Here is a 105,522-nt window from a genome sequence, read left to right as displayed (position 1 = left end):
TATGCCTATTCTGTGTCCTGCCTCAGATCTAATCTAATTATCGACTCGCGTGAGAAGAAATATGCGTAGTGGTTACTAAACTAGATTATATCAATGCACTGGCATGGCGGTTGTCGATGGCAGAATAACAAATAGATGAATGTCGCATTAAAACTAATCTGATAAGAAACGAATTAGGCAGTTCCTACAAAAATCAAATTCACCTAATTTTACACAAAAACATACAGTACGGTAAAAAATTTGGGACACTTAAGCACATGTTCTCCTATATTTAAAAATTCAAACGTATGATGATGTTTTGGATGCTATATAGGGGGGGTGAAAGTTGCGTCCTGGGGCAAGTTGGGCCATTTTTTAAGTCTTTTTTTAACGGGTCCCTACTTTATGATGGCCGAAAACAATTATTGCGCTAATATTCGACAGTACTCTCGCTCACGCCCTAACGAAGAGCGCGGCGAAAAATAACACGTCGTGTGTTTTAATATATAGTAGGGTGGGAGAAGATGGGACACTCAATTTTTTAATCTCATTTGGTAGTAAACAAAGAACATACAAAGAATTATAAAACCGTATCCCCACAACCCCCATAGACTGTTGTTTATTGTTAAAAACATGACCAGGATATTTAGATATTATGTGCTAAAGATGTCTCATCTTCCCCCACCCTACTATATATCTTTAAAGTGTTGTCAATTAATAAGCGTAGGATAGTACAAATTCATGGCATCATCACCCAAAAACATATATTTTGATTTTATAAACAGTTGGCATTATGTGATTTCATTTGACCCACCCTATTTACCAATGTCATGATAGTGTGCTATTTTTTCCAATAGTTTTGGAAAAACACTAAAGGGTCATTTTATCATACAAAAACAAACTGTAGGAAATATTTCAGCCTATTTTTGTTAAACTATGATTCTGAATTGGTGATTAAAACTCGCAAACTACACAACTCCAGCAGTGGTTTTAATATAAATCAGTTGGAGTAATAAAAATGGCGCCTTACTATATCAGGCTAATTTTCAGCTTTAAAAAATATCCTGTTTCATTAAAGGGGGGTCGGTAAAAAAATGTCCCATATTACTCCTATGTCCCACTTTACCCCACCGTATGTTAAGATTTTAAATACATTTTTTGCACAATGCATAAAAAACGGTTTTCAGCTACACAGCTTGGTTCCCAATAAATTTAATAATGACCTACTGCTAAAACCTAGGTTTACCTTGGTATAACGCATGACCATTCACTCATCCTTCGCCGCGCAAATAGACTCGGAAGTCGAATGGAGCAAGAACGACCGACGCGAAGTACTTTTCTACTTTCCAGCTGCAACGCTGGAAACGACATCATAAACCCTTTATAATCGGTGTCGTCACAACACTTTTTGACATCAACAGTATTTCAACGTCATAGGAAATCTAATCTTAATATAATTTGTCTTCGGTATCGACTTCAGGATGGATCATAAAACAGACAATCCGGTCGGGTCAAACATTTGTAACTATTTTCTTTCTTAAGGCACAGATCCATCCACATATTTGCTTACCTGTATTTTGTTGGACAAATTGGTCAGAATTCTCTGCAATGTCACCCACTGACTTCGATCTAGAGTTTAATATTTTCATTTTTGACATTTTAACAGCTGAAAATGGAAAAAATAGATGAAACAATCATAATGTAATTTGTTATCGCTCCGTGTAGAACTTAACTGATTAGTAAAATAAGATAAGCAGATAATTGTTTTTATGTAATGCTGTAAAGGAAAACTGCACGGGGAGTAAGAGTTTTTGAACAATGGGAACGGCGCGATTTAACACAATTGGCCAAACACGAAAGACGTGAACACAGGAATATGCTGGGTTTGAGAAAAGTGCATAACATGAAATGGTCTTAGGTTTGCCATAACTATTACACTTGGCTTTTAAATAGTGTGGTAATTATCAACTGATTCACTGAGATATGTGTCTGTATTACTACAGTCATTGACGTCATAGTTTTTATTGACATCATTGACACGTCACCGGTACATAAAATTACATCTTTATTTTCAAGTGACGTCAACATAACAGTAACGCTGACGTAGGTAAGGCTATCCAATTAATCAGGAACACTGTACAGCACTACAGCATGACTTTTCGTTTTTACAACAAAGTATATTTATACAATACTAGTACTTCAACAATATCTACAGTCTAGGCTACTAATGCGTCGTTAGGCTACTAATATATCCAACCCTTTTTAAAGTCAGTAGGATGTGGTTACTTAATTGGGTAAATATACTGTGTTTACCATCAAATAAAACGGGAAGAGAGAATAAAAACATGTCTTATCTTACCCCACCCTATACTATATCTACATGTTGGTAATATTTCTAGAGCAAATTTTTTATTGACAGTACTAATATTTCTATCGTACAGTTGTCTGCTTAACTATAAATCTTGTACAACTCTCTTGTTTTAACTTAGAACTAGCCAGCAATTAAAATCTCCTTTTACCAATATAGAGCAACGCCGACTGACATATTGTGCCGATAATAACATTGTAACCTCACAGATAACAAGCATTCCAGTCGCCAGGTAGCTCCTGGATAGTTTACCTAAGTCAAATAAAATGCTATTCTCGTTGCCAAGGTACCACAACGAAATGCACGAAGCTTTGTAAATTGGATCTGCTTTCTCTGCCATTTCCTACGCCAAGGACGAGTATGAGAAAGCCTCATTTTTGTTTAGAATGTATATCGTTGGTTATAGGACAACGTATGTTTGAGTTGTTTATATGTGGGCTTAGATAGTTCCAGATTATTATTGTTCAATAATATTTTCTTTGTACTATAAGCATTCTTAGCGACCTTACGAATACTATATTTTAAAATCGCATCCAGTTTGAGCCAATATTATTGCTTGGTAAAGAAAAAAATCTAATGTAGAATTGAAAGAGTGTACCTCATCCGACAACACAAACATCACTTTATAACTTTGGGTGCTTTCCCTGTGTAACCACGAGAAGTGACGTCACGCACTCGGTCGTATTTTTTATTGACAGAAAACATCCGCGCTTTACATATCTATATGTGCCAGTCTATTTTATTAATTTATCTGAACGAAATTATTTTCTACTTGTAGTTGGAAGGTTAATTAGGTAGCTTGATACTCAATAAGTACATTAATTCGTCAAAAAACACACACGGTATCTGTGACTATCGGCTAATCGGTGTTTTTGTTTACATTGTATAGCATGCATTTTCATGTACAACAACAACTATATATGGAGGTTGGGGAAGGATGGGTCACCTTTTCATTCTATTTTGTCGTCCCATTCAGTAATAAACAAAGAATATTCTGAAAATGATAAAACCGTATCCTCACGACTTTCATAGACCGTTGATAATTGTTTAAAACATGATCAGGATATTTGAATATTATGTGCTAAATGTGTCACATCTTTCCCCACCCTAATATATAGTATATTATATATTAGGGTGGGGGAAGATGGGACACCTTTAGCACATAATATCGAAATATCCTGATCGTGTTTTAAACAATTAACGACGGTCTATGGGAAGTCGTAAGGATATAGTTTTATAATTCTTGGAATGTTTCTTGTTTTCTACTAAATGGTACGAAAAAATAGAGCTGAAAAGTGTCCCATCTTCCCCCACGCTACTGTATACATGGCCTACTCAATACATGTATTGAGTAGGCCATGCTGTATATAATTTATTTCTATACCAACAAGCTTTGACTGCATAATACGTTCACATCCTATACACAGATTGTGCGTTACAAATTAAAGTAATGGGCCTTTCGTTATCAGTGTAACAGATGCTTTAAATTGTGTTTATACACCTACTATAACCTACCTTGCACACACGTATTAACCATGTATAGGCGGTTTGTGCTATGTATATGCTGTTATAAACTTAAAAACAATGTGACATTCCTCAAACGTTAACAGCGACCTTAACTTTTCAACTTTTAGTATCGTGCTGTTGTGCATAAAGATAAGGGTCACGCGACAAACAAACTCATGTGATAACTCACCTTGTAAATGTGACAACATCATTTCACCGTTGTACATTGAACGTTTCTAACAGAACTGAGGTGCTTAGTCTGAGCAGATACGTAAATGTTGATTGCTGCACAAATGTTTAATAAAACTACCACGGTAAATCTAAAGTAAAAATATAATGTGCACATATAGTTATTATGTGTTATAATAGTTATAACAATAGATCTAATAAACAATAAACAAAGTAATCATTTTAATAGTGAGTAAAACCCATTATGACGTCATTTCCCTCACAGCAGGTGACGATGATTCATGTTTGCATTTCAACGAAGTTGATGTTTGGTCGTAAGTGGTAATTGGAATATTATAACGGACATCCCAGTGGTAAATTTTAAACAATTTAGTATCAAGTGTTAGTTATGCTTACGTGACGTCTCGTATGTTATAACATTATACCTTTAATATTCAATAAACAAACAAAGAAATTATATAAAAAGTAGAACCTTGACAAGTACTGTTCTATTTCTAAAGTCATACTGCTAAAACTGAGCGATACAATTACTGGCACTTATTCATCCGTCAAGCTTCCCTGACTTGCGAATAGTATAAACACCAGAAGCAAACTACCAGATACAGACTGCCTCGTGCGCAGAAAGGCATCTAGATTGCTGGCACGGCTGTTTATATTTAACGATCGATAACAGCCAAAAGCGAAAAAAGAATAAAATTCTCCATCTGCGCAAGAAGTCCAATTTACACACCCCCTGTGCCGCGCGTCATGCCAGGGCGAAGTGTATGGTATTAAAATGTGGGCATTATCATTTCGCCGAACGGCCTCGTTATATCATGACGTAAACTACTGGATGGTACACAGTAATGACAACAATATTAAGTCATAAAGTGTAATGAGTTTCGCACAGAGCTTACACTTTGACAAATATTAGTCTAATTTACGCAGAAAACCTCTGGAGCGGACACGATGAAGTATAAATACTCATACGTAGCATGTAACACAATCTATAGATTAGTATCAACGGAGGAATATAAAACACTCACAAGCGACATTTGCACGCAATAAATTATTAACGAATGTTAATAATTTCATTTCGATTCGACATTTAACACATAAATTTCAAAACAACATGTGTTTTTAATGTTACCACTCGAAGCCAAACATATACAGTAGGGTGGGGGAAGAGGGGACACTTTCTAACTCTATTTTCTCGTCACATTTAGTAGTAAACAAGAATATGTAAAGAATTATAAAACCGTATCCTCACGATTTCCAGACCGTTGTTAATTGTTCGAAACACGATCTGGCTATTTGGATATTATGTGCTAAAGATGTCCCATCTTCCCTCACCCTACTATATAAATAATGAAAATTAATCATTTTTTTGCAGTTGTTGTTTTAAATAGGAAATAACTATACTAAATTCCGTTCCTGTTTAACGTGTACTGTTCAACACACATAATCAGCTATCTATCGTAAGGTTAATTTTAAAATGTTACGGAAATAAACGGTATATTAAAATCGCTTACGTTGCGCATTAACACAATGCGTAAACAAAATTCTTTATCGCTCTCTCTCTATATATAGCTGATAATTTAATAGATACACGTGGAAGAATATCATACTTAGAGGAAATAACAAGCAGTGAGTTGGTATAACTTTCTTTTATGAGTTTATGATATCATCATGCCCTTCCGATGACGTCATGGAATTTTTTTCTCATACCATCGGACTGAACTTTGTGTTTGTTTTCCACGACTTTTAACCGATGGAGAGCGCTCTTGTTAACTTCCGCCGTGTAGCTTAGACACGTAATTTCTCTTCTTTTGATTATAGGAGGTTTGTGGAAAATGTCGCTCGATGTTCTGCGCACAAGCCTACTGCGCACTATACCGGTGCGTACTGAGCCAGCAGTGCGCACCGGTATACTGGTCATTGTTTGTACCGCTTTATGACGTAACTGCTCCCTTGATTTCGCGGATGAATATACAAGATAATTCTGGAACGAATAAAGTTCGTTTTCAACTTTTGATCTTCGCTCAACTTCCTCTTCGATCACGTGACGCGTAGCTTCTTTTTCGGCGCGCAAACGAAATATTAGCTCATCTTTCTTTTTACACTCAGACACAGAGTGAAGTTTGATGTCGCTTGCTACCTGTTGGGGACATTTTTGTGAAACAAATTAAAACAGTGTAGACTGCAGACAATAATCTTCCTTTTACAAGTTTAATATAAACCTTAACAGCGAAACAATTGGATAATTTCGCGATGGTGACCTGGTATAACGAAATACTAAACAAAGTTGTAATCACAGCTTTGGTTGCTAACTATGTTTGCTTCCTTTAATATATAGAATGTTAGCACCTGTATAAAGTTAGCCATTTCTTCTAATTTTTTCTTTAATGTCGAGTTTTCGTTCTGTAATTGATCAATAGTCTTCAGTAATTTCTTCGTATCTTTTACCTTTACATATTATTAATAAGTGCGTGTAGCGGATTTTTAAATATTAAACAATTAATAAATACTTACCTTAACATCTCGTTTACGATCGCCCTTCCCGCCTGTACCACTGATAATGGATGATTTATAAAACCTCTGGTTTTCTGTCGTCAACTTGCGAGTCTGGATCCGAAGTTCATTTAATTGTTTCGCACTAATTGCTTCTTGAAGTTTCAATCGATCACGAAGTGCTTCTTCTTTCTAAAGAAACGAAACATTTTGACCATTGGCATAATTTTTAACGTTGCAGATAATTTGGTTTCCATTTCGCATTTGGTTGATGTTTTGATGTCATAGCAAACAATTAGCTTTTATATATAAGAGAGTTAAGGGTTTGGATGACTACCGGTTTTACTACGCATTAATCAACAAACCGTGAAAAATATATGTGTTTATTGAAGCAATTAAACTATCGCCTCTTATTTTAACACGTATATATGAACATTACGTCACCAATTTTGAATTCTGATTATACAACTCACCCTTAAAGCTTCATCACGTTGATTAATTAAGTCTTGAGTATTTACATAATCCAACGCACCAACGTCTATATTGGATGGTTGATTAGACGTTTCAACATGATGTGCAGGTTTATCTTTATAACCGCTGTGGTAGTTGGAGTTCATTGCTGTACGTTTTGAAAGCAACGTCTATCACCAATAAAATATGTCAGATCTTTAACATAACGCACACTATCTTTGTCACGACTCATCAGGGGAATTTAAATAAAGACTTTTTCTTCGTGCCGCCACCTTGTTCCATATGGTGACCATGGTTACACAAAAATAGTTGTGTCGTTTTGTCATAATCCTCTGTTTTCCACTATCTGCTTCCGTGTGACGTAGAAATCCATTCTTTACTTCGCTCACCGAACCACTAAACACAACCGCCTGTAATAACAATTCCCTCAGCTGAGATGCGATCACTCTGCTGCTTTCACTTGATTTTAAACAGCGTACTTCTGGACAACACGCTATACAATTTAGTTCGTGCTTGCTTTTAACAAACCCCTTCTTAGACTAACTTGTTTGCTGATATGTCGGACCTAGACTTTTAAGCGGAACAACTAACAACCCAACATATTTTTCTAGTAGTCTAGTTTAAACATGACCACCGAAACAACCAAGTTTTTAGTGTAATATTCAACCCACGTGGTTACAGTCGTTAAACAACTAATCACACAAATAAAACGATATTTACTCAAAGTCAACAACCCTGTTATGACGTCACTACTCCGCGTCATGTACACCACGTGACCCATCATCTATACGCTTACTTATAACTTACCGATGTTGTGATATATTCGTTCCGATTGATATATTTGTACCGAGCGCTATTGCGCATGCGCCGAGACGCTACTGCGCATGCGCAACGGCTCGGAACAAATACAATAACCACCCGGTCCAAATTTATTACGACCCTCCATTGAAAACGTTCCAGACACGACGCTTACACGTTAAAACTTTAGTTTTTGATTTAAAATCAGCAGAACTGAGTTGGTATGTTATTTGTATCCTAGAAAAAGTTTATGCTAGTTCAAAAGGCACATTTTAAATAATAATTCACGGTGTTGGTGAACCATAAGGTTATTCTAGAATACAAAAAATGATAGCCGCAACTTTTAATACCTTCTACGCGTGCCACCTTCTATCAATTGCGAATATTAATATTCGTCATAAAAAAACTATTTATTGATTTTTTACCGATTCAGCTTTAAATAAGTTATAACGCTACGTAACCATTAAAAATGAATCATTGCGACCTCAAGTGTACAGATGCTGATAGAATATGTTTTCTAATCTTTTCCCCGGAACTATTTTTAGTCGGTACGTATTTATTACAGCTCGTATTGTATTTGTTCCGAGCTAATACGCATGTGCAGTAGCGTCTTTGGGCATGTGCAATAGCGCCCGGTACAAATATATCAATCGGAACGAATATATCACGACATCTTAAAAATTCATCGTGCTTATTAATAAACGAACCCGTGTGTCATGTTTAGTTGAATAAAAAACGTTTTAATTAAGTTCATGTGAGGATAAGTAAGTGATGTGATAAACCATGTCTTTTTGACAGGTTTGCCAAATGCGCCTCACAGTTTTCTAAACGATATTATTATCTTTTTAATTTTTGAAGCAGAAGTTTAATAAGAGTTTTAATGAAATAAAACATGATGCATCGCATTCGGGAATACAGTTAAAACTATTGGCAAAGCAATACTTGTATAACATGAACACAAGGTCAATGATAATGAATACTTTGGCCACAAACTTAGCAAAATGGTGGTCAGCTTACTATATTTACAACTTTGGAATAAAATAACTAAAAGCCGAGTTGACAAAATATTTGAGACCAAAGACTTTCTTTATATTAAGTTTTTGGTCACTAGAAAGCAAATTCTATTATGGCGTATGTGTGATTACAATGGTTAAACAATTTATAAACCAGTTTCATAATTCTTTGATGTACCATAGCCAAGCAGCTTTAGCAAACTTGAAATTTGCTCCTTTGTTTAAACAAATATTTTGCACTACTGACATATGGAAGTAACAATATAGGTAATAGGGGGAAAAAATATGAACAGAAAAAACAACAACATTTAAAATACATATAGGCGTTAGTATTAATGCTTGTGATATCTAAGTAGTTAGTTGTGATATCTATGCCATGGTGTAATGATCAAATGATCCAAGGTATTCAAGAGCAGCTCTGTAGCAGAACTGATATTGATCTTCAGTTTGAACCATGGCTGGTCGTTGTGTGCGAAGTATCTTCACAGTCTGTGGGTAAAGATGGTTTACTAGAACTTGGTCACTTGTGATTGTATGTACAAATGATTAATGATGAATCAAACAAAACATGAGCTGAATGACATTAGCAGCACTTCTCAAACTTTTGCAGCAACCCAAGGATTAATAGAAAAGCTTTGGAGACCCATTTTCATAAAATACAATATCTTAAACTTCTAACAAAAAAAAATTAAGTTGAATACCAACAGAAAAGGATTTAATACAACAACTGTAAGAGGACCAACCATAACACAATATTTGAATCATCAGTTAACGGATGGACTGCATATATATATGAGTAATAGGGAATCACCTGAAACATGTCGACTAAGTTCTCAAACCTCATTCTTTCAAGAGCGAGTGATAATGTGATAAAAACTCCTGTCCTTCCAACCCCCGCACTGCAGTGGATGGTGATCGGTCCTTCTTGGCCAAACTGCTCCTTAGTTTTATGAACTTGACCAATGAAATCAATGAAACCTTCTCCTGACTTTGGTACGGCTTGTTCTGGCCAATCAGTGAACTGGAATTGTCGAACAGTCCGTGATTGTCCATCCCTTGCATCGGTCACCTGCATCATATTTTGTGATTTATTCAAATATTCGCATGATAACAATTGTTTGATGCCACAAAGTTACTCTAACAAAAGAACTTGTTTAAACCACTCTGTTACAAGTCCAATATTGAACATACAAATAAATTAAAGTTGTTTTTAACCAAGCTTCAAAAGGGCATACCAACGGAAATCAAAATTTGTATATAGAAAGAGATGTTCAAATGTGATATATATATATAGACTTAATGATGTTTTTGTTTAATATGTCTTCCTAGTACCTTCAGTTTAAAAAAGGCAGTCATTTGGGTTTAAAAGTAAGAAACCGGCAGTACCACAAGTTAAGTACCATTTTTCTTAAAGAAAATGCCCTACTTTGTCGCACGGCCAATTTATCTTTTTACTCCAGTGTTATTTTATCATACATTTTTTCAGAAGCTGTCGTTTCTTTTTAAACTATTACGGTATGTTAGGTAAAATTTAAGTATCTCTTTCCATTTATAAATTTTCCGTCTTTGTTGGTATTCCATTTTTGTTGGTATTGCTTTAATCATATATAATCATTAATCATATTACCTTAAACTCTCGTAACACATATTGTTGCATGCTGTATTCAGACATCGGATCAACCACAAAGTATTGGTAACGTGCAGATCGTTCAGCTGGCCAATACTGATGACACTTGTCCTGTTATTGTCAACAATATAATAGAAATATATGTTTTATTAAACTAAGACACAAACATGATATTCATACTAAAGACACCATACAGATTATAACTCCTATTTATCTTTCCCAAAACAATAATATTCTTGTTTATTATATCTTTTTATATGTTCAATGGTTGAATTAAATTTAGCATCGAATATAACATGCTGAAGTAAATCTAACCCATCGATGGAAACAAAATGATTTAAAAATTTAAGTAAACATTGAATGCATAATTAATAGAATAAGATGAATATAAACAAGGGGGGAAAGAGCAAGCCAACCCACCCGGCCTTGTTCACGTAGTTTGGTCAACATAACAACGATAGTTGAATTATGTTCCCACAACATTCTCCAAAAGTCATCCGTTGTTTCAGGGAGTGGACCTTGCGTGGCAATGTAAGCTCTTTTTTGTCTAGAAATTTTTAAAACATTTGTATAATTAGTAAATAAAACTCAAAACACTTGACAAACAGAATATATGTAACTTGTAAATCTCAAACAGCTCTGCATTTATTTTTCTCACAGTGAATACAGTTTCACCAGAGCTAAAAAGTAGTTTCTTTTCTGATAAAAATATTCTAAACCTAATATTTAAGGCAGGTGAGAGAGACATGTTTTAATACTATTTGAAAACAGTGGTTTTGGAATTTTTTTTGTGCTAAACCAAACGACTGTTTAAAAAGCCGGGAGACAAAATTATCACAACTTACCTGTATCCATCAATAAAGCTGGCGTTAATATAATCCGAGCCTTCCACTCCTCTTATTGGTTGAAGACACACCCTTGTACCCTCGTATGGAAGAATATTAACAAGACGATTCTTGAATTTATTGCAAGGTAGATTTGCTGAAACAAATCGTGATGCTGATGCTTTGTTGCTTGCCAATCGCTGTAAACAATAAGCATTGTTATGTAATAATATAACATGAGTTTTGAAGTTTAATACTGGTTCTTTCTCTTTAATATACTGCTTTACTGAATTTGAAAATACAAATAAAAGTTATGCTATGTAATATAAACAAAGACCTGGGTAGAAAATACTAATTAATACTAAATGTTAAGAGTTAAATAATCAAACATTTCTTAAAATTTACTTTAAATTCAAGTTCCATGCCAGTTACTGGGTTGCCATGGTCGGGCGTGGTCAGTTTATGAAGATGGTTGAACAAATCTTTTGCTGGTAGTTCTGTGTTTCCACTATTAATTGCTTCAAGTAACGCATCATGTATGAAGATGTATTGATCTTCTGTCTGTACCTGGTTAGTTACATATGGGAAATTATTATTAAATCTTGCCCAGATAAACAGAAAGATTTAGTTTAGAGATTTTCAATTGTGCCTCGAAACTTTGATCAATTTACAATTTATGAAACAGACATGGTAAGTAAAAATGCAAAATGGAAATTTATAAAAGTTTGGTGTTTCACAGACAAATATGCCATGTGATCCTATAACATAACAGAACCATTAATTGATTGATGTACTGGATAAATTCATTTATTTTGGTTTAAAACAAAGTGTAAGCCTGTTAAGTATAAAGATAATTTTAACTTAATGACAATTAATATGTTCAACTTGTATGAAGTATCTATAACACAAGCCCGCAAATAAGTAACCAACCAAGTACCTACCATGTAATTTCTTTCAGCTCTCATGCAAGTAACTTGTCCGTAAACATCAATAGATTCTTCATGTTTCATTCTATCCAACATTGCATCGATACAAACAAAACAACCAGCTCTTCCCACACCAGCACTGTGGATAATGGTGTAAGTAAGACCAACACTTTCACTTATCGTTATTTTTATTTCATTGCCATTGTAATAAACAGCTGTGCACTCAACCGAAAAGCAATAGTGATGTCACAGAATGATATATGAATGGGCATCATGGTAAATACCAATAAAACAGTACGGCTTACAACAAAAAAATCAATAGATTCAATTCAGTGGACATTATTTGCACACAACTGAAAAAGATAATTCCGTGCATCTTTAAGCTGAACAAGTTACCTGCAATGAACAACAATGGGTCCAGCATCAGGTTGATAAAATGCTTTTACTCTTCTCATGAAATGAAGTACAGGAGTTGGATGTTCAGGTACACCATGGTCGGGCCATGCAGTAAATTGGAAATGTTTAATTTCCCGACGCTCATTCACTCCATTCTGAAAAGTTATTGTTGATGAATTGTTATAAAAGCTACACGTATTGATACAAATTTTTAGGCGGTACAAATTTATGGCTTGAATTAAGGCTGGAACCTGCACAACAGTATACCCAAGACATAACCTTTAACTGCACATTATCATATATTAGCCATTTTAAACTCAAGACAGACATAACAACACATTATACCTAATAAGAGTTACACAAAAACTAAACGTTTTTTAAGATGACCTAAATAAACATTTTATTGTAGAGACACAAATACAATAATGACATCATAATATAGAAACTCACCTTAATAATAGTAAAAGTACGAACACAGTAAGTTGCAAGTTCAATTTCATCAACTAGTGTTACACCAATCAAACCGTAAGTCTCATATCCTTCATTAGGCCAATACTGATCACATTTCACCTGCAATAAAAGAAATAACTTTTTGTTAAATAAACAATAATTTTATGCTTTGATTTTTTTATCTACACACACATATTTCAATAATAATAATTAGGAATGTACAGCTTATTACAGTGGTTCCCAAACTTTTTTTTCACCCGGCGCCACTTGAGCTATTCAAAATGTTTGCGGCGCACTTAGCCAAAGGTCTTAGAAATAAAAACGCATTTTTACAGTTTTATCATGTATTTTAAGATTAGGCTCGTTTAAGCATATGAAACTTAAGCATATGAAAAGTGTTGTACCACAGTCTGGACATGATTATTGCAAACCGAAAGAAATAATTGGCATTGTTACGTAATATACAAATCTACTGTACAGATAGAAATGCGAAAACAAACTTTTTAAATTTTATTATTGAACAAACACGTTGGATTTTTATATAAAACAACAATTTATATTGCAATAAAATATTAATACAAATCAATTATCTCGACCATGCTAAATTGGAAATGTTTCCGCAAATTTTCACGGCGCACTTGACGAGTTGCGTCGGCGCACTAGTGCGCCGCGGCGCCCACTTTGGGAACCGCGGGCTTATTACATATATGGACTTTAATTATTGAGGCATTGTGACCTTAGGGAACTTTACGTTTCAAACACAATGGGCATGATATTTGTGCATTAGTTTGTTTTTTTTGCACAAATCACTGAGCGTATGTGTTATATGCTTTCACACTCATTTGATAACAGTCAGAAATCAAAGTCATGAAAAATATTACTCTATTTACCACTTTTATTGTGGATATTATACATGTAAAAAATGTTGGTTGATGTATGTTACTGTATAACACATTTAGAAATAAAAACATGATTTATTTGAAGATCACTGGAAGTAATTGATGAAACAGGTGATCAAATATCCTCACCTTACATCTCTCTTCACATTTAGTCATCATCACGATAATGGTGGACCTCTGCTCCCAAACCATTCGCCAAAAATCACTTAATGTTTCTCTCATGGGGCCTTGGGTGGCAATGTATGCATTTTGTCGTCTGTTGTAAAAGTTATGACCACAATGTCAAGTTTAAGTTTTGATAAATAACAAAAGTTAAAACTATGAATGGCTATTGGTTTCTAAGTTTCAGAAGGCATAACATTCTTGGTAATAACTAACAGTATACACAGCCCCAAGTTAAGTTTTTATTATGTTAATGATTTTTCGTCTAAGCCTTTGGCTGGGTGTTGATAACTTTTAGCCTTGAATTAATAGGGATTCAACTAACCTATAACCACTAATATAGTTTGCATTAATATAATCAGATCCTGGAACGCCATCAATGGGTGATAAAGTCAACCGTGAATGATCATATGCAATCACATTGGCATATCTGTTCTTAGGTTTGTTAACTTCCAATGATGAATGCTCCCAGATAAACTGCTGTCCAGGATCAATTGACTGTAATTGATAAATAAGTGGTTACTTAACCTTTTCACAGTAATCCAAATATTTGGAATATATAATTAAACAAAGTCTTCAGCGAGTCTATTTCTAAAAAAATTTTATAAACACAAATTTCTCTATTCATACCCCTTAAAAATTTCACAATAATTCAAAAGGTTATGTCAACACTAGCATCTGATCATTATTTTGAAATGATGGTTTGAGAAGCAGCAACTTATGCAGTATAATTTTACAAACCTCATATTCTTGTGAGAATTTTAAATTATCATTTGCTCGCAGTCGATCAACGTGATGTTGGAATTGTTGAAGAGAAATGGGGGGATGACTCATCATACCTGATGGGCAAAAAAACTTAAATTTGTTGAATTTGATATTCACATAATATTAATAATAAAAAAACATGTCAATAAAATAAACAGGGAATCTGATTTTGAAAAAAATAATTTAACCACAGTACCAACAATTTTTAACAGGTCTTGAAACTAAGGAAAGGTTGAAGCTAAAGTTTTGTTTACTCACCTGGTGTTTTGCAATTCTGCCTCCTTATTTCCACAGGATCATGCTGAATCCGCTTTTCATTGGTTATATGTTTCGAAACTGGTTTGGTGTATTTCACTTTAGGAATTCCCTTTGCATTTTTCCTGTTAAAAATAAGTACCACTAATTAATTATCACATTTAATTATTACCACAGCCAACAAAACATTTAAACAGGTTGAGAAGTACTACAAGTGGAATAAAAGTAAATAAGGTTTTTCAAAATATTTCATTTATCATTCTATTAAACTTTTTCTTATTCCACAAAACATTTAACTCACCTTCCAGGACTGTTATGAGCCGCACATAAAACAAGAAATATTATAGCAATAACGTTATTTAAGAATTAAGGTTTTAATGACTTATTTATTTGTTCCTTTTATGTTTAAAGACCATTCAAGTATATGTTATGGCATCGACTAAATATAAAACAAACTCAATTGTATATAAGGTAAGATTGAACCTTTTTTTTTTAAAATAACAAGTTTTCTGTTGAAAATATATCAATCTTAAAAAACAAAAAGGATGATTTAAATGTTAATGACAGAAACAGCATATATATATAATATACCTTCTTGTGTATAATATAATAAGCACGATAACAAGAATAACAACTGCAGCAAGGATAGGTCCAATAATCCACAGTTGGTCAGATGAAACTTTAGTGCCCGGACTCTCAGTGGGAGGGTTCGATGGTTGGGAGTTTGGAATGAAAATAACTTCAGACATCGGACTTGATGTAAAGGAGAGAAACTGAATAATAAGAACATTTATTTATATTGATGAAGGTTATTGTATAATGGTATAGGATGTAGGAGCAACCCTACTTGTTGAGCCACAAGATATAGTTTAAGAAGCTGTGATCCAAAATATGTAAAAAAATTCGTGCTAATAATACATATAGATGGTTAGACACCAATCATAAACAATCCATTAAAAACTTACAGCAGTTTTAAGCATTGCTCGTACAAAGATTCTGTAACTTCTACCACGAACCAACATCTGGTTGATGTATCCACCATAATTTAATGCGTCACCAACCAGAAATATTTCTTCAATGTTGAGGGAATCAAACTGAGCAGTTATGTATGGCAATCCAACACCAATCTGATCAGTAAATAAAAAATCTTGTTTTACATAAAATAAATCTTTCGTGACTGCTAAAAAAACCAACAGCGAGACATTACAATGACAACCAAGAATGTTGCTTTGACCTTTTTTCAAAATTTTGCTTTTTAAAATTTAAAGATTTTTAACAAGCAGGTTGTTCTCAGAAAAATTTAACTATTAGGCATTAAACTTCAATTGTATCAATTGTATGACACTGCATCACACCTGTCTTTTTCTTCTTCGCTTTTTCATAGAGATTGAATTTCGAATCAGAACTTCATGATTGAGTGAACTCGGATTGATGACATCATCATTAACTACGGGCACCACCACAACTGAGTATCTACAATGATATGCAAGTGGTCAACTTTAAGTTTTAGGAACTGATCTGCTTAGTTAAGGTTATGTATTCGGACATGCATGATATTCAAAATTGTCAAACACAAGGTTATTACCACAAGTAATGTTATTTGATAGTTTAAAAGTAGGTTTAACTTTACCTTTTAACTGTAGCAAAGTTAATAGCTCTATTAAGTAAAACCTCCACTGTCCCTTGGTCGGAAACATTCAGCACATATGGTGATTTATCTAGTTGTCGTGGTGATGTACGTGCAGTCAACCATGAAGGGTAACCATTAATGTTTCTACCTGTAGGGATTTAAAATAAAAAGATCAAAAATATTGAAACATTTCTTATCTTGGTGAAGTTTACTTTTCATGAAGTTTGTAAAAGTTGCAAACATATACTGATGATTCCAAGTATGCACTGAAATAATGTCGACTTGTATCATGTACAATCAGTTGCAAACATAAAAATTATTTAAGGAGGGAAACCATATCATCACTACTTTTGTGCTTTAAAAATCTAGCTTTTGTAAATTTAAGCTTTTTAAACAAATAATTTGTAATACGAAAGGTAATGTGGAATGAGCGAACGACCATTCCATCTTACCCTCAAAATATCAGTAAGGTATACGGCACCTATTTGCAAATTCATATTTTCAATTGGGCATACCAAAATCATTTTTAAATTTGTGTAGCTAAATGGAACAATTCAATTAAAAAACAAGTTAAAGCCGCAGAACTGTTTTTAGAACACAAGCCACATTGAAGCCATCACAATTGCAAGGTTATAAGTTTCTTAATTATTCATCTGATATATTATTATGGTTAACACAACTAACCCATCCACACAACAGTGAAGTTATATGCAATGTTTGAGCGCAGGTTTCGAATGGAAGTTTGTGGAACCGCTGATTCTTGTTGAAGAACTTTTGCACTGTTTGCCTCCCTGAAAATAAGTATTGTATATTCAAATCAAATACAATAGGACATTTACGACATTTTAACCCATTAAAATAACCCACAAAACAACCTAGAATGTGTAATGTCCATTGTTTAAATTTTAATTAGGTGTAGAAGCTCTATTTTTGAAACTCAGTATACGTTATGATTGATAAAGTTGACACTTTTTCAAACACGTAAACATTTCTTGAAGAAACCAAATAAACGTTAGTGTTTAAAAATAAGATTTTTCTAAACTTAAGTGCAGTATTTATTTATGTACACTAAAACTGTTTACGGAAAGCAATTAACTTACTTTACAGAGACAGTATAATGGTCAACATCCACACCACTAGGTGGCTCCCAACTCAACCATACGGTGGAGCTAGAGATCTCATCTACTTTAAGAGCTTGTATAGAAATATTTGAATGTTGACGGGGGTTGGTTGGATGTAGAGGGGGTGTGACCGTGATAATTATACCAGGACTCTTATCTCCTTCACCTGCTGCATTCACAGCAGCAACATTGAACTCATACCTGTTAAAATATTGGTTTATTTTCAAAGATATATACAAATTTAATATTTAATAAAACATTAGTATAAAGCACACACACATTTATGCATAGCATTTAAGATTATAGATGGCAGCAACACTTTGTTTCAATTCATAACCATAGCCAGTATATATATTACAACATAACTTACTTTTGGTTTGGTAAAACTTCAATAAACCAGTAATATGTTTGGTTGGTCGACAACCTTTTTGGTTCCGAACGAGCAATCGTTGATGGGCTCCAGTATAAAGCATACTCGCTTATCTTTCCATTACTTAGATGTTTGGCAAGTGGTGACCATGATATATTAAGTGCATAAGGTGTTGGAGGTGGTGAACCATCTGAACCAGGCCGATCAAACACTGTACGTGCAGATAAATTATACGGGGCATCTGATGGACGAATGGGTTGAAGATGGATGGTTGAGATTACTTCAGGACCGGGACCTGAAACAAACAAGGGGTAAACACATTTAGTGGCATTCACATTACACAGAAACCGTACAATCGCTTTATATACTGGCTTTCTTATCTTTACTTGATACTTTAGAAAATGAAAAAAGGGAAGAAACTAAATTAATGAACTTCCAAAAGATTGTTGTATTTGTGCAGTTTTTACCTTTTCGAGCACCTTGACAAAAATATCAAAACTACCCTAACGTTTTGTTAAAAGAATGCAGGGCTGCAGCTTGTTAAAAACTGGTTTATATTACGCATAATAACTAAAAAATATTGCCATAAAGTTGGAACTTAAACAAAATCTGGTAGTAAACGGTTTGATAAATTTGGAACAAACCTTCAACATTTGAAGCAGATAATCTGAATTGATACGACCATCCGGGGATGACATCATCAGGTGAATATTCATGAACATTTGGACCAAATAAACGAGTTATCCAAGGACAAGTATTAACATCTTCTTGACATCTGTAAAATATATAACTGCATTAAGAAAAACTGTGGTAAATATAAATTATATTTTGATGTGGAGAATAAAGGAAACAGAGCTCTAAGTTTGAACAATGTGCATGTATATGATTGCCATCAATTTTGTGCACTGAAAGAATATTAATATGGACATATGTGAATGGGAAAAAATGAAACATTAATTGGAGGAATATTGCATGCACATAAACTTTAGTTGTACAAATTTCTTGCATTCGTAATATTATTCTATATTATATGTACCATAATATACGTCTGGAAATCATTTAGTGACAGAAAAGATGATTTGAGTAAAAACACGTAAACGCAAGGATGAAAACCTGCAGGATCATGTTTCACATAACTCAAAGATAATTCAATTTACCTGTATCTTAGAGCATATCTTGTTACTGCACCCTTTGATACAAGTGGTGGCCTCCATCTTATTATTGCTTTCCCGGTACTTGCTCGTTGGACATCTAATATTGGTGGGCCTGGAACTGTGGTGAAACATTACTTATTTTAAAATTGTTCTTAAATTTTGTGTGGGACATAGACTGTTGGTATTCTTATATAATGCCTTTAAAATATAAATAATATCTTAGTACACGAACTTACTACTATTGGTTACCACAGTATAGATATAGTGGATCTGATCTTACCTTCACCCATGGTTGCCACATACTTCGGTTCACTTCCCATCCCCGTACCTCTCACAGTAAATGCATAAACCGAAACTGAGTATCTGGTTTTAGGTCGTAGTTTGCCTATTGTGTATTCCTATTGATTGAAAACAAACACGATCTTTATATCATTATCTTTAATATCACTTGATTATTCTTAAAAATTTGCCATAAAAAATGGGTGTTTAACACACCATATTGTGCACAGGATGTGATAGGTTCAAAAAACGTATGCCCGCTTATGAGTTATCGAGTTATTTTAACCATTTATTTTTGTATGTCTGACAATTTGGAAAACTATGTGCCGGAGTAACCGCCTGTTCATATATTGTGCATGGACTCAACCAAACTATGATAGAAATGGTTATAAGCCATAGAATATGGTGTTGAAACCTATTACTTATATACAATTAATGATTTTGAAATGAACAAACCAAAATATCTCTGTTGTTCTCTCTATTTTGATACGCATTAATGATTTGCGTTCGTCCAGTTATAACATCGGATACAGCGTATGCGATTTGATATCCACGTATATTCCCATTTCGATATTGAGCTGGTATAGGTGACCATCGAACACGAACAGCTGTTGAGTTGATTGGAACAAGCGTGACATTGGTAGGTGCTGATGATGGAGCTGTGGATAACATTAATTTAATGCTACAATTATTTTACTTTGTAGAATTATGCTTTGCGGTTGTCCATGTTAACAGAAGTACAGTCCAAATAGACCAAAACATATTATATTTAGACCAGGTTTTGTTAGTGAATGAAATTTGTTTTTATCTGTAAGAATTTAATGTTATTTATTAGACAAGAACTGCTAAAATTATTAAACGGTGAATAGATATTAATATTTTTATATGTTATTATGCCGAAAAAGTTCTGGATAAGTTTTAAATGTAGCATAGTGGAATTTGACATAAATAGTTCGTGCTATAATAATCACTTAATGTTAATACTAATGGTTTTAAAATAATACTGAAGGTAAAACAAACAAAAAATTAGTAAAAAAGCCAAAATAACTAATTGTTTTAATAGCTTGACGATAACAAACGTGCACAGAGTTTTCAGACAACAAATTCATGACAATACAAACTTGATTGTAATGTGGTCACATGACCAGTGGAACGAGGACCTTCACCAACATTTGTGGAAGAGCTCACCCACACATCGTATCTCTTGTATGGCAGCAAACCACCAACTACTGTCCATTGTTTAGTTGCATTTACAACCAGTGCACTTGGTTGGTCATCATCAGCACTGAGTTTATGGTACACAGTGTAATGAGTGAGCACACCATTCTGACTTTCAGTGGCTGGTGGAAGCCAAGATACACGAATGGAAGTTTCATTGATTGGGTTGATGTTTAGCTGTCTCGGTGGTGCAGATGGAACTGCAACATGCGACATATAACATGCACTTGATGCAAACAACATTAACATTTCTCATACAAGCACATATAGCGCAGCTTAATTAGATATAACTATCAACAAATTGTTTAAACTTAGAATATTTCCCCACATTGACAGCAGTACTTCTCAGCCTTTTTTTCATAGGTTAAAAAGCACTGCTATATTAGTAAATCTTTACATTTTAAACATTTAAAATTAATTTATGCACATTCTAGAAGAATTTAAACTTGTGGTGGTGTATTTACAGTGTAGTATGACTTTAAAGGCAACATATAACTTGTGAACATATAGTTCATCTCAACCTTATCTGATTTGCAAAGTGTCAACAAAACAACAACTTTAAATACAAGTTGTAAATGACAAACACTTTGTATAACTTGTTACTTGTATGAATATGTGTGACATAATAAGGTTGCAGTAAAATATAATAAAAGGAATTTAACAAGGTAATTAAATAAAATTATACAGTCTAGTTGTAAATAAGTTGGCACACAATATGTGAAGCTTACCATCAGATAAAGTAGACACTGCGATGGTTGATGTCATCGTACCCATGCCATGAACAGTTTGAGCTGCCAACTTGACATTGTATAATGTGTTTGGATGTAATCTACTTAATGTAAATTCTTCAGCAGGAGGAAAAGTTATTTGGCGTGGTCTTGTCTGTAAGATGATAGTAGTGAAACATTATTGACTTTTTGCTAAATATCTGGTAATTTGGACAAACCGTTAGTAAACATGGGTTACATTTTATCATTACATGTCTTCTCCAAAGACTTACATCGAAAATATGGTGGCAGTTTAATCAGTGCGATATGTGATACAAATCCAGTCAATGGTGTTATGTTTGAAAGTTTGTCAAAATTATTCCTACCGTTTTATGTTATTTAACTGAATGGTTTATTGTATTTGATAATATAGCGTTACTTAGTTTAAATCTACACAAAAAAAGTCTCACCGTACACATTGAACCACTGCAGTTATAAAATAGAATGTAACTTGTGATGTCAAAACTAGAACCCTCAGGAGGACCGTTAGCTCCCCAGCTTGGACGTTTCCATGCCAGATGAATGCTGGTTGTGGAATCAGCCTTTCCTTCAAAGTTGCGAGGTTGTGGAGGAACTGAGAAACAAACACCTTGATAGTTATGTCATGTTATATCTAATATACATTAATGAACATAGTCCTAATACTGAAATAGGATATTACAATAAAGTAAAATTAGAAACGATGCTACATACCTCCGTGCGTTGTCTTTACAACTGCAGTTTCAGAATAGGGGCTTTCCCCAGCACCATTGATAGCAGACACTCGAATACTGTAAGTAACATCATCTGCAAGTCCCCTCAATGCAGTCAATCTACGTCCACTTGGCACAGGAACTTCCATCCATTCTGTGAAGAACAAATCAAGAAGTTAGCAAGGCGGGAAACTCATTTATAAGTAAGCACTTGAGTAACACGATATTATTATTTTCTGATGTCTACCACTGTCAACCATCTAAATAATATCCAAATTGCAAGCGGACACATTGCAAAAAAATATAGAAGTTGATAAATTAGGTTTAAACCATTAAACCTTCCCTTAAATATCCTATTCTTTTATTATTACTAGCTGGTTAAGAAAATAAATAAATGAATGTTATATGTATGAAGAAAGTTCTAGAACTTTATTTTATCGCTTTCAAGCTTCTAATTTCATTTTGCAGCTTTTTACCTGTGACTGGTGAGCTTGGGTTGCTTGTATAGTAAACATTATAATTTCTTATCTCGCCATTGGGTTGTTGTGGTTCTTTCCAAATTACCATAATTGTTTTTGTTTGATAAAAATATGCAGAAATGTCACGCGGAGGTCCTTGTGGTGCTGGAAGATCATAAAAAAGATGAGTCCAAAACCAATTTACATTTCAACTTATTTTTGTAATCATTTTACTCACACTACCCTTATGTCGTATTTTAGCAGTTTCATGTGACAGTACAAAGTTAAGTTATATTAGCTCAAGAAAATTGAATACTGACGAGCCTCAGCAGTTCTAAGAAAAAGTGGTTGACTCTTGTTCCCCTGCCCTTGCTGGTTTGTTGCAGACAATCTTAGTTCATATTCAGTGTACGGTTGAAGACTAGTAATTGTGAAACTGGATGTTGGAAAAGAAAAAAAATGCATTATAGAGTACTTAACAATAGAAATTGTAGAGAGCACTAACATAAGTCATGAATTAAAAGTTGAATTGAAAGTATGAATGAATTTAAGTTGCTATATCACTTCATAACAGGAAAACAACAGCTGCTATAACACAAATGTCCTGTTCCACTTCGTGCGAGTTACCCTGGATATAATTTTGTGGGTGATTGTTTTTTTTCTGTATGGCTGACAATTTAGACTAGCAACCACTGGATTGGAGCCGTTGGCGTTAAGTGTCTTGCCATTGCCGTTATACGGTTTTACAATCTACATAAAGTCCTGCATCTACCAAAACCAATTTTTGTATTTAAAACAAGATCACTTTTATTAAAGAAATATTTTAGTGCCCCCAAAAAATCACAAATCCATTATGCATAGTTGATGATTACAGAAATTATAACCTCAAAAAAAAGAAAATAAAGTAGTACTTTTAACAAGATATTTAACTCTTAAAAAAAAAAATTTATTATTTTGATGATGACTATTATCAAGTTACCTCTCTGATGACACTTTATCAGATTGTTGAAACTCTTGTTCATCTCTTATTTTATAATATACAGTGTAACTTGTTACAGATGCGGCATCTCCAGATCTCCAGGAGATGGACAATGTTGTAGATGTTGCCTCATTGTATTCCTGAAGATCAACTGGTGGCTGCGATAGCCACATATTATGAAAGTAGGTGCCAACTTAACATTTATTAGACATAAAACACACATTTCAATGTTGGCAGTTAGGGGTTATATTTATATAAGAACTGGAATTATTGGGTATTAGGAAAGGGCTAGGAATATTCAAATTCAATCTGTGTTAATAAATTGTCCGTTTTGAAAAGACCTGGGCCAGCCGAATTACTGTGGTGTTTATCCCGTATTGTTAATAATAAAGAACTTATCTACAATGTTATGGGTAACATGTTACTATTCCAGCAGCAGGGTTCAACCACTTTGGAAGTAACTTTTCATTCGACTGATTATATAGGTTCGTGTTAAACAAACAAGGTAGGTCAAATATGAGTGTTTACCAATGGTACAGCTTTCACACGGACTTCAGTAGTGGCAGTTATGGTGCTGATACGTGACTTTGCCACGCATGTATAATTTGCTGATTCTCTGACATGGGGTATGTGATAATCAAGGGCACCAATCACGGGCACCATCCCCTGTTGTGGCCACACATCAACCAAACCACCTGCAGTATCTGCATGGATTTTGTAAAACAAATGTAGTAGTAAAAAATCAAAACCACAATGTATTTGCATTTCTCCACCTGTAACGGTCTAATATACATAAGCAGATTAATTGTTATCACTGAACTTACGTTTCTGCCACTTGACCACAGGCATCGGCGACCCAACAGCTACGCAACTTAAGTTGAATGCAGCGTTCATCTTAACATCATAACTTTTGCGAGGAGGAATGGAGAATCGAGGATATGCTAGTCTTTCTATAGAATTATATAATGTGTGGAACACATAATTTATAACCATAGGCTATTACACGATGCACAATCCTTCTTTTATACATTGCTCATCTTTTGTTAAATAATTCAACATATCGCACTACTTGCCATCTTGCCAAAAAATCCATAATAAGCATTTAAACATAAACAAACTTTTGCACATTTTGTTTACAAGATAACATTAAAACTAATACAAAAGAAACAAGTAGAGTAGAGTATATATCTTACAAGTGAAGTATATATATATCTTACATAAATGCTGACTACTCAATAGGAAATAAATACTTTATTTATTCCTTAGCCAGACTTAACAACATGAACAGGTTATATACCGGTGAATATATTTGTTGAAATATCAACAATATATTAACCACGTGCTCATAAAGACAGTGAAGACACAACAACAGCTGTGTGTAACTTACTTGGACGAACTATAAAAAAGAATGCACCATGTTACTATTAGTTGTTTCGAAACACAGTTGCTATTTCTATGTACAAGAAGATGTCCAAAACAAAAGCATTAAATTGTTTAACTGTTTTATTTTAATTCATTATCATTATTAATCATCATTACTTCATTGGCATATAGGTTAGCTTCAAGAGTTTTTCATGGTGTTTATTTTGAGTCAACTTGATGCTTATTCTCAATATAAACAATTCACATGACCCACCTTTAACATAAATACTCGCTCCTTCTGAAAACACAATTCCATGAATATTTTCACCGGAACAGTGATATTTTGCTTCATCTGCATCGATGCTCTTTGTTATTATTAGGGATCCTGAAATAAATTTCACTATTTAACATTACATAAACAGTAGAAAATTTAGTCACACAACTTTCCTGAAAAGTCAAGTCTGTAAGATGTAAATGCTACAAGAACTTTATACTTAAGTGCATAAAAGTAGTTGAATCAGAGCCCCCTTTTAAAAGGGCATGTTCCTATAAAACATTTCAAAAAAGCATCAATTATATGATGATACATTGATACCTTTTACATAAAAAAAAATATTTTAAAATAAACTTTTAAATAACATGATGAAGGACTGAGAGTTTTATTTACTTAATAGAACAACATTACTTGAAACCATTTTTTTTACATTTTTATTGTGAAAACAAACATATGAAACCCAAGTTTTAAAACCAAATTCAGTTTGATAAACAAAGTAAATATGCTGGTAAATTTATAACTCTGTCATTTGTTTCTTTTATGACCATTTGTTTAATGTAAATTATCAAGAATGTCAAATTAAATCAAATATTTAATTGAAACCAACAAAATAAAAGCCATGACTATCAGATGCTTCCCCAACAACAGACTATTGAACACAGCATCGGCAGCTGTCACATGACTCCCAGGGTGACCAGGGTGACTGACATTAAGTATCTGTATCAATGACATAACTCCACAGGGGATTATTACGGATTTTACAGCTAAATTCTTCTACTTGTGCTGTGCTACTATGGACTACAACTGCTCAGCTAATAAACACTGACAACAAACCAACATGGCAGTAACAAAGTAGCAAGTCCGAATTCGCTGATAAACTACCGCAATAACTACAAATATAAACTGTGCAGCGCAAATGAATCGTATTTATATTAATGCGTGTCCACGGTGTGAGACATAGTTGAGCCATTTCGCGTGTTGTAATTTGTGTTCTATGTATGTTTCGTTTATTTAACTGGCAATAGAACTTTGCATTGCCGCGAATTATGTGGTTATGTTTTATTCGAAGCAGCCGCAGTGTCTCGACGTGAAACTGAAACCGACGTGTTGTGCAGTTTTGTTTCAAGTTTGCAACTTACGTTTACGAACTATGCACGAGTCGTATCCATAACTATCCGTGACTTAGAGCAACCTTAGATTTAAATTAAAATATTGCTACACTGAGGGGTGTCTTCTTAACGTAACTTTTCCATATTAATATTGAACCGTGATACCAAGCGCAAGAATATTGACGCATATCATAGTAACGAAAAATGCATCTCGTCGAGTTTTATGTCTTACGCATATCAACATTAATTCATTTTCTAATTCATACCAACTTTATTTTATTTATTCAACATGGTGTCAAAGTTGGGTTAACTTCACAACAGGCAAGTATTGTGTGGGAACCACTTTCGTATAAAGACTTCGCATCACGTGACACCACCTAATTAAATTGAATCGTTGTAAAATCGATTGAAAACAGATTGTTGATGCTTAAGCTACCTGGGCTTTCCATGCAAATATCGATCGTAGATTTAACTCTTCGATTTTAACAAAACTATTTTGTATTATACAAGAACGTTCTAACCAGGTGATATTATTAAGCAATAAACGCAATTACAAATAAGCAATTATGCAACATAGTGCAACCAACTTAAATCTGTTTCGTTGGCAGTTTCTGTTTCGTAGAAGGGAAAGAATATTACGCGATTTCTGAGTAAGCAAATTTGGATAGGAGTTGCTTTATATTACGCCAAAAGTACAACACGCATGTTTGATTGTTGGTTGTCATTTAAAAGGGACCGCATTTTTATTACTAAAAGTTTGTTAATCTACGGATTAGTTTGTTAAAAACTAATCCGAACTGAGTGAATAACTCTTGGGAGTTGTTTGCAAGAAATTGAACCGAGCCTTTGATTACGAACATCGCTTAATCACGCCATATGTGTCTTGTTATGTAAATTGTAAACTAGAACGATTAGATTTGCCTATTAGTTAGCTTTTGTAGATTCTGGGTAGGATACTTAGCATCGATCGTCACGTATTCACTCCTAGACTTCTTTCGACCTAGAGTTTTTGTATCACGCATAATCGCACACAAGAACAAACTATTGAAAATGTATATTTTTGTTTCATAATTTTATGCCATTTTGATACCAAATACAGAGGTTTGTATTAAAAAACAAACCTTTAATTTTTTTATGACAAGGTTAATCATAATACTGTCTCTTTCGCCATTTAAACGAATACGAGCACCCCGTGCGCGTATAACAACATGTAGTCTAAAATTTACTGTTCTTTGTTGGTGTCTCAGCGATAAGTTACTTTTTTCTTAATCCTCATACATTTATATCAGGTTTTCTTCATAAAAACAATCAATGCAAAAATTCGTTTGCACAACACGTGAACATTGCTTGTAATATCATAGAATAAACAACATGTATTGTATTTCAGTATTTCTATATATATATGAACAACAACATGAACATATATATTCTGCTGTCAGCAACCTCAGCTTAAGTCCTGACATTAAATACAAAGTAACATATAGTCCTGAAACATCCACAAAGTAACACACATGGTAACTCGTAAGCTGGTAGGAGGTGTATGAACACCCATGATATAACAACTGTCAATTACCGGCCACGCAAGGATAAAGTAAGTTACATTTATTTATTCAAATTAAGATGAGATGAGAGGGAAGGTCTTTAAAGATAACATACAAGAAAAATAGGTTACACCAATGCTTCAGTTCAACCACTTGCCCAATTGGCTCTAATAAGACTAAAAGTCTGACCACTTTAACTTTCTATCTTCGAGAATAATATACACGGAGGTCAAGTCAGTAAATGATTTCCACATTACCATACTGCTAATCAAGCCACATGTGTTAAGAGCTCGGAGAACATGTAAAAAGTTTAAGACTTTAAGCTCACAACATCAGTATTATGAAATATACTTAATAACTGTAGTTAGTAACTTATGTTATAAATATCTACCTGTTGTTGGATCCATTCTGATTCTTGACCCATTGAGATAGATTGGCACCCGCTTTCGGTACCAAGCAACAGTTGGCTTTGGAGAGCCTCCAATTACACATTCCATGGACATGGCATGAGCACGTTCCACTGTTTTAACTGTTGGTTCAATATCAATGTGTGGAAACCCAATGGGTGTTGATTTTTCTGTGGATAATAGTTAGGGAGTTGGTAAAGGTGATACAAACCGTACCTGGTACCATTTTATTCATTCATTGATTCATACTTATACAACTACCCAAAGCCAAACCCAAATTTTAAAAGTTACAAATAAACACTTTTTAGTTTGTAACATGATTTAAATATGTATAAATATATTATAATACACCAGACCTGCGTGTCATGACCTGAAGTATACATGAATGGAAAATGTATTATGAGAAGTGAGAACTACTACCACCAGATGCAAACAAAGATTGAATCCATTCATGTATCACAAATTCACAAAATAATTATTACATCAATCATGAAATGAAAACAAGAATATTTGATCAATAAGCTTATTACAACAATTAGGATTATTAAAATATCTATTCTTCTTCTATGGTAGGTCTTAATACATATGCATTATGTGCAGAAGTCATTTTTAAATTGAAAGGTGGTATTTTTTCATGTTATAAGTTTCATTTGAATCAGGAGTGAAATTTATTATATTATTATGAAATACTATACAGAAGGCAACTTATTTCAAGTATGTGTTGTTGAGGTATGTAAAGAGGGCTTAACATACTGCTAACAATCTCAATAAAGTATACAACAGAGAAGTGCACTTATACCACACCCATTAATGGAAGTGATGAATATTTTAGCACTGTGTGATAAACACAATGTGGAATACATGTGTATACCTCTATTTCATGCTTTCTTTATAAAAATATTGCTAAAATGGAAATAAGATGCATGATACTCTGTATTTATTTTAGGTTTTTTTAACTGTATAATTTTCTTAGAGTTTAAATTGTACTATAATGGATTCACAGTTTAAAAGCAGAAGTAGCTAAAACATGCCAGTTGCTAAAGTAGCTTTATAAAAGACTAGTGCATCTATTGCACCCATCTGATTTAGATGTTTCTTTTTCTTTACTCAGTTTTCTGCTTTTGAAAAAAGGAAATATTGACAAAACATAGACAAAAAATCTTTAAAATTTTTAGACCAATACTTTTTTTAAAATAATGAATCATAGTTAGTTTTTCTACGTTCTACTGTTGTGACAAAACTGCAGAGTACCAGGAATTCCAATTAAACTTGTGTCTAAAATATTAATGAGGTGAGCAACATGACTTGCTGGTTAAAAAAGTTAAATAAAGAACTATAATTTTTAGAAAGAAAAGGTTACTATTGCTTAAGAAAGTACTTTATGGGCGACATGAAGTCAAAACAATATCAAAGTATTACAATATATAAACCTATTAACTCAGTATTTTAGTCTACTTTGTAAAGGTTGCAGCATTGTACATAATAAAACATATAAAATGGAAATTTTATTTGTCAGTACTAGAAATAAAAGAAAAAATTTAAATAAGTAAGACATAATGAACTAAACAATATTATGTTAATTATTGGTGGTGTACTGGTGTTAAACCTTGTTAGATAAACTTGGTATTTAAGAACTTTAATGTAAGTGGAGACCATGTGGTTGGGGAAATACCCCATGCATTAAATAGCCAACATCCATTATCGGATTTGTTTCTCAAAACCACAATACATTAGTACAATCTTTGTAAGGTTTTAAGCAACTTGGTCAATAAATTACACAACGAATAATAGTCTATTACTTTAAATACAAATATAACTTTTTTCAACCGGATTAGATCATTTTTAAATGATGGTGGTACTTTCTCTCCCCCCACAAAACCATGCATTGTTTAACATATCAAACAGCACTTATATTTCTTAAATGAAGAGTTAAGCTCGATTATCATGTGCCCAGAATAGATTGAAAGAACAACAATTTTATTAGAAGTTAGAAGTTAGAAACTAATTTCATACTCGATGTAGGTTTTATATCTCTTATAACTACTTTTGTTTCAACAAAAAATACCAAAGTTAGTTAAGCTTTTGGAAGTCTATATATGTGTGTTTTGACAAGCTGCATTACAACTCCAAAATATTTTAGCAGTGTATTTTAACATAATCATTGTCATTGTCCCAAATAACAATTAGTCAACTGGTATATAAATTTCTGCCCTACGTACCACACTACCAAATAAACGTTCTTCACATTAATCATCTTGCAACATATTTTAAACAAAAACTTTATAACATGATGTCTAAAACTTTAACTATTAGGACGAATATATAAGTGATAAGCAAGTATTGGTGAAATGTAATGTAGTAGTTCATGCACAGCAACTTACCGTCATAAAAGTTGACTTGTGCATACTCCCTCACAGAACCCAACCTATTAGTAGCAACACACACATATCTTCCTTTGTCCTTCTTTTTACGAGCAAATTCAATCCACAGGACAGAACCAGATCCATTGTCAGACTTGTATTTATTGATATGATATCTTGACTTTGACATCTATGAATTAAAATATAAAAGTTGCAAAAAAAAGTTATGTAAAACAACATGGGATAAAATAGTAATGTGTATATTTGCTAAGATATATAATATAATATATAGGGCATACATATCTAATTGTTTGCTACTCTTTCTCTTTCAATGATTTTTATTTTCAAAATTAACTGATTTATAATTGGATTTATTCATAGCAAGGTTTAAATTATTGAAAATAGTTACTGTAATGGTAACTGTATAAATCTCGGTATGAATCTGTTTTATGTCATTTTGTCTAAGAAAAAGTATGAACGTTTGTGACTCCTTCTACTCTTCTAGGTTTGATTGGCGTTATTACCGCTAAATACAAGTGGTAAGTTAGTTTTATGTCAATGATTCGAACTGTGCAGCATGAACTATCACGTGTAGCGGTCAACATTTATGTTGTAACGGTTTATTTATGCGGTTTTTTTTTGCTCATTCTCACCCAGAACAAGTAGGCCTACTTGATAAAAACAAATAAGACAAAAAACTAAATTAATTCATCAAAAAAATATAGGTAAAGAAAGTGAGTAAAAACAGGGAGTAATCTATAAATCTAATACACAGGAAATAATAAGAAAGCAATGTGTCATTGATTACTTCCTTATAACCTTAAATTACATACAAATACCCAATTCATTCAAACAAAGTAACATTTGTGGAACTATGTAAACTCGATATATGACATCATCACTGTACCGGTATGACTTTTCCATCCTTTTCCCAGATTATATCTGGTCGTGGATTGCCAGTTGCATTGCATACAAGAGCTACTATTCCCTTTACCACTCCTACTTGTGATCGAGGAGCTGCAACTATTACTGGGGAAACTGCAAGGAAACATCGTAATTACACAGTGCACAATTTCTATGGCTTAATAGAGACAAGTTATATTCAGAATCATAAATATGGGTAAAACTAAAAACTAAAGCATAATATTAATATATTATATACAAGGACTACTTGGTGGATACCACAAAAATTACAAATTTTATAAATAAAGACATGATTAAATGTGAAATAATCAAAAGGTATCGCTAAAGCTTTAAAAACGAAACAATCTAAAAAATTCAGATTTGTTAAATGAATGGTTCTTCTTTGTATATAGACTTCATTATGTTTAAAGAGGCATTCCAAGGAAAATAGAAATTCGTGTATTAATAGATACTCTCAAATGTGACCTTAAAGGTACTATCAAAGTTTCAAACAATGAAACAGCTTTTAAAAAATACGTGTCAGAAGCACAAATTCACTAGCTGGAGTAAATAAGTTGGCCGAGCATAAGTTGACCAAACGTGCATGTTTTAAATTATGACAGTTAAATAAAGTATTAACAGTTATAGAACAACCATGCATTAACAAGATTCAAACGTAAAATTTTACAACTTTAACTTATTATAGAGAACCTACCATATTGTCCTGGTTGTTGGTAAATGGCTGCTAAGATATGGTAAAATAAAATTAACGTTATGTTAAACCAGAATTTATGTATTTGCTAATTAAAAGAATACAAAGAAATTTGTAATTAAATAAAAAAAATACCTTCGCGGGATTGTCGGTGACGTCTTCTTCCTTCTGACGTAACAATTAAAAGAATAAATACAAACAATCGTATTACATCTAACTCCATATTACTAAACCTCTGTGATGTAAAACTGTAATAAATTCTGTTTTTTTAATCAGATAACTTAGATATAGGATTACCATATTAGGCAGAATATTGGGGCCTATTCATTCCCTGAACATACCTATGCCTCTCCAAGCCATAGAAGTTTGTGACTCATTGAACAGAAACGAAAATTCGCCTACTCTAAGCGTATGTCTAAATCTAGCTCCCCAACGGCAAAGGTTTGTTACTTTTTTTTTCTACTCTCTCATATTTTTCTATTTATTTTTTTACTTACACACGAACAGGAAATAAGAAAAAGGTTCAGAATGCGATTGTATGTGCTTGTAAAAAGTAACACTGAGTGAAGCGCAGTTAAATTTGTGCGCAGGTCACTCAAGCAAAGCAGACACAAAAGATTTGAATGGTATCCCGTGTTGGGAGTGTGAAAGTTAGCATTAACAGATCAGTTGGCGACGCGCTTGTTGGATACTTCGTTTCTTCGTCACAAAGCCTGGCGTAGTTCAATGTTTTCGAAAATGATCGTTCAACAACAAAATGCTTAACACTACTTGCATCAAAATAAAAAAATCGAAAGATTAGTAAACATAATTGTACGGTTGTGTTGTGTACCCATTGTACGGGTTGAGTGTCCTTACGTACACTTTTTTCGCAATTAGAACTTTAATATGCTTAGTTAAATTTAGGTCACGCCTATCCAAAACATTATTTCTTTATTTTTTGATCAATAGGCGTGTTTGAACCACTGTTGTTTTACCCTTACTAGCCGTCTTTTCGCTTTTGACAACTCTCGTGTTCTTCGTTATTGTGACCGAAGAGACCATAGAATACTAACTTTCTGTAAGTTAGAGCACGTATTAAACTAAATAGTGAGCACGTATTAAACTAAATAGCATAATATATATAAATTAACATTTTAGTACGACCGTCGACTGAGCTCGATCAAAAACAAAGTAGAAGTAATCAGCAAAGCAGTTTTCATTTGCTATTTGTGACCGCGGAGAAGTAGGTGGAACGCATTTATAACTTATGGTAACTTATTATGATGTATGAGGATTGAGTGAGTGGTTAAATGAATGAATGTAACTTACTTTATCCTCGCGTGGACGGAAAACGATAGTCGTTATCACACGGGTTTAAAACCTCGTGCTAGTTTACAAGTTACCATGTATGTTACTTTGTGGATGATTATTTTTTGTTTATATTTTTATATATGGCTAATAATTTAGACAACACCATCAGTGACAACGGGGTTGGAGCAATTGCCCGTAAGTGGCTTGCCCAAGGACACATACGCCCACAGTGGTAGCAGCGTCGAGCCTTGAACCCATTACCTCTGGGTTACAGTTAGGCGTGCTAACAACTATGCCACGGCGCCGGTTTGGTAAAGAATATGTGTAAACATGCTTTGTACAACTCCTGCATGTGCTGGATTGTAAACTTACACTAGTTAACCGTGTCGTCGCTGAAAAGCGTTTGTTTTCGGGAATTTGCACAAACTATAATGACATATTATTCTTTATGGGTAATGTCCTTGTCAGGAACCTGAAGTTTAGGCCAGATCTAATCATTTACCCCAACACCCGGAAAGTAAGTTACATTCATTCATTCATCTATAAAAGCTGGCATAGGTTCGTCGACACTTATAAAAGTTGGCGAATCAAGAGATTAAAGAATAAATGCTAGGTTTAAGAATTGAGATACGTGCGGAAAAATGTCGCCCAAAAGCAACAACAACTGCTCGACGAAAAGGGATCTATAACTCTATGTGACTACTGACACGCCTCAGACAGTATAAATGCTGATAGACCGTTTGACTGGAAATTGTGGCCTAATCGGTTAAGCGCAAATTCCCGTCCGGTGCCGTGGCGTAGTGGTTACCGCACCTGCCTGTAACCATTAGGTAATGGATTCAAGGCTCGTCGCTGCTACCAGTGTGGGCGTATGTGTCATTGGGCAAGACACTTAACGACAATTGCTCCAACCCAGTGGCCACTAATTGGCTGTCCAAATTATCAGCCATGCATAAAAAAATAATATACAAAAAAATAATGACCCATAAAGTAACATACATGGTAACTCGTAAGCTGGCACGAGGTGTTAAACCCGTGTGATAACGACTGTCGTTTTCCGGCCACGCGAGGATAAAGTAAGTTACATTCATTCAACTACAGTCTATCAATATCCCGAGTTCGATCCTTGCCTAGCGTTACTGATTTTCAAGATTCTTGATCTTCTAATTACCACTTTGGAATATCATGACACAACACACACAAACAACAAATGTATTTCACACAGAACCAGCTACCACAAACTATTAACCAATTAAACAAAAAACATTCAAGAGAATCAGAACACTGTTGATAAATGAAGGCACCTCAAAAAAAACACTAAAATGGTTTTCAACAAGCTAAAAAAACAGCACTAAACTAACATGAATATTTAAAATTTTAATGAGATTTAGTGTACAGTTTTCTTTGAAAAATATTTTGCTTCAAATCATAAAAACCACAAGTGTCATACAGAAAGTTACGAAAACAAATAAAAACAATTATTTAGCTACAATTAACACTAAGGTATGTTGCCTTGATTAAAATAGGAAATAAACATCAATAAAGCCACTGCTGAAAAAGATAGCACGAAATCTGGTTAAAACACGAAATCTGGTTAAAACACAAGAAAAACCAGTAAAAGACATGTAAAAATAGTGCAAAGAATTTACTTTGAAGGTGTTATGATAAACTGTGCAATGAAGTTTAAGACTCCAAGTAATATGATACATACATGTATTATAAGAGGTGGCAAGGTAAGTTTATTGCATATTTTGAGAGATAACATGTAAACAACAGATGGGAGGCAGAAGATGTAGACAAGCCCACAGAGTGAACCGCTGTACCTGCAAGTAAATTGAATTTACAACTGGTGTGCTGTTTTATTACTTTATCAATGTGCAATGACTTATCTCCATACCTGATGATGTCACCAATGTGAGGATAGAACATTGCTATGAGAACACATACAACCAAAACACCAAAGTTTGTCAAAAGTACATGCCATCTTCTGCAGATATTAATTAATAATGCATTATCCTAAACACCAAGTAACCTAATAGTGTATATGAATACATGTAATAAAGGGTGTAAGCCCCCGCAAATTTTGAGTTTCCACTAAGGTTAATGGTGAAAATAATATATTCTACCATTTTGATTTAAGCCTGTTTTTAATTTTCTTACACATACATCTTCCTTTCTTAGACATGCGCACATGCTAATAAATGATAACGTGTCAGTCCCTACATTGTGACGCAAATAATCGCCTTGTGAACTGCCATTATATATTGTAGTTTATTGCCTGGTCAAACAATCTCAAATTTTGTGACAAAAATAGCTTGTAGTAATTGTAAAAAATAAATGCTTATCAGAACGTCTTTTCGTGTTTTGTGTTGTAAAGAGGTGATTCAAACCCAAAATACAAACATAAAACATTTGGCCCCCACCAAATTTTAAGGCTGGCTACGCCCTTGGGTGTAAGGACATAGTCTAACCATATTCTAACAACCGAGGTGAAGTATACAAATACACCAAGTTGTCTTTCTAAATATAAAATGTTTCCCACCAATCACCAATTTAATAAGTAAACGTAATTTAAAATCAAACTTTTTTACCCTGGCCAAGCAGTTTGAAACAGCGCATATAATGCATTGGCTCTGAACATGTAAGCAAGCAGCGGGAAAACCGTGATCATTTGAAACAAAAGAAACACTCTTGCACCAGCAGCAAACGGGTCAGATACCGACAGATTTTGTAGGAGGTTCTGTTGAAACAAGTAAACTACAAATAGAATTAAACGTTGGTATATTTTCAAGGAATAATGAAGGGCATAACCTGTGAAAGTTAAGTTAATAAAATTATTAGATAACATGTATGTATATATATATATTTTTAAAGAGCTATTATAGTTATTATAATATTTACAATGCAAGAGAAGTACTTACTGAAGATATGCAACTCTTTGGAAGAGGAAACGAGGCATAGAACAAGATACCAACAGATAAATAAGTCACGGCAGTCAATAGGTATCCAATACTTAAGTCGCGTACATTGTTTTCGGGATGTTGGTTATTTTTCACAATCGTAATCGCAGCACTGCATGTAATGATGTAAACATATGTTTTACCACATGCCCACATATATTCATTACCTCTCTACAATTCATCCAGACAAGAAGGCATAAATTATAATTATTTAGTGAATCATTCTGTTTTGTTGTGTCAATTCTATTATTGAAAATTAGTTTACCGGTAATGGTTAATACTAAACTACTAACTTATGCAAGAAGAAAGCAAGAGACAACATTCCAGTTAAAGCAGGAAAAGTGATTCGGAACTCCATTATTTCCGCGTATTCTATGTTCCAACCCCACTTGATAGACTTGGTTATAACAAGCGCCAGAAGAAAGAATACAGACAATGTTCCTAAATTGAAAATAAAACATTTGAAATTTTTAGACTAACTACTATTTGAGGACTGTATTAAGAATATTAGATTTGGCAAATTTTCTGATTTTGACCGAATGTCCCATATTGCTGCTTTGCTTTTTGAAAAATCTGTTAACTTTAGATAACATTTAAGCATCTCCATGACACCATCCATATCATATCCAACTTATCATTTTATCTTTGGTATGCCGCTAAAATTTTTAATTTAAGATATTTTTATGTTGCCATAACACATTGGGTCATTCATAATCAGGCATTGTAATCGGACAGAGTTTACCTACCATGGGAAAATAAATAAGATCAGTTTTCACTAATATTATATTCATATAATATTTACCAAGGCAGTTAAACTTGGTGAAGAATGTTGGAGATTTAAAGTTGAGGAGCGGAAACACCAACACAGCAAGGTATATGGGAACAGTAAAAGATATATTCCACATGTCGTTAACACCTTCAATGTTGGTGTTGTTAGTTGTTGGTTTGTTGTGTGGACACAATACTTCACTGCTGTTCTTATCCATGCTGATATTGCTGCTATGAGCTTTATCTGCAAACATTTATTAATATAAGTGTTGTTGCTAGGAATAATCTGCATTTAATATTTCTACTAAACTTTGTAAATCAGTGGTTCTTAACCGCCACAACGCGTCAACTTCCTGCAGGTTTGCATGGAATCTTGTGGAAGTCAACGCTCTACCATGTATTGCAGAAACTTCAATAGAACCACATGTGATATCAAAAAGACATCAGTATTTTTATTTTTAAATGGCAGCTTCTAGTCTTTGCTTTTGAGTTTCTTTTTTTCGTAATTATATTTTGGGTTGATTTTAATTTTTGAAGGTCCACCGGTCCGGCGGCCCGCAAAACTTCTTTTAAATTTTTACTTATCTGTAAGCTAATAAGATTGAGAACCAATGTTCGACAGAGTGTAAAGCCAATACCCGTTGGCTGTGTTATTCATGTGTGTAAAGCTGGCAGACAGACCACAACAAAAACAATAATTTAAAATATGATAATATATTCGGAGTTTAAAACATTTTAACTGTTTTCCACACTCTTACTGTAAACGAATTATGTAGTTGTTGTAATTATAGGTTTTAAATAAGCGGTCTAGATCACTGTGGGATGTTGAGTAAAACAACATTAGAGTGTTGTGTCACTGCTCTGTTTCATTAAGAAGCATATAAAACAATATTTAAAGCATTAACTTTTAAAATGTTATAGAGTTAGCATTTTATTAACTCTTGTTAAGGAAGAAATTTAATTATTAAACTTATTCCTTACCAAATATAAATATTCCACTTGTGAATAAGAAGTTGGTCATCAACACCCAGTAAACAATCATTCCACCAAGAAATGTTACTAAAGAGAAAGTAATTGCAACCCATTCGCCGTATCTACCAAGGTAGAACGAAACAACATCTGAGAATTCAAATGCTTCAAAACCTGAAACCAAATTAATTTATAACTTTGTTTTATACTTCATATAGTAGGGTGGGGGATGATGGGACACCTTGTCAGACGAGGTTTTTTTTTAATTTTCTTTTACGGACCCCCATTTAATGATAATCAGGAAAATAAGGTTACAGAATTATTCGACAGTATTATCACGACTTTATAAAACTGCTGATTACTGTTTTTAAATATTAAAAAAAATATGTAAAATAGAAACAGTATACTTTGAACAGGTAAAAAATGCGAAATAGTAAGGTGCCATTTTTTAATGCTCGCTAAATCGTAGTAAAGCCAATGAATTTTTTTGGTTTGCGTGTGCGAATAATTAAACTAGTTTCATAGCTTCATAAAACAACCTTGAATTTTTCGTACAGTTTGATTTTGTCTCATAAAACTAGTTTCAGTTTTGTAAAAAAAACACTTGAGATATAAGCATGAAAAAAATAGGCAGGGGTCAATATGACTTTAATTTGAGATAAAAACAACAAAAAAATATCGGTTTAACGTTATATATATGAAGTTTACATGGCAGAGAAACCAGCACATCCTGTTAAACTCGGTACGTTAACTACAAGTTGCAGAATACTGCTAATGTAAATATGTTTTCAATTTAGAGTCCCATCTCTAATATAATAAAAAGATATTATTTTGAAAATATATTTGAAATTTGGTCATTAATTTTCAAAGGGTACAGTATTATTTCGTGTTATTTACGTATATTTCTATTTATAAAAATACACTTAATAATCAAAATTAACAATGATTTTAAAATGTCCCATCTTATCCTGTGTGTTTTCAAATTTGTAAAATTTCACCTGTTGTGCGGATCGCTAAATAACTCCTCGTGTGTTTTATTATATTTTATTAAATTGTTGTTAATTAATAAAGAATGATAGTACTAATTTGTGGTATTACCCAAAAACTGTCATCCATTTTGATTTTGGAAATATTTGGCAATATGTGCTTAAGTGTCCCATCTTCCCCCATTGTACTATACATTATTATCGAAGGTAATAACTGCATTAAAATTAATTGTTAATCCATATTTTGTATAAATAATTAGAGTCATGTTCTATTCAAGAGTAATTTTTAATGGGTCAACCTGAAACAGTCAAAGGAATTAACAACTAACCAGCAGTCCTAGCTCAGTTATTCATAAACATTGGTGCTCAACGTCAAAAACATTTCTCAGATATAAAGTGAGACTAACATATAGACTAACATATAAAGTGAGTAAGGTTTAAATTTTCAATGTCTTATAACCTTAATACTCTGCTTTCAACACAGTAAACAAAGTACCACCTAATCCTTTACCATAATAAAGGAGATCGAAAAAGGACAGTGAAATATCAGTAAAAATAGGTGGGTGAAGAGATGTTTTAGATTTACATCATACTTGTTATATACATTACTCACTTTAAATGTTTAACGGAAGTACGGAACTTACTTAATGTATTTGTGGACTGCAGAACACGAAAAGCTGTATACAGAGTCAACATTGCTGACAACAATATCAAGAGGATTCCAAACAAAAAGCCAGCTTGCCCCAAACCCCAAGGCATTGAAAGAAGAGAAGTTCCCATCATTGTATTCCAAATTGCAAAACTGGACATTTACAAATTGTATAAGATAATAGTTTTATAGATTTTTAAGTATACAAATAAAGATTCTATAACTTTACCCATCTTAAGTAATACGTTTTCTAAATTTAAATGTTTATATTTTCTAGATAAATAAATCAGCACAGCTAATGTGTATTTTATATGATGTTGTGGCATTAATTTCTATTTTGTATTTTTGTGAAACCATAGTTTAACACGAACCAAAACACAACCTGTTTGCAGCAGAATTAAACCGTTGTTGGGAACAAACTCATTACTCAGTAGTTAGAACGTTTAATGACTCTGCATTATTTCATGCATTCGTGCATATTATAGACCATCTGCTTTGTACATTGAGAATATAAATATAAGAATTATTTACATGGTAACCACGCTGCTTTGTTTTCCTGTTGTTTTTGTTGGAATGATGTAAAAGAATGATGATGGCAAGACATGATCTGGAATTCTCTATAATCAACCAATGTATTTAATTAAAACAAAAATAACTGAAATCTTAGGTAGTATTAGTACACACATAAAATCTCATTTCAAATGTTCAAATCGAAAAATACATATTCCTGCCAATCTGCCATTCTGGATTGGGAATTTTTTTAACAGTGAAAATATAGAAAAGTTACAGCATCACCAACTAACGAAATATTTAATTTATCAACAAAAAAAAGGGCCTAGGCCTATATTAGTTTACATAACAAAAATCAGAACTCTGTTACGCAAGGTGATGCTAATTTGAAAACCTTTAGCGACCTAAACTCTATAAGAGCAAGGATGTTCTGACAAGTTTTGCATTGCTTGACTGATATTGATAGCCTTCGCAAGCAGCCAAGAGGCTGTCTCAGTGATATGTTACACAAAGCAGATCACTTTCTGCCATAGTCAGCCAAATAGCTTTTGAGGTAGTCGAACCTTGTTTCGCGATACTTTTGCACAAAGTTACCGATTTTACTAAACAAGCATTATTTAAAAACCTCACAGACCCACAACCAGTGCCATCTGGATAAAATGTTAAAAAATAAGATTTACCCAATGAGCTTAAAAATGAATTTTCTTTAGTTAATTTTTACAACAAATTAATTGGATACAAATCCTTTCATTTCAATAACAGCCATTACAATGAAGAAGGTAAAGGTTAGGGATAAGAGCGTTGCTGTTTTTTTTAACAATTTTTTGGGGAAGCACATCCCAATACGCAGCAAAATGACAGCTAAATGCTAAATGTCGGATCTAAATTTCGTACTTAAAAATACGTTGGTTGTTAAACACTAAGTGCGACATGGAACCATTACAAGATAATTCCGCACAGCTAATGCTGAACTGATATGGAACTAGCAAACTAACATACCATCCTTGTATCTGATGGATCAACCAACTTGCTGTAATATTTATGTCGACTAAAAGTAATAGAAATATCATTCAGTTCCCGCTTGGGTAACAAACTTTCATTCTCATCATCCGATGCAATTGCGACATCAACAATTTGATCTGTAAACATAAAGTAAGTAACAAATAACAATAATATACCTAATAGATCATAGCAAGGTACTTTTCATAGAAACGATATTTATAAAAAAATATTTATACTTTATTTTAGGCATTTTAAAGGTAGGGGGCAAGGATAGTTAGAACGAAACAAAAGTTTGCAGGATTAGTTTGAGCTTGTACTATCGAAATAAAACAGTATAGATATGTCTAAGTTAGCTTGCCCTCCGTGCAACCCTAGTAAAGATGTAAGACATTGGCGCAGAGTTTTGCAATTACGCGGGAGTGTGGCATATAGCAAAGTCAATTTGGTTCAGATGTATCTTAACGCAATAGTTAGACCCTCTATGTATCAGAAACACTTATCGCAATGCCTAACATCGTTTAACTTGCACGTGTAATATATCTCAATATTTTATAGTCTGAAATTTATTTACTCATCAACTGTGTACAATTCGTATCATGTTGACCGTTAACATATATGTAAGTTATCTATTTGTGCACGTCTGACAGAACAAATAGCTTTATATTATTATAAATCCTTCATTTATGTGGTGCAAGAGACATTGGCAATTGTGACATAACATAACTTGCTATGTCGTAATGCACTTGCGGTATTTGATTGCGAAAAGGGGATTGTGAGCAGAAGTAAGTTCATTAAAACTAAAAGCAAAAAAACAAAACACCACTGTCTGTGCGAATTTAGTATTTTTACCATGATCTTAGCAATTTGTATCTTTTTACTGCAATTATAACTTTTTACTTTTGTTTAACTGCAATTATGAGTTACGGTTCCTTGTTTATCAGTTATTACCTGATATATTAACAGATATTTTTGCTTACTATGTGGTGGAAACGGCACACCAACGCAGGGATAGTTATAGCGGCAAAACGGCAAAAACTGGACCGAGAACACACGTCATGTGTCTACGATTTACGAAACTAGGGAATAAATTTAAATTTAAATCAGTATCAGCCCAATTTTGTTTTTTACATGCTTGACGCACAGTTGCAAACAAGTAAAAAAAGAGAAAACATTGCAATAATAAACACTTCCATATCCCATGCATAATGTGCGATTGTCTGGTCTATCACACGTAATAACTTATAATGCTAGTTGTTTCCTGATTCCTTTATTTCTGATTGGTTGATCAGAGCAGGTGTAAAAAGGGCATGATTTGTTACAAACAATACGATGTTATGTTGTAACAATCATAATTGTGCAAATATAAGTCAAATTTTAACACATTTCTTTACAAATTAATCTGTTGATTGTCATCGTCGAAACAATATTTGAGTGTGCAGTAGTCATGTATTAAATAAGAGTAGCGAATTTCTGAATTTTCCACCCCAGTACTCTATACAAGTGATGTAAGCACTGTACTTAACTTAACAAAAATTCAAAAAACTTTGAAATTAAACCTGTGCTTCCAGATAAACTCTCTGAATACCATCTTGGATGCATAAGAGGTTTTCTAGATGAAGATCTTCTCAAAAACTTATCTTGGGTCAAAGAAACTTCTTGGTTTGTCCCGACACTAAAAATGTATATAAAACATTACTAGATTATCACGGTTGGGATTTTTTTCTACTTAAAAATGTTTAAAGGGTTGCTACTTTGACAGAAAAATGTTTGCAGAGCAGGGCCATAGCGATTTTGTTTACAAACTCTTGCCATATTTTGTCCCACGCACGCCAATTAATAAAACAATAAAAATAAACACAGAATAAACTAGGTTGGATTTCCTAACATGGCTTGAAAATGTACGTGCTTTGCTCACCAATTTTGGATAAGACTGGGTTGCAAGATTTTTTAAAAATAAATTTGATTTTATAATAGGTATGGAATGAATCGTATCAACAAAGCATAAATTGAACTCGATTTAAATGCTATACCTCTGTGATAACCGTGCATCAGTTGGAGTGCATGAGAATGATCCATAATCAGCAGCACCCTGGTTACAGTTTTGGTCAGCAGACATATTTACCTGTTTTAAGTGCAATAAGATACAACAAAATAATCATTACTCCATCAGTCCATCACACTACAGACAGCATTCAAAGAAAGAAACGTATATAAATCGGAGTTAAACATTCCAGAAATATGACTTTTATTTGTATTTTTAACTAACAAAATAAATACTTTAAGCAAAATAATATTGGAAACAACCACAGAGTATTCAAGGGTCTTATGCGCCTATATACGTGAACAACGCCCATTAACATTATTTTTAAATGCAGTTTGCAGTAAAAGCGCAATCCAGTATGCTGTGTTGTATGTGTTTCTTACGATTTTCTTCAGAATAAGTAAATGCTGGAAATGACAATAGGAAATGCGTTATTTACTAACATCGTAACTTCATGCCGTAGTGTCATTTATAAAACTTAAGACTATGAGGAATAACGCTCATTGTTCGCGTCAGAGCCATAGAAATACCGGGTAGTCCAACCCATTGTTACGTAAAACACAAATTGAACGGCAATTTGGGTCCGAAATAACACAGTAGGTATAGGGAAAATGTATGTTTTTCGGTAAATTACAGAAAAACTTGGGCCTAAAAACAAATTTAAAGGTTGAAAAATGTAAAAAACATGTGTTATTTGTTTTCTGTGTCAAAAAAAGTCAAAAATTAGAATTACAAGCGGTTGATTTGCGACATTTTAGTCATGTAATGCGGCTAAATTTATACATTTTTAAAAAAAATGTTTGGTAAGGTAAATAGAAGCTGTTTTACACCTTCCCACAATAGGAAAACACAAACAAAACTTAACAAGTTCGTTTAAACCCTTTGTCAAAGTCACCACTTTCGCTCTATTTTGGACACACATAGACGGCAGTTGGACTACTCGGTGTTTATACGACTCTGGTTCGCGTTAATAGGCCTACCAGCGATAGGAAGTTAGTACATTTTCGTGACCGGCGTCACACGCCTCGTTCTCCAGGTGCCTCGAGCCTCGGCACCAACGGTACTTGACAAAGCCATAGACGTGTTTAGTAACGACCAGAGCCATAGAAATACCGAGTAGTCCAACCCATTGTTACGTAAAACACAATTTGAACGGCAATTTGGGTCCAAAATAACACAGTAGATATAGGGAAAATGTATGTTTTTCGGTAAATTACAGAAAAACTTGGGCCTAAAAACAAATTTAAAGGTTGAAAAATGTAAAAAACATGTGTTATTTGTTTTCGGTGTCAAAAAAAAGTCAAAAATTAGAATTAGAAGCGGTTGATTTGCGACATTTTAATCATTTAATGCGGCTAAATTTATACATTTTTTCTAAAAAATGTTTGGTAAGGTAAATAGAAGCTGTTTTACACCTTCCCACAATAGGAAAACACAAACAAAACTTAACAAGTTCGTTTAAACCCATTGTGAAAGTCACCACTTTTGCTCTATTTTGGACACACATAGACGGCAGTTGGACTACTCGGTGTTTATACGACTCTGGTAACGACATGGTAGCGTTAACTGATAGAGCAGTGTTTCCTAAACTTGTAGGTATGCTTTACCCTTTTACCAAAGATGCTGATCAGATTTACCCCAAATATGTAATATGGCGCTTATTTATTAAAAAGCAAAAACAACTAATTGGATCAGTTATATATAATGCGGATTTTGCTCTTGCTTTTTGGCAACGAGTTGTTTAATGTATTGAAAAGTACTACAATTGGAACATTTTAATTTCATAAATTCTAGGTTTCGTTGTGCTTTGTTACCTTACATGCCGTAAACCGCCCAACTTTGAACGGTTTTCAGAAAAAATATGATTTAATTTTTCAAATAGTTTGCGCGAACAAATCATATGCTTTATTTTCACACACCACTACTTTGAATAAATAAAATGTGTTACGTCTCTTCGTTCACGATAACGAGAGTTGACAATAGCAAAAAGAGTAATTTGTTCAAGACTCGTCGTTGCTTAAAAATATATAAAAAAGGGGTTTCCACCATTGTGGGCGTATGTGTCCTTTGGTAAGACACTTAACGGTAATGGCTCCAACCCAGTGGTCACTAATGGGTTGTCCACAAAAAATAATCACTCACATATAGTAACGTGATAGTCAATGTATATGCGATATCAAAAACGCAAAACCCGGACCTATTACAATAAAAATTTGTGAGTTTTACAGTGGTCATTTTAAAATAAATCAAAGTATAAAGTGCAACAGTAGTAAAGAAGAGTAATAATCTTGTGTGAGGTCGTCCATTATTGATTGGAAATACCCGGGAGTGGAGGTTATACCAAATGGTAAAATGTTTTGCAATAAAATACTTCTGTGTGTACTGATGGCCAGTCGTTTGCGACTCTCTAGCCCTAACCGGATTTGATTATAAGCGTCAGCTAGATCAATCTTCGTAAAACCATGTCCACCTCGTAACTTGCGCATTAAATCTTCAGGAAGTGGAAGGAATGACGGTGTGGTTTGTTAGAAAAATATATATATATATCTGGAAATAGTTATTTTTCTCTTTAAGTTCAAATTAAGTCAAAAAACTAAGAACAAGATATTAAAGATCCAATGCGTGAGCACGTTAATTAAACTAATTAGCATAGTATTAATTAACCATTTTACTACAACGGTCGACTGAGCTTGATCAAAAACTTCTAATGCGTCCCCACTTAAATAGAAATAGTTTGATTCAGGCGTGAATCGATGTGAGGATTCCTTATCTCACCAACAAGTACCCTCCAAATTTCCAGACAATACAACCACTGTCTCGACATGGATGGTTAATAGATCTAGTGGCCTAACGGTTATTGCACGCGCTTCACTAACGTCATGTCCCGGGTTCGATCCCAACCTGAAGTAACAATTATTTTGTATTTGTTTTTTTTTTTATAAAAGATATATGAGACTAATACTATATATACTTTTTGCTTATATTTGCATACTAACGTAAACAAAGCCAAAAGTTACCGATTACCAGCGACTTCCCGATGCATGGCAGTTTACTTGACTCGCAAGCGTTACAATCACATGGAGCTATACAGAGAAGACGGAAACTTTTTTCCGCTAGGAGGCGATGACAAATTCGTTTCTCTATTTTATGGGGAGCAGTTAGTTTCACGGTTTATACACATAAGATATAAACCCATAACACTAACCCATAACACTAACCCCTAACCCATAACACCAACCCCTAACTCCTAACCCCAAACTCGTCAAACAAAAAACACTTGAAAAAATAAAAAAAAAGTATTCCACTGTGCGGGACTCGAACCCGGTAAAAATGAAACAAAGATAGTTTCCACCGCACGCAAACCGCTACACCACAGACTCGACGACAATACACATAACGAAAGAGCGTATATAACCGACCTAATGTGGGAAATATGTTCTTACTAGTGTTTTATGTATTTAGAAATGTATTTTTATTATTTAATTAATTTGTTTTACACCTATTAACACTTTGTAGTGCTGTTTTGTTCGTTTTTCCGTATTTTTTAATTTAAATAATTACCGCCTCTAGCGGAAAAAATTTCCGTCTTCTTTGTATAGTCCCATGTGTTACAATCATTAATTACTTATTATTTGGACGATTTTATACACTATGGTTTATAAGGCTAAGTTTAGTTTAAATTATTGTATCGAATACAGTCGATTAATCAATGATAAAGTACATTTTAAGTACGAGTTAGCGCCTTAAACAAACACAAATGTAATCGTTAATTACTCGCTAATTAGGCGATCATATGCAATATGGTTTATAAAACTATGCTTAGTTTAAAATACTTTATAGAGTACAATCATTTAATTAAATTTTAAGGTGAATTTTGAGTTTGGCGCATTTGATCAAGCAGGTAAATGGTTAATTAATCGCTAATTATACGGTTTCAGTTCTAAAAATTATAGGAAATATATACTATGATTTGATTTTAATCAAGAGATTAAAGAATAAATGCTAGAATAAAAAAATGAAGTAAATGCGGAAAAATTCGTCTAAAAAACAACTGTTCGACGAAAAAGGATCTATATGACCACTAACTTGCTCAATAACGTGCTCAAAAACTACATAAAATGCCCTGGATTCCATTGACTACAATAGTAAACGGGAACGACCCACGAAAGAGGGAGAGTGTATCACCTTGTAGCGGTTGAGGGTGCTCCGAGCACAAATATTTAATATATATAATTATCTAAATTTAACTTAATGCATAAAGATTGAATTTTGCGTTGTGTAACTTTAACAGCTGGCCAGCTGGCATAATGTGTATGCGCCTGGATTGTTTCCTGTAACCCATGTATAACAATGCTTCTTTATATACAATGCTGGGAGACTTTGCCCTGTGACAGTGCTGAGAGACTTTGCCTTGCTGTATAATGTGTATAATGTTTTCTCGTGTATAACGCTTCTTCTCGCCTTTGAGTTATCTCCTTTATAAGCCCTGCCCTGTACTGTACAGCTAGGCAGTGTGAGCCTGGACCAGCCAGTTGGAGGCCGGAGAGTATCGTGACGTCGTTGTTGTTTTGTCGTTGTAACCCGAACTGTTTTGTTGAATAAACTGAGTTTTGAACCTGGACATGTTATGGAGTCGGACTGTGGGCTAACGTCTTATCACATGACGCCCACAACCTCTCTCCTTTACCGACATTGGAGATGCGCGTTCTATTTTTTTTTATTTCCGTAGTTAAACTGGGAACCCGCACGTGCAGTTACCGGAACAATGCTTATGTAGGATGTTGTGAAACAAACTCGTTGAAAAAAAAAATTAATTCCATTTATAGTAAGGCCATACCAACTTTGGCAAAAATGTATGCAACATACATTCCATTACAGGTTCAACTGTTGTGGTGAAACACCAAGTACTAGGTTGTGTTGTTTCTTATTCCAACAAAAACAGGAAAAATCAATATTTCCACTAATTTAATTGTTCATATATAACACAACAGCAATAAACAGTAATAATATTTTCCCACTGATGTTTGATGACATTATTAACGTTTTTACTTTAATAAAAACACTAAAAGCATTTCATTCATCCTTAGTGGACAAAGCATAAATAATCTTTCAAATTGCATCGCGCCTTATTTTGTTTGTCCTTCATTGTCAGGTGACTGTTCATCATTTACATCGAGATGCATTGCAGAAGCCATATCCTTGTTTCCACAAGCTGGTGGTTGATTGTTTGAGTTTTCTTCATATGATAAACCCGCCACACCCTTCTTCGGGGCAGAAACAATGTCTCTTTTAATTTTTCTTTTTCGAGAATTTCTGTTGCGTTGAAATTGAACTTTATTTTCAAAGTCAATCACATAAACAGAACCAGCGATCATCAGATCAACTGATTTAACTTCAGTTAAGTATGCAGCTTCAATTTCAGCACATGTGCGTTCATCATATTGCCACCAACCATTGTATCCTTGGTAGAACCAAACATATCTGTAATAAATACATAAAATTAACAGCATGCGGTACAACCACCAGCAGGCTTTAATAAGGAAAATTAAGGAAGTTTAGTCTTCAATGTACTTTTAAAAAATGAAAATATTTAAATCTAGTGTTTTTTTTGATACATGTTATTTAAGTAGAAGGGAAAAGGAATAGTAGAAGGAACTGCTGCTGGTCGCCCTTATTTTTTAATTTACACTGTGTTCCAGTACCTACGGAGTTTGCAACTGTCATGACAGTTTAAGAAGTTTTAACATAAAAAAATGGTAGAAGTCAATAGAAAATGTAATAAATACAAATAAATTCCAAATTTAAACAATACTTTGGATTGGTATTGGAACTGCTGGGTGTATCTGTTTGATCAGCTTTTGTAAATTTAGAAGGTTTTGAGATAAAGGATGTTGGTATCTCTGATCTACACAAAGCGCATCTTCGGCTTTGCAAAGCAGTCCCCTGCAATAATATTAAATATTTATCATCAGTCATTCATATTGTGTCTTTACAATTTGAAGAAGATATTAAAAAGTGAGAACTTGTGAGTATATATAGTGGCTGAGGGTTACAACTAAAAGATATATGAATTTTAGCACACACTAAAGACCAGACCCCATCTCATGACACACAATCAATAAATAAGATACATAAATACAACATAAACTTGTTAGGAAGGTGGTCAAGGGAAATGAAGGGTCGGAAAACAATGGGATGTGATTTTTGGTTGTGATATTACTCATATATTTTATTAACTTTCAATCTTTGGCTTTAAATTTGCAGTTTGAAATATGTAATATTTGCAGTTTGAAAAATATAATAGAGTCTACACCTTGGCACATAGGAAGCAAAACACATGCGAGCATGGAAGCTCTACAGGCTGCATACAAGGTTGGAGACAGATTGCGCAATCTATTTCTTCTGTCATTGTTTATCATATAATAACAATCTGTTCGGGCAAGGGTCTTTCAATAGTTCGAGTTTGCTTAAAATAAATTTAAAGAGATTTCTTCAAAGATCTTCCTTTTCCTCGAAGATTTCTTTGAAGTTCCATTTCTTCTTTAAAGTCTTTATGTTCATCTCTGTAATCAAAAGAAATTACATAAATATGGTATATCAGGAACTGTAAAAGTCTCCAAATATTATACAGAACTTATAGTTCTGTATAGTATGCTTTTCAGATGTTTGTGTGGTATTGTGCTACGATTATCTATCCTGTAAATCACATTTTAACCAACATCTCTAAAATGTTCACTATACTTTCTTACTATTAATTTAAGAAAAGACAGGATAACTTTTCCGACAGATGGCACTGAGTTAATTTATTATTTTTGTGTGGAGAAAAAATGTGTGTTTTTTTAAATTACCTACTAAATAATAAATCAATTTCTAGTTAACATGGGTAATACTGCCGCTGGTGACCAGTGAAAATTTTGGTTTCAAAATGTTCCTTACGTCTCCCTGATACCGGCTGTATATTTGTTTTTGAAAAATCTCCGGCGTTCGTGTTGAAAATTAACTATGAGAATGCAAAAGCATGCTTCGTCACCGTAATTCGCCTGACTTGCTTAAGGTTAACGATATACTACGTCACAATAGCGATATGATACGTCACAGTTGTGACATATTACGAAAGTTACAGCACGTTATAACTTTGTTTTTGCACTGTTTTATGCTAGGGAAAACCCAAAGCCCCATTCCTAACCCCTACTTTTAACCCCCAACCCCTAAATCCCCCCAAAAAACTAACAATTTACGTAATCTGTAACGTAGAAATCAAACGTGGTAATTCGCATTCTATGACGTAACAATCTAACCTTTGTCTAATCCATGACGGCTGGTGTGGAAAATGACGCAGCACGATTTCGTGCATTTTCAAAGTTAATTTTCGACTTGAACGCCCAAGTTTTAAAAAAAAAAAATTATACAGCCGGTATCAGGGAGACGTAAGGAACATTTTGAAACCAAAATTTTCACTGGTCACTAGCGACAGTATTACCGTTAACGTGTATCCTTAAAATAATGGTGATCGTTTGGTAAAAGCAATGTACTTGGTGACATTTTAACTATTTCAAAAAGCAAAACTTACACAAAGAGTCCGTGGTTTCTTAGTGTTCGTAGTAAAAGATTAATATTTGATACGGGCGGGTAATAATGAGTGAATGATCTGTCTTTATAGTAAGGTAACTCCCTCAGATATTTATCGACGTGTTTTCCTCGATTGGCAGATTCAGGAAGTGGTTCACAAAATATGCGCGAACCTAATCTTGCTACGTTAAGTGCGTACTTGGAATAATTACGACTCATATCCTAAAACGTTCATTTATATCTACAAATTGTTACGACACATGAAACGAAATTACATACAAACTTACGCGTATGGAAAATCACAACTAATCACCTACCAAAGTGATCTCAGGGTATAGATTATTGCGGCCATTTTTGATACTTTCTATTGGTTCTCCAATAGATATCTAAACATATTGGTAGGTACTCGGTACTCATAGCAAATAGCATGAATTGTATAAAAAAACAACATTTTTTTAGAAAAAATATTTCATAAATAAAATCCAAGTCTTGTATGTGGCAGAGTGGAAAGTGTCGAAAATGACCGTCAAAACCTGACGCTATGTATACTATATACTAGGATCACCTTGGTCTAAAAATTCCCAAAGAATCAACTAATTTAAAAAAAAAAGTAAATTACTTTTAAGGAGTTCGTTGAAACATGGATCAAGAAACAGCAAAAGCTTTATTTAAAGAAGGAGCATGCTTATTGCTGCAAGGAGTTCCTGAAGGGACAGAGTTTGGGATGGACTGGAACTCATGGAGCATTGGACCTAAATTTGAAGGTGTAAAGATGGTCCCACCGGGAATTCACTATGTTTTCTACAGCGCCGTTTCGCAACTTGATGGACACCAAGCGCCGCGAACGGGTTTCTTTCATGATTTTAAACGACAAGAAATTGTTGTCAAAAGATGGCTGCCTGAAAGTGAAGAATTATTGGATCAACCTAAATCGGCTGAGGAAAAACAACAAATAAAAATGAATTTGGTGAATATGGATAAAAATCTTGCACCTTACCCATATGAAACATTAAAGAAATGGATATCGATGAGTAACCATTGCACACCACATCTTGTTGATAAATTGTCGCCAGAGTGTGGTATTATAACTTCAGTTCTGGAAATGTTTCCCTCATCAGGCCGCTCTAAGGATAATATTGGTAAAGACGGACTTCCGTTATTAACTGTAAATCCTACAACTGTCATAAGGTTTTCCAAGATCCCAGAACTTTGGTACCCAGAGGGTGCAGAAGCTGCAGAAATTACTAAACATTCTATGGATTCATCTTATGTCATGAAGGCTATTATATCATGTTATCATGATCCTATGAACTTGCTGGGTGAACTACAGTTCTCATTTTTATGTTTTATTTTGGGGCAGGTCATGGATGCTTTTGATCATTGGAAGAAATTGGTTCGAATTATTTGTTATTGTGAAAACTCATTGCATGATCTCCAAAATTTTTATTTACTATTAATATCAGTTCTTTATCACCAAATTGTTGAAATTCCATCAGATTTTTTTGTTGACATAACTTCATCAGACAACTTTCTTATTGTAGCTTTATCTCGTTTGTTTTCTAACATTGACTCAACAGATGATACTGAATTAAAGCAACGTGCTGTCTTGTTTCGAAAACATCTTACAAAAAAATTAAAATGGAAATTTAACCATGAACCAGATGATTGTAAACCTGTTGTAGTTAAAACCTGAAAATTTCATATTTGTTTCATAGAAACTGTTAGTTCATAACAAACATAGTTCCATGTCAACCTATTTTTTTCTTAACTTGACCAGTTTACCACCTTACTTCTGACCCCTATCCACAAATCTGTGAAACAAATGTTGCCTAATTGGTCGTGATTCTTGTTTCATACCATTTTCATAGGTTTTGTACTGCTGGCTTTCGTATATACAGGTCAACTTATTTCATATGAAATAGTTGATTCTTCAATACTGAACCTTGTTCGCTTCAGCAAACAGTAAACACATATGTATGAAAACAACTAATTTTTTATTATTTAAGGTTACAAGTAAATTCCTGAAATGATGAGTTTTATAAGCCGTTCTTTACAGCAATCCACAAAGTGCAATTATGGTTTGCTAAAGCATTGTTTGTCGTTTTCGGGTGATTCATTTAGAGAGGAGAATGCTGATGCACTGCATTTACTTCAAAACAGTTCAAATCTCGAAAATGTTGAACATCAACAACAAATTCTTCCTTGTGACACAAATGTATTGTTGTTCTCTGGTCAAGGCACACAGAAGGTTGGGATGGCGGATGATCTGTTACAATTTTCAAACGTGAAAAATATGTTCACAGTGGCATCTGATATTTTCGGATTTGATCTTTTGAACTTGTGCCAGAATGGTCCACAAAGTGAACTTGACCAAACGGTGCACTGTCAACCTGCTGTTGTTGTAACTGCTTTGGCAGCCGTGGAAAAGTTGCAGGTTAGTTTTGCTGTGGTCCAGCTTGGCATTGTTCTGCACAGTGGTAAAAAAGTATTTTGTGGATTATAATAACTGGGGCTAATCAATACATGCCTTAGGAAAACACCTAAACTGCTCAGAAAATAAGAGAAGTGTTGACGGTACAACGCTTACCTTCTTGATATATTTAAAGTCCGAGTATTCTAAAGTTAAAAATGTAAAGTGCGCCACAGACAGTAAAAATGCTTTGCTATGTGTGATGTTTTTTAAGCTATTATTGAGTCCTTACTTTACCAACATCCAATTGTGTTTATTTGTTGAATCCACAAAATGTTGCACAATGCCTGGCTGGTAGTTACCAGGACCACCCTTGCACAGGTGTTAGCAAAGACAAGCGGTGCTCCCGGACTAACGGTTACGATTCCATTTTCTGCTTGATTAGGCTTTTACTGCAGTCATAAAAGGTAACTTTTAGTTAAGTCACGATTCAACTAGACACATCCCTATGATTGGTATATATTTTAGAACTGTAGACGAATATTGTCTTTGTACGTGTATACATCACACACACGGGCTACCTCACACACCTCAGACTGTATTTATTTATTTAGTTAGTCATAGAAATTTCCTGAAAACGAGCTTTGAATTTTTTTAGTGCTAGTTCATGCCCATTAAAGCATATTGCAATTAAAGTTTAATAAAACCCAACCGGGCGTACAGACCTTTGACCGAATATCGCTCTTGTTAAAAAAATCATTTTCTGTTTCACCATAGTAAAACAAGCAACTATTTTTTTAAGGAAACGAATCCGCAAGTTTTGGAAAATTGTTATTGTACCGCTGGGTATAGTGTTGGAGAATATGCTGCTCTTGTTTTTTCTGGTGTTCTTTCATTTGAAGATGCAATGTCTCTGATCAAAGTTCGATCCCGTGCAATGCAGAAAGCATCAGATTTAACCAAAGGTGCCATGATAACAGCTGTTGGTGGTTCAAAAACAAAGTTCAAGCAAAGTTGCTTTGCGGCTATGGAGCATTGTAAATATAATCTTACAATAGAAAACCCTATTTGCTCCATATCCGCATATTTATCTCCGAACATAGTAACACTAGCTGGGAATATTGAAGCCATAAATTTTATTACGGAGAACAAATCTAAGTTTGGAATAAAAAGAGTTATTCCAATTCCAGTGTCAGGGGCGTTTCATACAAAGTTGATGCAGCATGCAGCTGATGAAATGCAATTAGTTCTTGAGAAAACTTTGTTCAATGACCCAATCATTCATGTTTATAGCAATGTTAGTGGTAAAAGGTACCATGGTAAATCTGATATTTCTAAAAGACTTGCTAGCCAAATAATAAAGCCAATTAGATGGGAACAAACTATGCATGCTATATTTTCACGGCCTGATTCTGTAAACATGCCAGCTGTTTATGAAATGGGACCTGGCACTCAACTTGGTTCTTTATTAAAACTTTGCAATGGAAAGGCTTGGAAAAATTATACTTTTGTCAATTAATGTTAATTTTTGTCGATGATTAACTCTGGCTTTTTTTAATATTAAAACTTTAAATATATACCAAAAAATAGAATTTGGGCTTATGTTATTTAACGATTTTGAACACTAGCTGCTACTTTGAATGTAAAAGTTAATGTTACTTGCTTTATCCTTGCTTGGCAGGAAAATGACAGTTGTTATAACACTGGTGTTCATACACCTTGTGCCAGCTTAAGAGTTACCAAGTATGTTACTTTGTAGGTGATTATTTTTAAGTGGATTTTTAAATTTTTTTAAAGGTGGCTGTTTATTAAGACAACCGACTAATGACTCCTGGATTGGAGCAATTTTTATTTTATTGTTTTATTGATTCGCAAATATGTGGGGTTCAATGGAACAGTTTAAAATAGGGATATATAGGCTATACATATAAAACTCGAACTAACATTGTACGCTTTGAAAAATAATTTTAAACACTCATTTTCTTGCTCTTATAATTTTTGACATGTAGCCTAACCACTGTGTTATTATATGAAGAATTTGTTTGTTTAAACAAGAATTCATATTGTCAGAACATTAATTTATAAATATTGCATCCTGCAAATGCATTTGAACTTTGTATAGGTTTGTATTTTTGACTCCCAAGTGAAAGAAATCGAAAAACCCTCTTATAACGACTATCGTTTTCCGGTGTCGTAATATATTCGTTCCGATTTATATATTTGTACCGGCCGCTATTGCGCATGCGCCGAGACGGTACTGCGCATGCGCAACGGCTCGAAACAAATACAATGACCATTATTATGACCCTCTATTTAAAACGTTTCGGACAAGGTGCTTACACGTTAAAACTTTAGTTTTTGATTTAAAGTCTTCTGAACTGAGTTGGTATGTTATTTGTACCCTAGAAAACAATTGTTAAACATTGTGTTCTACAAATTAATACAGACTTGTAATAACAGAAAAAGTGATTATTGAGCACGGTAGTGGTCATATAGATCATTTTTCGTCGAACAGTTGTTCTTGGCATTGTTGTTGTTGCCGCTCTTATCGCAATTCTCATTTCATTTATTTTTTAATCTCTTGATTGAAATCAAATCATATTATATATTTAGAATTTTTAAATACATTGTTTGTTCAAATGCGCCAAATTCAAAATGCACCTTAAACTTTGATAAAATGATTGTACTCTAAAAATATTTTGAATTTAAGCATAGTTTTATAAACCATACTGCATACAGTCGCCTAATTAGCGAGTAATTAACGATTACTTTTCTGTCTGTTTAAGGCGCTAATTCGTGGTTAAAATGTACCTTACCATTGATTAATCGATTGTATTCGATACATTAATTCCAACTAAGCTTAGTCTCATAACCATATAGTGCATAAAATTGTACAATTATCGAGCAAATAATGATCATAACGCTTGCGAGTCAAGTAAACTGCCATGTATCGGAAACCCGTTGGTAACATAGTAATCGGTAACTTTTGGCTTTGTTTACATTAGTGTGCAAATATAAATAAAAAGTGTATATAGTATTAGTCCCTATATCTTTTATTAAAAAAAAAATCCAAAATAATTCTTACGGCAGGTGAGGTTCGAAACCGGGATATTAGCCTATAATAGCGGGTGCCATAACCGTTAGGCCAGTAGATTCAGTAATCAGATTTGTCGAGACAGCGGTTATAAGGCACCTATTTTTGCCACAAATTTGGTATTGCTGTTTCATATTTTGCAGAATAGTTGTAGTATCGTTCAACAAGAATTCTAATCCTCGAGTAAATGCCTCCTGAAAAAAGATTTAAAAAGAAAGTTAAGTCCTACTCCTATTCTTTTTTACCCCTACTGTACTAAATTTGAACTGCCTATGAGGTATATTTTCACTTAACCGTAAGGCTTCGGATTCAAGGCTCGTAGCTGCTACTATTGTAAGCGTATTATAATTTGTCCTTAGGCAAGATGCTTAACGGCAATTGCCCCAACCTATAGTCACCAATGGGTTGTCTAAATTTTCGATTATATAAAAAAAACACACTGTCGTAAGCTGAAACTGTGTATTAATCAATAGGTGTATTAAAGATGTAGTGGTGTTTCAAACAGAACATCCGTGTTATAACGACTGTCGTTTTTGGGTCACGCAAGGATAAAGCAAGTTACATTTATCAAAACTCCAAAATGGGTTGGGGTGAGTGGTGAGACAAACATTTGACGAAAACTATGCGGTCAATGATATACGTTTACGTTATCTGTTATTACCCTCTTGAAGTCATAATACACGTGTCGTATTATTACAGCTTTGCTTTCTCGTATTATAAAAAATGCTCCCCAAATGTTGAAAGCTATAAGATCTCTAAAGGTAAAAGGTATCCATAGTAACAAGTTACGCGCGTTTTCTCTTGCGATCTATCTATCTTCGATTATTTATTCGTTTATTTGTATCAAATGCGTTTATGACATCGTTAAAGCTGTGATAGGTGACTTTATGTGAAGAATGTAAAGTTTGTGTAAATCCAATGGTTGAATCATGATTGGTACGTGTTATTATTAACATATATACATTCAGATTCTTGCGCTGGTGACTGGTAAAAGTTTTTAAAAAGTTCCCTATGTCTTCCTCATATATAATCTTTTAGCTAGTGACCAATATAATTTTTGGTTATCATGTTTCTTAGTTTTTCGCACTGTTTTGGGTGCGTTGCTAGTAAAAAATCCTCAGGAAATAACGAAGGTGCTAGTGAGGAAACTTTATTTGCTAACCACTAACCCCTTAACCATTAACCCCTAACCACCAGGTCCACCAACCTCTAACACTTTCTACCAGCCTATTCTGCTGTACCGGAGGATTCTTCACTAGTGCCTGTTTTGTTTTGGTGAAAAACCCTAAAACCAACACCTAATATTTGAATTAATATTTAACCGACTAATGCAGACAAGACGGGCCTCCAACCTATATCTGCTTCCAGTGTTATGAGCATAATTTTTGGAATAGAAAGTAACAGTCCTGAATTTCGCAATCATGTGTGATTGTAAAAAAGCCTAAAGTACAATCATGAAATTCAGAGCTGCGCAGTACTTTCTATTGCAAAAGTTCTTTACTTATGCACAATTACCAAAGAGAATCTAATTTCGCAAAAATAATCTGGCAACACTGAAGTGGATTCAGGCTTTTCACAGCAGTCAGGGTTTTAGACATATGCAGATGCCCATGTGTAACATAGATAATAGATATCATACATAGTAAATAGTATCATGCTATTACTATGGTGGTAATCTGGTACCATTAATAATTCCTAAGACAGGCAATTGTTGTGACATTTTCACACATTCAACTTAATTTCTGAACCACTTAATTTTTCTCCAAAGAAATTCTAAAGCGGGTACAGATTTTGTTGTCCAACCTCAAATTTTACATTTAAAATGAAATTTTGGTTGCATCACGACATTGTTCATTCCTATTTATTTTCTTCCCAATCTCAATTCTCAAGTTTAGGATTATCCTTTAACAATGGCTGAAACGATGCTTCACCCACGGCCTGGAATGGCAACAATATTAAAAAGTGATAATAATGCTGGTGGTAACTATGTTGAACAAATTGAATTTAATCGGTCGCTAAGACAAACAAAATTTCCAACAATTCGGGGACCAGAAGGGAATTATGATTATCCAAGTTTTCAGGTAATACATCTTAATGGAATCATGATATGAACTTTACTGTATTCGCTTGATAATCAAAATTTATCTGGCTCACATAATGTTAATATTTTGTAGCAGAAATGAAATTCAAAAAGCATGAATGTGTATATTTATCAGATAAATATGTTATAACAATCGTACTTTGTTTTAATTAAAACATAGTAATATGCATTTTAGTGCCTAGCGGCTTATGCATAATAATCTTAAACTTGTTTAGTTCGGTAGCACCAGATGTTTACCCTATTTTTTTACACAAAAAACGTTCAACTCTATGAGCATCAGATCATGGTCAGATTTGCAGAATTTATTACAGTCACTTTGTTAAGTTCTTGACATGTATGTTGTTGTTGTACAGGGCAGATTGAAAGAAAGCAAAAGTTTCATTAAATGGAATAAGCATTCACAAGCTCCACACCAAGGGTACCCTCTTACCCCTCACAGAGATGGTCATGATGCTCTGGACCCAACATCGGGATATCTTGGTGCTGGAACAGACATTGATTTAAAAACAAATATTAAAAAGTCAGTTAATGAAGTAATAACAGTTATAACACATGTGTTGTAATGCACATTACACAAATACTAATATTTAAAATGTTGTTAATTATTTTGCCCAAAATGCATACTCCCAAAATGGTAGCAATGACAAGCCTTGAACTCATAACCGCGTCTTACTATTATAATAGAAAAATAAAAAAGGTCTTTGAATAAAAATCGTGCGCTCAAGTGAGTAAGATCCATGCTAGTGCTGCAAATATTGGTGACAAGTGAAAACAGTAACGTTTTAAATGGAAAAATGAAAAGTATAGATTCTACTCTGTAAAGACTATTTGTACACCAATCATCAAAAGTTGACTTGAGTTTTTCTTTATTATTCCTGTTTTGGATTGTACAAAATTTACTATGAGAATTTGAATCTTCATTTGTCTCAAATTCGCCTTCAGTGGTAAACAAAAATTTGGGCACGTCTGTGGTGTAATTGTTTGTTTTATGTCCAACAGTTATTCTCATTTTATGCGATGACATTTTCCACATACCAACACAGGTAAAGAGCTTTCCTCTCTTGTTAGTTTTACTCTTATGTTCCATCTTTATTATTCTTAAAAATATTCCGCACACCAGACTAAGTAATTGTACCATTGCATATTGTTCAGAATCTCGAGTATGAACCAATTAAGTGATAAGATTCAACTTGGAACACCAACCAGCAAACCTCCCGCGAGTGGAAGACCTCAAACTCCACCTCGTGCTGTTGCACCAGAACATGGGGGAAAATGGGCAAGTAATCAGGTAACCAATCAAAAGATAAAGTTGAGTATTTTCCTAATTGGAATTGTGTAAATGGCATCATCAACTGTTTCTAAACGATTTCATTTGTTGCAAAATGTTTTGGTTTGCTTATCTCTTTTATCTAGTAACTTATATCAAGAATATTGCACTAACCACATTAAGAGTAGCTTTGATGCTGTTATGAGTTTTCAAGATCAAATTTATAATCCATTGTTAAAACAAAGGTGAGTGATGTAAGTCTTCGTGCGAAGTTGGGTGGCTGGACGAGTAACAATGCAGTAAAGCCAAAAAATATTAATGATTCGGGAAATCTTGTGGTTGGAACTTTTACCTTCAAACCTGGAAATTGGAGAGATGAGGCGGCAAAATATTATATGTTCAGCAGCAGTACACAAACGTAATGTGTGTGTTTATAATATAATTATTTGAAAATTATTGTAATGTTAGAAAAAAGTCAAACAAATATACTGGATTTTCCCAGTGGCAAAGCCAAGGAGTGCTTGGGTTTGTGATCAAAATTGCTCCCATTATAAATTAAAATGGCAGTTGCAATACTATTTTTTGTTTCAGGAGAGTTTAGTTGAAGTTTAATACTTGTTTTAATACTTAGGAGTAACAGAATGGTAGATTGGGACAAAAGGTTGCCGCCCAAATTGCTTCCATGTCCAAGTACCCTTGAGAAGACACCAGATCCGATCTCCCAAAATATGAACATTTGGCCAAAAAGATTTGAAAGTGACCCTGAATTCTGGCAGGTTCGATTATCATAGAATGTGTTAAACATGTAAATTTGTTTGGTGTACGATTGTACAAATAAGGTCGTTTTCATTATTTGTCCCTGTTAAAAATAGAAACTCATAACGGTCAAAACAGAGTTACAAACAAAATATTTGATTTTTGTGTTTTTGTTTCAGAGTACATGTGTGGGAACATTGCAATTATTGTTACCAAAATACACTCAGAATCTTATTTGGGATATTTCTTGATTAGAGAATGGTTTATTATATACTATTGGTTTATTATATACTATTATGCTTACATATGTCTTATATGGTTTGATATCAAGTGTAATAGGTTTTTATACCTATTCCTGACAATGTATCTTTCCATGACACATAAAACAAAAAAGGTTTGTTCCCCAAAATTACTTTCTTATGTATTGCAGACAATTGGAAGGTCATGGGATTGGTTTCAGTTTCGAAATAAGAACCATGGAAACCGACCATACAGCTAGTAAGTGTTGGTGGAATAATTATAAATTTTTAAGGATTATGTTGTTATTTTTGCAGCACAAGTCATTACAGGAAGAGTGGACACATTCCTTGTTATGGGTAACTATGTTTCACGCAATGCTTTGTAGTTTAAATTTAAGTTGATTTAATTAGGTCAGTTTTTATCTTTTTATAATTTAACTGATAAAACAGTTGGTTTTTATTACAGTGTATGCAAAACAGTTTTAGTTTCTTAAAGCAGTTATTACATAATAAATGCCTGGAAGAGATTTTATGCAAATATTTCGGAGGTTCTAATTTGTTTGAATTCTGATTTTGCAAATTTTTAGGGCAGAGTAATTATTCTGTTAAAAGAAATAAAAATTTGTGTAAGTTTGACATAGGGAGTATATAAACAAGTGGTGAGAAAGCTATAATTTAACAAGAGAGCCTAGCTCTAATGATTAAATGAATGTAATGAATAAATGTAACTTACTTTATCCTCGGTGGCCGGAAAACGGCAGTCGTTATAACACGGGTTTAACACCTTGGCCAGCTAACGAGTTACCATGTATGTTACTTTGTGGGTGATTGTTTTTTTGGATTTTTTTTATGTATGACAGTATGACTGATAATTTGGACAACCCATTAGTGACCACTGGGTTGGAGCAATTGCCGTTAAGTGTTTTGCCCAAGGACACATGCGCTCACAATGGTAGCAGCGATGGGCCTTGAACCCATTACCTCTGGGTTACAGGCAGGCGTGTTAACAACTATGCCATGGCGCCGGATTGAGCACTCGTTATAATGTTAACAACTATGCCATGGCGCCGGATTGAGCACTCGTTATAATTTTTTCACACTCCTTAATTCCCAGACATGCAGAGAGGTATAAGCTATGCTTCAACAGATGGTAGAAGGGGAAATGATGACTTAATCGGTTAAGCCTTAAACGATAAGCCATTGGGAACAGATTATAATGTCCTGAGTTCGATACTTGCCCAACAAAACAAAAACTTTGTATTTATTTTCTTTCAATAACAAATGGAAAGTTATTATTCTCAAAGCCAAACACAGCTAAACGATACCAATTACTTAGTTACTAACAGGTTTCTAAAACATTAAATTTTACTTTGCTTGCAAGCATTATATTCATTAATTCCTCATTAATTAGGTGTACACTATGGTTTATAACTATGCTCAGTTAGAAATAGTGTATCAAGTGCAATCCATTGACTGGGTTCAAGGTACATTTTGGATTTTGCGCTTTTAACCAAACAGAAAATGAATCGTTAATTACTTGCTAATTATGGGGTTGCATATCTGAACACTTGTTTTAAAATTATTGAATTTATATTTTGATTTAATTTTAGTCAAGAGTTTAAAAAATAAAACCTAGATTTAAGCATTGAAATATATGAGAAAAAGCCTATAGGATCACTTACATGTTAAAAAAAGGGTATTTTTAAATTTAATAAAAATCTTTGCTCTTTTATTTACAATTACCTTATTGTTATTTTGTGTATTGTTTTAGCGGTTGCGTTGGAGCTTACAACTTTGAAGATAAGGACCATCCACATGAGGAATATCGTCCACTTACAAGTTTAAGAACTCCCAAACCAAGATACACTGACACAGCACAGTAGGTTTTTGCCATAGCATGTTTATGATGTGACAATGACATTACCATATTTTTTGTATACAGCCGTCCCAATATACCCCACTACAAAGGATGTGTGCATTGGACAGCAACACATAGTGCTAACAACACTTTCCCGGCACCACAACCTCCTTCTACAGCTCATTCACACAGGTCACTTTGCATTAATGTTTTTATTCTTAATACTATGGCTGCATTTCCAGAAACAATTTCAGAAAAGTTAATTATTATTAACAACTTTGTATTCGTGACATCACATATAGCAGTGACGAACCCAGGGACAAATGAGGCGATTATTCCATTTCTTTAACAGTTGAATGTGAGGAAGCTAGTGTCGAATTTATGTTGCGAGTTCACACAAAAATTTATATCTACCAGACATATGGAATGACTTATATTTCATAGTTAACTCAAAGATCATCCTATGGCATACCTTTTTAGATCGAGTATTATAATAAATGTTAAATTTTATAATCGGACTGAACAATGTTGTTTAGATTTACAATATTATCTTTTAAATACTTAACATTTTCAGCAGTAGCATTTAAAACTCATGTTCTTACAGAAAACTTCCAACCTCTCCCAATACTTCTATTCATTCAAAGAAAGGCCCTCTATCAAGAATGGTCACAACTGTTCCACCAAAGAACCCGTTCAATCAAGTTGAAGATCAGCAAGACTAGATTCTAAAGTTTACAAATCAAGATGAATGTACATTTTTATATTGTGAATCTTTCCGATGACCAAACTTTTGTTTGAATGTTTACACGTTAAATATATTTTGATCAAAGAATACTGTGGTTTTAACAAGCTCTCTTGTATATGTTTTCAATAGCAGAGTGCTCTGTTTCAAAGCCGCTCTGTTTCAGCATAGATACCTTACAAGGTATCTATGGTTTCAGTGAAAGGTATTTCTATGGTTCTGCCGTATTTTGGATGTTTAGTTATCATCTGGATAGACACGTTGACTGGACACGACGGCATTTAATTTTCCTTACGTCGAAGATGTTGCGTAAGTTACTTGCGGTTAATAATAAAACATGAACGATTCTTTGTCGAAAAGAAACATTTATCGGAATGTACGGAAAATAGCTTTGCTGTGCGTTGCTTGGTAAGTGGTGCCTTAGTTTTATAACTAGATATTATAATTCAACACGTACCGGAGCACTTCTTACCAGTGCCTAGTAATTAAATGAACATCTAATCAAAATTTACCGCCTGTGAAAAAGTAATACAAGTTGTCTCTCTTTTTGTTTCTTTTTCATACACAGTTTATATTTGAAGTAGGAATTTCCCAGGTGTATGATAATGATAAACTGCTGTTAAAAATAGCTAGCATGATTTGTTAAAGTGAACATGTAGAGTGTCAAGTGTGTATGGTATTTATATATAAAAAGTTAAGTAGACCTATTTTGTAAATCGATAAATATCTATCCTTCAGGTATTCATTGAGTGCACTTGGAAACATTATTGGCAAAGTTGTTTTAACTGATTTTCCATTCCCAACCACTGTATCACTGTCCCATTCAGCTGCTGTTATACTTTTACTTGGTCCCGTGTTAAACAAATGGAAGGTTTGTATTTTGCTCTAACTATGTTGACAGATCCTTGTTTGTTGGTTGTCGTGGCTCATTTTATTTGTAGTTTTATTGAGGTTGGTTACAAATAAATGTCAATTCCGGGTGTTAACTTTCAAATTTTTAAACCATTCCAGGCTCTTGTTCTTTGCTTTAAAAGTTTAATAATAATTAATTAATTGACATCACATGTCATAAAACAATAGTTTACAGTGCGCTCAATAAAACCCATCTTTATTTTCTAGATTCCACCCAGAATTCCAATAAAAAAAAGATATTACTTTTATGTTATTATTCCTCTTGCTATCGGCAAAGTGTTGGCTTCGGTTTCATCACAAATCAGCATTTATAAAGTTCCTTTGTCATATTCTCACACAGGTAAATATTTTAATTGATACTTCCTGTATTATTCTATCTAGTGGAAAAAATAATCTTGTTCTTGGTGATTATGTGCCGATCAATAGATGAAACAATGATGATTACATTAAAAACCTAGTCTACATTTAAAATGTATGAGAAATTTTTGATGCATTTTTTAATGAAGCCATGTTAGCAAACAAACAGTTCATGAAAAGTGCTTCAATCACATTTTTTCATCATAAACTTCTTTCACAGTAAAAGCTTCAATTGCATTTTTTTTATCAAACAATTCATAAAAAATGCTTCAATCCGATTTTTTATCATGAAATTGTTTCACAGTAAAAGCTTCGATGCCAATATTCACCGTCCTATTAACTCGTTGTTTGTTCAATCAGAAACAATCATGGCAAGTAAGAAATATATTCTTTTTCATACTGACATCATCAGAGAATTAAAACAATATGTATAAATAGTAGGGTGGGAAAAGATGGGACACCTTTAGCACATAATATCTAAGTATCCTGATCGTGTTTTAATCATTTACAACGGTCTATGGGAGTTGTACAAACTTTTCGAATGGTTTGTTTTAGCAACCAAAGTTTTGTTGTAAAATCCAATTTAGTTAGAACCATTCAAATATTGAGGTTTGAGATTTCTATAGAAATCATGGCAGTCAAATAAAATGTTAAACCTAGCTCTGAGTTTTTAAAATATAATAGCCTATAATAGCATCGTATCATGTGATACGTCTTAATACATATTCAAATTTGTTTTTAGGTTTACTTTTCTTTATTACCGATTGTATGCGGCATTGCAGTGGCAACCATCACCGAATTATCTTTCAACCTCATTGGTCTGTTCACCTCTTTATTCGCAACTGTCAACTTTTCACTACAAAATATTTATTCCAAGAAAGTATGTTTTCTCATAGTTATTTTGTAAATAATATGGATAAGGTTCATCATCACATTATATTAATCAGGTTATGCAAGATACACGCATCCACCATTTGCACTTACTACAATTACTTGGTTATCTTTCATTTATTCTTACAATTCCTGTGTGGTTGTTTACAGATGTAAGGCAATGGTTTGCTCAAGAAAACCAAATCAACAGGACCAAGGTGATCATGAGTTGTGTGCACATGCACCAATTTTAATCTATTTTTGTCCAGATGCTTATTCTTTATTTTTGTAACAGAATCTTTATTTTTGGATTGTTATTTTTCTGCTTAAAATTATAATTTTTAGCGTTAAAGGGCCGGATATTTTTCTACTTTAAACTATTATAAAGAAATGTTTTCCAGCAACACAAAAAAACCTTAGTATTTTAAAATGAGTAGCCATATTCGTGGAGTGTTTCTTATTTAAAGTGGTCTCTACTGCCTTGTTATCTATAGAAACAATATATCATCTAGTATGATAATTTTCCGCTGTTTCGTTGCAGTCATGCAGCAATATGTGAGAATACAGCAGTAGCGCGCTGCAATTTATTTATTGCGAATGACCAACATATTGTTAAAAGGAAATTTTACATCAGAGGGACATTGGGAACAATTTAATATAAAAAAGTCTGGTGTTGCAAACCAACTTTAAAAATACGTTAAAACGTGTTGTGTCAGCAACAGCATAAGTTGGTATTTTGTCACACAGAAATGTAACAAATTCCCTTATCCTATTGTCGCACTGTCAGTTTATTTTACTTTAGCAGTCCTCACGTGATTTTTTGGAAACATTGAAGGTACCTTTATATCACATTTCAGCAACTCTAACAATATACAATTGATTTTCCCTTTAGTAGGCCCTTTTAAAAATCGTTTTAGTCCTAATTAAACTAAGTCCTTTGGTGGCAGTAGAGAGAGGTATATGTTGTATTTAACAAAAGAGAGCGGCCATTTTGTAAAGATATTGGTGAAATAATTACCAACAGCTTTGTAACATTGGAAAAATAATTATTTTGAAAATTTTGTGAATTAAGTAAACAATTTTATTATAATCTTAGTGTATAGATGAATAAAACATTGATGACATATTACAACTGCTTTTTAATAACAGATGTTTAATGACAACCGATTTTAGTAAAATAGTTTTGTTAATATTTAAACTCAACTTTGAACCCTCCCTACAGATGTATCAACCCTTCACCATATTCTTGCTGCTATGTTTGGATGCTGTTTGTAACTTCGGGCAGAACATGGTTGCGTTTACCGTCGTATCGTTGGTAAGCGTCTATACTCTATGGTAATACGATATGCATAATCACATTATAACGCCACTCGTGCATAAGGATCGTCTAATGTTTTGTCTATATATTGTGTCGGTACTTTATTTGACTAACAACAGCAAAGCCGTAAACACAAACAATTTAGATTACCGTGGACATAACATCGTTCATATTGCCCACCACATGTTTAATGTCACGCAACAATATATTTTATTATTTTACCAGATCTCCCCATTGTCTTACTCTGTCGCGAACGCAACTAAACGAATCGTGGTGATCAGCGCTTCACTTGTTGCACTGCGGAACCCGGTTACGTTGACGAACATTGCTGGGATGTTGGTCGCTATTGCTGGAGTGCTTTGTTATAACAAGGTAACGATGTTTCTTATTTAGGATGTTCCGCTTCACACCTCGATACTATCAGACCCCGATCACGTATTTGTCGCTACTCTGTTGTAGGGTTGCCGAAATCATTAGAGAGTTAATAGAATTGCTGCAAAAAAGCCTCTCTAATGGGCATGCTAATGCAACGTTCATTTCTGGTCACAGTGTTTACTGCGATTAAGTTTAATCCAATATCTCATGTTAAAATGTCGTGTTGTTTACAGAATGTATCCTCAGCGTAGCTTTCATCGTTGTGTCAATACTTAATCACGGACAATAGTCAGTATTATAAAATATTGACGGATGTAATGAATCTTTTCTAAGATCCCACTAACGGTCTTCATACGAACGCAAACAAATGTTTCTGTCTCCAATGTAACCACACGCTCGCAGGGCAGCATTATTCAACATATTTATTTGCATCATCAAACCATCTTTTAAAAAGTTTTACCAAAATAGTGAACAGCCACCTTCCCACACAGTGAGAACCATGGTTCGGCTCGTCCAACCGTCACCACTATCCTGCTCTCATTTCACTCAAAACTTTAGTTCAAAGACCCAACTTTCAGATCTTCGTTCGTCTTCCTGATTTGCCATCAAGTTATTTTAAGTAGGGCTTCTGACCGCTTCGCTACACCCGCTCTGCTCTACTATCTACTCACGGTTTGGAATTAATGTTTTAAACGCAGCGCTGAATGCATAGTGAGTACATCACATGCAATATTCGCGGACTCTAGATAACGGATATCCAACCCCGCTTGGAGATCCTCAGATAACCTACCGACCCCACCATGTCTGCATCTTTGTTTCATCTTTGCTAACAATGACAACCACCCAACATGCTGTGGTGACGTCACGATCATTATTCACTGGTGGTCTAATCAGCGTAGTTCTTAGTTACGGTTCTTCGAGTTCATAATCTTCCTGTATTTGATGTACCTTGCTAACGATTCTTATGAGATGTCGCAAACCTCTTACGACTTATAGTTTTTGAAAACAATGTTGTACGGTTCTGCATTTTGAATTTATTATCCCGCAAATAGACTCAGATATACATAGCGCGTTATACTGCCGTTGCCTTAAATAATGGACTCCATGTTTTCCCGCCCACACTGATCCCCGACAATTACTTGTGATAAACTTCGGCATTTCAAATTTGCCGCGGACATTTTACTTGGGTCGGGTAATTCCCCCGCTAGCCAAACAGAAACACGTGGTTATGTTGTAACAAGGGCCATCCTCCGTTGACACAACCCCAACTAAGTAAACATAGTATGGTAGAAAACCCGACAAAGATTTAATTCTCCGTGACCCGGAATCGACGTTACTCTGCGTCTCATGTTACAAAGCAAACCAATGTCACGTGGCATATGTGACGTCATGCACGCGTTATAATAAGGAGTGCAGATTTTATTATTGCGTTGTATTTTGCTATACACTCATTTTGTTTACATGTTGAAATCATTTCAACCGTGACGTCAAGCTTTTGTGTTTCCACCGCTTTCGAATCGGTTGATTGTGACGTCATAATCATCGCGCTAGTCACCTGCGCGAACATCGCGATTAATTTTAGTAAAAAAAAGAAATTTTATTTCTATTTTAAACCATCCGCGTATGTCGATTGTGATTTTAATATTTATCTGCACAAAAGATGTCGAATTTCCGATGTTGTTTTAATCGACGATTCGCGATATTCTGTCTCTCAACACCTTCGATACTTAACCCATTTGAAATGAACGGATCCCCGAAACAGCCTGCTCTAAATATTTCCAATAAAACTCAACCCGTCATGCTCATCGCCTTGTGTGACGTCATACCGTGATCAGCTCCATTTTAGCGTCATCGCACCGTACCACCTGTAGCCCAACCAGCGACGTTTTATCACAACATGTTGTATTAGTCGTGTGTATCTTAGCCAAGGTATGGTGTTAATGCGTTTTATTTCAATCCAATCTCTCATTTGTTGTATCGTGATTACTCATGCGTGGAGCTGTTGGGACCATTACTCAAGTTTTGTTTAACTTCGTGTGACGTTTCACTAATAGTTTATTGATGCGGTGATTCGCTTATTAAGAAAATCACGTGACGGTTAAATTTTATATTGGTGGTTTTTAACTTTGTGTTCGTTTTTTTTTCGGTGTAAGTCCAACCCACCTTGTGCGTGGGAATGAATATTTCCTCCCATAAGTGTGGTCGGGATGACGAATCGCTACCTACGAGAATACTTGAGCTGATCGCTCCGTTTAATCCAATCACGATGAATACTTCCTACACCCATTGTTCGATTTATAATTCCATTTGTTTTCATTCCCCGCCTTGTGTGGTCTATGACGTCACAGTGACCGGGTAAGAAGTCACCTTAATAGGAATATATGATTAATCGAATGTTTTGGTCATATTTCGGTGTAGTGTACTAGTGTAGTAGTTAACCCAATGATCACGACCCACACTCAAACTCACGCACTCAAACATATATATGTATTATAGATATTGACGGATATATTCAACTGAATGCTTATTGTTACTTTGAAAGACGATGCGATCAAAAGATTGAGGTTTAACTCGTATCTGAAATAAGTTAATCTTTCGTTCGACCCTCAAACCGTAGACCGCGCGGCGACGCCACAGCAGAACGGTCCCCGATACAATAGCTGCTCTTATCGCGCTACCGTCTTTATCGGTCTTAGCGAATTCCAGCGACGATTCCAAATAAAACTGATGACTTCAACCGTTCTTCAGTATCTGATGACGACGACAGGTAATAGGTTCGCATGATTGACTTACCTGCTCCAACGCACCAAGTGCTTGAAGGGTCTCTTCATCCAATTGAAACCTTCCCCACTTTTCAGTTGGAGAATTATCGCATCAATAATTACTCCACGGAAGTCCCACTTCAGCCATAATAGGTTTATAATCGGGGAGAGTAATATATTCGCGTCCAATATTCCCACTCTCCTACGAACCGACCACACAAATTATTTATTTCGCTGTTGTTCGATTTATCCGATAGATTCTATCGGACCCAAGTTAAAAATGATATTTTTTCAGGCAAAATACAACGAAGTAAAACGTAAACTAATGAAAACCGCGGCACCGACTTCTGACGTCACAGTCAACGGTCAACCTAAGCATGACGTCATCATTAACCACAAAAAGATGTTCAATCATGCTCCTCGAATGCATTTGTTTAACTCCAGCAAGTATCATGAAGTGTAGCGTTTGTATTTTACTCGTTTAGGTTTTAGTGAATTTAATCATTTTATTACTGTGTGTCATATTTACACAAGTTTATTATTTACACATAAGTGCAGTAACTTTATTGTAGTGAACGTTTTACAAAGTGAGGCGCCTAATAAAATTTTGACGACTTTGAAATTTTAATCTCTCACCCCATCACCCACGTAGTTGAGAGGAAACCATCCGTCGGTCACGCTTCAGTGGTGAGCTTGACGTCACTTGTAGTAGCTGAGGTATCCCAACCAATGACCACTGACCGTTTTTATTAGTTTTCACTCGACCTGTCAATCAAACCTTACTGTGGCGTTTTCACTCAATCTGTCCAGATGAACTACATGTTTATTACTTTTGTAATCGCAAAATAATCTTGATAGACTACAAACAGCTTTACTTGGTCAGTATAAACGGTCAAGTATATTTTAATATATACGGGTGGGTTTATTTAAGAGGAAACTATTTGGTCTTCATAACATACAGTAGGATATGTAGGAATTAAAACAGATACTTGTATATTAATGTAGAACATAAAAACAACTATAACTTTAAACTTTGCTCGGGTTTGCAATAAATTCGACACATTTTTTTATTCTACCTAGTTTTTACGCGATTGGTTCAGGTCGCATCAAGTGGGCTGAAAAAGTCTAAAAATTCAAAGGAAACATTTATTTGTTCAGGCTGCGTGTGGTTTGCTGTCGGATTACCCGCACGTGTACGAGATCTGCTAATGTTTACCACTGGTCACCAGAGGATAACTTCGATTTAACACAAACACCTTGAAATGAGAAACCATTGTTGGTGTTTGTTTTGTCACAGACGTAGTGTAAAGACACTTTGCAAATATGGACAACGATATTCCCCTTTTGGTGCTTTTAGACTCCCCTTGTATATTTACATCCAATATTTAATGTAACGGCGCTTGTGAAAACTGTTGTTTTTTGCGTCGTTTCATTGACGGTTATTCTATTCAGTCTTAAATAATATGTTTAAACTAGGTCTTGTGTCGCGTGGTTGGAGGTGCGGTTATAATAGTGACGTAACAGTGACGTAATTTCATATGACGTTAACTGTGGCGTATTTTTGTCCTGAAATATGTTTTATAAAAAGCGATACAACATATTTACATATCTTTTTATTAAGTTGTTGTCTGAGTTACATCACAAACGTTAAACGTCATAATAACCGTTGTAACGTTAACAATAAAACCTAAATGTCGCTCCCTCGAAAAGTAATCGTGCTTTTTAACTGGATCTGAAATATATTTCGTCGCCGTCTTTCGTTTAATACGGATCTCAAATAAGCGGCTGATGGTTCCATGTATTGTTCGTTTACAATAGAGCGACGTCGATAAAATGTGAAAGATCCTCGGCCGAGATTGAATCCGAACGATCCGACTGTACGTGGAGTGCGAGGACTTTATAGTTAATCTATATATGTAGTACCTTAGTATACTACTGTAGTATGGATTGGTGTAATGAAACTTTGGAAAGAAAGGTTAAATTAAAAGTTAGTGAGTTCAATTCTCACGTAAAAATAATTTTCTCACATTTTTCCTGGTTTGATTTTAAAAGCTTTAACAGGTTTTAGACTTTCGGTGGAGATTGTAATGTGCTCACCGTTTGCCTGGTTGTATCGGGAGATGGCCAAGAACAACAGAAATTCTCAAGCACCCACTTTATAGTCCTAACGTCAGCAAAAGGACCGGGACATTAAATACCTGGGTGCGACAAAACAGATTCAATTTGTGATTTCAATTCTGCCAGTCACTTGCCTAGCTTAGCACCCTTTGGAAAATAGATTTTAAATAAAGTTAGTAAAAAATATGCAAGGCCAAAGTAAAGCAAATATTTGTTCAGTTTTCTAGATTGCATTTTAAATTATTTATTTTATTTAGTCCTTGGTTTAGTTTAATCGTTATGGCAACCGCCGTTGCGCCGATAATGTTGACTGAATGTTCTGATAATCAACCTACGTCATCTAACATTACGTCATCAAATATTATGCACGATCACGCGACCCCTGATGTGACGTCACAATGCCATCTCGCCACCAACATAACTTCATTCGAAGAAGCAAAAAATGTTGATGATGTCAAACAACTGCTTCACATCACCAGCTACACACCAAGTATGTTCAACATTTGACGTTATTATGTAGTCTAGATAGTTATTTTGAAAATATTATGTGTTGTGCAAAACTTCAAATAACTGTCACGCTATTTTCTTTCCCAGCAATATGTACTTACAACTACGAAAGTGGAACGTCAAACAGACCAAGTCAACTGTTGGAACTAACTTCGAGCAGTTTTAATGAAACGAAGAGACTTGACACGTCCGTTGATGAAATGTCTTCAGATAATCATCAGATGGATCAGAAACGAGCCCACAATTATTCAGCCGCACATCATACAACAACGTACCAAGATTACCAAACATTCACTAACCATTGTATGAACGGATATCAACCATTTATACCAAATCTGTCGTACTGTAATGCTTATAACTTTGGACGGGATCCAAGTTTCGATCCGTTTGATGACTTTGGAATATTTCGGCCCACTGGAGATCCGAGCAACTTACCCACTCGCACAGGATGCTTCACCCGAACCTCACTCAGCGTTGCTGATGACAACCAGGGTGATGGAAAGATTGAAACTATTTCCGACCCCGGGGTTTCTATCCTCCCCTGTATAAAATTACCGCCGTTAATGTTGACATCGAGCAGCGCCGAGAACTCGGCGGAAAATGAAGAAGCCGTGTCCGGCGTAGACTGCAGCGCACCCCCGAAACAAGGAAACGATTTAAGTCAACAGCAGGTAACTATTCACTGCTTGTATTGTGTGTTTAAAGTAAAAATAACAATGGTAAGCGTTATCACAAAATTATAAACATTTAAAATTATAAAACAAAGATTCTTAATACAACGTATTACCACTACGGATAAAAAGTAGAGTGGGAGAAGTCGAACACATTTAGCACATAGTATCTAAATATCTTGATCGTGTATTGAACAATTAATAACGGTCAATGGAAGTGAGGATACGGTTTTATAATTCTTTGAATGTTTTTTGTTTACTACCGAATGGGAAAAGAAAATAGAATGAAAAGGTGTCCCTTTTTCCCACCCTATTTTTTAGATATTAAAAGGTTCATTTGAACATTACAAAAACAAATAATTCAAACCAAATGTTGGTTTTTGATTCAAAATCGCGTAAATTTTACCATTTGTATCGTGGGTAAGAAGGCGAAGACATTTCGAGGAAAAACGTTGCTCTGTAACATTGTCACTGGAGCGTGAATACGGGCGGATTGTATGCACGACACACATATTGTCGGAGTTTCTTTAGTGAATCGCGCTTACTTTATCCGGATTCTAAAACAGTATCTTAGCGTTTTGATGGAATATTAAATAACCTCCGCATATTTTAGTCAAGTTTTGAATCGCGTAAAAACGAGGTACCTCGGTTCCAATATATGTGGAATTGTAAATTATATTGTTAATAATATAACATTGGTATAAGCCAGATACAAGGTAATATGAAGATAGACAGTTCAGATCTAGTTTCTAATGAAAATATAATCATTAATTTAAATTTTAAACATGTTATTGAAGAATATTGTACAGTCAAAATGGCGGCAGTTTATAGTTAAGCGGGGACAAAGGGTCCTGAAGAATCAATGTCTGGGACGTATAATTGTTGGGAGGGGGTTGTGTTTGCTTCAAATATGTTTAAGGTTTTGCTGAATGGTTTATTAATGTTTGTTATGAAGCAGCGCCAGACAAAAGACTAGGATTTTGAATTTTTGGTTTATCTGTTAATATTGGGATCATGTTGACTTATTACCACGAGGTAAGTTATTGCATTGTGGAAGATAAAACAACTTGTTCGAGTTCTGTTGGATTTAAAACTGTCCGTAAAGTAATATAACCCGACAGTTGATATATTTTTATAATCGAAATAAAGTTATTAATAGAACTGAACTACTCACGTGGTTTGTTGAAAATAATTCATGTTGATAATAAAAATCCGCTTCCGTAAATTTATTAAAACAATGCTATATTCTCTTGCACGCGCATAATGACGTTCCGCCATTTTCCATCTAAACTTCAAATTTTGTCATTTCGTTTTTGTTCAAACAATTGAGCATACATTATACGTTATCTTGTACTTGTGCATTTTTTGTTTATTCATAATTCTTCACTACAGCGTAATCATTTATTTTAACGATGGGCGCGTTTTATTAAAATGGCGCAACCAACACGTTAAATGCGAATTCCACATTGGTAAAGCGGTGTCCCTGTATTACGTGGGGGCCTTCTTAAACACACGGTAGATGCTATGTATAAACACCTCGTGCTCTCTGGCAATTTATGAAATTAAACATTGGGTTGACCCTGCATGACTGCCCTTATTTTTTTCCTTATCAGATTTTAATAATTTAAGTATAAATCACATACTATATGCGATTGCATTTATTGTCGTTATAGTTTGTATAACATCACACTCAACGTAAAAGGTTAAAATGTATTATTATAAATCGAAACTTTTTAATTACTACATTGTATTTTCGCATGACGTTCACTCTTCAATCACATTTGTGTTAACGTATTTTATTCGATGACCTTACACACCATTACTGAATACTGCTCCACATACACTGTATAACTGTGGAGAATGATGGGATACCGTTAGCAACCAGATACCATTTTCCTGATCGTGTTTCAAACAATTAAAAATGCTCGTTTAGAGTCACGTGGCTACGGTTATAAAAATCTGTAAATATCCTATATGTTTACTACCAAATGGCACGAGACAAAAAACGGCGTCTCATATTACCCCATCCTACTATATTTATAAGGTTACAATATATAATTGTTGTTTTAAACCCACAGATACACGGAGTTCACCATTCATCCCCACACATTCATGCAAAGAATCCATCCAACCAGCACATACCGCATGATCAACCAGCAAGCTTTAGTTCCAACCATCGTTACAGTCATTACCCGATCCAACCTGGCCACTTTGAGCAAGGCAACCCACACAGCTACCTAGACCGACAATATTTGAACCCATCTTCATACGCACCACCTGTAGTTAAGGATGCTTCCCGCAACCAGCAGCCTTTTCATAGCACCCCGACCTGTGAACCTCCTCGTTCTGAAGTTGCTTTCACACCATGCAATCCAACATACGATGAACTGCAGCGTAAGGACGAGGCCACACAGCAGTTCACCGACATCGGACGCACCGATTTACAAACACCAGCCGAGGTGGAACAAACTTTACTGGAAATCGATGACAAGGTTGACTTGGCTGAAAGTGACGAAACTGTGACGAAACTAAGCGAGAGTAGCGTTGATGATGTCACCGCTGTTGATGACGAAAGTTTGGATGAAAAGAATCGAGAGAATGTGAAAACTACAATGGATTGTGACGTCATAACAACAACAAGTTCAGGGCGACGTCGAAAGCGACCCATTCAACGAGGGAAACCACCTTATAGTTACATTGCGTTGATATCCATGGCAATAGCAAGCTCACCAGAACGTAAACTCACGCTCGGTCATATTTACAAGTTTATTATGGAACGATTTCCATTCTACCGTGAGCAGAATAAGAAGTGGCAAAACTCGATTCGGCACAACTTGACTCTCAATGATTGCTTCATTAAACTACCAAGAGAACCAGGGAAGCCGGGGAAAGGAAATTATTGGACCCTTGACCCAGCGGCTGAGGATATGTTTGACAATGGTTCATTTCTACGTCGTCGAAAGAGGTTTAAACGATCTGATACCGAAAAAGCTTTTTTGAGTTCCTACATGCACGACCAGAGCGCTTTCACACCGACCAATGCTTTAAAGCAATATAGCACACACCCTCATACACCTTCTAATGCTTACTATGGCCAACCAGGGGTTGTTGGAGGTAATTACTTGCAACCGATTATGCACCCTGGTAGTGCTGGAGCACCGGTCCATCAGATGATGGGGCATTACGGTGCTCCCATGACGGTGTCACCGAATGTTACAAATGCGAGGATGTTTAGTATTGAAAATATCATCGGCCACCCACGGCCAAACGAAAACCTTCCACCAGAGGTTTCTGAATATTCAGACAATATGCGACACGATGGTTTAAACTCAGAGCGAGATTTGCTTGATAGAGAAGGAACAAACAATGTCGACCGCAGTTTACAAGCAAACACATCATCTGAAAGCCAACCGAGCCCTTCATCAGGTTTATACGGCGCAATGACGTCACCAAGCGTACGTGGTATCATCTGTAACAATGAAAGTGTTTCAACATGTTACGCTTACCACACCCCTACCACCACCAACCCGCATTGCTATACCGGAAGTACTGGTAGTCCATACGGCGTCACATCAAATCAAAGATTGACGTCACTTCCTATTAAACCAAGCTACCACAGTGCATTTGCTAATCCGGTACATCATTACCATTCTGACGTCACAAATATGACGTCATTGTCTACAGACTTTACGTCACTTCAGACACCGGGCCAGTTTAACAGTTTACCAAGCAGTACATACAGACGACCACCCGCTAACTATGGTGGATTTGATAAATACATCCACACAATATAGACAACCGTAGATTATTTTTGCAAACATTCCGATGCAACGTTTCGGTGAACGACGTCACTTATTTCTAATGGTGTGAACACCGCTTCGTTTTTAAAGACACTAACGATTTCAACTTATTACGTCGTAATACATGGTTACGGCCTGAACGCACAATATATGTTAGTTGCTTAACTAACTTGTCGAAAACAAACGAATCACGCAACGTACTATTCAGTTATTTCAATATTTTGGACATGATCGAAATATCACAATCGCCGCCATTTTGTTTGTTCGGTCGATATTTTCGGATAACTGTTTTGCCAAAACTATTATCACATATCTTTTAAATTAAATATACTTGTAACAAAAATAATAGTTACTTTTAAATTTTGAAGTTTTGTAAAGAGTTGAACATTCTACAAATTAGAAATTTCATTTTTTAACTTTTTTTTCCAAGGCTCCAGTTAATGCAACGTGTTATTTGTATCGACGGTAGAATTCGTATTTTAAATATTTAAAGTTAAAAAAGATCTACGTTGTCGTAATTTGTTGTTAAAACTTTAGGAAAGACAAAAGTTGTATTTCGATTTGAGCGAAAAGGTTTCTTCCTGGTTATATTGCAGAGTAACAATTTTCAACCGTAGCAACAAAGATTTCGGTTATTATATGGATTATATTAAAACAGCCCAGGTGTCGGTGAGTGCGAAAAACTAAGATCCGTGAACGCTTGAAAATTCACTGTGTAATAATATTTCAACAACGTAAAATACTCGATCGCGGTGCTACACTTTTTTTAATTTTGGAAAATTAAAGCCCTGATTATAACGGATTGATGAAAAGTATTAATAATGTTCAGCTTATAGCTAAGATGCACTTAACAGTTCTAAAACCTACGCAGAAAGAAACTTAACAAAGTTCGCTACCGTTTTCCCGTCTTTAAATTAGCGACCACTTTTAAACGAAAGTCGACTCCATGAACAAAGGAATTGTTGGACACGCAGTGGTATCCAGTTACCAGAACTTTATTGAAAAATGTCGCAGAGGCTGACCGTGTCACAGCTGACCATTCGCACCAATAACTTCAAAGAAATCACGGATTTCACCCAAAATTGTATTAAAATATGCCTTATGTTCAACTTATTCTTTTGTGAGTTCTAGTTTATAATGCATTATATAATATCACCTGGGTAAAATATAAATACATATTATAAATATTTGTAATTTGAATATTTTTGTAAAGTGGTACGATTAAAATATTTTTATTCTTTGTGTAATTTTGGGGTTTTGTAGTTTAATGGATTAAATAGAAATGAAATAAATTAACCAGACCGGTTCTGTCCAAACAAAAAGAGCGCCCGATATACTTGAGTATTAGCGACGAGAGTATTGTTTGTATAGACCAGCAGTAATAGCTGGCTGATGGGAAATAGATACAACCATCTATAAGCCACCAGTGCGCCATGGAACCGACGTTCGATCCGCTGAGTGTTTCGCAATCAAAACACAACTGGTTAAACCGCCCTATCCTTCTATAATGGGTGCGTGTTGAAATGTGGGCGACCAAGCATTCAGTTACGAGGGTAAAAATATTAAACAAGTTATTACAACATGCGAATCGTCTCTTCAATATTTAAAGTATTTTAATAGAATTGCGTCATATAAAAGTTAACCGTTCCCATATTTCGATTTACAGAACATACGCCGTGCGACTTGTATATAATGAAGGTGAAGGTACATCTGTGTTCACACAAAATGGCGACAATTTTAAGTTTAAGCATAATTAATCTTGACGAGGTTTAATTATAAACATAAATTAAAAACATTTTTTACCCTGGTATTAATCACACAAAATCCAAGTTTTCGATTTTATTTCAAAATAAATATTAAAAACCAAACAAATTTACGAAGATTCAATACATAAAACGAGCAAAAACTGTATGATAATATAAAAAAATGGTTGTCCCTGTAATTCATTTACATACCGAACCCCAAGAAAGTTTCCCAACTTATCATTAAACCTTAATAATGAAAATTAAACCGATGCACACTAGAGCGAATCCGGTAACAATCATAAACACGATAAAAATACCCAAATATTTGGCCAAACAAATGCAGTAATCGTGAGTTTCAAACCTGATATTCAGCCTTGTTTGGGTTAAAGATAATTTTTGTTTTCCGAAACACGCTGGGTGCGAGGTCGTGGACAGCAGATGGTAATCTTTCTCTGTCGGAGTTGAAGAAAAAGATCTTTTAAAATTCCGCCACGAAAGGCAGCGATTTTTACCAACGTATTTATATTTATACCCCCTTGTGTTTTATCGATATGTGCATTAAATATCAAACTAAGGCGATTCGCATTATAATATAAACGGCCGTACCAAACAGTATATTTGCCTCGTGTGCGGATAATTCAAGAAATACTCTGGTATGACGTCACACAACGCTGTTTATTGCTTCAAGCATTCCAGAATATAAACAAAGCGAAACTAAAGATCTAAGATAAGATACCTTTTCATGATGACGTATATACCTCATTTGCAGTTCCATCTGTTATTTAATGACACATCCCGACAAAATGGCTCCCGTAAATAAAACATTAAACTTACTTTATTAACTACTACCTCAAACACCCGATTTTATAAGTTAACGTGTCACGTATTTAATTCGATAAACGTTAACTCTTAAGCCATATTCCAACCATTCAATTAATTCTATTTTCACCATTCTATATTTTGCGAAACAACGACATTGTTAAAAACCATACCGTATTAAGTTATAAACATTAAAAAACAGAAAAAAATACAGAATTTTAACCAAGTGCTGCTTGTCTCACTGGGAAACATTACGGCGTTATGTTTTACTTCGTCTTAAATAATTTGTTCTCGTTAAACTTTGTGTGCTGAAGTTACAACACGATTCACTGACTTCTTATTATAACGTGCAATTACCAAATATTCCACTCACTCATCACATCACCCAGCGTTAAATAAATATATTTGTTTGTAGCTAACCTCAGTTGACTTTCATAGGTTGATATTAAACAATTTCTTGCACACAACTATAGCACCTCAATCGATCTTTACGGAATTATATTGTCATCTTTTTTTTTGTTTTTTTTTTTTTTTATTTCGCTTAAAATAAATATAGCACAGTAAGGTAAAATGACATATGGGTTAAGATGGTTTTTAGACCTATACTCACGGGGGTTATTTAATAATAGACGATATATGTAACACCATTATTCGACAGTTGGCTATAATCTAACGGGGGCGATTACTAGTGTTAAGTGTTAAAATTCGATGTTTAACCAATACAACATTTTTTCAATGCACGCTGAATTATATTAAAGCGGCCGAAATGTTGTAGTTTGCGAGTTTGAATGATTCATTCAGTATCGTGGATAAATAAAACAGAATAAAATATTTCGCTCTGTTTGATTTTGTCCCATAATAGTTATTTTAGTTTTGTGAGGAAAACAAAGATATGTACATGATAAAATGAGGCAGGGGTCAATATGTTTAAATTGGAGATAAAATCAGCACAAAACTACCATTTTAAAATATTGATATAAAGTTTAAGTGGGAAAGAAACCAGCAGAGCTTATTTTTTTGTTCGGTTCACAACGTAGCAACATCAAATTTGTTGCCAAAATTTATTATTTCGTGATATTTACTTGTATTCCCAATAAAAAGAACTATTTATTAATGAAAATTAATAACGACATTTCATTGAAGCGTTGTCAATACCCAATTAATGAAAGTATCAAAGTACACATTTATGGTATCACCCAAAAACCGTACAGTATTTTTATGTTTGAAATATTGGGTCGTGTATACCAACATGTGAACAAGCAACACAACACCGACGAATAAAAACGACCACAAAACAATACTAGCAAACGACCATAATTTTACACCTAACTTATTTAATATTTCAATAGCGTATTGTTTTATTCTTGCAGTGTTTTTTATTTCTTTATTTTATGTAAATTATAGTACAATGGGGAAAGATGGGACACTTAAGCACCTGTTGCCAAATATTTCCAATATCAAAATGGATGACGGTTTTTGGGTAATACCACGAATTAGTACTATCATTCCTTTATTAATTGACACCAATTTAAAAAATGTAATAAAACACACGAGGAGTTATTTAGCGATCTGCACAACAGGTGAAATTTTACAAATTTGAAAACACACAAGATAAGATGGGACAGTTTAAAATCATTGGTACTTTTGATTATTAAGTGTATTTATAAATAGGAATATACGTAAATAACACGAAATAATACTGTATGCTTTGATAATTAGGTATAAACATTCTTTTTCTTGCCCTAATGCTGTATAGTTTTTTTAACATGTTACTTATACATTATATTATTGCATAACAATTGGTATTGTTTGACCGACAATGGGTGTATCCTACAAATGTATATAATCTTGTAATAATAGAAAATTGATAATAACTATTAATAAAGTTTTTATTTTTGCTAAAAATTGGATATTACTACTCTGTTTTTGGCACAAGCCACTTCTTACAAATTATCACCAAGTGCAAATGACCAAATTTCGAATATATTTTCAAAATATTATCTTTTTATTATATCAGTATCTTATAGTTGAATATCCCCTGAGGTATAAATTACTAAATTAAAAGCAAATCTTTCAAAGTTTGGCAATGAAAACATACAAAACTACAATGTGGGGAAAGATGGGACTCTAAATTGAAATTTATTTACATTAGCAGTATTCTGCAACTTGCAGTTAACCTACCGAGTTTAACAGGCTGTGCTAGTTTCTTTGTCATGTAAATTTCATATATATAACGTTAAACCGATATTTTGTTGTTGTTTTTATCTCAAATAAAGTCATTTTGATCCCTGCCTATTTTTTTCATGCTTATATCTCAGTGTTTTTTTACAAAACTAAAACTAGTTTTATGAGACAAAACCAAACTGTACGAAATATTCAAGGTTGTTTTATGAAGCTATGAAACTAGTTTAATTGTTCGCACTGGCAAACTAAAAAAATCAATGGCTTTACTATGATTTGGCGAGCATTAAAAAATACCAACTTACTATTTCCCATTTTTTTACCTCTTCAAAGTATACTGTTTCTATTTTACATATTTTTTTAATATTTAAAAACAGTAATCAGCTTCGACAGGCGTTTTATAAAGTCGTGATAATACTGTCGAATAATTCTGTAACCTTATTTTAATGATTATCATTAAATCCGCAAAAATAAAATTAAAAAAGTGTCGTCTGACAAAGTGTCCCATTTTTCCCAACCCTACTATATGTTATAAAATTCCACCAAAATGTTTCGCCAGAATGCAGTGATCAGAATTTGGCTCATAACCAATGGGCGGCATTTCACTTCTAGCGCCCACCGTGATTCTAACTGAAAAAAGAGAGATTGCTAGAAACAGCTCTACAGCGCCATCTCTTTACTATAGTAGAGTGGGAGACGTAAGAATATACTGCCTTTTGTTTTAAAAGACAGAACGTATGCAATTTTGGGATGATATAAGGAATATACCCTATAAACGACTACAACACTTTCTTAATGGCTTAATAGTTTAATAATATAACATTAAACTATGTTAAAAATTATTGATAAAATATTTATCAATATTAAATCTTCATACAAAAATGTACTGTTAGTAATTTAGAAAAATGTTTTTTACACTTTCTAACCTTTAAATTGATTTTAAGATTTTCTTGAAATTACCAAAAACATACCCACTGTGTGTCATTTTGGAAACAAGACGGCGTTCAATTTGCCGTTTACGTAACAATTTGTTTGACTACTCGGTATTTCTCTGGAAAAACTATAGCGGTAATAATGAACTTACAAATGAAAAACTGTCTTTTCTTCTATTTTTAAAGGTTTTGTTTTAATGGCTAAAATCAATATTTCAGATAAGTAATGGATTAATATGCTGGTGGCGTGTGAGACTATTTAAAGTGGTGATATTTTTTGATTTGAACAGTAACATTTTCGATTATTCAATACAGACAAACCCGAGGTGTATGTACCACATATAATTATTGCCTCGTACCGAAGTTGTACCAACATTCTGCGCTGCTTTCGGGCGTTCTTTTATCCCAAAATTTACCCTCTTTACCACATCACCACAAAAGCGCGCGTTTAGCCATTTATATTTGCATTGGCGAGGTCTGAATCACCTGTTCAAAGATCGATTGAACTGATAACGTAATGGTTTATCATTTCCATTAAATAGTCAAAGGGCGACATTTAATTGTTGCTGTATGTGCTTGTGTCTACTTGTTGTTCCATATATACTGCTTACTGTGCTGTTGGACTGTGTGTGTTGGTACCTTCGAACGACTTGACATATGTACGGTTGAATGACCGTCAATGTTTTGTTCGCACAAACACAAATTCGCGAAGGCTGGACATTTCTTCAGTCGCAAATGTAGTTATACAGATAAGCTCATGATGTTTGTTCGTAAAGTAAAGGTTTATGCAGGATTCAATTACGCTCGAATGGAAGATAGTTGCCTGTTACAATGCCAAAGATGTATATCATGTGCAAAGTAAAAGCATTCAATGTATATTGTTATTGTATTTCACGAAACGAGGTTTAGAAAATAACGGGGTTTGACTTGTGTACAACCAACGTCATGGCAGCAAACGCCGATTGTGTCCGCCGTTTTGGATCTTTTTGTGCATTAATCGCCTATGCAAATGCACTGGCGGCGTGTGTTTTTCAGGTGTAAGCTATTTAAGACTAGAAAAAAACACGTATAAGTCAGTTGTTTTACTACTTGTGGGCGTATGTGTCCTTGGTCAAGACATTAAACGGCAATTGCTCTAAAACCAAGTGGTCTCTATAATGGGTTGTCCAAGTCAGCCACACAAAAAAACAATTACTTACTTAGTTAAGTACCAAAGTACGTGGCAGTAACACTTTAACAGACACGAGGTGTTTAAAACAGACCAAACCAATTAAAATACTAGTTTACTCCACATAAGTTTTTAGATTTTGAGTTATGAAACAATATTTATATTAGAATCTATATTTTAAATGTTTAAACAGCTGCTATACGTGTTTTCAAGCTCTGTGAGATCCATAATGGCGGACACATCGCCATTTCCTGACGTGACGTTGGTAAGTTCCAACCTCATAAAAGGATCGCACTAATGGGGCACTCGCATTGATGGGGTATGATTATGGCTATTACAAGACCGCGCGGTTTACAATAAATGTACCGATTGTTTAGAATACTTAATGAGCATTAGATTCGTATTTAACTTTACTTTTAGCAAGGGCAAAGTTCTAAAGGTATAGTTAAAGTTAGAACCGACCATGGAAACCAAGGATTCGTTTGTACTAGAAACTCGTGATGTCACCGGAGACAACATGACGTCACACAATACTAATAATTCGAATCGTTACTTGTTTAAAGTAAGTCAATGTAACTTTTACATATAGCTAAAACCAATAGATTAAAACCAAACGACCATACTCTCTTTGTGTCAGAACTTTAATCTCTTTGGGTAAAACTAATTTTAAAGTTAATAACATAATAAACACAGCTAGTAAGAAACTAATATAATATTGTAATTCAAATGTTATCCTTAATTGCAACCATATGACGTATATTTTTTCTGTTCGAAACATTATCGTTTCTTTTTGTTTTAGAAGAAACATTCACGAAGGTTTCATAAAAGCGTAATCCAAGCAACTGCAGATAAACTTTGTCAGGTACGTGTGCTTGCTTCCCTATATTTACTTGTGTTGATGTTTTATAGGAAAACCTACTTTGCAGTTCGTGAGAGACGAAGATATGTTGAACATTAAACTTTACCTTGATAGTTTACCAAACCAGGATAAATTATGTGCCATCAATCAACCTAATCAAAGCGACAAGTTATCTGCCTTGCACATTGCTGTCAGGTGGGTTCTCATATATATACAACAGGGGGCAGATGGAACACTTCAATTAAAATACATGACGGTTTTTGGGTAATAAAACGCATTGGTAATATCTTTCCTTTATTAACTGACAGCAATTTTACAAATTCGAGAACACGCTGTGTAGGACGGGACAGTTTAAAATCATGGTAAATTTTGATTAATAAATGAGCTTATTATTAGGAATACATGTAAATAACACGAAAAACGCGGTACGCTTTGAAAATCAAGTTTGAACATTCTTATCCTTGCCTTACTGCTATAGTTTTCAACAAAGTAAATAAATATGTCCCATCCACTGTATTATTCGTTCCTCCCGCTTCTCACGGTAACACACTTTCTCGCTTAAGTGCGTAGCTGTTCGGAACAAATTCCACAATGATGCAAAATTGTCCGATATCACACTAGAGCAGGGGTAGGGAACCTCTTTGGCAAAGGTAGCAACAAAAGTTACATATTTTTAATTCTACTTCCACTTAGTATTCCATTTATTAAGCAACTATATCATAAAACTTGATTTACAAAAATGTCTTGGTGAACAAGTTAAAAAAACTGAACTAATCGCTGGCGTTTAACACAGGTATAGTGACGTCACAGTCACTGAGTTACTGCTTGGTCATGGCTCCGACATCAACATTGTTGGAGAGGACGGGAAACGTCCTATTCATTTTGCTGCCAAGTTTTACAAAGTTGGCATGGTAACAATAAAATAGTCAAATTTATATACATAAAACAAAAAAAACATTACATAGATATTAGATAGTAGGATGCACGGGCTATTCTTTTTTCTATTCTGTATGGGTGAGGGATTTAGGCAAAACTTGGCCCATTACCCCAACCTCCTTGTACGTTCGAAAGTGACGTGCTCGCGGTAGTGAAGTTCTTTCTTCATGTTCCGACTCTAGTGTTTCAACTAAGTTCCGTTTTCTGTCCCGATTTTTGACCCGTATACATAGGACTACATCTGCGGACTCGTTCTCACACGATTCGCGAACATTATTCGAGGACTGCATTCGTACTGACAACGTAAGTTTATCCTCGTCCGGGCAGCGAGTTACCACATATATGCAACTTTGTGGATAATTGTTTTCCTGTATATGACTGTTAATTTGGACAACCCATTAGTGACCGCTGGGTTGGAGCAATGTCCGTTAGGTGGCTTGCCCAACGACACATACGCTGATCAATGTTGGTACTGCCGTCGAGCATCGAACCGGCGACACTTTGGTTTTCGATGCAGGGGCCTAAACCACCGAGCCAAGGCGCCGGAGTTTTTGTTGTTGTTGGCCTTAACAATAGACGCGAACCACCCTATAACACACGCACTCTTAAAATTATCTCCCCGGCTTAATATGCGTGAATTATTCATTACTTTCGCGCAAAAGCCGATCATTGGTCGTCGCTCGCATCACCAGGAATGAAAAATAACCCACTCCGTTCTTTACTGGTGGTTTTGAAATCATACATGCCAAACCATTAGAGAACTGCTGTTTTGTATTATTATGTATTTTAAATTAACCGCTTTTTTATGAAGCTACTCCTTTATTTGTCTTTCAGCGAGAGCGGCAAAGCCAAAAATTGAAATCTTGTCTTGAAGTATTGTTGGAGCATGGTGCGGATGTTAACTCTACAGATGTATATGAAGCAACTGCTTTGCACTATGCTTGTGATAAAGGTCATGCTGTTGCGGTTCAGTTACTACTTAAATGCAAAGATATTCAATTGGAGGTACAACAATTAGGTAATCCTTCAGCTGAACACCAGCTAAAGGTATACCAAACGATTAGGATATAGTAGAGTGGGGTAAGACGGGACCCTTAAGCACTTTATCCAATATCCAAGATCTCAAAACTCAAAATATATGACGCTTTTTGGGGATACCATCACCACGAATTAGATCTCATACCTTTATTAATTAACAACAACTCAAATTCATTAAAACACATAAAAAGGTATTGAGCAAATCACGCACCGGGTGTAATTACAGGCAGGTTATCGGGATAAGACCCAACAGTTTAAAATCCTTGTTATTTTAAATAACTTGTCTACTATTACGAATACACGTAAATAACACAGAATAATATTTTACGCTTGGAAAATCAAGTTTAAGCACTGTTTTTTTTTGCTCCACTGCTACAGTTTTAACATATACTAGGATGGGGGAAGATGGAACGGGTCCCTTTGTCAGGCGTGACTTTTTTTTACGGACCCCTATTTATTGTTAATCAAAAAATAATGTTACAGAAATATTCCACAGTATTATCATGACTTTAAAAAACGTGTTTCAAAGCCAATTACTGTTGTTAAATAAAAAATAAAAACATGTTAAATAAAAACATTTTTTTTGAAAAGGTAAAAAATGCGAAATAGTAAGGTGCTAACTTTAAATGCCCGCTAAATCGTAGTATAGCCGATACAATTTTGTAGTTTAGTACTTTGAACAAATAAACTAGTTTCATAGACTCATAAAAACAATTTGAATACTTCGTACAGTTTGATTTTGTCTCATAAAACTAGTTTTTGTTTTGTGAAAAAAATTACATGAGGAAAATGCGTAGGGGTGAGTTTGACTTTAATTTGGGATAAAAACAACAAAAAATATCGTTTTAGGGTTATGCATGTAATTTCTGCAGGTTAACTTAAAGTTGTAGAATACTGTTAAATTATTCATTTTGGTGTCCCATCTTTCCCCACATTGTAGTTTTGTAGATTTTTATTGTTAACTTTAAAAGGTTTGCTTTTAATTCAAATAATTATATCTCAGGAGTGATTCAATCATTAATTAATAGTTAATTAGTTAGTTATGTTAACAGTTAATTAGTTATTATTAATTTACTTTGTATGTTTTCGAATTTGTAAAATTACACCTGTTGTGTGAAAAGCTAAAAAACTCCTAGTGTGTTTTAATATATTTTTAAATGTTAAATTGATGAACTATAGTACTAATTCCTGGTATCACCCAAAAACAGCCATGTATTTTGAATTTGGAAATATTGGGCAATATGTGCTAATCTTTCCCCATCTTTCCCACTCTACTATATGTTACCTACAAAAATAATGCTTAAAGGTGATCTAATGGTATCACCAAAGTTTTAAACAGCAAAATGCCCCTTTAAGTTACAGGTTTGGGGAAAATGAAAGATCAACTGATAGTCTTATCATATTCAATCCGAATATATCTGGGTTGCTGTTTTTGGGTTAAGTCCGGCGCTGTAGCATAGTAGTTTGGGAGCCTGCTTCTAACCCAAATGTAATGGCTTCAAGGCTGGTCGCTGACACCATTGCGGGTGTACGTGTTTTTGGGCAGAACATTTAACGGCAATTGCCCCAACCCAGTGGTTACTAATATGTTGTCCAAATTATCAGCCATACAAAAAAATAAATAAAAGACAAACAAAAAAATATTCATCCACAAAGAAACATATATGGTAACTCGTAAGCTGGCATGAGTTGTATGAAACAGTAAACAGAACACCCAAGCTATAACGATTTTCGTTTTCCGGCCACGCGAGGATAAAATAAGTTACATTAAGTAAGTCATAATTTTTTTTTAGGTAAAAGATATAAGAGGATCCACCCCACTTCACGAGGCAGCACAACATGGACATCTTGATGTTGTTGAACTTCTCTTGCTTCATGGAAACAAATCTATGTTAATGATGAAAGATAGAAGTGGAAACACTCCACTAATAATGGCATGCAGAAATGGCTATTGCGAGGTTTGTCAGGTTAAAGAAATTATTTTTATCTTGTCATAATGGGACCTTTAGGTAGCAGAAGCGTTGCTGAAAGTAGCTGGTGTTGCTGGTGATGATGGTCGATTGTTGAGACTTTTAGATCGAGATCATGAACTAAATACGCCACTACATTGCACAGTGGAAAGTGGAGATCTTAAAACTTTCTTACTTATCCTTGAAACTTGGGATCAAGAAGTTCAACTAATAGAAGGGAATTCAAGAAAATATTACTTAAGTAAAACTAGTTTATCATCATCATTTATTTATCTTTGCATGGTGGGGCACACCGGGGCTATAACAAAAGTGTCATGTTTCATAAACTTAGTTGCTTTTTATTATTTTTGTGGGAGATAACATAAGTTGGCTTTATAACTGTAAGTTTGTAATTACTGTGATATGAAACTGAATTGATGATACTTTTGTTCACACAGCTGAGAATTCAAATTATGTTGGTCTTGCGAGGGGTGATGGTAACACTTGTTTACACTTGGCTGCCATGATTGGTCGACTTGATATGATGCAGTTGATTTTATCCCGAGATACGAACATTAATCAACGAAACGATCAATTGGCAACCCCTCTGTATTTGTCAGCTCAACCAAACTTTTTGGAGTGCGTTGAATATCTGTTGACTATGTATGTAATTTGTGTCTTCTAGTTACTACTATCCTATCTATCTATATATATGGCATATGCTATATTTTTATTTATTGCTGATAGCAAGCAGGGTAATGTTAATCGTCCATAAAGTCACACATGTGGTAACTCGTAAGCTTACATGAGATGTATGGAATAAAACATGATAATTGTTGCCTTATCAGTTGAGCATATAGAAGTTATATTTACCCATTAACTTATTCGCTATTTTATCTTATTATAAAGAGATCAATAAACTACATTATACCACAGACCCAAGTATAAATTGCAATTGTTTCGTAACTGCCAAAATTTTCTGTTTCAGACCAGACTGTGATTGTGAACTGTCTAACATACAAAATATTTCCCCACTGATGATTGCGTGTAAAGAAGGAAATTATGAAATTGTTCAATGTTTGATCAATCATAAAGCAAATGTTGTTAAAAGAGGATTCAAAGATCAGCATTGCCTTCATCTTGCTGTAAAACATGGAAGATTAAAAGTTGTTGAGGTTGTTATCTTGAATAGAGGTCAACCGATATATAGGTTCACCGGTATTAGTAAAAATCGGTATTGATAAAAAAGTGCCGATATTACACCGATTTTTAAATAGTTTTTGCGAAGCGACGTGTGTCCTACTTGACCTTTACGTATATCATGGTTTAAGGTCCATGTGAGTCGTAGTTTGATCGTTACGTGCGTTGTAGTTAGCGTTCATGTGCATCCCAGCTCCCAGGTTACGTACAAAAGGAACACCTTCCAAAAAACAGACCAACCATTTTTTCCTTATTATAACTTGCAATATCTTGAATAGGCTACAGGTATAACTTTTGAATAATAATGATTATTTCATATGTTGCGCTATAGTGACAAATATCGGTAAAGACTAAAAATATTGACAGTGGAAAAAAATTTATATCGGTCGGTCTTTAATCTTGAAATATAAAAGCTGAAGCCAACAACCTAAGTGGCTATTTGTTTAAACTAACCACTTTGTTATGGACTTCTGGTGTCTACTTTGAATTGTAAGGTGCTCGATTTATATTGTTCTAACACATATGTGTGGTTCAAGATGGTTAAAGAGCACATTGGAATTAGGTAAAAATAGTTTAAGCAATCTTTTACTTGGCAGTTGTTGCTTGGTCACCATGAGCGTGAGCAATTGTTGACGGATTGTGATAAAGAAGGAAACACCGCCTTGCATCTTGTAGCAGAGCAAGGAAGACTGGACATTTTCAAGGTTTTTGTTTTAATAAAAAATGAGGTTTAGAATTGGAATGATGGGGTAAACCCACTGCTTATCGCTTCATTGTGCTCATTGCAGTCACACTCTTAATACATAACATTTTTTTTGGAGATCAAATTGTTAATCTTATAAGCATACTTGCCAAAAACAGTTATATTTTAGATAAAAGCTTTCATACAGCATTAAACATTAGGTTTCCTCCTTCCGTACCAAAAAATGTTGTGTGATTTTAATGTTTATTGTCCATTCAACATGACCAAACTAAGTGCTTTTATATAACTGATATTTGATAGATTGTCATTGCTGCTTATTCCAAATTTAATATGCGAAATGACAATGAAGAAACTCCGCTTCATGTTGCATCATATAATGGTCATTATGACATTATTCATGAGATAGTGATGAGTGATAGAGCAACACTGAATGATCAAGATGCAAAATCTCAAAGTCCTTTGCATCTTGCTGCTCTGCGTGGACATCTTAAAGCTATCAAGGAATTATTAAGAATGGGAGCTTGTGCAAGGAACATGTAAGATATGCTTGGGAGATTTATGAAGGTGTTGTTTACATGATGTGTTTAGTGATGGTCGTGGTTGGACGGCTTTGGATGTTTGTGTGAATGAGAGCTGGGTGGATTGCGCAACGATTCTTCTGCAAAATGATCCAAGTCTGCTTCAAAACAAAACTAGACTATTTGTAAGTTGGTTGTTGGAACTTTTAGATCACTATAACCTTAGGCAAAAATATTCAAAGTTGGGTATTGTTAACTATTTTATTGTAAGCGCAAGAAACTTTATAAAGTCAGGGATTTTTGTATGATGTGCAAAAAAGAGTTTTATTTTGCCATATTTTTTTTTGTAAATAACAAAGCTATTATGATATATTCCTTACTAGTAATGATAATAATGTAGGAAAGTCCTCTTCACATTGGATGCAGGAAAGGCAGCAAGGAAATGGTGGGTCTGCTTCTTTCATGGGGTGCAGATGTTTCATCTCGGCTGCTTGATGGTAGGAATCCATTAGATGTTGCTATTGATAATCAATGTGAAGATTGTGCAAGGTTACTGATCGAGCATGCTAGTTGGGAGAAAAGTTTGTCAAACGTGACTTTATCAGCAGGTATGGTCTTAATAAATTGAGAGTTGACAGTTGCCTACCTAAATAATACCACTCTCACTTCTAATCACCAACTAACTTATTTTTGAACGTGCCAACTTTTGTTGTCATACCTTTTAACCACAATTTTATTAAACATATTAAAAGCAGGTCAAATGTCGACGCCATTCCGTCGATTAATTAAACATTTGCCTGCTGTTGCTGAGGCTGTGCTGACAAAGTGCATGAAAAAAAACAATTTGAGATCTGACAATCCTAATTATGAGGTAAAAGATTTTATGCTAAAAGCTTTATGCTATGTCACAATATGTAGTCACAGACTCACAGTAATCACTTGGATTATTCACTTGATTATCGATAAAAAATCTGCTTGACGTATGTTGTGGTAGATGGAGTAGCCATGCTTGTGGTTCATTTCTGTATCCCTTAAGAATAAACCTTTTCCCTCAAAAGATAAAAAAATGGAGTTTTTAATCTACAATCTAAACCTTAAACATACTGGCAGCCACAGTTAGGTAAGATACTGGGGGAAAAAAATATCACAACTCATGAACCCAAATATATATCTAACATGAGGTCAGTAATATTTAACATTAAATAAATGAAATCAAAGTAGCAGAGAAGTGCGCACTTTGGTCAGATTAGGTGAAAAATTGCTTCCAACTTTTTTTTAAACTGACATAATATTTTTAAGATTACTTTTGATTATAAATTCCTTGATGATGCTTTTGAGGTTGGAAGGTGGTCTGGTGGTAAAGATTTAATCAAACAGGAAAAAGTAGGTTGCTTGTTAATAAATATGTTTATAATCGCATACAGGTTACTAACAGATGTTGGGAATATTTTTCTTTTTTAAATTAATTATATGGCCTCTTATACTTAACCCTTCACCATCCTTTTAAAAATGTTTAAAGGAGGATTCCTAAAAAAAATAACAAATTGTATAATGTATAGAGATGCTCAAATAAAGCATGAGATTTCCCATAAAAAAGACACTGTGCTTGACCGTTTCTACTTTCTATACTACTGAAGAAATTTAAATTTAGTTCAAATTTGGTTTAATAAATGCTTCTTGTTTGTGAATATAGTAGGGTGGGGGGAAATGGAAGACACTTTGTCAGACGAAAATTTTTTTTAGATTTACGTTTTACCATTGGCTCATTTTTTTTACTAGAGTTGTATAAATCTCCAAAGTATGTATGATATGTTTATAGTGATGTAACCAGTTTAAAAAATAGAAGTTTTGTAGTTAAAAAGTGCAACCCCTGTTTTTTATTTATTTTTGCACCACCAAGTGTATTGTTGAAACATCAGCATAAATAAATTCATCAATAAAGTTACTCATAAACCAATGTTTAAACAAAATAAAACAGAATAAAATGATATAAATTTTACATGATGTTTATGTTATAAATTGGCAGAACACAAATTCATCAAGCAATAAAAAAGTTGATTTCTTTCTGGAACAATATGATATCTATGATAATTACCATCGACTTAAGAAAGGAGTTGTCCCTTATTCTGATTCTGCAGCAGATGTTTCTAAAGATCACCCTTTAACGCTCATGGTAAGAATTATCTCTTTAATAATGTAAGGAATTGAACTAGTTTATGTACTTCATAACCCACACAATTTATTGTTATCATGTGCAGTCTTGCATCAATTTGAAACAAACCAATCTTGACCAATAGCCTCTTTAACCCTCTGTTATATAGCTGCACTGCTAACCTCTCACCAACACCCATTGTTTTGTTGATTTTGATTTTCCAGATTTGTATTGATGGAATGCCATTATGCACAGACACATTTTAATCATTGAAATAAAATTCCAGGTTGAATCTAAACGTGAATCACTCTTGCAACATCCCACTGTTACAAGCTTGTTGAATTATAAGTGGAAAAAGTTTGGTCGGTATTTGTATGGATTAAATCTGGCTTCATACATTGTTTATCTTGTCTTGTTGAACGTTTATATGACGACAACACCCCCAAGATTTGCGATCAATATTACTGGAACCGAGAGTGGGATTGAACAAGGGCAGTCATGCATCAGGTATGTGATGGTTGCGCACCATTTTAAATCAGTTTAAACTCTTGGCCCACATTTTAAGTGAGAGATTTAATTTGTTCGAGAGATTTAATTTGCTTCAGTATTCACACCAGTGGTTGTAACACATTCCTTGTGAATTTCAATATACATCATTGATTACCACAACTTAAACTATTGAAGTTTTGGACTCTGGTAAATAAAATATTTTAATGAACCCACCAACGGTCGCTTTCTGTCACTGTTGGCAATGATATGATACATTGATCAAATTTCAATATAACCAATAACCAGAGGGTGTATAAGTACTTTTGTTATATTTCATAGTAACATACTACAGCAAACTTTGAAACTTTTTTAACTTGACTGCTACCTCTTCAACCTTTAAACCCTACACACTGACCATACACACTTACTTTCCTTATTTTTAAATTGTCAGGACATTAACTATATATGTTGTGTGGTTTATTGAAGCATGTTTACTCACAAATTGCAATTCCAGGATAATTGAGCAAGCACAGGATGTTTGGGGAAATACATGTCAAAATGCAGATGGAGCCCGTTACATCACAATCGCTCTTATCATTGCATTCTCCGCTGTTCAACTTGCAAAAGAGGTGCTAACACTTAGACTCAGCTTGCAACTATTATAATTCATCATGATGTACCTGGAAACATTCCTTAATTATGTGGTCTAGTTGAAAAAAGTGCTTGAATGAATGAATGAATGAATGAATGAATGAATGAATGTAACTTACTTTATCCTTTCGTGACCGGCAAATGACAGTCGTTATAACACGGGTGTTGATAATTCAGACAACCCCTTAGTGACCACTGGGTTGGAGCAATCATTCAAGTAAACATAGGTGTGTAGGTGAAATGGCTATAGTGCATTGGTAAACCATGGCTGAATGAAGTATTTTTTCATTTAAGATGTATAAAACCAAGAGTAGTAATGAATTAAAAACAATTATTCAAGATGTTACAAATTCTACACCAAAGATTGAAATATTTTTTGGATCTTTCAAATTACATGGAACTTGCTCTGTATTCGCTTTCCATCCTTGTATTTGTGGATTCGGATCCTCTTGCATCGGATACTGGAATAAGAGAGGTAATTTAATTCGCTATATTTACTTTTACATCAGTGACGCTGTAACTTTTTTGTACAGAAATTGCATGGTAAGTTCAATAGGAATGTTGTACAAATTAAAAATTCATTGTTAATTTGGAAAACCCATTAATGACAACGGAACTGGAGTAATTACTATTAAGTGTCTTGCTCAAGAATGATAGTAAATTAGTAATAACATTAGCGCGGTATATGGAGTTTTTAAGCTCTGTACTACACTATCAATAAACCTTATTTTTTATAGAAATGGCAGTGGGAATGTGGTGCATTTGCCGTCTTGTTGTCATGGATGAATCTATTGCTGTATGTACGGAGATCATTATCACTTGGTATCTATGTGTTTATGGTGGCAAGTGTGACTTTATCCTTTCTAAAGTTCGCTGCAATCTTGATTTTATTCCTTCTTGGCTTCTCATTCAGTTTCTATGTTCTAATGCAAAACCAGGTTTGATATCCGAACATTATGTTTGTGTGCTTGTTGCAACAGATAAATACATATGTTAAATCACAGTACGAATTCTACACCCCAATAACTGCAATTGTAAAAACTTTTGTGATGATGATTGGTGAGATGGATTACTCTACTGTATTCTTGTCACATTTCACAACAACTGATTACAATAGTGTTCTTCAATATTCAACCTCATCTTACTTTGTGTTTGTGATATTTGTTGTTGTTATGAGTCTGCTTGTTACAAATCTCTTGGTGAGGAATCTAGTTTTAGCAAATAGTTTTAAGAAATTTATAAAACTGAGCAACAGGTTGGTCTTGCCGTTGATGATATTGCTTCAGTGCAAGAGCAAGCTACTTTGAAACGGCTAGCTTTGCAAGTAAGGAGTCTTTTTATTTTATGATGTAAATTTTATGCCTTTTCCAGCGTTTTTCACGATAATGAGTTGAAAGAAGATTAGATTGCTACAAAACCTTGGGTTTTAATTTAGATAAAATATGACATTGTTTTTTTAATATTTATGGTTTTAAACACCTCCTTCATTAAATAGTTTAACAAAAAGTAGTAAACAGAAAATTTCTTTTATGTTATAATTTGATCCTACATTGCAGGCATCTGGCATTCTTGACATGGAATATGCTGTCCCGTTTTTTCTTCGGCGAAGATGGGTTATTCGGATTAATCGAATTTATCCGAACAAACTCCGCAATCAACCAGCTTTCATTCGTTGGTTTCTAACAGTTGGGACTGAAACGCAAAAAATGACTCCTAAGGAAAAAGTAAGACTTTTTGTCCTTTATGTTATTCTAGTTAGTTTGAATGGTTTGTGTCAAAAAAAGAAATCTATGAATTGTCTATGAGAAGTATTATAGAAGTTTATTTTTTATAAATCAGCTCTTATAGCAAATAAATTGTGCACATTTGAATAGTATTTAAGTTTCAATAGTATATCCTCCATTAAGATAAGCAACATTTAAAGTTAAAATTAAGTTTACTACACCGTGATGAACACATTTAAATTGGACATAAAAACATTCATTTTTAGATTTATTATATAGTAGGGTAGAGGAAGACTTTTAGCACATAATAACTAAATATCCTGTTCGTGTTTTAAACAATTAACAACGGTCTATGAGAGTTGTGAGGACACGGTTTTATAATTTATTGAATGTTTCTTTTTTACTACCAAATGGGACAAAAAAGTCAAATGAAAAGATGTCCCATCTTCCCCCACCCCACCTACCATATATTTTAGTTTGTATCATATTTAATGCAGAGCGAAACAGAGAAATTGTCAGAAGACGTCAAAGAATTGAAGGAGCTCGTCATGAAACTAAATTTAGATCTTCAGAAAATGTCTGCCAATTCACAACAGGCTGGAACAGCTCTTTAAACCTTAACTATATATATATGCAACCTACATAGCTAGTTTTAAAATGATTTATATAAGGTAAAGCAGGAATCAGATATTTTGTTTGCACAAACAGAATATTTGTTTGGGTATTACGTACTCTCATAAAAAACATTTTATTATAGACCCATCCGTATTATAAATAAATACACAGCGAGCAATTAATCACGAAGTTTCCAATTTTGCTTCAAACAACTCCTACTTACAAAGTATGTCCAGAGAAACGAGCCCGCATTGAAATCGACATAATAACCACAATGCTATTTTCTGTAAAATTTAACAACGTAGTTCGAATATATAATATTATTGACTTAAGTTCTCAATGCTATATGTGACAAACAAGCCCCAGAATTACAACGTTTGTGATAGAATTAAAATATACGTGAACTACAGCCCGTTGTAGTGGTAAAAGTTTCAAGGAAAGGCAGTTGGTGAGGCCGATAACGTCATTGTTTCAAAACATTGTTTTGTCGCCGTTGACTGTAGTTACAACACTTATAGTAGAGTGGGGGAAGACGGAAAATAAAGCACAATCGGGCGGGTGTTTTGATATATCTGCTCCGCCGTTATATTTGTATTCGGCACTAATGCGCATGCGCATTTTTCTCATTGCCTGGACTTCAGGCAATTGGTCAGATAACAGTTCACGTCCACCACGAATCGCACGTTCTCCTCGCAACAAGATTGTAGAATGCCCTCCTTCTTGTAGCACCAACGGTGGATTTTATCGCCGCTTTCATACGTTAGTCCTTTTTTTTCGCACGACATTAGGAAACCTTCCAAGCACAGACTCTTACTTTTAGAGTCAATTTATTCATATATTTCTAGTGGTTTACTAATGGTTCGTTTGCCTTGTTGAGTATCTGTTTTCATATTTTAATTGTCCATTCTAACTTGGCTAACGATCTTGTAGGGCGTGGTATTTTAAGAGCTTCTTACTCTTGTACTTTTTTACAGGAGTATGAATAAATATAACTTACTATATCCTCGTGTGGTCGGAAACGACTGTTTCATACATCTCGTGCGAGCTTACAGGTTACCTTGTATGTTTGTTAACTCCAACTGTTACTACTTTACTGACTACCTAGCGCCATCGTCTGATTGGCTTATATAGTGGGGGTGGGGAAGATGGGGGTATATAAATTAAGTTATAGACAACGGTCGTTTTTTTTCCTTACGATAAAAGTGCAGTCGTGTTCGAGTTAAACCCAAGCTCCTTACAATGTTACTTTGTGGGTAATTCATTTTTTTATGTATGGCTGATAGTTAGGACAACCAATTAGTGACCACTGGATTGGAGAAATTGCCGGTAAGTATAGCTTGCCCAAGAACACATACGCCCACAATGGTAGCCGTGACGAGCCTTGAACCGAGCATTACCTGTAGGTTACAGACAGGCGCGCTAATCACTTTGCCGGGTGTAGACGTTATAGTTCCTTGGCCAAGAAGATGCAGCTCCTTGGTGCGTTTTGCAACTGTCTACGTTTGCTTCATGCACTCAAAGCCAGCTGCGGATACTCGTTGGCTTTGGTTTGGAAATCAGAGCCGAGATGTGTAAATGGGAAAATAGACAGGGTTCAATATGACTTAAATTATAGATCCAATTAACCAAAAATAAAACCCATAAGTTGCAGATATTAATATAAAAAAAGTAACTTGTGTCCGTGCGGGTTTTTAACTTTGAACGTTTGGCTTTTAGGACAATTATTTGCACATTAGGGGTGTAGAAGCTAGGGTTTAACTCTTACGCGTCTGCAGTCTTAACCGTAACCAGTAAGCGACTGAAGCGTTTATAACCTGATTAATGCTCCACTTGTTGAATATGTACAAATGTATTCATAAAAGAACAATCCAGCAGAGCCACATACATGGTACAAACAATATCGGCGACAATAAACAGAGAGGTCGAAATTAAAACAAGTTTTGCTAGAGTAAAAGAGTTCGCATTAAAACGCTGCAAACAATAAAAATAAAGACAACTGATATCTAATTCTAAACCACACAACAAACGTAAGGATAAAAGAGAAAATAAAAATATCAAAGTTCAGTGGCCACGTGGTTGCGCTAGAGTGGCTAGACAGTCAGCAGGGTTGTAGTTTTAAAGTTAACCGGTGATAATGCAAATAAAATATACCAATTAAATAACAAGATTATAGATTTAAATTTTGTCACAGGCTCTTACAGATGAGTTATGAGAAGTGGCTTAGGCGAAAAACAGTGTTGCACTGTCCGGCGCCGTGGTATAGTGGTTAGCGCGCCTGCCTGTAACCCAGAGGTAATGGGTCCAAGGCTCGATGCTGCTACCATTGTGGGCGTATGTGTCCTTGGGCAAGACACTAAACGGCAATTGCTCCAACCCAGTGGTTACTAATGGGTTGTCTAAATTATCAGAAATACATAAAAAAAGAAAAATTTCCAAAAAAATAATTACCCACAAAGTAAGATACATGGTAACTCGTAAGCTGGCACGAGGTGTTAAACCCGTGTGATAACGACTGTCGTTTTCCGGCCACGCGAGGATAAAGTAAGCTACATTCATTACATTCATTACATTCAATAACAAATTTGTGGCAAAATATAAACATTTTATAAGTTATTATTAATTTCAAACAATAATACCATTTCTTCATAAACTAACAAACTGTAGGTAACTATGTTAGTTGGGTAGAGTGTTAAAACTTTTGCAAGACGTAATATCTTTTAATGTGTTATAATTTATATTTCTTTAAAATGTTGTCAATCCATAAATAGAGGATAGTACAAATGTATGGTATACTGTATCACCAAAAATCCTCTTATACTTTAATTTTTGAAATTTGGCAATTATGCCTAAGTATCCCATATTACCCCACTTTAATAAAGTATAGTTACCTTTTACACAAAAATATGCATGTCTATGTATACATGGGTAAAACCTAAATGGGCATTTTAGGTAATTATTGATAAATTTTATTACTTTTTATTTTAAATTTATTAAGGGTGAACTGAAATAAAAGTTTACAAATAGTTAATATTGAATTACATATAGAAGGAACGAGTACTTCTTGATTGGGCAAATGAAATTCTTTTGGCGATATCTCTACAAGGGCTAAATATATTTTAATACATTTTTCTACGCAGTAAATATACTTGTAACCGCGGCTTTTGGATAAAGATTTACGTTAAAAATGAAGTAAACAAGCATTGCGTTATAACACATGGTGTAATCATGTTGTAGCTTCAAGAAAAATGTCGCGCTTAAACGAGTACCTATGGACCTATGACGTCACCGGTGCAAATGTAAGTGATGATAACTCGATTAAAAGTATGATTCGGAAAAGCCATATATGGTCTAAACTAAACAGACACATTGACGCTGCTCGTTAATAGCACCGACCTTCATTTAATTCGGAGCGAGCAATCAACCGTTAGACACTATTATACCTATCAGTCGGGTGAATAATAGATCTCTTCACTATACGCATACCAAAACACGGATATATAACATAATTGATGGCAAGATGTATTAAACGTGTAAATGAAAACGAAGAAAATAAATAAGTTAGGAAAACAAAGTAGGAAAATAGAAAAAAGTAGCTTGTCGTTGTTTTTCAACAAAAAAAGATAAAATATTTTTTATACTTTTCGCATCTATTGATTTTGTTGACAATGAAATAAATAATGGCAGCATAGTCGTGCTATGCGTTGTTACGTCACAGCAGATTTACAAGTACGGCAGCTTCACATAAATAATCATTGCACCATTTTTACGTGGATAGTTTGTCAACATTTAGATTGGGGTGAGCTTGTGATGAAACTGCACAGAATGGATGCGAGGAACATTCAACATCCGGGAAAAGGTTATGGAAGTGATCGTGAAGAAGGGGGAGCCGGGATTTAATTGACGTTGGAGCTTGATCGTTGAAAGTTGTCGTCGTGTAGGTGGATGTTTGGCGGTTCTGGTAAAAAATGAAATATTGGAACGCCTTACTTTAGAGTCGCGGGTCTACGGTTATATAATTCGGTAAAAATCATTGCTTAATAGGACAACAAATGAGAATACAAACATGTCCCATCTTACTCCACCTCACTTTATGTAGGTTGTGTTGATATTCTCAATAAACAAAAACAAACCCCGAATGAAAATGTTTGTGTAACACTTTAAATATTTGTTTAACATAGCCCATAACAAAAAAAATAATGAGAACCAACCTCGTCTACGACGGTTATTTTCATGGCAGATCTTCTGTGGATTGACGTTATGTTCATTTTAACATGGTCCGTACAATAGTTGACTTGGAGCGTCCCATCATTCAGGTACATTAACACATAATCATCGGTGCGGAACCAAGTTAACATACGAGCGTTACTCGTCTGCTATAAATACAATGTAATGCGTGAACATCATGGTGTAGCAACATATTATATAACATCGCGCAATTATATAAACGTGTTTCCACCAAATTCAAACAAAAATAGCTGGTACCTGTTGTTGCTGACGTACATCGGTGTTATGACGTAGTTTAGTGTCCATGTAATGCGTAAAGTTGTTCAACATGTTCGCGTATCTTTCCAAACATGGTGGGACGGAATCCACGGAAAACCGGATAGCATTGGATTGTTCGTTCGACGCGTATTCGATTACTCTGTAACATCACACGTGTTAAATCGCGCATGTGACAAATGATAATCGACTACTTACTTTCCACCGGGAAGCATCGAGATGTGTTTTCCGTCGTTGAATAGAACACACACGCGACCATTGGCGAGTTGGTATCCGAAACCGTAGCGGTTTGAGTAATCCACCCACTTACAAACCCACGTTGAAGCTGCAGCTGCTCCGGGCTGATTTTGGCAAGCCACGTTTACAGTGGCTGACGACTTTCTAATCGGTTTGTTGTCTGATAAATTAAAAACGTTTGAAATATGAATATACAAATAAAAACTAAAAATAAAATTTGTCTTACTCGATTCGGGTTGTTTTCCTTCGGTTTTCTTGTCAAACAAGGTGGAAGCTGCTGCTCGAACATATTTCCGGGGAGATGGAACACGAAAATGGCGTTGTAGTTTGCATGCTATAAGTTTTACTGGACTCTTGGTGGTCGGGACGTCAACACAGGCAGGCGAAGCTTCGTTTTGTTTCGTGTCTTCTTTACTCGGGATCGAACCTTCGTTGGTCTTCGAACCGACGATCGTGCACGATTTGCATTCCGTGGAACTATTAGATACGTGGCCTAAACCGTTGCCGTGGAAACTTAGTGTGTAAGTTTTCGAGATGGGTGTGGAGATACTGGATGTCTCAGAATGCTGTAAATGTATCGCATGTTAGGACTCGTGTACAACATTCATGACAATATACGAACCTTTGTAAAGAACGCATGGGACGATACTTGGCTAAGCGTGGGTCGCATTTTTGGTTTATGACGTAACATCCAACGTAACAAATCTGCCGCTTCTGTCGACACAGTGGAAGGTATGCGGTAACTATTCTTTAAGATACATCGGTAAGTCTCCTGAAATATAAGATATTTGTACAATTACTAGTGGTTGGGAAATTTAGGGCGAAATCTGCAATAAGAGAAATTTCTCCCAAACAAGGCAGCTGCTGAAGATACACCAAAAGATCACAAACGTATTAACATAATCCTCTTAAAGGGCTGAAACTATCGTTGCAACACAAGTTAAGCTTGTTTTGAAAACAACATAACCCAAATTAATTAAAGTTTGATTCGACAAATGTGCAAACAAATCAATGGAGAGTTTACAAAGCATGAAAACAAAATATAAATCATGCCGAACTAGATTGGTGGCTCGGGATTTTTGTTCTGGAATGACTCACAACACGCGGTTTTTTTGAGGAAATGACGACTTTAGATATTGAACTTACGCATATATGCGTACAAGCTAGACAACGTTACGCGAATGTGACGCATTTGGAGACCAGCTCAACTGTGACGCACGCGGAGAATCAAAATAACACAGAGGAACGATTCTCGAGCTATTGTGTTACAATTGAAGTAGACGCCGACCAACGCAACTATAGACGGACCGCGGGTTTAGGTCATCCTGAGATTTCCGCATTCTTTAACTATCGTGTTCTTTATGAATCACCAGACACCCGGGGTGCGACTATTTGTCTACACTCTGCAGCGACGTTTGAACATTGGTTTCACGAACTTCGTGACTACGTTTTGGTCATTTTGGTAATATTAACTTGATACATAAATTAGTGAACAAATATTATTATAAATTCTTACCCTTAAGCAAGAAGTTTCAAAGGGTGGCTTGCCAACCAACAAAGTATAGAGTAAACAACCTAGCGCCCAAACATCGGCCTCTGGACCGTGACCCTGTCTTTGAAGAACCTCTGGCGCGATAAAGTTCGGCGTTCCGCATATTGTTCTAAACAAAACAAACAATTGCTCGACATCTGATGCTTTAATGGATTGTATGCGATAGTAACGTATTACTTACTTTTTCTTTCCCCATTCTACAAGTGTTGCAAGACCAAAGTCTCCAATCTTGACCGTCATGTCATCTGTGAGGAGTATATTTCCCAACTTTAAGTCTCTGTGGATTATCCCATTATCGTGAAGATGTGAAAGCCCGGATACGATTTGTCTTGCGATGCAGCAAACCTCCGCTTCACTCAGATATTGCTTTCTCCTTAGATATTGCGCTAGGCTCTGCACGCAACAAGCAGCTGTTTAGATTTTAACCTGTCACTGATACGCATCACAAACGATTTATAAAAGGCGAAACCCAGGAGGCTACCAATTTCAACAAAATTTGAGTGCTTCGCATTTTCAGAGCCTCACCTTTTTATTGCAAAGTTCCAACAAAATACAGATAAATTTTTCGTCTTCAAAGCTTTTGTGAAAGGCGACCACATTAGGGTGACCACGTGCCGCTTTTAATAATTTTACTTCAATGTCGACCTTTTCGCGCTGTTGCGGTCGCGACAGCCGCGATTTATCGATGACTTTCGCAGCAAAAATCATTCCAGAATCCTCAATGTCGCATTCTTCGATGACTTCGTAAACTCTAGCGAAGCCTCCCTAAAATCAAATTTTGCTATTAATAGTTACAATAACATTGAATAGAATTTAAAAGGCGAGAAATTGAAGCCACGAAATTGTATCCGGGGATTACGGACACGGAAATTTACTGATCTTTATCTATTTATTTGTGCAGTTCTGGGATATTTATAGCTTACAAGGCAAAAGTAGACGCCCCCGTGTCACGCCTTGTTAATGTAATTGAGAGTGCGCGCGATCAAGTGTCGTGAAAGAGCTGTGACGTCGCAACCACACATTTCTGAAGAAACAAAAACTACAAACATACCGACGTCTCTTATCCTGGGAACGCCTTTATTTGCCGATATACAAGTTTAATTATATTGGGAGGTTATTTTAATGTTCTGTAAATTGATTAACCAAGCAACGCCTACAACAAACTATTAAGCGAGAACGTTAAATATTTAAAACGAACAAACCTTTCCAAGCATACGTCTCTTCTGATAAACCTTTCCATTAATTGCATCATGGAGATATAGATGGTCATCTACTTCGTGTTTGCTGGTTGTGAGGGGTACGTGTTGGTGGGAACGACGTCGTTGTTGACACGACTGAGGTAGTTGTGGTTTCAAGTTGATTTTGTTGTGTAATAAAGTTGGTGCGGAATATGAGGGGTGCAGCAACTCGTGATAAACCGGACTTTCGTTATTGCTAGAAGAATAGCTCTGGGGATTGTCTAAAAAGCAAGGCTGGTTTCCGATATGAAGTACTTGACCGGGAACAACTTCAGATTTTCTTCGATTTCGCTCGTTAGTGTCACAGCACGATGATGGTGCGGATGAATATGCAGATGATGACGTATTTGCTGTGGTTGGCATGCTTGAATAACTTGATGAACCTCGTTGAATGGAGGAAGCAACCTCCAACAAACCACTGAAACCACTATCAAACTCTGACTTGGACGTTTTATTTAGTTCTGTGTTAGTTGCGAACTCTTTGCTTGGTATATCCGGACAGCCTTTACTTAGAGTTGTAGATTTAATTCCGTAACCGTTTTGGGAGTTTAGGTCACACATGTTCGCACAAAAACAACATAAATATCTTGCTGCGAAGTAAAAGTAAATAGTATTAGAAACAAAGTCTTTCCACTGAACTCGTCACACAACACTATACTCCACACACTACCTTCCACCAACTCAGACCAAAGTAAATATAGCAGTACATAGCAACGAGGCAAATATAACGCGTGTTTCGCTTGTGGGAGAGAAAACCTCTCACACGTCCTTCTTCTAATCGAAGAAATTGCCGGTTTGAAGCGCAATCTCTCGCGGCTAATACTCAGATGTTGCCCAAGTTGACGAAACTTGGAAATGCTTGGAATGCGCGGTGCAATCATCGAAATGCAAAACACGCAATGTAATGAAACTATTATCAGAGACAAATAACAAAACGAAAAACCGCTGAATATTTACA

General features: G+C 34.6%; 12 protein-coding genes and 3 long non-coding RNA genes across 34 annotated transcripts; 7 read left to right on the top strand and 8 right to left on the bottom strand.

The window, feature by feature from the left end:
• Positions 1-4,903: 4,903 nt before the first annotated feature.
• On the bottom strand, positions 4,904-8,521 carry LOC149735277 (uncharacterized). 2 transcript variants are annotated; one of them, XM_089878221.1, is made up of 4 exons: positions 7,006-8,521; positions 6,554-6,724; positions 6,389-6,487; positions 4,904-6,179 (listed from the first exon to the last, which is right to left on the bottom strand). In XM_089878221.1, exons 1-4 carry the CDS (start codon positions 7,147-7,149, stop codon positions 5,709-5,711), a joined length of 885 nt encoding a protein of 294 aa, XP_089734347.1. In that variant the 5' UTR covers positions 7,150-8,521; the 3' UTR covers positions 4,904-5,708. The 2 variants fall into 2 exon arrangements, with proteins under 2 accessions (XP_089734347.1, XP_089734348.1); XM_089878222.1 differs by having other exon boundaries at positions 6,389-6,442.
• A 144-nt stretch (positions 8,522-8,665) lies between these two features.
• On the bottom strand, positions 8,666-32,732 carry LOC149735276 (receptor-type tyrosine-protein phosphatase F-like). Of its 3 annotated transcripts, XM_089878169.1 has the most exons (39): positions 32,590-32,721; positions 32,458-32,487; positions 31,747-31,877; positions 30,861-31,029; positions 28,464-28,649; positions 25,423-25,533; positions 24,611-24,736; positions 24,315-24,490; positions 23,787-23,944; positions 23,128-23,243; positions 22,826-22,972; positions 22,351-22,503; positions 22,068-22,231; positions 21,619-21,772; positions 20,794-21,090; positions 20,129-20,331; positions 19,674-19,791; positions 19,397-19,511; positions 18,884-19,014; positions 18,240-18,534; positions 17,849-18,070; positions 17,433-17,539; positions 16,749-16,896; positions 16,474-16,591; positions 16,084-16,245; positions 15,710-15,891; positions 15,122-15,243; positions 14,840-14,937; positions 14,424-14,596; positions 14,066-14,192; positions 13,038-13,157; positions 12,588-12,742; positions 12,207-12,330; positions 11,671-11,832; positions 11,287-11,465; positions 10,862-10,988; positions 10,442-10,552; positions 9,626-9,883; positions 8,666-9,303 (listed from the first exon to the last, which is right to left on the bottom strand). In XM_089878169.1, the coding sequence occupies exons 1-39, from the start codon at positions 32,675-32,677 to the stop codon at positions 9,184-9,186; spliced, it is 5,883 nt and encodes a 1,960-aa protein (XP_089734295.1). In that variant the 5' UTR covers positions 32,678-32,721; the 3' UTR covers positions 8,666-9,183. The 3 variants fall into 3 exon arrangements, with proteins under 3 accessions (XP_089734295.1, XP_089734296.1, XP_089734297.1); XM_089878170.1 differs by lacking the exon at positions 32,458-32,487 and having other exon boundaries at positions 32,590-32,732; XM_089878171.1 differs by lacking the exon at positions 20,794-21,090.
• A 5-nt stretch (positions 32,733-32,737) lies between these two features.
• Positions 32,738-33,476, top strand: LOC149735275 (uncharacterized). Its single transcript, XR_016385040.1, has 2 exons — positions 32,738-32,895; positions 33,045-33,476. It is a non-coding gene; the product is annotated as an uncharacterized LOC149735275 (long non-coding RNA).
• Positions 33,477-34,945: 1,469 nt separating this feature from the next.
• LOC149735274 (neutral amino acid transporter 9-like) lies at positions 34,946-44,588 on the bottom strand. Of its 5 annotated transcripts, none has more exons than XR_016385033.1 (12): positions 43,622-44,587; positions 43,148-43,269; positions 41,589-41,728; positions 40,611-40,696; positions 40,075-40,232; positions 38,457-38,618; positions 37,510-37,719; positions 37,001-37,148; positions 36,669-36,819; positions 36,339-36,504; positions 35,645-35,734; positions 34,946-35,570 (listed from the first exon to the last, which is right to left on the bottom strand). XR_016385033.1 is itself a non-coding variant. In XM_089878138.1 (12 exons), the coding sequence occupies exons 1-12, from the start codon at positions 43,705-43,707 to the stop codon at positions 35,393-35,395; spliced, it is 1,680 nt and encodes a 559-aa protein (XP_089734264.1). In that variant the 5' UTR covers positions 43,708-44,585; the 3' UTR covers positions 34,946-35,392. The 5 variants fall into 5 exon arrangements, 3 of the variants coding, with proteins under 3 accessions (XP_089734264.1, XP_089734265.1, XP_089734266.1); XM_089878138.1 differs by having other exon boundaries at positions 36,339-36,487; positions 43,622-44,585; XM_089878139.1 differs by having other exon boundaries at positions 36,339-36,487; positions 43,148-43,263; positions 43,622-44,167.
• A 3,992-nt stretch (positions 44,589-48,580) lies between these two features.
• On the bottom strand, positions 48,581-50,124 carry LOC149735273 (E3 ubiquitin-protein ligase rnf146-like). The gene is made up of 3 exons (XM_089878152.1): positions 49,946-50,124; positions 49,445-49,575; positions 48,581-49,113 (listed from the first exon to the last, which is right to left on the bottom strand). The coding sequence occupies exons 1-3, from the start codon at positions 50,039-50,041 to the stop codon at positions 48,759-48,761; spliced, it is 582 nt and encodes a 193-aa protein (XP_089734278.1). The 5' UTR covers positions 50,042-50,124; the 3' UTR covers positions 48,581-48,758.
• LOC149735272 (small ribosomal subunit protein mS33-like) lies at positions 49,853-51,438 on the bottom strand. The gene is made up of 2 exons (XM_089878153.1): positions 51,203-51,438; positions 49,853-50,195 (listed from the first exon to the last, which is right to left on the bottom strand). Exons 1-2 carry the CDS (start codon positions 51,418-51,420, stop codon positions 50,111-50,113), a joined length of 303 nt encoding a protein of 100 aa, XP_089734279.1. The 5' UTR covers positions 51,421-51,438; the 3' UTR covers positions 49,853-50,110.
• Positions 51,439-51,725: 287 nt separating this feature from the next.
• On the top strand, positions 51,726-53,207 carry LOC149735271 (protein AAR2 homolog). The gene has a single exon (XM_089878151.1). The coding sequence runs from the start codon at positions 51,842-51,844 to the stop codon at positions 52,892-52,894; it is 1,053 nt and encodes a 350-aa protein (XP_089734277.1). The 5' UTR covers positions 51,726-51,841; the 3' UTR covers positions 52,895-53,207.
• A 20-nt stretch (positions 53,208-53,227) lies between these two features.
• Positions 53,228-55,203, top strand: LOC149735270 (malonyl-CoA-acyl carrier protein transacylase, mitochondrial-like). Its single transcript, XM_089878142.1, has 2 exons — positions 53,228-53,635; positions 54,414-55,203. The coding sequence occupies exons 1-2, from the start codon at positions 53,228-53,230 to the stop codon at positions 55,128-55,130; spliced, it is 1,125 nt and encodes a 374-aa protein (XP_089734268.1). The 3' UTR covers positions 55,131-55,203.
• A 3,412-nt stretch (positions 55,204-58,615) lies between these two features.
• Positions 58,616-63,758, top strand: LOC149735268 (protein SPMIP7-like). The gene is made up of 10 exons (XM_089878141.1): positions 58,616-58,786; positions 59,160-59,326; positions 59,959-60,094; positions 60,319-60,491; positions 60,705-60,849; positions 61,260-61,327; positions 61,384-61,425; positions 62,840-62,947; positions 63,011-63,118; positions 63,531-63,758. Exons 1-10 carry the CDS (start codon positions 58,616-58,618, stop codon positions 63,646-63,648), a joined length of 1,236 nt encoding a protein of 411 aa, XP_089734267.1. The 3' UTR covers positions 63,649-63,758.
• On the bottom strand, positions 59,088-60,388 carry LOC149735269 (uncharacterized). Its single transcript, XR_016385036.1, has 3 exons — positions 60,248-60,388; positions 59,942-60,053; positions 59,088-59,289 (listed from the first exon to the last, which is right to left on the bottom strand). It is a non-coding gene; the product is annotated as an uncharacterized LOC149735269 (long non-coding RNA).
• A 104-nt stretch (positions 63,759-63,862) lies between the features above and the next one.
• Positions 63,863-70,884, top strand: LOC149735267 (solute carrier family 35 member E1 homolog). Of its 6 annotated transcripts, XM_089878144.1 has the most exons (10): positions 63,863-64,076; positions 64,407-64,539; positions 64,788-64,920; positions 65,242-65,312; positions 65,680-65,817; positions 65,885-66,025; positions 67,030-67,122; positions 67,351-67,497; positions 70,118-70,267; positions 70,558-70,884. In XM_089878144.1, exons 1-9 carry the CDS (start codon positions 64,006-64,008, stop codon positions 70,220-70,222), a joined length of 1,032 nt encoding a protein of 343 aa, XP_089734270.1. In that variant the 5' UTR covers positions 63,863-64,005; the 3' UTR covers positions 70,223-70,267; positions 70,558-70,884. The 6 variants fall into 6 exon arrangements, with proteins under 6 accessions (XP_089734270.1, XP_089734273.1, XP_089734276.1 ...); XM_089878147.1 differs by lacking the exons at positions 70,118-70,267; positions 70,558-70,884 and adding an exon at positions 69,997-70,112 and having other exon boundaries at positions 63,865-64,076; XM_089878150.1 differs by lacking the exons at positions 70,118-70,267; positions 70,558-70,884 and adding an exon at positions 67,992-68,986 and having other exon boundaries at positions 63,865-64,076.
• Positions 70,885-71,016: 132 nt separating this feature from the next.
• Positions 71,017-81,827, top strand: LOC149735266 (uncharacterized). The gene is made up of 3 exons (XM_089878136.1): positions 71,017-72,870; positions 72,975-73,558; positions 75,637-81,827. Exons 1-3 carry the CDS (start codon positions 72,660-72,662, stop codon positions 77,350-77,352), a joined length of 2,511 nt encoding a protein of 836 aa, XP_089734262.1. The 5' UTR covers positions 71,017-72,659; the 3' UTR covers positions 77,353-81,827.
• A 1,954-nt stretch (positions 81,828-83,781) lies between these two features.
• Positions 83,782-97,449, top strand: LOC149735264 (transient receptor potential cation channel subfamily A member 1 homolog). Of its 8 annotated transcripts, none has more exons than XM_089878127.1 (24): positions 83,788-84,765; positions 85,003-85,065; positions 85,130-85,257; positions 85,856-85,973; positions 86,833-87,003; positions 88,830-88,994; positions 89,046-89,247; positions 89,444-89,648; positions 89,974-90,160; positions 90,782-90,889; positions 91,189-91,424; positions 91,477-91,591; positions 91,807-92,014; positions 92,159-92,277; positions 92,706-92,789; positions 93,433-93,579; positions 93,845-94,065; positions 94,562-94,676; positions 95,039-95,173; positions 95,436-95,636; positions 95,703-95,897; positions 95,954-96,022; positions 96,255-96,422; positions 96,920-97,449. In XM_089878127.1, the coding sequence occupies exons 1-24, from the start codon at positions 84,667-84,669 to the stop codon at positions 97,034-97,036; spliced, it is 3,576 nt and encodes a 1,191-aa protein (XP_089734253.1). In that variant the 5' UTR covers positions 83,788-84,666; the 3' UTR covers positions 97,037-97,449. The 8 variants fall into 8 exon arrangements, with proteins under 8 accessions (XP_089734260.1, XP_089734255.1, XP_089734253.1 ...); XM_089878128.1 differs by having other exon boundaries at positions 83,789-84,765; positions 92,162-92,277; XM_089878129.1 differs by lacking the exon at positions 92,706-92,789 and having other exon boundaries at positions 83,787-84,765.
• Positions 91,807-97,028, bottom strand: LOC149735265 (uncharacterized). Its single transcript, XR_016385035.1, has 6 exons — positions 96,887-97,028; positions 96,248-96,390; positions 95,093-95,159; positions 94,818-94,966; positions 94,547-94,727; positions 91,807-94,251 (listed from the first exon to the last, which is right to left on the bottom strand). It is a non-coding gene; the product is annotated as an uncharacterized LOC149735265 (long non-coding RNA).
• Positions 97,450-100,535: 3,086 nt separating the features above from the next.
• Positions 100,536-105,207, bottom strand: LOC149735263 (serine/threonine-protein kinase PLK3-like). The gene is made up of 10 exons (XM_089878137.1): positions 104,529-105,207; positions 103,852-104,091; positions 103,508-103,719; positions 103,291-103,435; positions 102,397-102,546; positions 102,001-102,340; positions 101,736-101,934; positions 101,520-101,679; positions 101,246-101,410; positions 100,536-100,992 (listed from the first exon to the last, which is right to left on the bottom strand). Exons 1-10 carry the CDS (start codon positions 105,123-105,125, stop codon positions 100,801-100,803), a joined length of 2,400 nt encoding a protein of 799 aa, XP_089734263.1. The 5' UTR covers positions 105,126-105,207; the 3' UTR covers positions 100,536-100,800.
• Positions 105,208-105,522: the final 315 nt, after the last annotated feature.

This window comes from Ciona robusta, chromosome 5, assembly GCF_009617815.1.
Source record: "Ciona robusta chromosome 5, ASM961781v2".
NCBI lineage: Eukaryota > Metazoa > Chordata > Ascidiacea > Phlebobranchia > Cionidae > Ciona > Ciona robusta.
The sequence above is the reverse complement of the archived record's forward strand: the minus strand, read 5'-3'. Positions and strand labels throughout refer to the sequence as shown.

What these genes read in the sequence shown, in the direction of transcription:
- LOC149735277 (XM_089878221.1), bottom strand. Translation starts at nt 7,149, where the DNA reads ATGAACTCCAACTACCACAGCGGTTATAAAGATAAACCTGCACATCAT. An exon ending in ATCGTAAACGAGATGTTAAG is followed by an intron (nt 6,488 to 6,553) that starts GTAAGTATTTAT and finishes TAATATGTAAAG; the next exon opens with GTAAAAGATACGAAGAAATT. An exon ending in AAATGGCTAACTTTATACAG is followed by an intron (nt 6,180 to 6,388) that starts GTGCTAACATTC and finishes TGTCCCCAACAG; the next exon opens with GTAGCAAGCGACATCAAACT.
- LOC149735276 (XM_089878169.1), bottom strand. Translation starts at nt 32,677, where the DNA reads ATGGAGTTAGATGTAATACGATTGTTTGTATTTATTCTTTTAATTGTT. An exon ending in GAAGTTTTACCAAACCAAAA is followed by an intron (nt 18,071 to 18,239) that starts GTAAGTTATGTT and finishes ATATTTTAACAG; the next exon opens with GTATGAGTTCAATGTTGCTG. An exon ending in AATTCTCACAAGAATATGAG is followed by an intron (nt 14,597 to 14,839) that starts GTTTGTAAAATT and finishes TATCAATTACAG; the next exon opens with TCAATTGATCCTGGACAGCA.
- LOC149735274 (XM_089878138.1), bottom strand. Translation starts at nt 43,707, where the DNA reads ATGTCTGCTGACCAAAACTGTAACCAGGGTGCTGCTGATTATGGATCA. An exon ending in CAAAGCAGCGTGGTTACCAT is followed by an intron (nt 40,233 to 40,610) that starts GTAAATAATTCT and finishes GTAAATGTCCAG; the next exon opens with TTTTGCAATTTGGAATACAA. An exon ending in CAAAGAGTTGCATATCTTCA is followed by an intron (nt 36,488 to 36,668) that starts GTAAGTACTTCT and finishes TTGTTTCAACAG; the next exon opens with AACCTCCTACAAAATCTGTC.
- LOC149735273 (XM_089878152.1), bottom strand. Translation starts at nt 50,041, where the DNA reads ATGACAGAAGAAATAGATTGCGCAATCTGTCTCCAACCTTGTATGCAG. An exon ending in TTTGCTTCCTATGTGCCAAG is followed by an intron (nt 49,576 to 49,945) that starts GTGTAGACTCTA and finishes ATATTATTGCAG; the next exon opens with GGGACTGCTTTGCAAAGCCG. An exon ending in AGTTCCAATACCAATCCAAA is followed by an intron (nt 49,114 to 49,444) that starts GTATTGTTTAAA and finishes TATTTATTACAG; the next exon opens with ATATGTTTGGTTCTACCAAG.
- LOC149735272 (XM_089878153.1), bottom strand. Translation starts at nt 51,420, where the DNA reads ATGAGTCGTAATTATTCCAAGTACGCACTTAACGTAGCAAGATTAGGT. An exon ending in AGAAACCACGGACTCTTTGT is followed by an intron (nt 50,196 to 51,202) that starts GTAAGTTTTGCT and finishes TTTTGATTACAG; the next exon opens with AGATGAACATAAAGACTTTA.
- LOC149735271 (XM_089878151.1), top strand. Translation starts at nt 51,842, where the DNA reads ATGGATCAAGAAACAGCAAAAGCTTTATTTAAAGAAGGAGCATGCTTA.
- LOC149735270 (XM_089878142.1), top strand. Translation starts at nt 53,228, where the DNA reads ATGATGAGTTTTATAAGCCGTTCTTTACAGCAATCCACAAAGTGCAAT. An exon ending in CAGCCGTGGAAAAGTTGCAG is followed by an intron (nt 53,636 to 54,413) that starts GTTAGTTTTGCT and finishes TATTTTTTTAAG; the next exon opens with GAAACGAATCCGCAAGTTTT.
- LOC149735268 (XM_089878141.1), top strand. Translation starts at nt 58,616, where the DNA reads ATGGCTGAAACGATGCTTCACCCACGGCCTGGAATGGCAACAATATTA. An exon ending in GGAAACCGACCATACAGCTA is followed by an intron (nt 61,328 to 61,383) that starts GTAAGTGTTGGT and finishes TTATTTTTGCAG; the next exon opens with CACAAGTCATTACAGGAAGA. An exon ending in TCTACAGCTCATTCACACAG is followed by an intron (nt 63,119 to 63,530) that starts GTCACTTTGCAT and finishes ATGTTCTTACAG; the next exon opens with AAAACTTCCAACCTCTCCCA.
- LOC149735267 (XM_089878143.1), top strand. Translation starts at nt 64,006, where the DNA reads ATGAACGATTCTTTGTCGAAAAGAAACATTTATCGGAATGTACGGAAA. An exon ending in ATCAGAAACAATCATGGCAA is followed by an intron (nt 65,313 to 65,679) that starts GTAAGAAATATA and finishes ATTTGTTTTTAG; the next exon opens with GTTTACTTTTCTTTATTACC. An exon ending in AAAATATTTATTCCAAGAAA is followed by an intron (nt 65,818 to 65,884) that starts GTATGTTTTCTC and finishes TATATTAATCAG; the next exon opens with GTTATGCAAGATACACGCAT.
- LOC149735266 (XM_089878136.1), top strand. Translation starts at nt 72,660, where the DNA reads ATGGCAACCGCCGTTGCGCCGATAATGTTGACTGAATGTTCTGATAAT. An exon ending in CATCACCAGCTACACACCAA is followed by an intron (nt 72,871 to 72,974) that starts GTATGTTCAACA and finishes TTTCTTTCCCAG; the next exon opens with CAATATGTACTTACAACTAC. An exon ending in ACGATTTAAGTCAACAGCAG is followed by an intron (nt 73,559 to 75,636) that starts GTAACTATTCAC and finishes TTAAACCCACAG; the next exon opens with ATACACGGAGTTCACCATTC.
- LOC149735264 (XM_089878127.1), top strand. Translation starts at nt 84,667, where the DNA reads ATGGAAACCAAGGATTCGTTTGTACTAGAAACTCGTGATGTCACCGGA. An exon ending in GCAGAAATGGCTATTGCGAG is followed by an intron (nt 88,995 to 89,045) that starts GTTTGTCAGGTT and finishes TGGGACCTTTAG; the next exon opens with GTAGCAGAAGCGTTGCTGAA. An exon ending in AAATGACTCCTAAGGAAAAA is followed by an intron (nt 96,423 to 96,919) that starts GTAAGACTTTTT and finishes TATTTAATGCAG; the next exon opens with AGCGAAACAGAGAAATTGTC.
- LOC149735263 (XM_089878137.1), bottom strand. Translation starts at nt 105,125, where the DNA reads ATGTGTGACCTAAACTCCCAAAACGGTTACGGAATTAAATCTACAACT. An exon ending in AGGAAAACAACCCGAATCGA is followed by an intron (nt 101,935 to 102,000) that starts GTAAGACAAATT and finishes TTAATTTATCAG; the next exon opens with ACAACAAACCGATTAGAAAG. An exon ending in TCGATGCTTCCCGGTGGAAA is followed by an intron (nt 101,680 to 101,735) that starts GTAAGTAGTCGA and finishes GTGATGTTACAG; the next exon opens with AGTAATCGAATACGCGTCGA.